The 144,179-nt window shown below is 37.4% G+C and overlaps 7 protein-coding genes across 7 annotated transcripts; 3 read left to right on the top strand and 4 right to left on the bottom strand.

Moving 5' to 3' along the window:
* The first annotated feature begins 33,321 nt into the window (after nucleotides 1–33,321).
* Nucleotides 33,322–44,468, top strand: LOC144438217 (acetylcholinesterase-like). The gene is made up of 8 exons (XM_078127261.1): nucleotides 33,322–33,724; nucleotides 34,664–34,823; nucleotides 35,896–35,973; nucleotides 36,222–36,340; nucleotides 37,885–38,058; nucleotides 41,525–42,171; nucleotides 42,576–42,748; nucleotides 44,214–44,468. Exons 1-8 carry the CDS (start codon nucleotides 33,362–33,364, stop codon nucleotides 44,270–44,272), a joined length of 1,773 nt encoding a protein of 590 aa, XP_077983387.1. The 5' UTR covers nucleotides 33,322–33,361; the 3' UTR covers nucleotides 44,273–44,468.
* Nucleotides 44,469–71,892: 27,424 nt separating this feature from the next.
* Nucleotides 71,893–81,369, bottom strand: LOC144438195 (pyrethroid hydrolase Ces2e-like). Its single transcript, XM_078127242.1, has 8 exons — nucleotides 80,868–81,369; nucleotides 78,588–78,747; nucleotides 77,881–77,958; nucleotides 77,323–77,441; nucleotides 76,595–76,762; nucleotides 74,678–75,321; nucleotides 73,155–73,327; nucleotides 71,893–72,514 (listed from the first exon to the last, which is right to left on the bottom strand). Exons 1-8 carry the CDS (start codon nucleotides 81,222–81,224, stop codon nucleotides 72,429–72,431), a joined length of 1,785 nt encoding a protein of 594 aa, XP_077983368.1. The 5' UTR covers nucleotides 81,225–81,369; the 3' UTR covers nucleotides 71,893–72,428.
* Nucleotides 81,370–82,046: 677 nt separating this feature from the next.
* On the bottom strand, nucleotides 82,047–91,685 carry LOC144438735 (cocaine esterase-like). Its single transcript, XM_078127891.1, has 8 exons — nucleotides 91,260–91,685; nucleotides 89,704–89,863; nucleotides 89,205–89,282; nucleotides 88,285–88,403; nucleotides 87,017–87,184; nucleotides 84,151–84,797; nucleotides 83,710–83,882; nucleotides 82,047–82,478 (listed from the first exon to the last, which is right to left on the bottom strand). The coding sequence occupies exons 1-8, from the start codon at nucleotides 91,605–91,607 to the stop codon at nucleotides 82,447–82,449; spliced, it is 1,725 nt and encodes a 574-aa protein (XP_077984017.1). The 5' UTR covers nucleotides 91,608–91,685; the 3' UTR covers nucleotides 82,047–82,446.
* A 1,568-nt stretch (nucleotides 91,686–93,253) lies between these two features.
* On the bottom strand, nucleotides 93,254–99,464 carry LOC144435235 (N-acetyltaurine hydrolase-like). Its single transcript, XM_078123821.1, has 7 exons — nucleotides 99,427–99,464; nucleotides 97,823–98,003; nucleotides 97,040–97,124; nucleotides 96,134–96,322; nucleotides 95,059–95,187; nucleotides 93,751–94,022; nucleotides 93,254–93,427 (listed from the first exon to the last, which is right to left on the bottom strand). Exons 1-7 carry the CDS (start codon nucleotides 99,462–99,464, stop codon nucleotides 93,254–93,256), a joined length of 1,068 nt encoding a protein of 355 aa, XP_077979947.1.
* Nucleotides 99,465–105,185: 5,721 nt separating this feature from the next.
* LOC144443198 (N-acetyltaurine hydrolase-like) lies at nucleotides 105,186–112,926 on the bottom strand. The gene is made up of 7 exons (XM_078132593.1): nucleotides 112,862–112,926; nucleotides 110,122–110,302; nucleotides 109,226–109,310; nucleotides 107,963–108,151; nucleotides 106,970–107,098; nucleotides 105,813–106,084; nucleotides 105,186–105,359 (listed from the first exon to the last, which is right to left on the bottom strand). The coding sequence occupies exons 1-7, from the start codon at nucleotides 112,924–112,926 to the stop codon at nucleotides 105,186–105,188; spliced, it is 1,095 nt and encodes a 364-aa protein (XP_077988719.1).
* Nucleotides 112,927–116,664: 3,738 nt separating this feature from the next.
* LOC144436383 (RNA-splicing ligase RtcB homolog) lies at nucleotides 116,665–128,806 on the top strand. Its single transcript, XM_078125179.1, has 13 exons — nucleotides 116,665–116,767; nucleotides 119,216–119,327; nucleotides 121,369–121,447; nucleotides 122,355–122,471; nucleotides 122,839–123,046; nucleotides 123,419–123,468; nucleotides 124,401–124,507; nucleotides 124,941–125,100; nucleotides 125,638–125,813; nucleotides 126,173–126,265; nucleotides 127,008–127,103; nucleotides 127,949–128,179; nucleotides 128,465–128,806. Exons 2-13 carry the CDS (start codon nucleotides 119,229–119,231, stop codon nucleotides 128,570–128,572), a joined length of 1,524 nt encoding a protein of 507 aa, XP_077981305.1. The 5' UTR covers nucleotides 116,665–116,767; nucleotides 119,216–119,228; the 3' UTR covers nucleotides 128,573–128,806.
* A 5,282-nt stretch (nucleotides 128,807–134,088) lies between these two features.
* Nucleotides 134,089–140,442, top strand: LOC144439982 (gem-associated protein 2-like). Its single transcript, XM_078129214.1, has 6 exons — nucleotides 134,089–134,703; nucleotides 134,974–135,061; nucleotides 136,224–136,370; nucleotides 137,221–137,391; nucleotides 138,579–138,758; nucleotides 139,631–140,442. The coding sequence occupies exons 1-6, from the start codon at nucleotides 134,582–134,584 to the stop codon at nucleotides 139,736–139,738; spliced, it is 816 nt and encodes a 271-aa protein (XP_077985340.1). The 5' UTR covers nucleotides 134,089–134,581; the 3' UTR covers nucleotides 139,739–140,442.
* The last annotated feature ends 3,737 nt before the right edge of the window (nucleotides 140,443–144,179 follow it).

Raw genomic sequence — 144,179 nt, 5'->3', positions numbered from 1 at the left:
TGGTAAGTTAGTTGATGGATGGATAGTTCCATTTATATTGGTTACCCATCCTCACCACTGAAGGCTCACCAGTTGTAAAGGAACATGAACGCTGTCAGGATCTGAGACAACCACTGATTGGATGAAAATAATTCCTAATTTTCATTTTCCTCATCTCTATATACATTTAACAGAAATCATGATGTCATGATGATGGATGTTATGATATACATGTACTGCCCCAAAATCTTTGCCTGGGGGCAGCAGCAGAAGTTAGACTGGAGAGTCTGAGATTAGTTCGTCTTCAGAATGATGTGTTGTTACGCAAAAAAAACCCCAGGATATTTTGTCTAAAGTGAACTGTTAGATTATCATATACATCTATATATACATGTAGTAATTTAGTTCCTGTATATATACATAAGTTGTTTTTTTTTCCTCGTGACAACTCTTAAAAGGGAATACCATGCTAGGATATACAGGCATTTTCATACAGTGGATGAGTTCTGGAGATTCATTTCATGATTTTACATCACCTACAGTACATGCGATTTCAGAGAAATGCCACACAAATGGAACTGCTGCCCTCAGTTGGGGATTTTTTGCTGTGGGCCACATTGCAGAATGATAAATATTCATGACTCCTAAATGCTTATTACCATTAGTGAACATATAAGGGAATATTCATGGTTTCAAGCATGTTGCTTGTGTTAGAAAACGTTGTAGCTTGTAACATGTTTTATATACCCCGAACTTTGGCCAAAACATGGGAAAAATTATATATTGATATTTGATCTTTACTGATGAGGATTTATAGTCGTCACTTTATAATGTACATATTAATGTTACACCTCATAAACAGATGAACTTTTAGTGTGACAGCTGTGATTATAATACTATGGTAACATGACAAATGACTGGCTATATTAATAGCTGAAAATCCCGAGTGAGAGTGTAGTGCTGTTTCAGACTCCACACAATATAGAAAGAAAGTAAAGCTGAACAAAATAATAGACGACAATTGAGAAATCTCATTACCATGGTGAAAGTATAAATTGCCAGAAATGATCAAGTATGAACAAAAGATTGAACTAAATTTACCACTGGGGGCAGTTGTCATATGATGCCTCTGTGTACATATATTGAGAAAGTTAAGGGGTCCTGTACATGACATAATCACCAGATTGAAGTCTGAGTACATCATACTGTGTCATTTTTTACTAAGGGTGGTAAGTAGGTAAAATCTACCGGGGTTCGCCTGCCATTTTACCAGGGTTCCCAATCAAAATTACCATACAGTGTAGACTGTGTGGGAAACACTGTCATTTTTACCCCTTTGTCCCTATTTCTGCTACAGGGGTTCCCCAACCTTAGCAAAAACAGTGTGTGGACAGCTGGCAGTATATTAATTGTTACTATGAGACCTGTGCCAGGGTGTGCATGATAGATATCGAGATGAATAATTGACAAATCTTTCCCTTCACACAGTACGTTGTACTACATGCATATCATTCATTATTCAGTATGTCTATATAAGTAAAAAATTATGTTTAATGAGGGCTACATGTACTATAAACCTACATATTTTAACTCCTAGAAAATTTTGCGATTTTACAAATTACAGTCTTCGGCTAGTTCTCAGACTTATATTTTTACTAATTACCAGACTGGTACGTTGTGTTTATTATATACAAGAAGGCATTGCAGTCACTACTTATTTTAATGCGTTTTTGCTTTCCAGCGAAATGAGCAAATATAAGTCTGTGGCGAAAATGTCCATGTTTTACAGTACATAGTATCTTATCAGTGTAGTCATAAAGAAAAGATAACTTGTGTTGGTGATAAAAATGATAACAATTTTGTTTGCACGTGTTGTCTCCTCACCATAATTTGATGCGTTACAAAAAAATTGCTTCTTGTCAGAGATGGCTTAGATTAGAAGGCAGACTGACAAGGGTTATTCTTTTGATTCGAACCAGCTTTTTACTGTAGCTCTGTTCTTCTTTCGCAAATATTACTCATAATCAAAACTGGGCCTCTACAGTAGACCTTTTTCTTGATTTCATTCTTAAATGTTGCTTTCTCTTTCATTTCGCAGGTCAGCATCTCCAAGCAACGGGTTTACCATTATGAATCGACTGAGTATGGACAATATGACCCAACCAATCACCAAAGATTTAGAATTTCAGGTCAATGACCCCTTTCTTCTCTATAGGAACACCAAAGGCGCAAGTAAGTACACCACAGTTACCAGCTAGAGGAGTGAAAAAATGTGTGTGCTGCTAATCTTACGATCACAACTCAACCATACATGTAACTGATGAAGTGTGCATGGAGAATGGGTGTGTGTGTCTCACTCTCTTTTGTAACATGCATGTATACATGTAGATGTACCTACAACTCAAGAGGCTAGCATTGGGTTTGTTATCACTATCTGGAGCATGTGTGGGGTGGCTCAAACACCTCACCTTGTGTTAGCAACTGGAAGAGTTAATGCCCGCACCAACCGTGTTAGCACAGTGCTAACGCTTACACTTGAACTATGTGTTACTGTTGGTGACTGGAGGGATTAATACATTTGTACCTGCATTAGCCCCATTACTTACTTACCATCTGGTTCAGTCTGATGTTAACAACAGCAACCAATAGGGTTAATGCCTGCCCCAATGATAGTCTGGTTGAGACATGTGACATGTGACATGTACTTGATAAGGTTACACTGGTATTAATCAAGCTGTTAGTGGTTTAGTCAACCAGAGAGGAATTCTTGAGTTTAGCTGTAACCTTTATGTAAATTCAATAAGCTTGGTGTGCAAAACATTTCTACATTGTTGAACATCAGTTTTTTTTTATTGTGATATGTATTTTGACTAATCTAAAGATGTTCATATGTATTTTGACCAATCAAAAGATGTTCATGTCTATTTTGACCAATCAAAAGATGTTCATATTTATGTTAAACAAATGACCTCGGTGATGGATGACAGTTTCCTTGCAAGGATACAGAGATAGCATTTTGGACTCAATGACATATACATATAAATATGGTAATTTGGTTTGGCTATTAAAATTTGTGACAGTGAACAATAAAGTGAATTGTTATTCGTATGCTTTTAACCAAAACTTTGTCATCACCTGTTGTTATAATTTTGTCAGAAATCTGTGCTGCTATTGTTTGTGAGTAATACCGTATAAAGGTTGGCAGATTTTTCATTTATCTTTTCTGTCTCTCTACTTTTGGTAGGTATTTGCGGTATTTGGTTCTATGATAAAGATGAATGTGCAAGGTTAGGACACTTAATGACCAAGTAAGTATGCTAATCAGTTCTTTACAAACAGTATTGTCATCTAGAATTCATTGCCCAATGTAGGGTTATCCAAGACTATGCTTACACTATCCTTAACGCAATATGTATGCTGTAGAATTAGGGACTTGGTAGGTTAAAGGTTGCAATGTGAATGCTTTAATCGTATGTGCTTATAGAACTCAAGTTTACTTTAAGATTTCATGTATGTTGACTAGACTAGTGATGTCATATATACATGTAGTTGAGATGTACCTTTAGGTTGTAAAACATATTATGTATGCCTTCATGCCTCAGAGTGATCTCTCGGCTTTCTACCCTTGAGCATACCCCAAGTTGAAGAAACAAAAAAAATACAATTTATAGAACAAGAAATTGAACAAGAATTGTTCATCTCGCAAAACAACCAGGGTTCGACTCCTGATCATGCCCCTAGGTTGGAGAGAAGTGAAGCAGTAAAATTGACAAAACAAAAATGATACAAAAATGGTCCCAACTAAATATGCTTGTTCAACAGACTAACACATGAAGCTAGCTTGCCAGATACCAGTAGTGGAACAGCTGTGTTGTTACCCAGTGAGGAAACCGATGTGCCCTCAGACCGTGAACAGACCAGTCAAATTGACATTATGCAGATGTTAACCAAGGCTCAGTCAGACTACAAGAAAAGTGGTAGTGAGTCTCAGAAGACGTCCTCCGATGCAGGGAGCACGTCGTCTGGTTCTACAGGTGCAGCACAACAACAGGAGGACGAATCACAAACTGATATTATGCAGTTACTTAGCAAAGCACAAGATGAATACACTAGAAAGGTAAGACTATACATACAGATCACAAAATGACAATTGTAAATGAAGATACTAGTACTTGAGTGATGAACTATCATATATACACCTTCAGGCATCAGACTGTAGACGAACAGAACCTTTTGCTAACAAGGAAAGTAAACAACTGAATTGGATAAATAACACTTGGTACAGCATGTTGGAAGTACAGAGACCAAGTTACATTCCATCATTTGATAAGAACAGTTTTATGGCCACTTAATATAATAGTTCACAGTTCGCAAACTAATTTCCAGTTCCCCTGGCATTTCATGTACCACACATAAAGAGGCCGTAAAACTGTTCTTATCACACCATGGTTGAAATACAAGTCTCTGCTGTTCCAACATGCTGTGCCAAGTGTTATTAATCCAGCTCATTTGTTTACTTTGAATATTGGTAAATCTGATTTTCCTATTACCTCATTTAACACACATTAATCTTGAATGACCCATTTGCAGTTGGGACCCCGAAATTTTCAGACCCTAGGTCACAATGACCTCCTTAATCCAAAACTGATATAAAACCCTGTCTGACTCCGAGCAGTTACTTGCTGTACACTTGGGAGAGGTATCCTGGGAAGTGAATGAAATTAAATGTGTCACCCTTACCCAAAACAATGCTGAGCCAATCTCTCAAAATGTGTGAAGCACCTTAAACTACTTTATATCCCCTGATGCTCTCCCACAGGGTACAGTCTCAGCTAGCTTTGTCAATTATTATCACTCTATATTGTTAGAGAGGTCATGTGATGCAGGATTGGTGAAAACAACATTCCATTGTTTCCTAAGCAATAAGAAATGAACCGTCAGATGAAATCAGCATATTGTTCTCTGTATCAACATGAACCAGAATATCAATAGAATGATTTGCAATATTCTGGTTACTGGTAAGACAAAAGATTGTATAGTCTGGTCACTGGGATTGCTATTTGGTTGTAGTCTTTGGACCAGAAGTGAGAGGACAATGGTAGCAGTTGATCATTGTAGCATTTTACAGTGTTTCAGCATTATCAACCAATTCCCGTTATATTAGTTTCAGAAACTCATTATGTTGACTGGCCTTATTTGCTTGTGTGGGACGCCCTCTTGTGATACATTTTGAAAATGATTGCAAGGTGGGTAACTGAAATATGATGCATTTGGAATAGAGGGTGATAGCATTGTAACATCCCCCCCCCCCCCCCCCCCCCCCATCCCATCACATCTAAAATGGGACTTATTAAGCTGTAAAATCTATGACGGACCACTGTCATGGCATGCAATAATTTCTGCAAGTAAAACTGTGTAGGATTTGTTAAAAGTGTGCCTATTCAAAGATTGTGCTCTTAATATTTGAATTGCTTCTATCACAGACACAACAAACTCCGAAGAAGGAGGAACCCAAGCACATAACAAGGGCACCTCCACCAGCTAATGCTGTCGTCTCACAAAGTAACTTGGTGAAACCAGTAGCAGTTAAAGTTAATGTGGCATCGCCCAAGATGAATAAAACACAGACAGTAGGTCCTCCTTACAGTGATGCCCACAATCAACAAAGGAAACGACAGCAGAAACAACATATGGATCAACAGAATCCCCTTCCTCCAGCTCCTGCCAAGAGTGGTGAAGTTCTTGTTAGTAGCAGTGGTGGTGGTGGTAGTGGTAGTGGTGGTGGTGGTGATGGGGGTGCTCCAGGACAACCACATGAAAGCAATTTACTGCAGAGATTAATGTCAAACCCTGGTGTGACTAGTGTTCATATGTTGGAACAAGAAGCCATTGGGGCACCAGCACCATCCAATGCACACAGCCAAGCAGAAGATAGCAAAATAGCTGCTGAACTCTTACAGAAGTTACAGTTTGTACAAGATCAGCAGCAACAAAGAGAAGTGAAGTCCCAGCCTATTGGGATTCCAACTGTTTCCCAGCATCAACTGCCTTTGCAGCCAAGTCCTGGGAAGTTTCACGGAGGACACCCAACTCAGGGCATAGTAGGGGCAATGCTGACAACCATTACACAGAGCCAACCTAGTATAGCCAGTGTTACTCAAAGTCCGGTCGCTAACATTAGCCATGGTGCTGGACAAACTGTTCAACCGTTATCAACTGTGGCAGGGAATGCATTGCTTCAAGGTCTTGCACAAGGACACAGTGCTGGTGTTACTAGTAGTCCCAACACTGGAAGGAGCAGGGCAGCCTCCATGGTAAGTCAAATAAACACCGGACAAACAAGTGTGAAGATTGAGTATATCAGTGCAAGCCAAGTTGTACACATTCAAAACTAAAATACAGGATTTCATTTCTGGTTGTATTATGTCATGACAACTTGTATCCATGTAATTTGTTTTATGGGAATTGAAATATGAGTCATTATGTTTGAAATGAGTAATATTTTTATAGAAGTTTATAAAACTGAGTTTGCGCAGTTAAAGTTATTTGATTTCCTACTATTTTCCCCCGTGTTCACTATATTTTTTTGTTATATTACTCATCTATGAAATCACATTTATTGTAAATAGCTTCTTTAAGTATACAAAACTTGATATGCAAATGATGCATGAATATTTTAATTCAATATGCAAATAATGTCTTCAATATGCATAAAATCATGTGAATGTCATTTTTTGGCGAGTGGATGTCGTAACACAATGGACAGTGGTGCACTTCTTGTATAAAGTAGAAATCAGAAATTGGTTGTGCTCCAATCTCTTGTACCATGACCAAGGTTTCCCTATTACGAGTAACTCTACTGGCCAGTAATAAGAACGCATGGGCAGGGTACAAGAACGTATTGTTACTATGAACAGTTGTTTTGAAAGCATACATTAGAATTTCTGAATTTAGCTGACTATAAAGGTAGCACTGGCAATCATGTTTGGTATTCAGACTGGCTACACCTAGAAAGAAATACATTTTGTGGTTCTGTATATGTTTATTACATTAAGAATTTCAATGTTTGTCCTTCCTTACATACAAGACATGAAAATTGTAAATGTAATCCACCCAAAATTGAAATCTAAAATTCCAGTGTGATAGGAACTAATCCAGTTAACCCAGCTGTATAATTGGGGGACCTGGTAGGATAGAGGTTGCAATGTGAATGCTTTAATCCTATGCGCTTATACTATCGAGGCTGTAATGGATTGTATGCTCCCCAGGGATTGTATGCTGTGCCGCCATTGATCCGTACTAGGGGTAATAATTGTGAGTGTCTTCATCTCTCAGGAGAAAAAGGCACATTATAAATTTGCATTATTGTTATTCATCATTTGATGATGGATGCAGGAAATCTAAGAAGGGTCTTTGCTAAAATTAATGTGCTTGCTTCGGATAAAAATATAAACTTTTATGAGCTAAAGACATCACAAATTGAAATAAACAAATCATGGATACATCGGTGTGCATTTCATTTCATTTCTATTTCTGTAAAACAAGAACAGAATCATGTATTTGTAATTGAGCCTGTCTCCACTCATTCCTTACAAATGGAGTTGTGTTTTTTCAGTTTGAAATTATTGACTTTTTTAATATCAAACTTTTTCTTTTTTCCTGCAGCCAATGGCTGTGAATAAGCCAACAGGAACTGAATTGCTGTCACCAATGGTATTTCAAAGCAAAACATCACAGCCAATCCCATCACTCCCTTGCAATCAGACTGTTTCTATGTCAACAGCAGCTGCTAGTTTGCCAAGCAACCAGTCGCTAAGTGGATTGTCTAACGTGTACAGTGCCTTGTCACCACTGAACAAACAGCCACCTGCTGGCTATCTTCAACATCCACAATCTGTAGTGGTCCCAACACTAACTAAAGAGCAGTTAAAGCAGGCACTACTAAATATCATACAGGTAAGGGACGATTGCACAATGTTGCACAAGCTCATCAAATGTTTGTTTAGGTCAACACCCCCTCCCTCTCGTGCGACATCAAATGTTTATATATGATATAAACTATGATGAAAACTGTAGCAGTCACACCACTACGATCGATGTAATGTAAAAACATGATTACAAATTAAAATACTACAAGTAATCCAGCACCATATCTCACATTAGAAGTAAATTTTTATCAACTTGTCAACATCTCAGTAGTAAATTTAAAAGCTGTTATCATTGAAGGAGTGAAATGTTCCATCAAAATTTGGTAAGAAGTGCAAAAATGAAGTACTGCAATTGCATTGACACCAGACCCTCTCCCCCTAAATGAACGAAGTTCGCTTATTGAGCTTGTGTGACATTGTACGATCAACCATTAGCAAATCTCTGTTATTGCTTTCCATTTTCCATCTCCACTTATGAGTACCCCATAAGTTAGCTAAAGAATTACTCTCTGTTGTTTTGACACTTAGTTTAGTAACTGTTGATTATGAAAACAGACACGTAACAAATATAACTACTTTGTTAATTTGGGGAAGAGGTTAGAGTAAATTTGGTTTGGTTTAATGCACCAAAATCACACTAAGGAAATTGAATTGGCCATAAAATGAAAAATACACAAATATGATTTATATACTGTAAGAGATGACAAGGGGAAAAGCATGATTGACGTAAGAGACTAGAAATTGCATGTACGGTAGTCTTCTGACTGTCCTATCACCACCACTGAGGGCACCATCACATAGGATTTTACCAACCCTACCACTTCCTTCAGTACTTATATAGTGTTGCAACTGTGATGGCTAAACAAAGACAATGTTAGAAAGTCATTCTTACCAGAAATTATCAATTTTGTCTTTGGTTCATACAAAAGGAAGAGGAACTCAAAGTGATAGCTAACAATAATAGCATTGGAAAGCAATTTGCTAACATACAAATATAATAGACGTATCTCATTAATTTTTAAACCTAGGGGAGTCAATACTTCCTTGTAGAATGGTGCCCTCAGTGAAGAAAATTTCTCAGATCACCATCATATTTCATGTATCATTTTAAAATTGACATGTGTATATAAATTTTCTTTTACAGACCGATGATGATTTTGTCAGCGAAATACATAAAGCTTACTTGAAGTCTGTGTCGAAGACATGATGTTGTTTGAAGGAAAGTGAAAGATAGTTATACTTAAAAAATTTCTTTATCATGACTTGAGTGATATTCAGAATTCATTTTGTTATGCTGAGGTTCTTAAATTTATGAATTGTTGGCCGACTTGGCAGGTGTGTAGGCAGCCATGTTGGACTATATGTGAAGCAGCCATATTGGATTTGAACCTAGTAGCAGCCATATTGGATTTTACTTGCGGCAGCCATATTGGATTGTACTTGCAGTAGCCATTTTTGATTTGTACTAGTGGCTACCATGTTGGGTCAAAGCCAGTGAACAATGTTGGAGCCAATTTTTGATCCAACTCTTTTGAGTTTGCGACCTGTCTACATTGCAGTCAGTTCATATAGTTATTGAGAATTTGGTTTGCCATGTTCTGTTTGTGTAGCAAACTGAAATATGATAGTGCCACGGTATAGGAAAATCAGAAGCAATTTTTGGCATTATTTAATTCAACAGTACTACATGTAATGGATAATGTCAGCTTAGAAGTGTAATGTGCAATATTCTGTCTTCAAATCACTTAAAATCTTTTGACATCAAATTACAATTCAAGCAAATATTAAGATCAAGTACAACTAACTATGGTATGCAACTTTGCTAATCATAATCACAGTATCATATGATTATTCTCATAATGGTCACGTGATTGTCACATGCTACGTATAGACTGTCACATGGCAGTCACCTGATTTTCTCATGCTTTCAGTCAGCCACTTTGTGAATGTATATACAAATGCCAAATTATTTTGCTGGGTCATAAGTATGGTATATTTTTTCAAGTTTTGTAAGGAACTTTGGTTTACTTGTCATCATTTCAGACTGATTAGCGAGAGAAGTCAAAAACTCACTGAAACATTTCTTCTGCCTAATTTTAGAATAATATAGCAAGAAATAGGTGTAGATAAGCAGTATGTGATGGAATGAGTGTTTCATGCAAATATTACCTTGATTGTTATTATTATGTGGTCATTGCAGTTGCTCGAACTATATGCATGCAAAGGGGAGGGTGGGAGAGGAGATGGGAGTCATGGAGGTGGGGAGGGTGGGGCCATCATAGAGTACATTTCGGAGGGTTTCATAAAATGTGTCGAATTCACACTCATGCCCCAAACTATCACAAAATGATGACTGTTTGCTTTTTTTTTTGGTATGATTTTGATAATTCGCAAGATTTGAAATGTTCTGATGCAGAGGCAACGGAGAGGGGTTTTATGATAATGTGAAATCATCGTCATACTGTATTTATCACGTTGAGTAAATTAGTCACAACTTTATAGTCCTAGACCAAATAAATATTTATTTGTTTTGTGTAGTTAGTCATTCCAGTTATAGTTTCCTGTAATAACATCTTCATATACTGTACACCCTTATTATTATCATTGCAGGAGATGAAATATCAGCTGAACCAATTCAATTTTCCCCATGTGATTTTTGTATAATTTTTTTATTAGTTTGTGTTACTCATTTTAAAAAGAAAACCTGTCATGAAAAGCCATTGTTTTGTTTGAAACTATTAAACATGTTCAGAATTTTATATTCCATGGTGATATTAGAATGAAATAAGTTAGTTCTCTGTCAGAGACACTTATCAAATGCTGATTGGTCATTCAACAGGTGCACTATTTTGTTTTGGCCAAACCAATCAGTGCACTGATAGACTTTGATATCACGCCATGGCAGACTCCAAAATAATCTTTTTCAGGGGTCAAAGTTCAAAGTTCACTGCCATTTTTAAACAATGCTTTGGCTCTTCTTATGTTTCATTTATTTTTTAAAAATTGGTTTTGGGCACTTTATTTTATTTATGTTCTGTGAAAGAAGAATCCTTCATTTTGAACAATCTTTTTGTAGAGATTCAAACAGACTCACCCTTTCTTAGAGACTTCACCACCCCTTTCATTGAAATGGTAAGACCTAAAGGTTAAAGGTTGAATGGGGGACATTATCAGAGATGTACAGGCTATGAAGATAGCATGTGAATAGACACTTTTAAGAGAGGAAATCTTTCTTATTGTGATGAGGAGGGAGATGTACGTACAGTCAGAGGAGACATTGTGTAACTGTTTTAGCAATGGAAAGGTTAAGAAACATATATTTGTTCTTAAAATGTAGATTAATTTTGATTGTCCTAGAAAAGGTTACTACCCACCTAAGTATGGTAACTCATTTCAAAAACATGAAAACATTGGTTTGTGAGTAAGTTGTTAATTTTTGATTTTCTGTGCAAGTGTATGCATGTACTTTCTAGAAAACTACAGGTACCACTGCTTATTTGTATGTAGGTTAATGATATAGTTAGTGAAAGATGGCTAAAACTACAGATTTCAAGTGATCAATCAATCAATCAATCAACCAATCAATCAATCAATCAAATAGATGGTCAGATAATCATTAATATGCAATAATTCTACTTATATCTTACTTAAGAAACAGTGTTATTAGTACTACAAGGCTGGGATTGTTTTCTTTCTTTTTTTCTTTTTCTTTTTTTGCCAAGTACCTGACCAGTGGTGAGATTGAAATATATCTGAGATGGAATCCATTGGGCTAATCTTGAAATCACTTATTTTTTATAGTAGTTCCAAAGAAAGGAAAGAGAAAAGAATCTCCAGTTGAGTTTTGCTTTCTATTTGTACTATATGGGAATGTCCGTAACTGTCAGTCTATATTGCAGTCATTTCAGCCTATCATTCAATGCCTGGTTCTTGCATTAGTATAATTGTTTTGAAGACGTAAGCATCATTGTTTAATACATGATCCAGATTGTCAATACATCAGTTTTTATCACCCAGATTTTAATCCTCATCAAATGTGGGCCTTCAAGTGGCATAGATTATGAATTCATGCAGTGATGTTAGTGATATCGATAACACACTGTGATGACATCATAGATGTGATAATTCGTTTATCATATGGTGTCAATGATACAGATAACACACTGTGATGACATAGATGTCATAATTGATTTATCATATGAACATGGTGTCAGTGATACGGATAACACATTGTGATGACATCATAGATGTGATAATTTATTTATCATATGAACTTGGAGTCAGTGATATGGATAACACATTGTGATGACATCATAGATGTGATAATCCATTTATTGTATGAACATGGTGTCAGTGATATGGATAACACATTATGACATAGATGTTATAATTCACTTATCAATTTTGAACATGGTGTCAGTAATATGGATAACACTGATGACATAATTGATGTGATAATTTATTTATTGTATATGAAAATGGTGTGTGATATGGATAACACATTATGATGACATAGATGTGATAATTCACTTATCGTATATGTACATGATGTCAATGATATGGATAACACACTGATGACATCATTGATGTGATAATCCATTTATCATATCGCTTCAGTGCAGTAAGGTTGCATCTGCTATGCAATTGTGTAGGCAGATACGACCTTGCTGCTCTGACGCGATGATATATGAACATGGTGTCAGTGATATGGATAACACTGTGGTGATATCATTGATGTGACAATCCATTTATCATATGAACATTGCCAAGTTTAAACTCTGTAGGGATGTTTATATGAATTGAGTGACTTATGACATGGTATTAAACGTAACGTTACTGCCTTGCAGTGACATTATAGAGGCAATAAGCCTATTATCGTCCAGCGAAGAGAAAATTGGAAAGTTTTTTCAATGGTAGATTAAAGTGTGGTATGTTGTTAGTAGTGAGGTTATCACATCGCAATGACAACATAGGGGTGATAATCCGTATGTCATATGACCATGACCAAGTGAGTCCGGAGCATTATTTGATTGGTACATAACGTATTTGATATGATGTTGTGATGTGTTGTCAGTAATGAGGTTATCACATTGCAGTGACAACATAAAGGTGATAATTTGTATTAGGAAGATAATAATTTAAATATACGAGTATGGTCAGGTGATATTGAAGTGAAACAAGCCAGGACTTCAGAGAGATTCAATTTTGACTAGTTCAGATTAATTATGCCACTGACTATTTGATGACTAAAAGTGTTGTTTTTCATCATTGTATAATTTGACGCAAAATGCTAACATTAATAGTGGGTCAAGGGTCAAAGGTCACCAGCCAGCTGATAGATATGCGTTCCTGCTATTTATTATGTTTATATTTTGAGGAGGCAATGTTTGTGTTCTATCTGCCAAGTTTTCATTGAAGCGAGCTTTTGAAAAAAAAATGTTTTACCGCCGTTCTGACCTACAGATTTAGGGTTTTCATTTGACTACGATAAAAGTTGTAGAATAATTTGACCTCTGACCTTTGTCCGATCTCAATTGTACATAGAGAGTAGTTAGAATTAGAAAATGTTTATGGAATCCAGGAGTGGAGATATTTTAGAAAAGTATTTTATGACTAATCGACTCCTTTTTGTGTGGGTTTTTTTTTTTTAATTTTTAAGAAAGCCCCTTTTTCTGTATTGTGCTCTTAAAAAAAAAAGTTGTTCAAAATGAAAGTTATTGACTTTCAATACTTACAGTTTTTTAACTTAAATGTCTATGTTTTAAAGCACTTTCTACTCAGTGTTTTGTAAATTCTATTTACAAAATTGATTTATTTTTTTAATAAAGTCATAAAAATTCCCCGGTGTTCTTCAACACCATTTTATTCGTTTGTCCAGTTGTGTTTCAATATCAAGTTGTGGATCCAGAATGATTGTATTTAGTTATTAAAGTGGCCATATGGATGAGAATTTGGTATTTATTTTGGATTTTTATTTGATAAAACAGCTTCACTATGTTTTTCTACTTGAAAAAATAATGCGAAAGAACATATACCAAGTCCATGTTCATAACTCAATACATTGCAAAAAGATACAAAAAATGTAAAAAGTTTGTTATTGTACGTACAATAACAAACATTTTACACATTGTTTAATGTTTTGCCATTTATTGAGATGTGAACACGGACTTGGTATATGTTATTTCACATTATTTTTTCAAGTAGAAAAACTTAGTGAAGCTGTTTTATCATATAAAAATCCAAAATAAATACCAAATTCTCATCCATATGGCCACTTTAACTGATATCAATTTAGTGTGACACTTGCACATGTTTTGGGCAAAAAGTATGCCAAGGCGTGATACGGAAAATTATGTGTACACTTTCCACACTGAATTACATTGACAGCAATATAATGAGATGTTATTCCCCAATATTTGTCTTCACTCATCTTGCGACTCGTAGTGACAACCCTTCGATCACGACCATTTTCCAGCTGGATGAAGACAAATATAGTTATACCAGCGCCAGTTATATCAAGGAAAAATCGGGGAAAATAATGGTATCGTTTTGACTTGTATTTTGAATACAGCAGAACCAGTGACATTGACGTGCGTTGTCATGACGGAGAACAATCTGAGTATAAATTCCACATTTTTTTGTTCAACTTGTGAATCATGCATGGTGTAATACTGGGTATATGATACTGCAGTGATAAATTAAGTGAAATTTTGCTGTAATGACACTAGCTACTGAATAGGTGCTCATCATATTCAACATTGACAAATAAAGCCAATGTACATACATCTGAACAAGAAAACATGAAGACAACGTATTCGTTTCAATGGAGCTGTAACAAACAAAATCATGAAATGCATGGATAAATACTTGTTCAAAGTACAGTTCTCAAATGACTCTAAGTAATGAATTTTGGAATTAATGTGTATTGGAAATCGTGCTAATTAAATATGAGACTGTCCTCGCCTAGGTCTGTAAGCAGACTAGTGTAACAGGAACCGGCACTTAATTTGGAACATGTTAATAATTTACATTGTTAACAATGATGTACACAATGGCGGTATGTCTTTGATCTGACAGTACAATCACTTGCAGAAAGATGCAAAAACAACTCTAGTACTGTATCAATATGTTGCACAAGTTGATCCTTCAAAAGCATCCTTCAGTGTATCACTATGTATGTATGTATGTATGTATGTATGTATGTATGTATGTATGTATGATGTATGTATGTATGTATGTATGTATGTATGTATAATGTATGTATGTATGTATGTATGTGTATGTATGTATGTACATGTATGTACAACTGCATTGATGGATGGTTGGATGTGTGTGTGTGTGTGTGTGCGTGTGTGTGTGTATGGATGGGTGGGTGGATGTATGGCTGGATGGATACATATATACAGTATTGCAGTGTTTGTGCATGCATGTTTGTGTTTTTGTTTGGTAATGTCTGCATGTGTGTGTGTGAATAATTAAATGTTGACAAATGTGACTTGCCATCATTGGAAAGGAGATATCCTTTGATGGTTAACTGGGCTGATTTAAAAGGTGATATAATCTGAAGGTTTAAAATATGATAAATGGTCAGTTAATTCATGGTACGGCATACAAAAAAAACCGCAACTAAACATAGAACTATATTTGTTAAAACTGTTAATATAGATTAACATAATTACCGATGACCTAGATGTAAATTAGGTCTAAAAACAAACAAATAATTTCAACTGACTGACTTTAAGGTCAAGTCTTGGTTTCTTGAATTTGAAGTAGTGGCTGCTGAGCTTTAGCTATTAGAAGACCTTTATATCGCCTTGATGTAATGGAGAATATATAATTATTCATGACCTAAAATATGCACATGTATTCATACATACGTACGTACGTACGTACGTGCTTGCGTGCGTGCGTGCATGCATACATACATACATACACACACACACACACACACATACACACATACATACATACATACATACATACATACATACATACATACATACATACATACATACATATTTAATTCTAATCTATGATATTTTCAATCATATGAACTTATTTGACCCTACAAAAACAAGAGATAAAAAAAAAGTTATCTGTAAAAGATAGTACCTGAGTTCACAGACATAGACTTGTCTGTGCTGAATACCATCATCTGGTAGGTGTCTGTATGTTGCTCAGTTTGGGGAATGTCAGTCCTATATGATGATAATTCACCTCAACGCTATGCGTGGGAGAGATGCACGGGACTTGTAGTAAATATCACTGTGCACAACGCCTACGCAATACATTGGAGTGATTTTAAACAGCAGCAAATTTGAAAAGCATCACATCAAGTCGTTAAGCCATACTACTGCCCCTACAGGTAGAAACATACGCATAAAAGACGAACTGTTGATTTAATATTTCAAAGAGTAGACCATTATCTTGCTTTATCATTCAGACATCTTGAAACGGAACGGATGGCACCTACAATTATTCATATCGATGCGTATGGCAACTCCTTATCTACAGAGCTTATAGAAGGAAATCGTCATTCCAAGGGTAAAGCGGCAGCATTTTATATTTTATCTAGTATGTAATGAAATATGCAACAATTTAACGTACAGTGCACCTCCGAAATAATATATTTTAACTGTTGCTTTTACTAAGTTCAATAAAATTACAACCTATTCTCAGCTAAAATCATTAGAAAATCTGGGGTCACCATACAAATTTTTGAAATAGGGGTCAAAATGATATCAAAATTTAGCCATTTTTAGAGTCCAATATGGCCGCCGAATACTGTGTTAAACTCCATGCGATAATAAAAGATTGGTGATTTCTTTGAAAACAAGACGAAGAACCCCACATTTCTTTTATCATTTCAAAAAGGACCAGGAGAAACCTTTCGTGTGGCAAAGTTTGGAGAGAATTGAAGAACTCTGATTTTCAGGGAAATTTGTCGACAAGGTGCACTCCACCTTAAACAGTGAGCAGTGATACTTGTATTTCACTATGTAAATGAAACACTTGAAATGCGCATGCAGTATTAAGTTTGTTGAAATAACGTTGTATGCATATTCTGCATATCGGTGTGCATGATGAGGTGATTTACATATTTGATCCTTCAAATTTATACATTTGTCTATGCAATTTAAGAAGAAATGAGCGTTGAAGTGTTAAAGTGACATAATGTTCGCGTCGTGGTCTAGAATCAGCAATATTATGACGTTGTTTTGTTGTACGATTAGCCAGATAGACAATTCTAATACAGTACAGGTCGTGCTCCAACTTTGTAGAAAAGTGGCAAATATTCGTCGTCGTCGTCGTTGTCATCATCATCATCATCATCATCATCATCATCATCATCATCATCATCATCATCATCATCATCATCATCATCATCATCTTAATTTCGTGTCTCTGCTAAGGCAAAATAAAAAAAACAGTGTATTTTCGATAACTCGCCGACTTTAAACATTTTTTTAAACATTTAAAACAAAAAGTTAAACTTAAGCAATTCATCGTCTTTTTGATCTTCGAGTGTGTTCTTTTTCTTTCCCCAGCGATGATGGTCTACATCAAGCTACCACAGAAGGGATATTTTGACCAACATTTTGTTTGCAATATTTTTTTTACAATTTTCTTTTAAAAAGAAAAAAAAATAAAGATAAAAAATAAAAGCAATTAAAAAGCTAAAGATAAAATCCAATCCAATCAAATCCCGACCTATCTACCCTATTTTCAGAGGTCATGTTATCGGAAACATACAAAAAAATTTCCGCTACTCTGTAGGGGTGGTGTCGGTGGTTTTTTATGTCATGATATTAAAGCAGCTTTTGTGTAATACAACATACCATCACGTACAGAAAATGTGTCAATCAGCCTTGGCAATATTTAATCATCTCTAAATCCTGTCACTCTATCTAAACATGCTGTTCGAACGGCTAAATTATATATTGCTGTCAGTGACTCGATCGTATCACACCTTCCCTTTGAGTCTAAACCCCCCCCCCCATAAAGATCCGCTGTATTATACAACGTTTCCGAAGCGCTAGAAGAAGCTAAAGATCGAAGAACACTCTGTCGTCGCTCCATCCATCTCACTCACATGATGGCAGCAGATCATCGGGTTTTAGCACCTGAAGCTATATTAATGTTACCATGGTAACATTTAATCTTTTAAATACACTCTGGTCGCTGAAAATGACAAAGAGTGAAATATTGTGTTGTAATGTGATCTAGTATGAAATGTAACTCTCTTGTTTCCTGTCGCTAGGAAACGATCAAGTTTCAGTCAATATTGAGATGTACTTTCAGTGAGGCATATCAAAGATATCGATATGGGTATTCGGGAATCGGTCTGGTTGGAAGTACAGTTAGCCAATATTTTGGGTCCAATTTGCCTTTTGTAGATTCTCAGCATTCATTCTCTTACAGTCCAGGAGGCTATTAAAAGGCAACAACAACAACAACAACAACAACAACAACAACAACAGTCTTTTATCTGAATAACCACTTCAAAGTGCAAATACCAAGATGGGTATATAGGTTTCGTACTGATACCTACTTTACATTCTGGAAAACTACAGGACAATCTAACCCTCCTCGTCCCTCCCCGCCCCCGATGGTTTGCCAGGAACATAATGTTCAGCATGTATGTTGTGACAGAACTTAACATCACGACTATTTTGCGTTATTCTTATTTCATCAAGTTGTCGTATCACAGAACAACCGAAACTTATGCAAATTACGACATATTCACGATTCAGTCACTTTCTGAATGACTTTATCCATACTTTAGGGCGATGGAGTTACGAAATTCCGTTTCAAAAAAGCTTTCTCCAGAATTAAACTGCAGCTGCATCTCTCAATCCCCCTTCTATGAAAAGTGCTAGATACAGACTTGTAAAACACAGTTAAATTCTGAAATCGAACGAACCAGCAGGTTACTGAAGATAACACAATAAAATCTGAAGAGTTTAGCTTAATAGTAGTACGTCAGAGTGACGTCATTATGCTAATTTTCAAACTGCATAATGTACACTTTGAGAGCATGATCTCATGAAAAGGTTTAGCCAGTGAGAGCATGGTTTCAACGTCAAAGAGGTAGACGGCGAATACTTGTCGTTTCATGGTCCACGTCTCTCATGATATTGACCGATCCCATAATGTCATTTACACACACATACGACATGATTCATTCAGAACAGTGTGACTAATGAGAAATAATAGTAGCTAACAAAAGTTTAAAAATATATATAAAATGTGAATACTGATTTAGTGTCTGTATACCACAGTGCGTACTAACTGATATCCATTGCATTAGGCAAACTATCCATAGTCATAAAGTAACCAGGCATGTGTCAACCCCAACATTGGATTTACCCACGGTCCTTATGAGCTAATATTCTACGGTCATAATACCAAATAAAGGCGTTATGCGGTATTTACGAATATTCGACAAATGTATACCGTATACCGTCACCGGTGTTTGCACGATACCATCCTTGAATAGAACATTAGCTCACAAGTGACTGTGGCCGGGTTAAACGTTTACCACACACCGCACCGCCTAAACATGCCAACGCCGCCACCTGGAAAACACGGGGAAAACATTCCACGAGTTCGTTATCAGTGTCTGTCAAGTGGGAATTAATATTCAAACCGCATCAAATCGTTACGATTTCCCCTTTGTGATAAAGACAAGTGCCCGAAAGTAGCTCTCGACTGGAACACTAATGGGTACTGAAAAGAAGTTGACCTCACAAGAATAAAGGGCGCCGACACTATGTATTAAGAGGTCAAATTCTCTTTTTTGCCCCAATGCACGTCTTCTTTGTATAGCTTCTAATTGTGACCGTTTTGGTTCGATACAACAACCCTTTGAAAATTGAAAACTGTTTTTTATCCTCGCAGCGTCAACAGAGACAAGAGGAATGACAGGACGGTTGGAATACATTCATTGATAAAAAGTACAACAACAGAAGAGCTGTACCTGAAATAGAAGGATATAGTTCCACTAGATATTTTACTAACACGGCAACATTTCATCGTCTGTCATGACACTACACTTCCTCACTCCCTGGCGCGACAAAAATCATCCCAATTTCTCTACATCTTTTTTGTTGTTGCGTGTGCTACCATAATTATAGAAACAGATCACACCCCCAAATTATATGCAGTGTTAAAACCTATACTTTTTTTTCAGGTATACAGGCACAGATAAACAACCATTAGTACTAGGGATGATACGCACTTCCAAAATATTAAAATGCAACAAATTTGTTCAGTCTGGTGATAAAATGTAGTAAAGTCAGTACGAGTTTGGCTAGCCGGACAATAAAATGTAGCAGAGTTATTGTAGTAAGCTAGTGAAAATACAATGTAGCAATGCTGAGTGTTAAGATTTTTGTCGCCAGACACTACAATGTAGCAGTGTTAGTAAACATTTTGGGAGAAGCAAGATGATAAACTGGAGATGTTTATAATAAAAATTTTGTGGCTCTAGATAATAAAATGTAACAATGTTAGCAAGATTGGCTAGTCAGAAGATAAAATGTAGCAATGTTAGTAAGATTTTTTTGTCAAGCCAGATAACGTTTCGTTTGGTGTTAACTATATACAGTAATGTAAACTGTGGTTAAAAATTAGTGGTGAATATCACCTCGATTTTGTGTATTTTGAAATTAAGTCTATGAGTTTCATTTCTCCTTTTAGGCCCATCTTTTCCCCCTTATTGTTTATATAGACCGTTCTCTCGTTTTTTTTGTTCCTTATCATGCACACAGCATTTGACAGATAACATATCTCGGCAGCACGGAGATTGACACGAATATCATATGAACACATGTGGGGGTGGGGGTGGGTGCCACTGTGCAGTGCTATCACGCCGTAAAAAGGAAGAAATTGTAGCTAGACGTCCCGGGCCAGACATATAGTTTGTATTATCAAGAAGCTCTCTCAAATTTAGTGGACTATAGTTTCATTTTTTTAAAATATGAAATAAATTCTTAATACATTTGGCATTTCTCTTCATATGATATCAACATCATATTTCGGGAAGTGTATTGAGAACGTGAACTGTAGTCAGCTCGTACAGCCGAGATCAAAATCATTCCGTAAATCTGTCGATGGGGCGCATGAATATATGCCCCCCCCCCCCCCTGTATTCCACACATTTCCAACGGTTGGGAAACTTTGATATATTCAAAACACCAGTCCTGTATTGATACATGTACCTTATAAACAAACGAACGATTTTAGGAACGCGTCGCATCTTTGCATCGTTAACAGAGCACGGTTTTTAAACATTCAGAAGTATTTGTTTCCTTAGTAAATAATCGTTCAGTTCGAAAGGAAGACTTTATCACCATTTCGTGTAGAATCTCGCCTAGCTTTTGTAATTTTGTATCGTTGCTTATCTTTATAGCAACCAGTTGAATACATACAAGTAATCAGACGACCAACGGTTTTCACACCGAAGGGAGATTACGTTTACAATTCCCCCACTACATCGATACAACTTATGCACCAAACAAAGTATAATCCTACAGGCTTGTTGATATCCCTACTGGCCATAAAATAATACTGAATGTTCAGCTTTTCTTTTGTAAGTTAGAGGTATTATAAGAACCCGTCATGAGAAGCTGACATGTCCGAACACATTTCTATATGCCAACACCCCACCATTTCTATCGCGGCCATCTTGGATAGTATGGTACCATAGCAAGAAAACAGACTCCGACTCCGAAGAGTGCCTCCTTACCCCCTCCTTCTCACATGAAGCAACAAATCGTGAAATACACTGACTGCAGAATTCCTCAGTTTTCGAGATCAAAATTATGGACATTCAAAGACACAATAAGCTAAATTTGAACATGTATTTCAGGAAGAAGACGCCCGAAAAATACTTTGAAAATAGTAACCATACAGTAGCAATAATCATAATCAAATGCGAATATCTAGCCGATGAGATAGACTGTCCTACTAGTTACAAATCGAACATTTGGTGTATTTTAATATATTCAATAACTATCATGTTGTATTGCCTTTCCAACTTTTTCCGACTGACCCTAGCCTCAGATTATTTTATATGTGTACGATGTTTTGATATTGAGTACGTGGAACCCACGACTTGCTTTGGTTACCGTTGTGCTTTGCTCATGTTAAGCAATATTTGGTCAGACTACCAGCATATTTAGTTTTATATAATGAAAGAGAGAGAGAGAGAGAGAGAGAGAGAGAGAGAGAGAGAGAGAGAGAGAGAGAGAGAGAGAGAGAGAGAGAGAGAGAGAGAGACAGACAGACAGACAGAGGTAGATGGATGGATAGATAGATAGATAGATAGATAGATAGATAGATAGATAGATTAATAGATAGATAGATAGATAGATAGATAGATAGATAGATAGATAGATAGATAGATAGATAGATAGATAGATAGATAGATAGATAGATAGATAGTCAACACTCTCTATAAACTTACCGACACTTGTATCAATCATGAAATAGAAACAAATATATCGTGAAACATAGGTTTATAATTATATGAGTGAAATTATAGGAAGTATTTATGAATTCTGCAAGGTGGTTGCCACGTGGAATCTATTCATTGAAATCCTCTCGCAGCCATGGTCATCAATAAATAATTGATCAACAGACCACCTTCATGTTGGCTTGTTCTAGAACAAAAGTGCGCAATTTTGTCACTAACAATAATCTGTATATTTTTAAAGGTGACATACATTCAACGCAGGAATATCGAGCAAATATCTTAATAATAGTCTCGCTATTGAACAGAACTCACTGTGCTGTCTTTTTTTTTCAGTAATAGTATCAAGCAATTTTTGTGCGATTGTGTATATATGTCTTACTAAAATGAAGAGGAAATTACAGAATTTATTTCCTACACTTCGGCTCTAAAGGTCTATTGACAGATCATGTCCAGACAACCGTGCTGCACTTTTTTACATAGATATATGCCCAAATTACAATTTTTCGTTTTAAATAGACGGAAACAGTTCTTGCGATTTTTTTTTCTTTTCGCACAAAGACAATGCAGACAATTCCTCCAAATGGAAAAGTGATACATCTTTGGGAATATAAACGACACTTTAAAATGAACATAATGTTTGAAAAGTTCAACTCACCGTTAACAAGAACTTTGTGACAAGATACTTCAGCAGTTTATGTATCGTGATAATCATAGGTGTTAATGATGCGAGTTCAATATAAAGTTTGATTCCATCGTGGTCCTTACACGCCCATATTCTCTTTGTATTCAACACACACGTATTGAAAGTATTACCTTCATGAAAACATCAATCCACGACACCACTCAGAGATCACTCCAAGTTTACTCCGTTGATTCAACTTTTATGATAGTATCTACCTGTCCATCAAATAATGAAGACCCTTTCTTGTGCCAAACAGGCGCCAAATGGCGTAAAACGGTCGCGTATCCCCCCCACTTTTTTATACGTGTGATACTGTGATGCGACGTACCTCGGTGTGGTTAGACATCGAAAACATATCGTGTTACTAATACCAAAATGGCGGAAACGAAATCAAATATGATAACGAGAAGATATTACCGTTTTCATTTTTGTCGATCTACACTCTAGTCCATATTCAAGTGCAGTTTGAATGCAAACAAATATTGGAATAATTTATAACGCACTTTGCAGGTTTTGGGCGAGAATCTGGTAATGCAACTTCCGTTCCGTAAAAGCTACACCACACCTTTAATATTTTTGGTTTGATCACAAGCTGTTATCAGGAAGGAAAATGTTGCAAATCATGGTGGTTGTGTAGTAGTCGCGTATTTATGCCATTTTGCGAGTTAAGCATCTCTCAACATTGTAATGACCTAAAACGCTTCGAATTCTTAAATGTTCACTTTACAAACTAGCAGAATTAAAAAAAAATTCTACTGCCAACTGTAAACAGAAGAAACACAGCTACTACTGCAAAACAATGTCTAACAGAAGGCGAGTCCACTGTCTATAATTCAACCTAAAATTCTTTTGTTTACTATACTCAATATTTCTAACGAATCACCCTGAAAAAAGAAAATGTTACCAGATAAAACAGCACCATTACCGCATTGACAACCTGTTGGTGATTACCACTGCTTCGTTGCATCTTGGCCTATAGAAATCTAGTCTTGTATGCAACTAAAGTACACTGATCAATGACGATGCGGTAACTTTTTATATGAGGGACAAATTAAGTGGATTTTATACGTACCAGATGGAGCCATGAACCCCAAACATTCTTGGTCTTGATTTGTAGAATCGTTCTACCTATATATATGTATTGATAGTACGACCGCATGTTTGAACATCAAGGACCGGTGTCTTTCACAGAAAATGACGCGTGATGAATGGCTGATGTTCTGGCACGGAGCAAAATGGCTGTCTAACAACCGCTCCAATCTGAACTCACTCCGCAATGTATGTAGTAACCGAGGACCCGTGGTTCTACAAGGTAACACAGCGGCACTGCAATGTGTTTTGTTCTTCAAAATTTTCTTCTGAAAGGTCGGTCTTTCTAATCACATATACTACTCTATTGTGGGTTGGTTTCTGAGAGTGCTTTTTAGCCGGCAGTGTGAACGAGGGAGAAGTAACAAGACAGAGGTAACGATAGCCACAGGGTAAATAGAATTCAAACATTTGCTAGTCTGTTTTTGTCCAGCACAAAGTGAAGTTTTGCGGGGTACCTTTGATGACGTTTTGCTGAGGATGCCCGACAAACCCCGTGACAAGGAGGAGGTACACATAACACATGATTGTAATTCAAGTGTGAAACATTGAAGATTTCCCACGTCATACGTTTACCCATTACAAGATGGCTGACGCGGAAATTGCTATTTGAACTCGGGTTCAAAGTTATCTAACTAAATATTATACCAGACAGATACAAATATACTCTACCTATACATCTGATATTTAGAATAAATTCGGATTTTTTAGAAAACATTTTAATAAAACGTTTGAAATCAGTGTTGAGTAAGTTGATAAAACCATCACTGGATGCAAAAAATAGAGAGAATCAATTTAATATTGAGGTGCATTCAGTGTATGTGTGTGTGGTAGGGGGAGCACTAAACAATACAACACCCGCCCATTTTCAATATAAGAACTATTTCGCCAATAAAGGATAAATTCTTATTAAGTAAACCATACAGATGGAAACAACTAAAATTGAAAAAAAAAATCGGACTAATATTGACAAAATTAGACACGGGAAACAAGTTACGTACTAATTATTATACTGGGTCAAGGTCAATAATTTGCATACACTAAATATTAACAAGAAAAATATACTAGATTATTTTAAGGATAGCATCCACTTACCTATTTAAATGTTTGCTCATGTTAGTAAATCATAGAATTATGCATATTGAAAATCAATTTTACTACAAATTGGTAATTAGAATTTTAAATGCTAGAAATAATGATTTTCGCAGCTGTTCAAAAATCGTTTTGGTCTGTTTTGGATTGCGACAAAGCAATTCGAATTTTAAATATGCAAATTAGATGAGCTAGCGGTAATGACGTCACTCTTCATCTTGTATTTGGCGCCAACCTGTCGTCAACACATTATGTAAAAATGTTGGGTTGATTTATTAAGCACTACCGTTGTTATGTGCAATATGGAAGACTAAAATGTTGAACATAATATAAACATTGTGGAATTGAAAAAGAAATAGACCACGAGAAATATATAAACTTTTCTGTGCAAACCGAACTACGTGGTAGACAATTCTGAGCGTCAAACATTCCGTGCTGTTTTATCCTTCATCAATATGAAAGTTGAAAAACTACATTTGATGTTAAATTGCCAAACTGAGACAAGTACCTACAAGTTCATATTTCCGTTACATGGCATGACATTGAGACGTTAATTCTATGTTTTTCATTATGATGGGTCGCTCGGTTAAAATTTAAAAAAAAAAAATAAGTGTAGGGGTACATTTTGGTGATACTTTCAATTCATAATCACACTTTAATACTCTGAATGACTTAGAAATGACAATGAGAGTAAGAAGGAAACTTTGAACAATTTATTTTTAATTTCAGGATAAACAACCATATTTTGTCAGATACGTCGCTTACGGGGTTGCCATCAAACAATCATTGACGTCGAGATACCGAATTTTTTCTAATCCTGCCGTAGAAGCGTCAAAAAATGTCACCGTATTGAAGAAATTTAGAGTCGGTCAGGTCATGAGAAATGTTACAACTGTACATCTCAAAGAGAGAGAGAGAGAGAGAGAGAGAGAGAGAGAGAGAGAGAGAGAGAGAGAGAGAGAGAGAGAGAGAGAGAGAGAGAGAGAGAGAGAGAGAGAGAGAGAGAGAGAGAGAGAGAGAGAGAGAGAGAGAGAGAGAGAGAGAGAGAGAGATTACTCCGGCTCGCAAGACTGGGTGATAACTATAAAACTATAGCACTCAGTACTTGCCTTTGTTTAGCACTTTGATTGAATTTGTGGTTATTTTCCTATTTAGTGTGTCATTAGCCCTGCATGGAATCATGTGTTACACCCAATACCACGACATTACTGTTGTGGAGTTAGATTCTACACCAAACGACTCCCTCTTACTCCTGCAGGGTCACTATAACTAAGAGTACTGAACAGTCAACAAACACAGACAAGTCACAGAGACGAAAAAAAACGTAGATTTTTGATATTATCTACATATTAATGCAAATGTGTAATTTCATACACTTACAAAAACCTACTGTGTCAATAATATCAAAATGGCGGGAAACGAAATTTAATATCTCAATGAGCAGATATGAACGTTTTCACTTTCACAAATTCCTGTTTATATCCAGGTCCATTCACAGTTGAAAATGTTTCCATTTTGAAGCCCGTCTGCCCCTCTCCGCCTGATCCTAAATTATGCCCTTCGGTTTTGCGAATCTATCGCTGTGGAATAGAAACGTGACTTCACGGCTTTTGTCGATCACAAAACGAGATCAGACGGGGCAAATGTACACGTCATGATAACTAATTAGTAGCGTATATTCTTGAATATTTTACGTGTGTTTAAAACGGTTACCGCACAAATTTTGGCATAATGGGTTCAAAAATAAAGGCACCGCATCAAATTAGCGCAGCAGCAGAAATCTAGCTACTTTCTAGAAAATCCAAGCATGTATAAAGCATCGAATGGGAAGTATAAACATCGGAAGAACAGCCATGGGTGCATACACGTACATCCATGGTACATCTAACTGTACATGTATAAAATGGTGTCTGAAGGACGGAGAACACTTCAATTTTTCGAGTTTATGCAACATTTGACCTGGTTATATTTTTTTGGCAAAGATTGTCGTACATTCTGAGTTCGGAAGCTAAACTTGTAAAACTGACGTTGTTAGCCGAAGCAGCACCAAAACAACCTGTTGGTGACTACCATTGTTCCGTTCATTAAATTAGGTATCAATAAAGTTAGCAATCTCCGCAATTCAACAGATCGGTGATAATGTGTTAACGATAAACACAGACACCACCTTGCTTCTTTGCACGGGGAAAAGAAAAGATGTTTGTACGTACCATATACAGCTAAAAAGTGGAATAATTCTTGAGGGAATTTGTGAAACCTTCCATATATCACTCGTAAATTCGCCTGTGCAGGTTTTGACGACAAGTTGTAAAACAGGGGAACAGTGGCGACGCATGCATACAACATACAGACATGATGCAAAATGGCTGTCTGTCTGTTTTCCCACCGCTTAAATCTTGACTCACCCACAATGAAACCGACGCTTTACCTGGAAGAAAAAGGGGCTACAGGGGCAGCATGTTTTGTTCGGCAAATGTTTCTTCTAAAATGTCGGCCTGTCTCATCACATATATGCTATTGTGGGGTCGTTTAGAAAGTGTTTGGTGTTTAGCCAGTGGTGCAAGCCAAAGAGTCCACCGAACACAATGCACCACAATGGTCGACAATTGACGTCTTTTCAGGTCCTATCAGGTGACAAAATGCGAGGACTTTGTTACTGTGAAATGCCCTGTGTGCGAGAGTGGCACAGGCTAATAATCCCTTTGGGCCAGGATTAAATCATTCCATTTCAATGTCGACCTTTTAACAAAACTTTTCCCAGGACAAAGTGGTTGGGTCAGACTACTTATTTGGTGGGTCAAATCAGACATAAAATGACTGGGAAAACTGGTACTTGTATTTCCTGAATTTCGATCGTTCTGACGTCCATCTTTTCACAAAAAGGTCAAAGTTTGATTCTGTAGAGTAGGAGCCACGGCAATTGTGACGTCACGTAATAACCCCCCCCCCCCATTCCCATGGTAATAAGAATAGTTCATCTCTAATTGGCAGGGGGTGTCCAAAACTTTCACGAGTCAAAACTTGTTGCTCTCCTGCACGGGGGAGGGGGGATACTAGTATTTATTTTAAACGACTTCAAAGGACGAACTTAACCAGATATTTGCCAGCTGCGACTTAGAACAACTGTGACACAAAACACGAACACATAAACCATTCCGCACACACAGACACAGACACACATACAATCAAGCTGATATTGCCACCATATTACCCCCAACCCCAACGCATCTTACTATGGAACAGTCCTCTTTAGTTTTGTCAGTTGTTCAGCTATTAAATCATAACTAAATAGCATTTCCCTTAAAGCATTATCCCAAGACATTCAATCTATGATTTTCTTGAAACACGTTAAGGCCTGTTCGATTACATCAAAGCTATGGTTGCTAGGCTTAACGTTTTCGGTTTGGGATAATCTCTGAAAAAACCCCACAATACGAGTAAATGGGCTAAGGCAAGTTAGGGGGCTAGGGGGAACGCTGTGTAAGTCCCGGCACTAACCGTCTCCAGATTTCTTATTCAACACCAAAGAAAGGATGAGATTGAAGTGTCCAAACATTACAAAACTACGTGCCTTCGAAAGCGACTCTCAGACATTTGTTGAGATGCGTAACTTAGGATTTTTTTGCGGATTAATTAAGTCGTGTCATCAATTCGAGCCTCGTTCACCATAGTTACGCATCTCAACAAATCTCAAATTTCACCATCGCTAAAATAAAGACCTCCTTACAGCAACGCTCGAGCTCGCGAGAATGATCAAATTTCGGATTGGTTTTTTTTTGTTCGGACACGTTTGTTCACATCGTTGATGAAGTAACGGAAAAAAAATCGTGGTGAAGACATTGTGAAGTTCATTATCGAGGCAATTCAGTATTATTACTGTTCTAGTCATTCTATGCTCTTAGCAGCATATAAAAAAACTGCGTACTTTGATATATTGTCTAGATTTTATTCGTTACCTCCAGAAACATGAGGGTGAATGTGTGATGTATTGTCCGACAGAAGACGGTAACGATGTTGTTGTTAACCTTACTGGACGTTCAAACATAGTTCCTCTATAGAGGGGATGTACAGCTAAAATGATGTTGGCTTCATGTTTCACACATGTAACATGGCATTTAATACACACCCTCAGACAACTACCAATGCAAAAGGAACAATTATATAGGTGCCGTGCACAGTATGGATGTAGAAATAGTCAAGTTGAAATGTTGATTATCAGATAAAGAGATAAACATTTGCAGCCATTATAATAAAGTCACCAAGTCCATGTGTTTGCATTAGAAGCCTGTTTTTATTGCACTGTGAAAGAATATCATTTTGTTACCACATTTCAAACAGGGAACAACTCACAACCAGACCACCCACATACATACATACGTATGTACGTACGTAGGTACATGTACGTATGATACGTAAGTACATGCATACGTACATGCATACGTACATGCATACATTACACAGAGTTCGCAAATTATAATCCCAATGGCAGCAGATGTGCCTAGGTTTCAGCAATTCAAATAACAAAGCCTAAGTTAAATAGTTTATCAATACAAATCCATAATTATGAGGACATTTGAAATACTGGTACATTTGTATAAAGCCAAGACCACAGTACTATTTCATGGAATTTATGTACCATGGTGCTGCTTGCAAAATACGTGAGTGCGTTAGTACCAGTGTGTGAACTTAAGGGGAAATGACTACTGGTCATAAGGACCGACATGTAGCAAATGCTGCTGGTCCTTAAGGAAAACTGCTGGTCCATATTCAATGCAGTTCACATTCACGACCTGTATCTACACCCCCCCCCCAATTACAGATTAAATGATTTTTAACTTTAATATGATACAACATATCTTTAGATACTAGTATACTAAAGTGAAAGACAGTACAACGAATTGTTTACTATCCACTATTATTTCATCAATCTGTTCTTACAATTGAAAATTTCCACTCACAGAATCAAAAAATACAACTTGGAAGTAAACTTGGCAGTAAATTTTGGATTCGCAACCAAGTAATTTTTGACTCTGTGAGGAGAGATTTTCATTTGTAACTATGAACCCAGAGACTATGAATATTCATTCTCGATTAATCTGTTCCTATAGACTATAGTGGCCTGAGACTGAATGTATTCATTCCATCATAGAAATACAGATCCATAGATTGTAGATAATATGGGTGAATGAATGAATCAATAAATCTACATTATCTGCAATCTCTAAGAGCTCACAGTCCTCTCCTTACTCTCTGTACGATTCACTAAATTCTGAATCACATAATCCAAAGTCAGATTCATCGTCTGTGTCAACAACTGATGTAGCTTTCCCACCCTTGGCAAACTTAGACCATAAATTCATCACAAATTCATCATAGCCGAAAGTTTTGTCGCATAACTATCCCTCTTGAAAACTGTGTATTCGCTTTATTTCAATTTCCATCCACACAGTGACACGGAGTGGTTTCGTCTTCCTTCAGTCTTTACAAATATGTACTGAAGCCCCCCCCCCCATGAAGCCCTACCCGTACACCCTACCGTGGTGTATTGAGTATCGTCTCTGACTGTTTGTGTAGGAATCTGACCATGATGAAGAGAACTATGGCTAATCATGTCTTACAGTGCGAGTTTTTTTGACGTGGGAGCGTGATGTGTTGACTGTACTGTCCTGTGTCATCCACTATGTACCTGTGTTTGGCATGATGCAGTATTTTTCCAGATACAACAATGGCAACAAAAATGCAACATTTCTAAGTTTATACGTTGATTACAACATAACAGGACATACATTATCATATGCATCAAATTGAAAGCAATCAGACTACGCATTTCTTTTACTGTTTTTACAAAAAAAACCCTATCGTACTGGAGATATCTCACGAAGTGTACCTGCCTTCTTTATTAGTTAAAACGCCGTTTTCAGAGTAGTTTATATGTTTTCCGTCAGTTTGTTTTGATCATGGCCACACACATGGGGATCTCTGGTAAATTGATCGGGAAACCCGCTAACATTTACCAGCTTTAATACCAGCCTGTAAAAACATTGTCTGTTTCGTCTTCTTCTTGGGAAGCTCATTGTAGCCTTCTAAATATCGCCACATACATATAAATACAACGTGGAACTGTCTCAAACACGTTAAAAGTTTCATACACTATGTAAAATAGACGCATGCGCTGAATGCGTAAATGTGTCTGAATGTCTAAGACGTTCTGATTAGTCAAGACACAAATAATTCGGGGGGGGGTAGCCAATCATGTGTTTGCTAACATAATTTCACAAAGTAAATGCTGTATGCTACGTCATATGTAGACATGATACATGTATCAATATTGACAACAACACATAGCAAGCTAGCTCTGTGTTGCTTGACTTAAACGAGATGTTGAGAGTAAAATAGTTCAGTTAGTTAGAACACAAAATGATTGTATTTCTCTTCAAACAGACATTAATAATGTCTACAAATGGTGTAATACATGGAAATTGAAGCTCAATGTGGGGAAGTGTAATGTAATTACATTTAGTAACAAAAAGAAAGTGATTACATACAATTACAGTATTGCTGATGGTCCCCTTGTTCGTGTTCATAGTATCAAAGATCTTGGTATTCTACTTTCTTCACATATGTCTTTTAGCACCCATATTGATAGTATTGTCAGGAAAGTTTTTAGAATGATGGGTTTTATCAAACGTACATGTGCCAATTTTTCCAACATTTCTACATTAAGATCTTTATATGTGACCCATGTTAGAAGCCATCTTGAGTACTGCAGTGTAATTTGGTCACCATGGCAAGTAACTCAAATTGATAAAATCGAACGTGTACAGCAGAAATTTATTAATTTTTTATGTTTTAAATCAAATGTGCAATATACTTCAACAGATTACGATTCACTATGTGCTAGGTTTAAGCTTCCCCCACTGGTGAGGAGGCGAAAGTTTTTAGATGCTATTTTTGTTTACAAACTGGTCAATTCATGCTATAATTGTCCATCCATTTTGTACAAGGTTTGTTTTAATGTACAGAGCAGACAGCTACGTAATAACCATATCTTTCGCATCAGTGCCTCCAGAGTAAATCTGAGAAAATATTCCCCAATTTTAAGATGTTTAACCACTTGTAATGACGTTCTTAAAGCAAATCCAAACATAGATTTATTTAGTCCTGTTTCCGCCTTTCGGCGTGTGCTTCAGGCTGCGTGTTTTTAATAATTTTTCCTGTTTTGTTGTTTTTATTTCTGTGTTTGCCTTTTATGTCATGTCACTTCTTTCTGTTATTGCTACCCCTTGTTTTATCTTTTTAGTGCTTGTTTTTCCTTATTTGTTTCTAAAGGTGCCTGTAAATGGGCGTTATGCCCATTGGTTTACCTGAATAAATAAATAAAAATAAATAAAAAATAAATAAAAATAGGTAACACAAGATCAGATTCATGTACGTGAAATTGGGTCTATCTTTGAATAAATGTTTGTAATTCTGAAAAACTGTCGGTCCGAACGGAAATCTGTTGGTCTCGGGCCGAAGGACCGGCGTTAATTTCGCACGCTGGTTAGTACGTATCCCATATATATGTGTGGGTAAATGTATGTATGTATGTATGTATGTATGTATGTATGTATGTATGTATGTATGTATGTATGTATGTATGTGCGTACGTGTGTATGTATGTATGTATGTATGTATGTATGTATGTATGTACATGTATGTATGTACATGTATGTATGTATGTATGTACGTCTGTCTGTCTGTCTGTCTGTCTGTCTGTCTGTCGGTCTGTCTGTCTGTCTGTCTGCTTGCCTGCCTGGCTGTGTGTTATGGCAATATAGCGACAGCACCAACAAGCCTTAGCAATTGGTATAACATAATAAAGTAACACATTGAAAAATATCCCATTGAAGCAAGTTATAGACTGTTTCGCCGTCTACATTCATGACCTCAGAAGCACTCTGTGTACAGTGCACGTGTTTACTGTGACCTTACTTGTGAATAATGAGATAAGGGGTGTGTAGTACGTGTACACATTGCACAAGTGAGTCAAAATTCGTCCTTTTGACCCATTGATTTGTTGCAACTGCTTCCACCGTATAATTTCCCGCAGGTATTAAATTCGGCCCCACTATGATTTCCACTTCGTTGATTGTAACCATATACGTATTCTTCACTACCACATGTACTGTCAATGCTGGAGACCCAACTGTCGAAATCAGCACAGGTAAACTAGTCGGTTCAACTGTACAGTTCACCCACGGGGACACCCTACACACAGTCCACGTCTACAAAGGGATACCGTACGCTGAACCCCCGATAGGTGACTTAAGATTTCAACCACCTGTACCAAAATCACCATGGAGTGGCGAGTACGATGCTTCGTACTTCAGGAATATATGCATGCAGTTCGAGGTACCGTTATTTCCATTAGAAGCGGACTTTACTATGGGGGAAGACTGTCTTCATCTCAACGTGTTTGCCCCACAACCTAGGGTATGTATTCATTTAAACATTGCTTGCTTGTACAATGTGCTTTAATCTGCCTACTTTCCAAAGTTGACCGACTACCTTGCTAATTAAACCACGTGACCGCACAATGACTAATAATAAGACTAATAGTATTCTAACTATAGAAAACAGCTGGAAGCTAAAGTTCAAAGTTCAAGATATTTGCATATTGATCCATATTAAAAACTCAAGTTTTCAAGCACAAAATGTAAGCTCAGTTATTTCGCTTACAACTTCTTTTTGTATAGACAATAATTCTAAATCTAAAAATACCAGACGCTCTTGATCTGACCCGATCTGACCTGACTTTACACTTTAACATAAAGTGCTTGTTTTTTTCAAATCTTGCTGCCCATCATTTAATTTGATAAAAACGACGTTTCCTTTATGTGTTGTTTGAGTCGTCAGCAGTTCAGAGGTTCATCATAATGTCATTAGTATTCTAGAAATATACAATTTATTATACTGTATTATTGTCCGATCTGACGGTCGTCTGCTTCTGGCTCATCGATTTAGCCGGGGACTTTTTTTCGTAAATTTTTGTGCCAGGAATCGATCCCTGCTAGAGCTACTTGTTGTCATACACATAAATACGCACAAATACGCATAAGTACGCACAAATACGCATAAGTATGCACAAGCACACATAAGTACAGTACACATCACACGCGATTCTGCAGATTTCCACCCAGGTTTTAGGACTACACGACAGGGTTATGTTGCACACTCACTGTAACACGACTCGGTAGGACTTGTCAAAGCTTATACAAGGTCTATAGTTTACGATATTTTAGTTACATATTTGGGAAGAGGTTCTCGAAATGATAAAATATTTTGTGCTCAGCCCCCCCCCCCCCCACGCCTCCCCGCGCCCTAAATTCTACTCGTTCCCTAAAACAAGGACCGGTTCTCTATACTTGACAGCCAACAAAAGCAGCCGTCATGGTTTGGATTCACGGCGGGGGATTCGTCACTGGGACATCTACATCGATTACAAATGACGGCACACCATTGGCTGGTATAAATGACGTCATTGTTGTAACTATTAACTACCGACTTGGAGTATTTGGATTCCTGTCCACGGGTAATTGTATTTCCGCTTAGAATCTCATACCGTAACATTTACATTCTGACATTTTGCGCATCAAAATCTCACACCGTATGACGTTTTATATTCTGACGACACTTTCCTCATCAAAATCTCACACTGTAACTTTGACATTTTAATGAGATTTCCGCTTGTCTCATACTGTAACTTGTACATACTGAAATTTTGCGCATCAAAATCTCACATCGTAACTTTTACATTCTGACGACACTTTCCTCATCAAAATCTCACACCGTAACTTTACATTCTGACGACACTTTCCTCATCAAAATCTCACACCGTAACTTTACATTCTGACGACACTTTCCTCATCAAAATCTCACACTGTAACTTTTACATTTTAACGAGATTTCCGCTTGTCTCATACTGTAACTTGTACATACTGAAATTTTGCGCATCAAAATCTCACATCGTATAACTTTTACATTCTGACGACACTTTCCTCATCAAAATCTCACACCGTAACTTTACATTCTGACGACACTTTCCTCATCAAAATCTCACACCGTAACTTTACATTCTGACGACACTTTCCTCATCAAAATCTCACACTGTAACTTTTACATTTTAACGAGATTTCCGCTTGTCTCATACTGTAACTTGTACATACTGAAATTTTGCGCATCAAAATCTCACATCGTAACTTTTACATTCTGACGACACTTTCCTCATCAAAATCTCACACCGTAACTTTACATTCTGACGACACTTTCCTCATCAAAATCTCACACCGTAACTTTACATTCTGACGACACTTTCCTCATCAAAATCTCACACCGTAACTTTACATTCTGACGACACTTTCCTCATCAAAATCTCACACCGTAACTTTACATTCTGACGACACTTTCCTCATCAAAATCTCACACCGAAACTTTACATTCTGACGACACTTTCCTCATCAAAATCTCACACCGTAACTTTTACATTCTGACGACACTTTCCTCATCAAAATCTCACACCGTAACTTTTATCTTCTGACGACGCTTTTGTTCTCTAAATCTCAGTCCGTTATTTGTCCGATACGAAAATTCTGTTTACTAACTAGGCGACTCTGTTTCTACTGGTAATTATGGCCTACTTGATCAAGTTCTGGCGTTACAATGGGTGAAAGAAAACATCGGAGGTAAGACTAGCTTTAAAAGTGGTATATATGTCATCATTGCAACAGGCCATTGTTTAGGTCAGTGTAGAAGAGCGCCCACAGCGACGACTATTTCAGTCTGACACCAAATCCTTCAGAAATACATTTGACCATATATTTAAAAGGTTTCATGAATGTTGTCGCAAATATTGTCTCATTAACTAGTGAATTGTGAACATCTTTTAAAGAACCCAATAATTTTTGTTTGTCTGTGATGTTTTTATTGACAGCTTTCGGTGGTGATGCTGATCGTGTAACAATATTTGGTGAGAGTGCCGGATCATTCAGTGTTCAATTCCACATATTATCGACGTTATCGTCAGGACTGTTCCATAGAGCTATAATGCAGGTAAGCACAGGAGTAAAATAGAATGTGCAAAAACAGTAGCTGAGAGGGATCAATGCAAACTATATTAGCCTATCCCAATTGATAGGGTTAAACCTGCACTAGCTGCAACTGGGACATTTGTATCACCAATTAAATTACCAAACATATATATTCACTAAAAAAATTGATCTATTATATTTACTTATAAAAAGGCCGTCATTTATCTGTTAGTGTAGTGACAAGTTTAAATTTTGAACGAAAGCTATGTTTTGAATTTGTTTCGATAGATGATAAAACTGTAGAAGTTATAATCAGAGTAAATATTCACTGAAAATTATTAAAAATACGGTTCCTATTAATTAGACACTGTTCATGTTAATCAGAGGTCGACATTATTTATATAAGCAGGACAGAAAAAGGTAGAAATTGTGATCACCGTTGAGGGCGCTGATTTTAGGTTGCGGACCGAAACAACATTTCGATTTGATTTATCGTGTATACAACTACAAAAATACGTTTATCTACAGATGATGTAATACTATTCACGGTGTACGATATTACGAGTAATTTATTGTACCTAACAAAACAATTAATAAAAAATACACGTTCCCGTTGCAGCAAGTGCATAGATGTCTATGTCCATCGAAGGGAGGAAAGAGAGTGGGGGGGGGGGCATGCATGGATAATTCTGCTTCAAATTCTACTGTAGTTTCCTCCAATCAGTTATATGTGGAAATATAAGTGACCTAAGGGGTCTTATAAGCCTAAAAACCCAACTATTTTCTGTCTGAATGACGAAAAGTGTTGGATAATCATCCTTAAAGTGGCACAAAGTGAGCTCATACTCAAGTAAAAATATTTTACATAAAAATTCAATTAAACTATTCTAGTGTCACGTGATGTTAAAGCCTTCTATGTCATCACAAAATGTCTTGTAGCATTGTTAGAACAATTGATTGCATAGTAGCGATTTCTTCGACGTATGATAAAATACGTCATTGGTTCCTTTATAATAAGTTACATCGTAATACCAGGTTTGAGTTTAATGGGTGAAGTATGCTTCAGTAAGTCGAATACTACTTCAAGTACCTTTTAAGATATGCAGCACAAATTAAGGCCAAAATTGTATGAACTCGGTTTGTGCTCCTTTAAGTAAGCATAATTTATGAAAAACCTGGAACAGAAATCATAACGGTATTTTGAACGTTTTTACTCACATATTGAGCACCGCACGTATGAACGCGTGTTGTCATGACGTTGAACGAGACTAAGGCATTGTATTTCCACATATTATTCGTTCAAACGAGTTCAACTTGGCGTGGGTCAGGTATGAATTGCGATGTACAAATCGCTTTGTTTATTGGCATCTCTCATTGATGTATATAATATCTCATAGAAACACAATACAGTCAGCATTTAAAGAAAGGAGAATTGGCCACCCCACCCAATCTTTCTCCAAAAACGACAAGCCAACTAAAACCAACAAAATTCTGCGCTCGCCAGACATACGACAACCATTTGCCAAATAAGAAAGTGGACGTATAAAGTAATGTTACCTTTTTTAGAGTGGTTCTGCAGTTGCAGATGTTGCTCTCAATAGAGATGAAGAATTTGAAAAAGTTAAAGCTCACGCTATCGGACAAGCAGTTGGATGTAAGAAAGACAACTCTGAAGAACTTCTTGAATGTCTGATGCAAGTACCAGCTGAGGATTTTATAGAACCCCAAGACTTATCAAAGGTAATGTAAGTCATGTCAATTATGTTCAACTCAGAATGTCTACACGTCAGTGTCAGGTGCGGTCGACGAATGTTCTTATAAAATATGTTCTCACGCAATTTTTCAGTGGGAGGGCAATATTTTTCGATCAGTAGCGGAAGGGGGAGCAAACAAGGGTGAATTGAGGTGGGGAAGTCCTGATTTTGATACAGTGGGGGGGGGGGGGAGTGAAATATTCATGATGGTGTCTGTAAGGTAATGCACATTGTGTACGCCAAAATGAACTGCTGCTATAGTCACGGAAGGCACAGACTTTTTTCCTGGTGGGAATGGGTAAATCATTCACATGTTAGGTGGGCAGTGGGCTGGCGGGCAAGTTGAAACCCAGTGAAAGGGAGAGAGGGCACATATCCCTCACTACCGGTGGGAGGCCACATAAGAACAGCTAAACATCCGCCCCACAATTGTTTTTTTTTTTTTTTTTTTTTTTGGGGGGGTTATTATATCAAAAATATCATTTTTGGCCCCACAAATCCGCACTTGCAGTGTCAACAAGATAATGCGTGCACGAAAATATTTTTGTATGTAAAATCAGTGTGATATCGTTTATTACTATAGAAACGTTTCACTTCGCAATTCACAAATATGATTATGACTTATGCGATTTTGTATGCATTTAAGAAAACATATACCAGCACATGTAAATGTCTATGTGTCACAAAAAAACCCGAAAAGTGACCAAAAATCGTCAAATCAGTGACGATTATTTTCCCGGTATCACAAAATGATCGTTTTCTGTAACTTTTCAGTACGTATATCTTTCATTTTGGTAATCTCACACTTGTATAGTGTCCCACATGCAAAGAATACATGTAAACGTAGCTGGAATGCTCATTAGCTCCGAAGATAAAATGACGTACACGGGTTATGATTAACGCACAAGCAGTTCAATTTTTTTTCACTCTGTCTTAAGTTGGTCAACGATCCTCATCAGTCGGCGATCCTCAATGACAAATTCCATACAGCTGACCACTAGGTGACGGTATGATGATCAACCGATTGCATGATGTTAGGGCGTTCGATACCCCGTCTCTGTTGATCTTGGGATTGCCGCGTGTTGATAGCCTCCCTGATCTTTCTCTGGAAATCAATCGATAGGAACTGGGTATCGAATTACCTAACATCTACTAACTGCTCATCATACCGCCACCTAGTGGTCAGTTGTAACTATGGAATTGGTCATTCTGCTGAGGATCGTTGACCAAGACAGATCGACAACTCACTGCTATAAGAAACTTTGAACTGCTTAATAGACCATTACCCGTCTCGCGGGAGACGCCATTGAGTGCATAGCAACCACATTCGGGTGGTCAAGCTGAAGTGTCAACCGCTTAGCAACACCATTGTTCTCGACGTCACTTACAGTGCAATACGTATGATCATGGAAGTATACTTCCATGGTATGATAGATCAAGGGAAGCAAACTTTTAAAGTATGGTTGTAAAAACGATGTGCGTATGTGAAATTCATAACTAGCCGTCAGACGTGACGGTGATTTTTGGCCGTCTGGGCGCAGATGAAGAGCGGTTGAGATTGACAGTTTCAACATGAACTTGAAAATATTACTAGAGTTGGATCCACTCGACGATCGCAGGCCCTATGGTTGAAAACTTGCATGTCAGGTCGCGAATATTGTATTCCTATTTTTAAACAACGTCTAAAATTTGATACAATGTCATAACTTTTCCATAGACTTTTTATACGTCGCGTAGCGTCGTCTAAAAACCAACACAACAACGTGTACGCGATCACTTTACTGTATAACGTGCTGTTAATAGTTGGCAATGATGTAATTCTTAGTCCGTAATTCGTCAGCTAAATTCGTCAGGGTCCGCTAAAAACTTTGAAATCGGTTGAGAATTTTTTTCGCTGTCTTTGATTTTATCATATACATTTATAAATGAGCTATATATATGCATTTAAAATTAAAATTTAGAGATACTATGTCGTTTTATTTTACGAATTTGGACTATGAGTTCTACAACATGTTCATCGAACTCAAGTATAAACATGGCTGACACGTACACGTGTTTCACGCATCGCCGGTGATTCCCAATTCTAGTTCCTGACGATTGTATTCCGATTTTACTCTAAGTTATCTTCATACAGTACTAGTCTAGTTCATGACGACCGTATTCCGATTTTACTCTACGTTATTAAGGTAGGGTAAAATTGGAATACGGTCATTGGGAACTAGACTGGTAGATATTGTTGTATGAAGATAACATGTGGTAAAATCGGAATACGATTGTCAGGAACTGACTATGATTTCCCGATCTGTGACGATAATTAAGAACTTTTCAATTCTGAACTCTAGGACCGAAACGGGACATTGGCACTCTAAAAATGTGTAAGACTTTTAGCTTTCGTCCGTATTTGTCAACAGCGTAAATGTCAACGGTTCATAAGGGCTTACGGCTGGTGGATGTGTAGTAGTACTACGCCACACTTCATGTGCATTGCATTCTAATATACTTATATTGAATATTGGTGACGGGAAATGTTTCCACCATGTACATGTGTACTAATAATCAAAACTACTCGATTTTGCTTGTCATTAATTACCATTTCTCAAGATTGAAATATTATAGCCATCTAGTATGCTGCATAAGTTTGGCACTGACAACGTATTCCCAGAAATGACAGTCAGTTCGGAAATATAATGACAGTGTGACACTGGCGTATTTTTCTTTTAACTTGATGTTGACACGCTATATTTTCGCAACATGCTCTTTAGTTCGTGTACTTTCAATTTTTCAATGTCTTCCATGATGACTTAGGATTGTAGATGGTCACAAACGGTAGTATTTTTTTCAGACTAATGCATTGACTTTCATATGAACAACATGGCCACTCCGCAAAGCTTGACCTCCGTAGCAACCGTTGCTAGGTTATTTGCATATCTCGCGAGATCTGCCGCGAGACGGAAAATACTCTATTAGTTACAACCCATGTAAATCACGTGTACATGTAGTTGATTTTTCATATTCTTTCGAATATTTCTGAAGGGAAGATCGGAGTTATAAATGTGACGCATTTCAGGGATGCAGAAAAGTTATGGAAACATGACAGTATGCAGCGGGCTGTCGAGTTGGCACCTAAAAACTACACTACTGGCAACCAATTTGGGCGAACTAAACAAAACACGTTTCCAGGTTGTTGGAGCACATACGGTAGTGGAAATTTTAGCAGACGGTGGGTGTTTGCCGAGATGTATGTACTTGATAATTTAATGACCACGTGCATATCATCTCGGCAAACATCCACCGTCCGCTAAAATTTCCACTGCTGTAAGTACGTGCTCCAACACTCTTCGAAAGTGTATTCTTTAGACAAAAATCACAATTTCTCATGGATTAGAAGTACATTGTATAATAATTCAATAAGTGAATATTAAGATTGTTTTAAATTAATTTGTGTATTTCAGGGAATTATGAATGAAATCACTGGCAAGCCTGTATTGTTCATACCAAGAATTGACGGCCATTTCCTCAAAGAGGACCCCCTTGACAGTCTCTCAGCGAAATCTTTCAACAAAGTAGACACCATTATGGGAACGACTGCTGATGAAGGTATGGTCATGCTTGTTATGTTTTTCCCGCAAGCAGTAGATGACAGTGAAATTATTGTCAACAAGACCACATTCGACGCTATATTTCCAATGGCAGTGCCAAACCCTGCCAAGAAGTACCCACAAATCGTGGATGCAGCCAAGATGTTGTACACGAACTGGGAAGAAGCCGATTCGGTACAAGCCAATTACGCGGAATCATACAATCGCATAATCACAGACCAAATGTTCGTATGTCCCACTGACATATCAGCCCGTGTGCATTATGAAGCTGGTTTGAATGTGTATCTTTATCAGTTGGATCACCATCCGTCCACTTCGGTTTATCCTGCGTCATGGACAAAGACCGGCCATGGAGAAGATCTAGCGATGTTGTTCGGTTTCCACCTTGTATTTCAAATTCGTCAGCAAGAAATCATAGGTAAAAACTGGACCTTTACCGCTCAAGAAGCTGACATGTCGTTGAAAGTCATGAAGTATTTCACCAACTTTGCTAAAACTGGGTAAGCTCGAATAAGTTTTCTAGTATTTTGTCTGTCTGTCTGTCTGTCTGTCTGTCTGTCTGTCTGTCTGTCTGTCTGTCTGTCTGTCTGTCTGTCTGTCTGTCTGTCTGTCTGTCTCTGTCTGTCCTTGCATATCTGCTGTTATATTTTAAGAAACATCTAGTAAACTATGACTGATGAGATGAAATCACATGTCTATGCGAGATTAACACCAACCTGTCTGTATGTCGTGGGTCTGTGTTCGGATTTAAAATTAAATTAATTAAACCTGGTGAAGAAATGGCTCAACGGAAGTACTAACACAGCTAGCTACAGTCACTATATTTTGTGTGGTTGCACTGAAAAAGCATAGTTCACGAGATAGTTTTATACAACAATGTTTAAATTGCACAATTTATCAACAGGAGCCCAAACATGAATGAAGATGGCACCTCTACTGACATTGAGTGGCCTAAATTCACCGTTCCAGAGCTGCAATACAAAGAACTATCGCCATCCATGCCTACTAAGAGAGCCTTGAAAGCCAGGGAATGTGCATTCTGGAATCAACTTGTTCCTGACTTGATCAAGTCATTAGGTCTGTTGATCTCAATCATATCACTTTGTGTGGATAATTCATTCTTACTAACTGACCCTGTGGAATTAAGTATATACTGGCAAGACAAACTGCTTGCTTAGTTTCAATTTAATAATTATAATTTTTTTAGTTCAGTTTATACCATAGGGAGAAGCGGACATTGTCTTAATGGTGATTTGATTTTGATTTTGATTTGATTTGATTTGATTTGATTTTGATTTTGATTTTGATTTTGATTTTGATTTTGATTTTGATTTTGATTTGATTTTTGTTGTGGCTTATTTTAACTGTCGTGTTTCATTACCGGGATAGTCTTTCTTCCGGAGGGCTTAATATTTAATTCTCTTTATTGACCGCATAAAGACATTATTACTTCAGATTCAATTCCCTTTATCGAATTGAAAATATTTCTTATAAGGTATGAGTTGTAATGATCACAGTTTACCTAACATCTTATCTTCTGTGAGATTATCACAGCTAATAAACATCCAATCACATACAGATTAGGTACGATAATTACTAGTCTATCTGCTAGACCTCGGATGTTCTTCCAATAGAATACGACACACGCCCGAACATCGCTATCGAGGATGGAACATCCGATGTTCGGGCAAGCCCTCACAGCGAACTTCGTTCGCTTATAGTATCGAAAGAAAGCCCGAACGTCTAGCAGCAAGACTAGATAATTACATGCATTACACCACAGACAAGTTACTTGTCTGTGATTACATCTAATCAGTATGCGATTTCATGTTTATTTGCTATTTCGATACAGAAAAATCTGTTTTATTCAACCACAAAAAAAATGAAATCAAATCAAATCAGGTCATCATTAACACAAACATATGCTCGCTTCGTCGTGTGCTTATACATTGTTAGAGGAGTTAGAGTCAACAAATTTATGCTGTTTACCACGCGATGATTATTGATTGAAATTTAAATTTCGAAATACTTTTGCCGTCTCACCGACTCTGTGTGTGTGTGTGTGTGTGTGTGTGTGCGTGTGTGTGTGTGTGTGTCACGCCGTCTCCCACCCTTTCTTTCAATCTCCCCTTTTGTCTGTCTCTTTCTCTCTTTATCCCTACCTGTCTGTCATTCTGTCTGTCTGTCTGTCTGTCTGTCTGTCTGTCTGTCTGTCTGTCTGTCTGTCTGTCTGTCTGTCTGTATGTATGTATGTATGTATGTATGTATGTATGCATGTATGTATGTATGTATGTATGTATGTATGTATGTATGTATGTATGTATGTATGTATGTATGATACATGTATGTATGTATGTATGTATGTATGTCTGTCTATCTGTCTGTCTGTCTGTCTGTCTGTCTGTCTGTCTGTCTGTCTGTCTGTCTGTCTGCCAAGTTTAGTTTTATAGATGGATACAATTCAGAACACAATACTGAAATAAATAACTTACTTTCACATATTTGTACTGAACACATCTGTTCATCTAATCATATCTTGTAGATGCTGTAAAGGCCGAATGTGAAGAGAAAACAGAGGCGTCCACGCATGACGAATTGTAATCAATATTGGTGACTCAGACTCCGATAAAATGCTACCAATTCTAAGAATCACACAAACTTTTAATTTTATTCAAAAATGGGCAACGTTTATGTATCAATCCTTTATTGTAGTTTTTCCTCCCAAATTTATAAGATCATCGCAATTGCAAAATTAGACTGACGTGTCTTATTTGATATACGTTAGGGTACGAGAACTGAATAACCCCCCCCCCCCTCAAAGTTTTGTGACGCTATGGATATCTCAAGTGACGTCGTGCAGTGTCACATGACGTGCAACGAAACAACTCAAAGACTGTTATAAGGAAGGCTACAAAGGACTTCAATGGCTTTTCTTGAAATGTTGATACTATCCTGGAAATAATACTTAAAGGGACACGGTCTGCAACATTGTGACTGTTTGAGGTTACTGATACTTCATATTCTAATACTTAGGTTATTCTATCTAGCAGAAATGCTAACACGTTTTTAACAAGTTACAGAACTCTCATAATATATACAGTGTATACGATATGAAAGTGGCATTCTGACGTAATATTTTGGTTACCAAAAATTCGGAAAATGTAACAAACCTGGATACCAACTCCTTTGTGTACACCTGTTATACTGCGCTGGCGTCGATTTGCTCCTATACAAATGTTAGTGTCTGCCGAACAATGTCAACACACTTTCAAAATTGATACTCCAGTAGCTAAATGTCTGTCTGTCTGTCTGTCTGTCTGTCTGTCTGTCTGTCTGTCTGTCTGTCTGTCTGTCTGTCTGTCTGTCTGTCTGTCTGTCTGTCTGTCTGTCCGTCCGTCCGTCCGTCCGTCCGTCCGTCCGTCCGTCCGTCCGTCCGTCCGTCCGTCCGTCCGTCCGTCCGTCCGTCCGTCTGTCTGTCTGTCTGTCTGTCTGTCTGTCTGTATGTGTATCTGCTACACATCTTCCTTGTAGTAATGGAAAGAACAGATTAGATTTTGTTTAACATCCTATGAATAGTAATGTGTCATTTACATAACTAATTATTTTCGATAATTAGGCAATGTCTTAAGTGTGCAATCTTCATCAAATTACATATGATTTAGTACATCAACGAGAACAAAGCGAACGAGTTCTATAAAACTGGTTGATGTAGCTTTTAGTTTTGGTGAGTCATTTGCATAATTAATTATTTGGGGTAATTAGGTGATTTTAAAATTTCATATAATTTGTTACAGACAATAATATTAGTATCGAATATTAGATTTTAGGTCTAAGTTTGATTTTAGACGATATCATCCGATAAAACCCGTTGTCGTGGTCCGGGCGATGTAATGCGCGACGTCTAATGTTAGAATCTAATACTAGATTTTAGCCTGAGAAGTTAGATTTTAGAAGATATTATCCGATAAAAATTTGGTGTCGGGGTCCAGGTGATGAGTGACGTCTAATATTAGATTATAAACTCTATAGAATGTGGCATCACAGTTCAATATTAGACATTAGACGATATTATCCGATAATGTATATACTGTATGTGAAATGTCGCGATTACGTTTGCCCTTGAAATCACTGATTATCAAGGCGATTGTTATATTATAACATTATAGTGAAAAAAATAATCAACTGAAAGTTTGTGTCACAATGTGACTAACTTTCACTTTGTATCCAAATACTTTCACGGACATAAACATACTTATAATAGCGTAACTGAACCTTCATTAGAGTAAACCCGGTTGTTGGTTTTGTATATCAGTGTATGTCAGTAATTTCAGACCCTTTCAGACAATAATTTCCAAGCCTTACAAGACAACACCAACATGTAAAAAACAACTATATAGGGTTGAAATACTTTTGAAATATACTTTGATAGCATCTTGACAGTAAGAGGGGAAGAGCTTGAGACTGGGATATGTCCACCTCATGCGGGGGGTCTGAGGGGGTCTCCCTCTAGAAGCCCTGGAGGATTTTTACTCTTATAGCCAATATTTACGCTATTTAGACCCTTCAAGCAATAACTTAATCCATGCTTTACAAGACAGCAAGTATCACTATTCTTTATAACTTACACTAAGGGTTGAAATAAGATTTGGAGATTAAGGCAATTTTAGACTATCTTGGCAAACATTTCACATCTTGAATAGACAATATCATCTCAAATTAGAATAGGGTGAAAATATTTAAGAAAAGTTTAATACCATTATGACAGTAAAAAGGTTTTTGGTGCATCTGATTGTTGGTTGAATGCATGAGTGACCTCTGGGGGTGAGGAAGTCCTTGGGGTTTTCCCCCTGGCAGATATGGAGTTTTTTGCTTGAGGTACTAAGGCAATGTTTAGGTTATTCATAACCTTTGAGGTAATATTTCTAAGCTTCGAAAAGCTAACGTAAATGTACGTTTTAAATGAGTTTCCTATATCACATAAAATAGACATGTAACATTAGTATAGGGGCATTAATATATGTATAATAAAGTCACCGGTATGTTAGAGAACTTTAGGTGGTCATACCTACTGTATAATAGAAAATGAATCTGATGAGATGTGGTGATTTGTAGTGTCAATAACATGACGAGTAGAACAATTTAGATTAACTTCATTTATAAACTATCTATGAAAATTGCCATTACGAAACCTTCAAGTTCACTTTTGCCCCAAACTGCAATATAAGTGAAGCATTGATTGTGAAACAGCCAAGCATTTACATGACATGTTCTATAACTAGTGGGGTAGCTAGGTAATACATGTATATGTATATGTATATGTATAGTTATGTTTGAACTAATAAGTAATATTAAAGAATTCATGTAAGAAACTGGGACAAGAACAAATATTGGCATGTACCACATTTCAGACAAGGCTATATACCATTGTAGAAAGGATTTTTTTCTTCCATCACAATTTAAAACACAATGACCCCCCTCCCCTATCCACAATTTTCAAAACAGCATGACCCCCCCTACTGCCAATTTCCAAAACAGGGTGACCCCCCCCCCCATCAATCCACCCCCCCCCCCCCCAGGCCGAAGAAACTGACCGGTCCCTTAGGTTCTGATCATGATTACCGCCAACATGCTCGATTGTCACATAAAATAAGTGTACTTGAGTGCCGTTTATTTTTTTCAGAGTTTGATTTTATTCTTGATGAGTCTTTTCGATGTCTGAGCATAACATTATTACAAGAAACTGTGAGAATTTGCATTGAATCAAACATATAGAGAACGTCCGTGTGACCATGGACTCTGCACACGGTGTAACAACGTCAATGTGGCTACAAGTTCATCAACACAGAACAAGATGGACATTTGGGAATTTTGTAAAAGCCTCCCGACCAAAACTATGACATAAAATAAAAATATTGTTGTCCAAGTTTGAAGTGTTGAGCATGCCGACTCCATGAATACCAGAAAAAATAAATTATTATTACCATTGTTGTATATGAGTACGCGAGTGTGCATGCCGAGTTACACAGTCTGATCATGGAAGTAGAACCCCGGGGTTCTACTTCCATGCATGGTCTGATCGATCAAACTGTTACATGTTCGTACTATCAGCCACTCCGTGCTGTCACAAATACAACCATTGCTGAAGTTATATAGAAACGCCTCTGATCCGAACGTTGTTGTATCAGTGATGGACAATGAAAATTGGCTTTGAGGGTGCCGAAAAAAAGTCTACTTCATGTCACTATCAAACTGTTAGAGTAAGAACCAACACCATAGACACTACAATACGCCACGGCGAAAGACGGTTGACACCATTCTAAATGGTATTGATCCGGTTCTTCTGAAATACTCAGATGACTTATTTTGTTTAGATTTCAAAACCGAGTCCACAATAAAGTTTTTTCCGTTCAAGAGATTTAGAAAAATTCTCCCAACCAGTCAGCACCGTGCACAAGTGGAGTTTGCTAAAATACAAACTCCACGAGCACATCTGTTGGAATTATTCAGTGAAGACGTTTCTATGTCCTGCTGTAAGGTCATGTTCTGTGGCGATTTTCAGCCCAAAACTCAACATATAATCTATACACTGTAAGTTTATTTTAGGACCAGGAAGACTATAGGTTTACACTCGACTTTTATATTACTCGATAGATAAACTTATCTATTGTGGGAAAGTTTTGTCTATATTTCAATGCACAGGAAATCTACAATATGTGGGGACCACTTCTTTATCATCTCATTACACTTATGACAATGTATAAATGATCGACCACTTGAATTATCACCACCGGCCTGCGTGTTCTATACAACATTTTAGTACATGTTCCATATGTGTTGGCGGTCGACATTCAATCGAACATGACACTACGGGGCGATACATGCAATTGTCCACAATATTGTAATTCATAAAAATACATAGCAAAGGGCAAAGGGCAATGCCTCGACATTTGTTTCAGTAATGGACATTTTAAAATACACGAGTATTCCACGAAATTAGAAATAGAAAAACTTTATGAGAGTGGAATGGACAAACTTGTAACCGGATTTACCCGCATCGCAATTTCCTTTTTGTGGTTGCTTTTATCATTATTTGTAGAACCCATGCTTTTATGTTGGCCTACGTTGGAACAGTCGGATCAGTAGATGTTTACACTCACGGCATAATGCGTTAATTTGGGCAAATAGAATATAGCGCTTTCCCACTCCGTGCTCAAAGCGCTTTACAATTATTACCCCTGGCTCGGATCAGAACAACTCCCCGGGGAGCATACAATCCATTGCAGCCATTTAAGCGCATAGGATTAAAGCCTTCACATTGCAACCTACATCCTACCAGGTCCCCAGTTATACAGCTATACAGCTGGGTTGACTGAGGCACAGTCGTGGTTCAAATCTTGCCCAAGGACTTTAGCCACTCAGAAATAAACAGCAGCGACGGGGCTCGAACCTGCAATCTGTAGATTCCTGCCGGTCACGCTAACCATTCACCCATCATGACTCCACAGTGAGTTTGTTCTAGCAAGCTACTAATTAATGCAAAGCTGATAAACTCAGGTAAGACATTGATATCAGGTAGGAAATAAAAAAAAAACAGTGAGAGGAAACAGCATTTAAAACTTTATTTGAAATATACAGAAAAAATATCAGAAATCCGGAAAATCGCGAGTACAAAATTGGTTATTTGTCCTTTACCCTGTGGTTGCATTATGGCGCGATATCTAGAACCAAGCGTTTCAGGGTGTGCATGCTCTCTTAAGCGACAACCAAAGAAAGCTGCAGCACGAGAGCGACACATTACACCGACGATGGATGAAATCATCGCCGATCTCAACAATGCGAAAGTATTTTGCTAGTTGCAAGTGACCTCAATACTTACATCACACTGACTCACACATTGAAAAACGTAAATTCATATAATATTCAATAATAAATCATAACTTTAATGGTCAAACAAAGTAACTTCACAACTCCAAGTACGTAACAAAAATGTAAAAAGAAAATGTGTTCACCCCCACTCGTCTTTCGACATGTACATGTAAACTACGTCTATCGTCAGCACTATAAACTACAATGTTACCCTTGGCTTTACGTCTATCGTCAGCACTATAAACTACAATGTTACCCTTGGCTTTTGAAACTAACGAGCTTTACAATGTCATGTAAATGGATTAAACGCATCATTTTAATTTTAATATCGGGTGTAAATAATTAAGAAGACAGTCACATTTTTTATGTCGGACAAGTAGTTGAGTTTGCAGTAATGAGTAAATTTGTTCCAACTTTCACAACTTTTGAACATAAATATGAATTATTTTCAGAGTGATGACTTCATTTTGTAAAAGTCGTTGGTTCTACTTGTGCGTCTGCTGGATAACAAAATAAATCATTCGAAGTACATGTATGGATAGATACAATAATAAAACCATTCCAATACTGATTTCATTGATCAACAAATAACATACCGTATATAGCTTGAATTATGATAAGATGAAGTTGTTATTCTAAAATCGTGTGTACAAAATTGTATTTCATATACTTAGTAATGGTATGACCCAGATGCCTGAAGTACATAATGTAGCCATAGCAGTCACTGGCAGAAATCTAAAAGTTTTAGTTTTTTCTTACATGACCTATGCAAGCCACGTTTACAAGTGTAATTATACCAGACTAAAATTACACTGACAGGTAGATTTGATTTTGAGGTAAATGTATGGAGTTGTCGGTGGCCGAGCACTAGGGCGCTGCCACCATTCAATACATTTCCGAATTGATTTGGACGAATAAAGATTATCATTATTATAGACTTAGAACGTGACTCAGAACAACCAGAGTACATATTCCATATTTTTTGTTCTCAATGGTATTATCAATTATAACGAGTGTCCCTCTTAAATAACGTCATGTCCTGAAAGAGCATTGGGGATGCAAACTACCGGCCCACGCATCCTTTTTTCCAAGAGACTACATCGTCAATGGAGACGTAAGGGATGGACGGGTAAGGCGATTCTCTGACGTAATCTTCAAAGTTTAGATTTCTGGGTAAGTCCAAAAATTTTATCAATTCAGCCTAAATTGTATAAAAGCAGATATTTTAACACTCGAATTACCAGACTCGGAGTGTTTCATGACCAGCTCCTCACTACAACTACCTACACCATTGCTTTATAGTATCACGATATTGCAAGAAATTTTCTCACAAGCCGTCCCCGAACTACTGAAATATGGATACAGGTATGATATGTGCATCGATCACCACTACACCACTTTATGCAATGCAAAAAAACCCACCATTAATAGCTGATAATTTGTATGTGCGTATTTTAAATGCGTATTTCTCATCTCGATTTCAGGAATAGTCTCGTCAAATGTTTTCAACATCGTGGTATGTGTATCAGTGACAGTTATCTGCTTTTCATCTGCCGTCCCAGTTAGAAGACATGCGTTGGACACCGATACATTCGAATCACTAGCGAATACCATAGAAGAAGAGTTGACGGGTCTAAGATCTACCCAACTACCTGTACGTTTATATCTATGTCTCTCTCTGCGTTTCTCCCTCGCTATCTCTCTCTCTCTCACTCGCTCACACACACACACACTCTCTCTCTCTCTCTCTCTCCACACACACACACACACACACACACACACACACACACACACACACACACACACACACACACACACACTACATTTTGAGAAACTGTATGACAAAGCCTTAATTAATGAAGAACAGAACTTAATGTTATTGTTATATGGGTCACGCGTACGTGATGGCTGTATTTCTCGTGAAGAAAGATATAGTGCTGAAGTCATGATAGATTGCATTTGAGGCCTAGCAAAAAAATGTGTGTTTCAGATTACGCTCAATATTTTAGAATAGGTGGGGTAGGTAGATTTTTTTGTTTATTTTTTAAAGAAGTTTTTGTCATATGTGATTGTCTAATTCCGGTAGTTATTATCTTTTCCGTTGTTTTCCATATAGTCTCTGTGTTATTGGTTTCTTCTCATCAGATGTACAGCCATTACAAATTGAACAGTTTTATAATGTCTTTTTAAGTTGATGCCAGTTTACGCATCTACTATATCTTGCGAGACTTCACAATTTTCGCGATTTTATTATTTTTATCTTGAATACGTGAACAAAAGTTTAGGGTCGGCGTGAAAACCAGGTGGGGTCGGGTAACCGGAACCACACAATTTCTTTTAGGCATGATGTCAAACTAGTCCAGGTCTTCACACCATCAACGTACTTTCCTTATACTTAGGTACTTGCTATATTAGACTCGCTCCCATGCAGACTCGTGACTATCATCCCGTGGTAAGGCGCACAAAGTGCGCCCAGAGCGGCGAAGCCGCGAGAAGTGAGTGACTTTAGTCACACGACGGAGTCTGATTATACTATAAGTGTTTCAAAGGAATTTGATGTCGTTATTATATGGGTAGGCCAAAATGTGCAAATAACATCCTAACGAAGGTAACCGTCCTCTGATCATAATTAAAACACGTGTAGTCACCGACGGTGGTAGTAGTATTTGTTGTCCTGAAGGCTATGATGTCTATGGTAACAAAAACATCGGTGGCCACATTATGTGGCCAACTATTATCCCTATCAAGTCGTCTAGGGAACAGGCCTAGGGCCAAAAGACTCAGTTTTTTTCGACAACGTTACAGATGAGGTGAATCCGGTTCCAAGTTCACAAATATTTCGTGCCTACCAAAAATGTAATCATTCAGCACGATCGACAATTTTGAAAGTCGACATCGACATTTTATGTTTTCAATGGTGTTGGCGGTGGTGTCCAGTGACCAGCGTGCGAAATTAACGCCGGTCCTTCGGCCCGAGACCAACAGATTTCCGTTCGGACCGACGGTTTTTCAGAATTACAACAACGTATCGGTCCTTATGACCGATTGAAATTTGGAGTAAATAATAACATTTATTCAAAGATATATCCAATTTCACCTACATGAATCTGATCTTGTGTTACCTATTTTACTCTCGACATCTCGTTCAAGTCAAGCGGCACAGAGCTAGCTCGCTACGTGTTGTTGCCAATGTTGATATCATGACTACATGACGTAGCATGCAGCGTCTAATCATCTGCGTCTTAGACATTCAGACTCATTTTACGCATTCAGCGCATACGTCTTTTTCCGCCATGATATCGTACTCATTTAATCATTGTTGTAAAGTTTACTGCTCGAAGTGTATGAAACTTTTAACGTGTTTGAGACAGTTCCACGTTGAATGTATAAAGTATGTGGCGATATTTAGAAGGCGGCAATGAGCTTCCGAAGAAAAAGACGAAACATACACTGTTTTTTAAAGGCTGGTATAGCCGGTAAATGTTATTGGGTTTCCCGATCAATTTACCGGAGTTCCCCATGTCTGTTGCCGCGATCGAAAATGGCGTTTTAACTGATAAAGAAGGCAGGTACACTTCGTAAGATATCTCCAGTACGATAGTTTTTTTTTGTAAAAACAGTAAAAAAAATGCGTAGTCTGATTGCTTTCAATTTGATGCATATGATAATGTACGTCCTGTCATGTTGTAATCAACGTGTAGACTTAGAAATGTTGCATTTTTGTTGCCATTGTTGTATCTGGAAAATTACTGCATCATGCCAAACACGGGTACATAGTGGATGACACATTATAGTACAGTTACCATATCACGTTCCCACGTCAAAAAAACTCGCACTTTAAGACATGTTTAGCCATTCTCTTCATCATGGTCAGATTTCTTACACAAACAGTCAGAGACGATACTCAATACACCACGGTAGGGTATACGGGTAGGGCTTTATGGGGGCTTCATTACATATGTAAAGACCGAAGGAAGACGAAACCGCCCCGTGTCACTGAGTGGATGGAAATTGAAATAAAGCAAATACACAGTTTTCAAGAGGGATAGTTACGCGATAAAACTTTCTGCTATGATGTGAATGTGTGGGTCTACGTTCGATAAGAGTTGGAAAGCTACATCAGCTGTTGCCACAGACGATGAATCTGACTTTGGATTATGTGATTCAGAATTTAGTGAATCGTACAGAGAGGAAGGAGAGGACTGTGATCTCTTAGAGATTGCAGATAATGTAGATTTATTGATTCATTCACCCATATTATCTACAATCTATGGATCTGTATTTCTATGGTGGAATGAATACATTCAGTCTCAGACCACTATAGTCTATAAGAACAGAATGAATATGCAGTCTCTAGCTGGGTTCATAGTTACAAATGAAAATCTTTACTCACAGAGTCAAAAATTACTTGGTTGGGAATCCAAAATTTACTTCTGACTCTGTGAGTGGAAATTTTATGAAATAATAGTGGATAGTGAACAATTCGTTGTACTCTCTTTCACTTTTATATCTAAAGATATGCTGTATCATATTAAAGTTCAAAATCATTTAGTCTGTAAATGGGAGAGGGGTGTAGATACAGGTAGTGAACATGGACTGCATTGAGTATGGACCAGCAGTTTTCCTTAAGGACCAGCAGCATTTGCTACATGTCGGTCCTTATGACCAGTAGTCATTTCCCCTTAAGTTCACACACTGCCAGTGACTGTTGTCGGTATATCGTCGGCTTTGTCGACTTTTGAGAGTGTCGATCGTAAATTACCATAATCATGTTTGAAATGCACGACTGACATTTGTTGGGAGGCCGACACAGTCAGGGAAGTGCTTGTACGATTAATATTTTTGACGCGATTGAAAACCTGAAATGTCAATCGTGCATTTCAACAGTGTATTGTGCTGTACGATGTTGGCTTTACTGAAAGCCGACATAAATGTCGATGTTGGCTTTATCATGTTTATGCTCCTAGCCAGACTCGGGACTAGTCCCTCACTTCTCGCGACTTCGCGGCTCGGGGCGCACTTCGTGCGCCTTACAAAGGGACGATAGGCACGAGTCTGGCAGCGAGACGACTAGTACAATTTAAGATCGCACGTTATTTGATTTAACAGTAACTGCAGAACTTGAACTGATGCCGGAATGAATAATGAAATATTGTGTTTTGTTTCGTTTTCCACAGAACCAACCTCTTCACGATACCGACCAAAGCATCCTAAACAGCTTTCCCGGTCCCCATACTTTCAAGCATCACAGAAGTTGTCTGGAATTGACGAGCGAGGTAGTTAGGATGATTATTACTATTTTCCAGATCCTCCCTGTATCGGCACTCGCCTCTCACAAAGACGAGTGTAATAGCATATTTTGACAATTGAATGTGTTTTTACTACTTTTTATGCATTGCATGTTGTGGTGAGAGGGAATCCAAAGTAATAGTCCAGTTTTCAGTGAAATGTGAAACTCTTGACAATTCCGTAGTATTCCAGTGACTCTATCTCTCAATGCATACACAGTGCACACGTACAACTAATTATAGAACTTGGGTGAAAGACATTGGGCAACTTTTTCAGGGCGAGAGCGGGGTCTAAAAACATAAACAAATATATCTGACTTTTGCAGATCTGCATTGTGGACTATGTCATAGAATTATGCCCTTAACATTTCGAAAACAACGTAAAAGTTTAATATCACGTTTTGGGGATTCTGTGTACTAAAACGCGATTTAAATACAATTAAAGCTGCTCTAGCCGCAATTGGAACTTTTTTCGAAAATGTTTTGTCAGGTACAAACTTACTCATAATATCACATAAGTATTATGCATTTTATTGTGCACCCTGAACAGTATTGCACCATCTGTGGGTAAACGCCTTTTTGTATATGTATACACGATAAATGAGATCGAATTGATTTTTGGGTCCGCACCCAAAATCGCCCCCTCAACGGCGGTCACGGTTATTTGATGACACGACTGGTCCCGCTTGCAGTTAGTGCAGATTTAAATATTGGATAGTACTATAAAACTGGAGTGTATTGCTTCACAGGTTAAAAAAAACTGCAGTTGATACTGTCATCCCGTCCACGACTTTATGACCCGACATTACGTCGTCAGTCATGGCATACCCCTTCCCCATCCCCAAACATTACGTCGTCTGTAAGGTCAGGACCTCAAATTTACAAACAACTTATGGTTCTCATGAAGGTTTGTTTAACATATATACTTGCTACAGGTGGTTTCTAAATCATTACATACATTTGATAATTCCTCCATGACTTCTGCCAATTTTGTTATTTTTCAATACTTCAAGACATCACTGGTGTTTGGCAACCATTTTGAAGTTTACTATCCGTCAATTCCATTTTTTCTTTCTACTCATAATCTGCTCATTTCAGACCAACAGGACAGATGAATCAGACTTTTTGGGAAAGCAGAGACACAATATTGAGAAATATCGTCTGATGTTGGCGGCAGATAACGTCATTTCATTCAATCGAATAGCTACCAAAATTGCCGAAGCAAGAAATGTAAGTACTGGCTCCGACATACAACCGATATTCTGATTTAAAAAAAAAACCATTCATCTGTATCTGATAGGGATATGAGGACTTTGGTATTACATGGTGTGATGTATACATTGGTTATGGAATAATTTCACTTGTATCAGTGAAAAGAATTCAGTGGTGATTTGTTTTGATAGGGACGGTGTGATTACATTCAACTTTTGTACCCTTTTTGAATTCAACGACACTAACCGTTGTACATGTATGAAATAGACACTAAATCAGTTGTACGAAGAAAAAAAAGAGAAACAGTTTAAAAAATACTAGAGATCCAAATTCAAAATCCACTAATTCTCTGTAATTTGTATGTATGTATGTATGTATGTATGTATGTATGTATGTACGTACGTACGTACGTACGTGTGTATGTACGTGTGTGTGTGTGTCTACACGTAGGTAGGTAGGTATGTATGTACGTACGTATGTATGTGCGTGCGTGTGTGTATGTATGTAGGTATGTATGTATGTATGTACGTACGTCAAATACTAAATTTGCTGTTAATGTGCAAAAATTATTTTAACAGTAATATTTACATGAACTCGTGTTGATGTCTATGACAAATTGACAGCAGAGAACTGTAATTGGTTATTTCATTCATACCTTTACTCATTAATATTCAAGCAAAAGTTCAAAACCATACCATTTGACGTACCTCTATTCAACACATGTCTAATATGTAAGTAATGTTTTCGACTAACTCCACCCTTGCTTTAAAAGTATGTCACAAGGGAAAGCACTACCATCGTATAGGTTGTATTTTTATATCCATACTCCAATTGGATTTAGCGCTGTGGTCAGCGTGCGAAATTAACGCCGGTCCTTCGGCCCGAGACCAACAGATTTCCGTTCGGACCGACGGTTTTTCAGAATTACAACAACGTATCGGTCCTTATGACCGATTGAAATTTGGAGTAAATAATAACATTTATTCAAAGATATATCCAATTTCACCTACATGAATCTGATCTTGTGTTACCTATTTTACTCTCGACATCTCGTTCAAGTCAAGCGGCACAGAGCTAGCTCGCTACGTGTTGTTGCCAATGTTGATATCATGACTACATGACGTAGCATGCAGCGTCTAATCATCTGCGTCTTAGACATTCAGACTCATTTTACGCATTCAGCGCATACGTCTTTTTCCGCCATGATATCGTACTCATTTAATCATTGTTGTAAAGTTTACTGCTCGAAGTGTATGAAACTTTTAACGTGTTTGAGACAGTTCCACGTTGAATGTATAAAGTATGTGGCGATATTTAGAAGGCGGCAATGAGCTTCCGAAAAAAAAGACGAAACATACACTGTTTTTTAAAGGCTGGTATAGCCGGTAAATGTTATTGGGTTTCCCGATCAATTTACCGGAGTTCCCCATGTCTGTTGCCGCGATCGAAAATGGCGTTTTAACTGATAAAGAAGGCAGGTACACTTCGTAAGATATCTCCAGTACGATAGTTTTTTTTTGTAAAAACAGTAAAAAAAATGCGTAGTCTGATTCAGCGTGCGAAATTAACGCCGGTCCTTCGGCCCGAGACCAACAGATTTCCGTTCGGACCGACGGTTTTTCAGAATTACAACAACGTATCGGTCCTTATGACCGATTGAAATTTGGAGTAAATAATAACATTTATTCAAAGATATATCCAATTTCACCTACATGAATCTGATCTTGTGTTACCTATTTTACTCTCGACATCTCGTTCAAGTCAAGCGGCACAGAGCTAGCTCGCTACGTGTTGTTGCCAATGTTGATATCATGACTACATGACGTAGCATGCAGCGTCTAATCATCTGCGTCTTAGACATTCAGACTCATTTTACGCATTCAGCGCATACGTCTTTTTCCGCCATGATATCGTACTCATTTAATCATTGTTGTAAAGTTTACTGCTCGAAGTGTATGAAACTTTTAACGTGTTTGAGACAGTTCCACGTTGAATGTATAAAGTATGTGGCGATATTTAGAAGGCGGCAATGAGCTTCCGAAAAAAAAGACGAAACATACACTGTTTTTTAAAGGCTGGTATAGCCGGTAAATGTTATTGGGTTTCCCGATCAATTTACCGGAGTTCCCCATGTCTGTTGCCGCGATCGAAAATGGCGTTTTAACTGATAAAGAAGGCAGGTACACTTCGTAAGATATCTCCAGTACGATAGTTTTTTTTTGTAAAAACAGTAAAAAAAATGCGTAGTCTGATTGCTTTCAATTTGATGCATATGATAATGTACGTCCTGTCATGTTGTAATCAACGTGTAGACTTAGAAATGTTGCATTTTTGTTGCCATTGTTGTATCTGGAAAATTACTGCATCATGCCAAACACGGGTACATAGTGGATGACACATTATAGTACAGTTACCATATCACGTTCCCACGTCAAAAAAACTCGCACTTTAAGACATGTTTAGCCATTCTCTTCATCATGGTCAGATTTCTTACACAAACAGTCAGAGACGATACTCAATACACCACGGTAGGGTATACGGGTAGGGCTTTATGGGGGCTTCATTACATATGTAAAGACCGAAGGAAGACGAAACCGCCCCGTGTCACTGAGTGGATGGAAATTGAAATAAAGCAAATACACAGTTTTCAAGAGGGATAGTTACGCGATAAAACTTTCTGCTATGATGTGAATGTGTGGGTCTACGTTCGATAAGAGTTGGAAAGCTACATCAGCTGTTGCCACAGACGATGAATCTGACTTTGGATTATGTGATTCAGAATTTAGTGAATCGTACAGAGAGGAAGGAGAGGACTGTGATCTCTTAGAGATTGCAGATAATGTAGATTTATTGATTCATTCACCCATATTATCTACAATCTATGGATCTGTATTTCTATGGTGGAATGAATACATTCAGTCTCAGACCACTATAGTCTATAAGAACAGAATGAATATGCAGTCTCTAGCTGGGTTCATAGTTACAAATGAAAATCTTTACTCACAGAGTCAAAAATTACTTGGTTGGGAATCCAAAATTTACTTTTGACTCTGTGAGTGGAAATTTTATGAAATAATAGTGGATAGTGAACAATTCGTTGTACTCTCTTTCACTTTTATATCTAAAGATATGCTGTATCATATTAAAGTTCAAAATCATTTAGTCTGTAAATGGGAGAGGGGTGTAGATACAGGTAGTGAACATGGACTGCATTGAGTATGGACCAGCAGTTTTCCTTAAGGACCAGCAGCATTTGCTACATGTCGGTCCTTATGACCAGTAGTCATTTCCCCTTAAGTTCACACACTGGTCAGTATGATAGTGGGGTACGTAAGGAGAAGACCTTTCGGCACCTTCGCCAGTTTTTTAATAGTCCGTCACTGATTACAACGACGTGCTGTTCAAAGAGGCGTTTCTACATGACTCATGCAAGGGTTGCAATTGCCCTGAAACTGAATATTTGAACACTTTCCCCAGATTTTACAACGTGTTGACCTGGGTGTAACATAGTACTAGTAAGGTCAAATAAAAGAGAGTGTGTTTCCAATGACCCCACTGACCCTAGTTTAAGCCTCCGACATTTAAACATTTAAAACAAAAATGTATTAAGCAATATTTTTCAAAATACGAAAAAAGAAAGAAATCCCTACCCTATTTTCAGAGCCAATGTTATCGAAAACACACAGTTATTTCTGTTTCACCCAATAGTGTGTAATTGTTCTTTCATCAACCCACACAATATATCCATTTGATATGCGATCGATGACATCAACAGATGACGTGTTTTCTCGGGATTAATTTTTCTTCGAAAGACTGCTTGCTGACGTAATGACTCGTTCTCGCTAGGCGTGAATGCCTCAACAACTGGTTGGGTAATGGACATCTTAAAATATACGAATACTCCACGAAATTGGAAATAGTTTATCATACCCGCACCGGCTTGTTCGTTGCAACCATTGACAGAGGTCAACCTCCATGCTGCAACACAAGTGTGAATAACCTCTTCGGTATGGAAATAAAGTCAAAATGGTAATCTCAGCAAGTAGGTGAAAGCATTTGTTCTTTTACCTCCCGTAAGTGATGCTATGCTTTTGTTTGTTTGTTTGTTTGTTTTTGTCTGTCTGTCTGTCTGTCTGTCTGTCTGTCTGTCTGTCTGTCTGTCTGTCTGTCTGTCTGTCTGTCTGTCTGTCTGTCTGTCTGTCCGTCCGTCCATGTGTGTGTAGATATGTATGTATGTATGTATGTATGTATGTATGTATGTATGTATGTATGTATGTATGTATGTGTGTGTGTGTGTGTGTGTGTGTATGTATGTATGTATGTATGTATGTATGTATGTATGTATGTATGTATGTATGTCTTGTGTGTGTGTGTGTGTGTGTCTGTCTGTCTGTGTGTCTGTCTATGTGTCAAACTTGCTACACAACTTTCATATGCTAATCACAAGAACAAATAAGATTTTGGTAAACATCCAATGAACATTTTTAATTAGTCATTTGCATAATTTATGGTTTTTAGTAATTAGGCTATATCTTAAGAATGCGCTCTTAAAATTCAACATAATTTGAATTGGTACATGCGTTAACCATAACAAATTGCATATGTCGTATATAGTTTGTTTATGTAGGGTATATTTTTAATGAATACTTGAAAAGTATTCTTCAATGTCAAATAGCCAAATTTCTGGGCTATCTTCATAGCTCTTTGAATCAAACATTTCAAGTGATAATATTTTAATCATTACTTGAGTTTGACCATTTGAGGCATACGCAAGACACTTAATTTCATGACCTTGACCTTGACCCGTCTAGCAAAATGGCGGCCATATTTGCTATAAAAAGAATATTTTGGCTGATATCTCCAAACGTTTTGAGATATATGGACACAATTCAACTGTCTGTGGACTCAGCCTTTACACTCACATTATCAGTGATGACTTTTCTAATTAGACCGTGACCTTTGACCATGACAAACATTTTCAAGGTGAAATGACGGAAATTTGTCAATGTTAACTCAAGAAGTTGAATGCACAACGTCCCCATGTAAATATCTATACCCAAAAGGTCAGCTTTCTTTTTATACCTTGACCTTCGACCTTGAATTCCATATTCAAGGTCAAATGTGAAATTAGTCAATACATTATGAAGTTTTGTATCTAGAGACACCATTGACATTTTTACGATAACTTCGCCATAAAACATACCAATTGGGGTATAAGTCTTCGATTGAAGGCTTGTTAATTATGCAAATGCCTCATTAGCTAAGGTAAGCTAAAAGTTTTGAGGACATGTACACTTTATTATGGATTATGTATGTACCAGATTATATGGATTTAGAAGCTTGCATTCTTAGGATCATCCCAATTGCTGTAAAAGAGTCATTATAAAAATCATGTTACTTTTCTGTAGCAAGCTGAGGTTAATATGTTCCGAGTTTGATTTGATTTGATTTGGCCAAAAATGTTGGGAAAACCACAAACTAAAACGGATTATACAATACGGCAGCTATCACATTCGCATGAAAGACAAAACCGATACATCACTGAATACTTTTGCCGAGGATAACACAAAAAAAAGTTTTAACAACGTATTTTCATTGTGGTCCTCGCTCATAAAATATATCACACAAAGTATTAAAAGAGCGATGAAAAACAATACATAACAGACAGAATATACGAAAGAGACAAAATCTGACCCAAAATGAAAGTAGAACGAGGCCAGACTATCGGAAATAAACGAACTCACTTTCTTCAAATTCAGATAATTTGTCGTACATAAAAACTCTTTCTTAAAAAGAGCACAGGTACTGTATAGTCAGCTCGGTCGTATACGTAAATCTAGCCGCATCATGTGAATCAGTAATCAATAGCAGAAGTCATACCTTTCTCTAGACCTTCCTCGACCAACAATTCATCTCGATACTAATTCAATTGGAAAAATTCTTGCCTATACAGGAAGTTCAATATTATGCATTGACGCTGTTTCCTTGTGAAAATCTGCGTTGCTAGGCACACTATAACGCAGGTCGATTGTGCTGTGTGTCAGTGTGTGTGTGTGTGTGTGTGTGTGTGTGTGTGTGTGTGTGTGTGTGTTGGGGGGGGGGTAACTGTGGGTAGTAAAAGAGAAGTTGCTAGTGGTGTGGATGAAAACAAAAACCTTCACCTGCCAAATGATCAACTTCAAAGAGCGGTTGCCAGAAGACTGGGTATCATCTGGCAGGTTGAAGTTGGTGTTTAATTGCTAGGAAGTGAGCACTTTCTGTGGCTGAAACACAGCAGAATTATGATCGATTAGAGAGAAAGTTTCCTTAATCATGCTGTGTCAAGCAGAAAAAAGGTGTAGTTATATATCAAGTGAAACAACAACCTAAACTTGCAAAACAATCGCCTTTCATAGTAAATGTATATTTGACATAGAGTCTTCTGGCGAACGCTGCCTGTTTTTAGGTGTAATATGACGTGGCAATGCAAAGTATGACGTGGCAACGTAAAATATGACGTGGCAATGCAAAGTATGACGTGGCAACGTAAAATATGATTTGGCAACGCAAAGTATGACCTGGCAACGCAAAGTGCAGATTAATAAGTAATAAAACTATACATGTTAGAGATATAAGTTTGATGCAGTTTTTAATTTCAAATAAGTTACATATCACTATGATTTACATAACTGTACGTAAATTTACATACATTTACATTTGTGATTTAAGAGTTTAACAACTTAACATAAATTATGCTAATGTGGATCTCATTTCATTTAATGATGAATTCAATTTCCTATTATGCATTAAAAAATCTTCCATATTAAATAGAGAGGTTGCTCTTGTAATAAATGACACACCATGTATGACAGTATAACTTGATAATTTATGAGCCCCCCACCCCACCCCCTGATACTATGCATACAGTGGCGAAAGAACGGTTTTGGTAAGTGCAGACAGATGATGGAACCAATTTGTGGCATGTTACCATGTAGTAGATTACTGTAATGGTTTATGAGAGGGTAAGACCTTGACCATGGAATCTGGAAGTCCGGCTCCGACACAGCTAAAACGTTGTATTCAGATTTAAGATGAACCATTCTATTGTGAGGGTAATCCCATCAAAGTTTATTATATTGATAAATTAATGTTAACATATCGTAATCATTGTTTAGGTTTGTTGTTTTTTTTGTTCGAATTCAGTATGTGATGGTTTACACATCGAGTGGAACATAGCGCGGTGACTCTGTTGTGTGGATATAATCACACACTAATCTCAGACCACTAAAAGTGTCTGAGCACTAATCAAGATGAAAACGCAATGTCAAAGAATCATCAAAGAGGCCACCTCCCGTGAGTACAATTGACCCAACGTCCATTTAATAGCTTATATCAAGATGTCGCAACACTAGTTTTAATTTGACTTTGTTCATCTTAGTTAGCTAAAAGCCAGGTTTCCACTGTCCTATTTCCTGTATGGAATTTTAACTAAAACTGTTTATTTGTTGACGAAAATAGTCCCCACTTTCAGTATGTGTACGTAACCTCATTTTCATTGGTGTGACATAAAAGCGATAAACACGGAATTCGATCAACCCCCTCGCGTTTTTTTTTACGTACTTACGCGCTAAGCCAGCATCTTCAGATAAGGACAACGGAGTTCAAACAAGGACGAAGACCGGGTTATTAATTTAAAGACCCCTTGCTAGAGTTTCGCCGGATCTTCCTGATTTCGAGCAACTTATTTCTCGGAAAGTGGTCATATCTGATTTTTTAAACAAAGTCATGCACTCTTCGCCGGGCTTCGTAAAAAGTTTGTAAATGAGATTAATTCTCATTAAAGTTATTCAAAAAAATAAATCCCGTTGTTTAATCTTTCCTGGAAATAGACTTTTCCTTTACATGTTATGAAACTACGATGGCGTTGGGAATGGCTAGTGTCCAGGTTGCCCATTTTGTATATCATCTGCCGCAACTAATTATAAAGAACAGCTTTCAGCATATCGTTGGAAACGGATCAGGTAGTCTATACACTTGACTAGCAGGTGGTCTTTCAAGAGTTCACTCATAGTATCTTCAACAGGCATAATAGCAGTAAATTCATCACTATTTGATTGGGTACTCAGAGCCTGACCAGAAAATAAAAGATACGGTTAAGGTTATTTTATTAGTCTTTTAGTTTACGGAATTGCTCTGATGGTTCGTAAACTTTTAAAAATACTAAAACTCAAAAAAAAAAAAACACTACGTAAAACAATCACACTAGCGTTAAGATTTGTCTTGTTCACCAAACCAAGTAAATTGTGCTTTAAGCTTATAGCTATAATATGACAGAAACCACTCTGTATAGTCTCAAAATTGACTTTTCAGGGAAATAACCTCCAGGTCTTCTAGGGGGAGACCCTCTAGGACCCCCCCCCCATGAGGTGTACACATCCCAGTCTCAAGATCTCCCCCCCTACCTCTTACTGCCAAATCCTATCAAACTATATTTCAAAAATATTTCAACCTTATGTAGTTGCTTTTTACATGTTGGTGCTGTCTTGTAAAGCTTGGAAATGATTTTCTAAAAATGTCTGAATAGTCTCAAAATTGACTTTTCAGAGTTAAAACCTCCAGGGCTTCTAGGGGGAGACCCCTAGGACCCCCCATGACAGCTGTACATATTCCCTTCTCAAGCTTTCCCCCTACCTTTCACTGTCAAGTTGCTATTAAACTCCTTTTCAAATATATTTACCCTGTGTAGTCAATAATTATAATTATGATAGTGCTAACCCGGGATCTTATAAAGTAGATGCAAGACAGTCAAGCACTCCACACTAAGTCATGATCAAAAAATACCTGTCACTCATGCGAATATCATATGGGGGGGGGGGGGGTCATCATGTTTTAGAATTAAGTGATAGGGGGGGGGGTCAGCCTGTTTTTGGTTTTACAGATAGGGGGGGGGGGTCAGTGACTTTTTGTCGGCCCGATTTAAGAATCCACCGCCCCCCCCCAGGCTGGAGAAACTGACCGGTCCCTAACACTGGATGTATTTGCGCCGCGATACTACGACATATGATCGGACTATCGGAACGCATATCATAGGACTGAGAGCTAGATCAGAACAGACCACAGTAAACAGTCGTCAACACGTAGCTCAGTAGCATGCGTTTGCGATATAATTATTGGCTCGGAATGTTTGGGTTTTTTTGACAAATACATGGCACAATGTCTCAGAATATTTTTAGTCAAAAAAGTTTGAACGGTAACTTATGGAACGTGGAAAAAACATTTAGTGTTGCGTACAACACAGCCGTGTGAATACTCGAGTCACGGGACATGCAAGTACATTTACAGTTTATAAATTATATAAACACACAGTATACAAACCTGTATTCAACTCATTCAGTATATTTCAACCAGGTATGGTAAACAGCACAGTTATTCTCGGTAATCCAATTCAACCCTTGTTTTATTTCTTTTTGTCTTACGTCAAGTACCAGTATTTACCGAGAAAGATAGTGATTCTCAGCTTGGTGATTTTCAGGATTACGTTAGGATTACGTCGTTTGGGTGGAGAAATGCATAATTGCATGCGTAATGAACCCGTATGATAAACTTACTCCCCTTTAAATGCACTCTCCGAGTGATCACTTGACGTCATCGATGGGTTATCAACAACAAGTTGTAAAGGGGAAAGTTGAAAAGTTGTGTAAAGGGCTAATATTATTCACAGTCTCAGAGCAAATTACAAACCTTGCAATGAGTGGTATGTACAAACGCCTACTTGAACAGAATGTCGTTTTATCAGTGGCGGACAATTATGTAAGATTTATGGGCACACAACAGTGAGTAATCTAATAGATCAAATGAGCTTTAAAGCAAAATATAAACTAAGAGACCCCACTAAAACAGTCAACACTTTACAAAAGCTAGAAATAATTATAATTGTTAACATTTAAATGAATTATCGTTATGTTTCATATTACTATTATTAGATGAATTTCCTTAGCATACGGGGGCGATGAATTGATGACAAACTGTGTACACGTGTTTACAATAAAGACTGAATAGTTTACAATACTTTTGATATGATTGACACCTATCTCCTTGTGATGTGTCCTCTCTGACAAATTTGTCCTCTATGACAAATTCCAGATAAACTATACAAATCACCTCCCATAAACTATACGAAACGTACATCTATACCCTTTATCTGTCATAATGTTGATATATTGTTTGACATTTACGGGATTAGCAGTCCTCTACAGGAGCTCGGTAATATTAAAGTTTGTGTAGCGGGTTATAACCATGGATGTATAACCCACTTAAATTCTCGACGAGTTCAGGACTCCCCCATTGTAATCCACTGGTTAAGATACTAGTAGCATGCACACCCCCAGAAACGCTTGGTTTTAGATATCGCCCCATAATGCATTGTTACGTTCAGTGCGCATGCGCAAAATTGCATCCTTCGTTCAACCACAGGGTAAAGGACAAATAATCAATACTTGCTGCTGAAGTCTTATCAGTATTGGCCAGTGTAAGACAAAGGGGGATTTAGAAGGTGTGAATTGGGTTGACCTTTGTAGTTCAAGTAAAACCAGTCCAGCAAAGTCAGAAACCAAATGCCTGCACATGTAAGTATAGGGGAAGCATTCATGGTCTCAAGAATGAAATGCAAGAGTACGGCCCAGACCAAAATAGTTTGCCAAAATGACGAGGAGAACTTTATTACGGAGAAAAATAGTTGTGGCGAGTAGTATTAAAAACAAGTCATACTACTGTACCATGAATGGAGTAGTGACTGCACAGTAAGGGTTTAAGGATGAAGGGCACAACTGTTACCATTCAAAAGAAATGGCAAACATTTAAAAAACGACTTTTACACAAATCTTCATATGAGCTACACTATAATATAAGACATGTCTCATTGTTCAGCAATATCAGGGCTTGTGAATGTTGTATGGCTTATTTGTTTCACTGTGAACACTGCATGCTGTGTGTGTGTGTGTCCCCACCCGAATGTGTACACTTTTATCTCAGTATTATTATCACTTAATGTAGTCTAGCAAGGGTGAGGTTAGTCTTGCGGCTAGAAGTTCGGGCTTTCCTTCTATACTATAAGTGAACGAAGTTTGCAGTGAGGGCTTGCCCGAACATCCTCGATAGCGATGTTCGGTCGTGTGTCATATTTTATCGGAAGAACATCCGAGGTCTAGCAGATAGACTAGGGTGATATGGACTAATCCTGCCATCATGTGAACTTGTCGGGCAAAAGTACAATAGACACCGGTGGAAAGATAACAACGCGGCTCCGCCTTGTTGTTTATCTTTCCACCTGGTGTCTATTGTATAGGTACACCTCCTCCCATTGCCAAGGGTTGTGAAACTTACGATATATAATGTGAATTTCATTGAGTGACAGTTTCCGGTGTACTCATGTACTTTTCGTATATGTACAACCCATTACACAAAGGTAAAGTGTTTTCTGTAATTACCATAATCATTTATAACACCCATATCAAGTGTAAAAGTATACTGTTTCATTTGCTAATTGACCACATCAGAAAGGCCACATGCTAGGTTTGTAAATAAACCAGCTGAAATCGTATACTTTTACACTTGATAATAATGCTATAAACGAGTGTAGCACATAGAGAAAGTGCTTAACTTCTGTGTTACTTGTTGTAATAATGTGAAGCTGGTCATTGTGCACTTAAATACCCCACTTTGAATTTTTTCTCTTGTGTTTGTCCAGCCAATGTAGACTGCAGATCCAAGGGAAAACACAAAATAACTCTCCCTGCATAAATTACTACTTCAAGGAAAACAACTGCAGAACTAATCATGAACAATTGAAAAAAACAATGGCGTCCTCACACCACTTTAGACAACGTTTCCTGACCAGAAACAACAACTTTCTTTTTTTGTGGCCTACATGTCTAATTACCGAAAATATGCCAATCACTTATTAAACTAAAAGCTACATCGATAATATTTTCAGGACAGATGCGCTGTGGTATCGCAAATGTATGTACCAAGTTATAATGAATTTGAAGCATGCATTCTTGAGATATAGCCTAATTACCGAAAACCATTAATTACATACATTGCTCATTAATTTTCATGGATTTGTTTACCGATACCTAATCAGTTCTTGCCATTACTCTAAGGAACACTTGTACCAAATTTCGTTAGAATTAAGTCAGTCGTTTTTTTTAGAAAATGGTGATACACACAGACAGACAGACAGACAGACAGACAGACAGACATATACATACATACAGACACACACACACACACACACACACACACACACACACACACACACTTTTCACCTCTAATATATAACCATCCTTACGGAAGGTAAAAACGACAATTAGAAATGAAGACTCATTTTATCTACCGCTTGGTGATATTTTTATTCCATAATACGCAGTGAAATCTTCTGCAAGTCAAATGTATTACGAAACTCGTCATTTTCTCCATTTACATTTTCAAGCCTCGAGACTAAGTTCAAGAGTTTCGAAGTCGACAGTACTTCCTCGCAATTATCTGAAATTTTCGCTGGTGCTTTCTTAGATATTGTTCCTATAAAGTATGTTTGGGAATTTATAAGTTTGCACTTAGTCTATTAGGTGTGAAATTGATTGATTAAGTGAGAACAATCTGTTACTGACCTTAGAGACTGCTGTCACCAGGGAGAAGGACTCACCTCACCATCAGTCACAATTATTGATGGCTTGGCACTTGTACAACCACACATTTGCTGAGTGATTTGAACAGTTGTTTATAACTGCTCTAGAAAGTGACTAACAAGGAAATGAATAGATTTAATTGACAATGTGCTCACACAGGAAGAGTGCATTTAAAGGGAAGTGGAAGTTGGAATCACATTTCTTTTTTCCAGAATATTAGCACCTCAAAGAGTAAAGATCTGGGGGTGACCCGTGTCTTGTCCGGTGACACTTGAGGAAAACCTGACACATTTCTCTGCATAGGATTGGTAAGGAAGCAGTTAGATCAGAAATTAGCCATTTTAGTGTATGTAACCTATAGAACTACTGAATATTAATTTCCGGCAAAGTTGAAGGTCTTCACTCCATACATTAAGAGGTGGACACATGTTTCAGCATGCAACAAGCACTTATAACAAGCCAAGGCAACGACACTGGTAGTGGAATATACGCATATGAAGATCTTATGCCAAGCCTTCAGTTTAAAAATAGAAAACATTCCAAGATAGCTTCGACATAGGAACATGTGTATGTCTTGGTCAGTGTTGGGTTTACAAGTTTTCACTGGATGGTCAGTTCTTTCTCAGGGCAGGGCAAGCTAGAACGACTGAAACCCATTCACCAAAGCTAAGCCCTTACATGAGTATATTCACAACACTCGTTGAAGAGTGGCATATGTCTCAAGACCTATTCACCCTTCTCTAGGAATTCACATGCAAATCTTGTGCTGCCTATTGTCAAATATAAAATGTTAGGAAGCCTTCTGAATCAGTAACTACAAGGGCCGGGGTAATGGGGGGGGGGGGGCAGGGGAGGAGACACATTTTACAAATCTGTTCGTTGCGGAGGGCAATATATTAGCAAACGTAAATTCGGAGAGGGTCACAGTTTACTTTGACTCATTTTGTTGACTCGCTTGTGATTATAGCATGATCCCATTGCTACCACATCCCACCACTACCACAATTCACTGCTGACAACCATGCAATGAATCAATTATTACTTAAGATGTATGAGGAGCGGCCTCACCGGAGTAAAGATGGAACAGCAGAGTAAAATATTGGGAATAATGTTGTGGCGTGTAGATGTAGACCTCATTCCTGTCAATGTCCAGTGAACTCATTTAATGTTTGGGAGTTCTGGCCTTTAGCTCAGCTAATTAGATCCAATCACAGGTATTTATTAATACAAATACACTGTGCTATTAGTGAGAAACAATCAATGTGTATAAAACTATCGATGTGGTGGGATCAAGTCCTTAGTACACAAAAATCCCTTGTCTCTAGTTGGTTCCAAATACAGGACCCCGGACTGCTAATCCTGACCTCTACCCACTACGCCACAGGGAGACAGTATTAAAAAGCAATGTATTTTTTAAATATTTGGAAAGGGAGAGGGTCATGTTTTTGAGAAAGAAAAAGCGATGTAGGACCACCTTTTAGCATAGTGAATGTGCTTGAGGGATGGGCAAATTTAATGCCACAGACTGGGCTTGATTTCCGCCGGCCTCCCCACCTTGTAATTACTGAATTACTGAAAGTTACAAGTTATGCTGTTCAAACAAATGGATATTAGAGTCTATACAACTGATGTCAAGACACGACATTATTGTGTCTACCAATATGCTCGTCGAGCAAACTACAAATTGATGTTTGGAGATATCGTTAGATGCAGCTCCTGATGTTCCATCTCCACAAACAATGGTTGGATAACTAGACTTGGAAAGCTGGATAGCAAAAGGAAGACAGGTGCTCCAGCACCAGAGGTCCTCTTGGGATTCATTTCTTATGGATTTCAGCATAACTGTGCACTTCAAACTTGCCAGCGTGTACCACATAGACTAAAGTGTACATAGGAATGCCGCCTACAGGATTGCAACAGTATAATTGAGAGTGATGAAGAAGATTCAGCACAGGGTATCAGTGATGCTAAGGAGGATGACGATGAACATTATATGCCTAGGAAATAAAGTCTTTACAAGTGTTACTCTCACTTTGTTCAAGAAAATTCAAACTCAGATCTCGGAAACATTAAGAAATGCTTTCAATAGAGGTCAAGTGATATCAAAATGTAGTTATTTTATAATCCAATATGGCCGCTAAATACTGTATTAACTCTATTGGAAAATGAAGGAATGATGATTTTTCTTGAAAACAAAACGGTGAACCCACATATTTCTTTTATTATTTCAAAAAGACCAGCTTTCGTATAGCAAAGTGTTGATTGTAGTACTTTGATTTTCAGGGAAATAACCCCTGAGATGCATTCTTCCTTTACAGTTCCCTTTAAAAATCATGTTGCATTGTATTGTGGGTAATAGTTACACATCAAACCTTTTTTTTTTAAAAACCCAAAACAACCCAATGCATATATGATAATGTATAGCACAACAGCTATATCATGAACACTACATAGAAGATAGCCCATGCCAAAAACTTTCTACATAGTTTTTATGTCAAACCTCAAACATTTCTTTTAATAACCCTCCATACGTTTTCATATCTGGCACAATCATTTATCAGGAGACAGTTAAGATAGCGAGTATTTCTAAATACATTGTTTTCATTGTGTAAAGATTAAATGACTGTATAGTTGGTCGAACATTGTTGTATAGCTTGAATGATGTAGGCTTGGTGTTTGGCTCATGACACATGGTGCTTTTTTTTTTTTTTACATGATGGCACCTTTTACATCTCAGTCAAGTACAATAAGTATTTCGAATAACTGTGGAGCGATGTGGGTTTTTTGTACAATTACCCTCTCAGATGTGTTATCTAACTTTCAATTCGACAACATAGATAATTTTCTACTTGAAAAACTGAAAACTCTTAGACTAGTTTTTACCTAGACAAATACTGTATTTATACCCCATGCAATGTACGGGTTATTTCCTGAGAGAGAGAGAGAGAGAGAGAGAGAGAGAGAGAGAGAGAGAGAGAGAGAGAGAGAGAGAGAGAGAGAGAGAGAGAGAGAGAGAGAGAGAGAGAGAGAGAGAGAGAGAGAGAGAGAGAGAGAGAGAGAGAGAGAGAGAGAGAGAGAGAGAGAATCAAAACAAAAGGGAGTGGGAGGGAGAGAGAGGGGGGAGAGGGGGAGGGAGAGAGAATCACAACAAAAATGTCAACATCAAAATAAACATACCAAACGATCTTTATTCTTACTAGCAAAATTTTATCTACACCAAATGATACAGAATGATCAGATTTGTGGAATTCATAGAATTCGATCCTTTGTCGGCCATGACTGATAAACACTGTATTCATAGCGTATTGGTACGGTAAGGCTTGCAATCCTAGACTCTTAAGTATTTCTAAAATCGACCACACACCAAGCCACAAAAGAAAGGTCTGCGAACGGACAGGACATAAAGGGTGTGATGGAGTCATCAAATATCTACAATCTAAATATATTAGTGTAATCAAGAAATGAGATGAATTGGTGATTGGTGATGATTAGTTAACGACTGGTAGATCTGTGCTAATTTGCCCTATTATTAATGGCGTCTTTACGTCGTTTCGCTCCGCCCTCACTGGCCTGCACTGAATGGGGTTGACCGATGTGTGAGGGCGCCCGTCACGATGTACTTTACAAAAGCAAGCGTCTAGAATCATAACTCGTTACAAAAAAGTGTTATATTTGTACTTTTGAAAGACAGAGCCGTGTGTGAAGAATAACATCAATGTAAACAATTTATAATTCAGTTTTCTCAGGTACAGTCTCCTCGTTGTCAGTTTGAGTCTTTGTTGTCTCTTCCAAGCAACTCTCCTTCATTTGTGCTGTAAGAAATTAGCAGAAATCGATCGATCGATCGATCGATCGATCAATCGATCAATCAATCAATCAATCAATCAATCAATCAATCAATCAATCAATCAATCAATCAATCAATCAATCAATCAATCAATCAATCAATCAATCAATCAATCAATCAATCAATCAATCAATCAATCAATCAATCAATCAATCAATCAATCAATCAATCAATCAATCAATCAATCATATCGATCGATCAATAAATAAATCATATCGATCGATCAATCAATCAATCAATCAATCAAATAATCAATCAATCAATAAATCATATCGATCGATCAATCAATCAATCAATCAGTTACACGCTCGCTTCTCCCAGTGATTACATAGGATAGTTTTTTTTTTTTTTTTATCTGGACCATCTTTTTCTATAGTTCTTCCTGACTATTGTTTTCACACCTAAATTCTAATCCTAATCTTGGGCTTTTAATAACAGAGGAAGACCAGACAATCTCCCACCGAATGCCTCCCTACTTCAACACACTGAAACATTTCATATATGGAATTGAAAATTGTGTGCCTGTCATAATTATGGCATGTCATTATTTGTTTAAGTGTTTTCCTGTAAATTACTCAATGCAATTTCAGGCTTTTTACACATACCTGCGTTCTGAATTAGATTAGGTACTACTTGATCCCAGAATGCACATTCCTTGGCTTTCAAGGCTCTTTTAGTTGGCATAGATGGAGATAGTTCCTTGTATTGCAGCTCAGGTACGGTGAATTTAGGCCACTCGATGTCAGTAACAGCGCCGCCATCGTCAAGGTTCGGGTTACTGGTGATGGACACAAATTTGTATCATTTATTGCTTTTATTACAGTTTACGTCACAAAAACGACTGACATATAGCAAAACGCCTAACGTAGACGGGTGATGTCGTGACATAGAACAATCAGGGTGTGATACAAACTCCATATTTTGCGAGTAAGGTATAATATTACACGAATTGACATCGTTGCTGTACACTAACATTCGATAAGCGCAAGTACAATATTGTTCTTTTCCTGTGTATTTCTTTCAATTGATAACACCACATTCGAAATTTAACGAAACTTTCATAACTTTTTACAACATACACCCAGGCACCGTACCTACACAAACTCACACGAGCTAGCTATTTTTAATTCTCATAATTATATTTTGATTACATTCTGTTGGTAATTCAACTGTCGTGATAAACTCATGACTACTAGTTTATAACATGATACATCCTGTATGCTGAAAATCACTCATACGGCAAAAGAGATTAACCTATAATATCTTGCGATGAGGGGGGGGGGGGCATTTTTTAGACGGCGAACCGTTATACCGTTAAAATGACGTCGAGTAGCAATATGTGGAACAGTATTCGGCAAATAAAATATTCATACTTCCCTTGCGCGCGACTATGAATGTCCAAAAATACTGTTTCGCATTTCAAATAAAACCACTTCCACGTTATACTGTCGAGTCTAGTATCATGCACCTCTCTGATGCCGGCAATGCGTCGTCGTTTACATCTTAGCCCACAGGGAGAAGCGAGCATGTAACTGATTGGTCGATCGATCGATCGATTTATTGATTCGTTCATTCAAACGAGCAATCATTCGTTCAAAAAATCAATCAATAAATCGAACGATGGACCAATCAATCAGTTACACACTCGCTGCTCTCTGTACTTAGCCTTAACTTTATCATCCAATCTGGGTTCGCGTTTGTTCTGTAGTAATTAATGATGTAATGTTTACTATTTTCTTATCGCTCAAATTCAGGTTAACAAATATCTTTCAGCTGAAAATGAGTGCATCCTTGTATTGCGTACATAATTGTATTAACAGTCAGAAATGTACATAATATGCTTTGTTGTTCTACATATTAAAGCAAAAATTGCACTCTGTGCGCGTGACGACCGTGGGACAACGTTCCCGCACTTTGTCGTCGTCTTTTTGACGATGTATACAACGATGTTTTGTACGGTGTACACTAAATTTGGCATTTCTGGTCGTCTGTGAAGTAACTAGGGGGAATAGCAGTGACTGCTGTGTGATCACAACATGCAAAAAATGAGGCTGTTGGTGAAAAATAACTCTGCATATCTGCTAAGCTCTCGACCACTCAGAATGCGAGATTTATGACAGCTACTTACCCACTCTTAGCAAAGTTTGTGAAATATTTCATAATTTGTAATGACATTTGGTGCTCTTCGTCTTTCATTTGGAACTTCGTTTCTATATCAGGGTAAAGTTGTGGAAGGAATTGCCAGCCAAACACGTACTGTTCATCATCACCATGAGCTGCTTTGGTCCACGTCTTCTTGTAAGCAGAAGTCGTTGGATGATAGTCGATTTGATAGAGGTAGACATCGGCACCGGCATCATACAAATCGCGTGCACATCTGTTTGCTGGGCAGACGAAAAATGGATCGCCAGCAATCTGGCTCATAACATCGAGATAATTGTACTCGGTCGAGTCGGCGTACTCCCAGTCAGTATAAAGATATTTCACTGCATCGTGAACCTCTCCATGTCGGGCAACATGAGGCGAAAGCACAAATGAACAACTCTCATCAAAAGTAGCTCTGTCAACGAACGGCTGATCTTCACTTTCTCCAAACAGTATAGTCATCCATACCATTCCCTCGTCAGCCATCGTTCCTACGATGCTGTTGATTGTGTTAAACGAGCCTGAAGACAATTTTCCGAGGGGATCTTTTGGTATAAAGTAATCATCAAGATGGGGGTTGAAGGTCTGAGTGACATTCGATCCTTCAATCTCACCACCGAGCACTTCCTAGGAAAACGTATACAAGATTATGCCGTCAGAATTAATTCATTTAAGGTAGAATGTGTCTTGGGGACAAATGTCTCTGAAAATTAAAAGTTGTCTGGACCATTTCTCCAAACTTTGCCATGTGACAGTTTGTTCCGGGTCCTTTTGAAATGATAAAAAGATATTTGGGGGCTCTCCGTATCTTGTGTTCAAGGAAATCAACAGTCTTTCATTTTTCACATGATAAGAGTCAAGGCAGTCGTCGACGGCCATTTTGAATTATAATAAAGATTAATTTTGTCATCATTTTGACCTCTCTATTGAAATGTTTGTATGGTGACCCCCAGATTTTTTTTATTGACTTTAACTGAGTTGGAGTTTTCTTGACCAAGTAACGGCAGAAATTTAAAAAGTTTATTTCCGAGGTCCATTCTGCGTTAATTTAATTAGGATACAATGACATTAATTCAACCTGAAAAGGGCGTAACTCTTCTTCCATTTCACAGTTTCGCTGAACACAAATTCTACTAAAATTACTGCGTTTCATGTTGTTGAATATAGTCAAAAACATCTGACGACATTATCTTAGTAGCTGGTTGGCGAATCGGGCAAGTGATACTTTATATCACATACAAACCAAAAGTAGCAATTAGGCCTGATGTTAACATTTGTCATCCAAGCGATAATATGTAGCAATGCTAGTAAACAATTGTGAAGCTAGACTACAGAATATAGACTCTCTCCTTGTTCAAGTTCAAGGGAAATGCTATTATTGTGACATTACTACGACAGGCCTAAGATCCAACTTTCACCTCCCATGCAAACAACTTGACTGAAAGATCACGTAATTCGTTCCGTCCGAAATCTTGGAGAAGCACTTTAGGAATATACATATTGATTCTAGAGCAATAAGTTTTTTAAATTTCCCTTTGTTCATATTGAATACTATTAAAGGGGCCTTGATGTATTTACAAGGGGTGGGGAATTAGGGGTGGTCATTTTTTTAAAAATAGAAATCGATTCTCATATGCCATTCATGTATATGGTTATGATTGACCCCCCCCCCCCGGTAATTACTGAAGGCTCCATAATAAGAATAATAAGTGTACTTGAAACATTTTTGACATAAACAGAATAGTTTAATCATTTACAGGGTTGTTGTTGTTGTTGTTGTTGTTGTTGTTGTTGTTGTTGTTGTTGTAAACGTTGATACCAAAAAAGAATATGCACGGCAGAATAACATGCTAACTATAAAAAGACATCGGTGTTTCCTTGGTGGAAAATGACAACTTACCATTAGTGAATCCTGTGCGAATTCTTCTGCTGGAACTTTACGGAGACACTGAATCAGATCTTCCGAATTGTCATGCTCACACCCGAGTTGTCTTCCCAATGCATAAGCCACTTTATTCACGACAACTTTATCATCTGTGTATCCGTAATATTCGGAAAGCGCTCCACTCTATCAACAGGCAAGAACATTGAAACGAAAAGTCTAGTCATACTGATTTCTGCCCTTGCGGCGCTCTTGTAGTGATTACTGTTATCAACGTATTAAAGGAAAAAGACCAGTCAGACTTATTCCTACCTTTGGTACACTTGTCACTGCTATCAACTGAAAGGAAAAGTCCAGTTAGACTTATTTCTGCGTTAAAGTGTACTGATTACTACTATCAACTTAAACTTGGAAAAGTCCAGTCAGGCTTATTCCTGGCTTTAGTACACTTGTATTGATTACTGCTATCAATTTAAAGGAAAAGTCCAGCCAGAATTATTTCTGCCATTTTTCACCTGTATTGATTACTGCTGCCAACCTGAATATGATTATGGGTGACAAAATAGCATCTTGGCACCTTCTTCAACTTGGAAATCTTGCAAAGAAGCCCTACTGCACCTGACACATGGCTTCAAATTGACGGTTATGTTTTGTGCCGACTTCTGAAATAACGTGACATGGGGAAGACTTGCTTGCTTTTAGAGTACTATATAATCTAGAAAAAAAATGAAGACTGCGAGACTTACCTGGAGAATGGCCCGGTGGAAAAGTCCCGACGATAATGGAGATAGCATATGCAAATGAACACTATATGCTCCCGCACTCTCTCCAAATATGGTTATTCTCTCTGAATCACCGCCGAAAGCTGTTATCAAATAAAAAAATCTTATTCAATGCAGTTCACAAAAAACCTGAAAAAAAACTGGTTAACTTAAAATTTGGCAGTCAGAAATCAGGAGATGTCTTGCAGCACAAAGCTAGGTGATTGAACCAAACACACATTCTTCCTTGTCTCTGAAAAAACAACTATTAACTGCGCATGCGCTTCTCTTGTGTATCGCCTTTTGACGGTCCCTCCCGTGTACTGTTTGATACTGGCTTTAAAAGACTCGAATATATACGTGATGCATGGTTTAATGAAATAAAAGTCTTTATCCATATATTCGTGATATAAAATCAACCAACAGATCATCGAAGTGCACGTGTGTAGCCCTTGTCATCAACTAATTACAAGGAAAGTTTAGTCCATTAGTATAAATTTATACGCGTCTTGCTGTTAAAACTATTACTCTAATTTATTTTACCTTCGACATTGGCTTTGACCCACTTCAACGCCTCTAGCTGATCTAGCAAACCGTAGTTACCACTTGCTGCTGAATCACCTAAATAAATATATTGCAAGCAATGATTTGAATTGGGTGGGTTACAATGCAACCTTATCGAACGTTTTATTTTTTGTACAGGGCAGGAGAGAGGATAATTACAATTGTATCGATATGATTTAAACCATTGATGCCATTTCCAAGCAGCGACCCCTTGCTTCTCGAGCTCTGAGTGTTTAGTATTTTCTTGTTCACATTGGATTGAATCGGTTTATAGTAATTACATCGATGCTTAGACCCAGACTCTCTGTCTGTCGTCCGTCCATCTGCCTGTCTGCCTGTCGTCCGTCTGTCTGTCTGTCTGTCTGTCTGTCTGTCTGTCTGTCTGTTTCTCTGTGTCTGTCTATCTATCTGTCTGTCTGCCTGCCTGCCTGCCTCTCTCTCTCCCTCCCTCCCTCCCTCCCCCCCCCCCCCTCTCTCTCTCTCTCTCTCTCTCTCTCTCTCTCTCTCTCTCTCTCTCTCTCTCTCTCTCTCTCTCTCTCTCTCTCTCTCTCTCTCTCTCTCTCTCTCTCTCTCTCTCTCTCTCTCTCTCTCTCTCTCTCTCTCTCTCTCTCTCTCTCTCTCTCTCTCTCTCTGAAGAAGCTAAATCTGAATTTAGCACATAAAAATAACTATGATAAAGAGTGTACCTGTGGTCAAAAACCCAAGTGCATCAAGTCGATAGTTAATGGTTACTACCATGACATCATTGATAGCAGCCAATGGCGTACCATCATAACTAACAGTTGATCCAGAACCAACGGCGAACGCACCTCCGTGTATCCACACCATAACTGCATACTTCTTAGACTAATGATAAATAAAATATACCAAATCAATAATCCATCCTTCACATATTCAATCTCAACAACCCACACTAGGTTTCGCTCAGAATGCCGCAGCAGGGAGTCCAGGGACTACATTTATAAATAGCGATACAATTTTGTAATAATTATTTTATGTCGAAGTTGCACTCCCTCATTCGGATTAAAATTTTTGCTATCCCGATTAGGCCTAACAAAAAAAACATGTGGTTCCGATTACGCTCACTTTTAGAATAGGTCTAATTCATGTAGTTCTGTTTTCCATTGTTTTCCATATGGTCTCTATGTTTATTTGTTTCTTCCCATCAGATGTACAGCCATTACAAATTGGAAGAAAAGTTTTATGTTGTCTTTTAAGTTGATGTCAGTTTTCACATTCACTATTTCTTGAGAGACTTCACGATTTTATTTTTTCTCTCTAATATGTACATAAAAAAAGTTTAGGGTTGGCGTGAAAAACTAGATGGTGTCCGGTAACCGGAACCAAACAATTTTTATAGGCCTTTGTGACCCTATTTTATATATATATATTTCTCATTACTTTTTCATGGCAACAATCGGTCGGTCGATTTAAAAAAACACTGTGACACTGCAAAACTAAAAAATCATCTTCTTCATGTTTCTCTGCCTCTCCTTTTCTTCCTATCTTCTTTTTATTTTTTACTCCGCTTCACAACCTTTTGATGGAAGTTGAAATGACTCTGAATGACAATTTTCATTTGGGAAAAATACGTGAAATAGAGTTGAAATACTTACCACCGTGACATTGATAGCCCCAAGTTCAGTCACTTATGTTCATTGGTTGATACATTTTGCCAATAATGTACATGGCGTCAGTAAAGATGTCAGTAAAAATTTAAGTTTACGTACGTAATATGTTGCCATTTGTAAAAATTTAAATTTAAAATTTTAAAATTGTGCAAGCAGAGACATTCCACCTTCCATCAAGAGTGTGTGAAGCGGAATCTTTCCCTGTAGTCTCAACGGTATTATTTCAGGTTTGATTGAGTCCGTCTGGTGTCTTCGGATCTGAGGCTATCTGACGCTCAATATGACGCTCAATATGACGTTACCTGAATCTGAATCTGACGCCAACTTTATACTCGTATCCAGAGCTAGTATTTCTACACTGCAGTGTTTCAACGTACAATCAATCATGTGTGTGCGTCTTCAATACCTTTGTTATTTAATACTTTTATTTGATTATTGTACAAACAACAGGTTCTCTTTCTTTTCTGTGCTAACAGCAGTCATGGCATCGGGTCATGGCATGGACAATAGAGTGAGGTTGGGTTAGAGAGTGTAACCATAGACCCTCTACCGCCACTGGTGGAGGATCTATGGTGTAATATTGGTCTGAAGAGCTCCCTTCTATCCCCACTGGCGTATGGCTCTAGTCTAGTCCCAAAACAGTATAGTTACGATTTACAACACGTTGGCATCCAGACTAATGTAGCCCCATCTAGCGCTGGAAATATGCGCTACATGCTTACAGATCTAAACGAAGAGCTCCGAGATATAACTCTGGCTCCGACAGCCCTAGTCTGGATGCCAACTGTGGTTTCGAACCACAATGTGAGTGAAGGTATAAATCGTAACGATACTGTATAGGAACTAGACTACGACATCACCAAACATGTGTCAGTTGTCTGAAGTCTGGCTTGTCCCTAGGGTTGCCCCGTCCCCATGTTACATGTATAAACCTCTAGGAACTGTCACGAATCTTACTATTCGGGTGGCTGTTGACAGTAATATGGCCATGAACTGGGTACCACCCATACCAGTTGCTTGACCCCTAAAGTAAGAGTATCAAGCGTGCTGTGACATTTATGCACTTTGACCCCAAATGCCCAAGTCCACTTCTTGTGGCCTGTGCCTTATATGGAGTTCACGAGACAATTAGCGTGTCCAGCACTAGTCGCTAGATAGATCTATAACTCCGCTATACTCTTATGGATAACACTGTACAAGAGTAGCAGCATCACAGACAGGCACTCGAATCAATCTGTATGATTTGTGTTTTAAATGTATAGTGATTGATTCGAGTGCCTATGGTATAAATACATGGTCAGTTGATCAAATAATTTTACACATTACGATACTCACTTCATGTTGAGGTACATACACATTCAAATACAGACAGTCCTCGCTCTTCTTTTCCTTCATTTCAAACATATGATATGTTGGCTGAATACAAATATCTCTGAAGTACGTAGCATTGTACTCGCCACTCCATGGTGATTTAGGTACAGGTGGTCGAAATCTTAAGTCACCTATTGGTGGTTCAGCAAACGGTATTCCACGGTACACATTGACGGTGTGTTGGGTGTCCTCGTGGGTGAACTGTACAGCGGAACCGACTAGTTTACCCGAGGTTGTTTCGACGGACAGATTATCGGCATTTATAATGCTCGTTGTGGTTAGTAGCAAAATTATATGTACCAAGTTACATGAAGCACTCATGTTGGATAGATCGTTGATAAGAGTACGCCTGTACCCCGGCGAAGGTGGTCTCCGATCCGTAAATAACTGGTCAACACATCTGCAAATTTGTCTTTTGCAGTGAGATTTAATGCATTACGTAATGAGAATGGAAATCGATTTTATCTCTGACGTTTATCGAAGCAGTACTGCAAACACTGAAATGTCGAACACACTACAAGTCTGGCTACAAATTGGCATAACAGTTACGTTTCTATTCAATGCGTGTCTGCACAAACCGTACCAACCGGTGATCGAATAATACCACAGTACGCATGTATGGGGCAAAGGTCGTTGTCACGTCATAGAATAAAATTAGTTTCAGATTAAGAGTCAGATTCACATTGGAGGACAATATGAGGCCAGTCTCATATTGAGTCTCAGGTGTGTGTGTGTGTGTGTGTGTGTGTGTGCGCGCGCGCATGCGTGTACATGTGTGTGTAAACAACATAAAAGTCAATAATGTGATTTTTTTGTCAGGCTCGTCTAAGATTTGATGGCTCTATTGATGTACTGGAACAATGAAAACTTTATTAAGTTAATTTACAACTAACTATTTATGGGGCCAATGCTATTCTATTATCGGGTTTGCTTGATAACACAGTTTTCAGCACATTCATTCATACATACATATTTATTTGCGAGATGTCTAAAAGGAAAAGAAAATTGACATATCAAGTGAGGAAAACGAATGAGTTAAATGAATACATCGGCAATGAAAACTAACTAAAAAACAACTTTTAAACCCCTGGCTGGCTGGACCACAAAAATAGTTTGTTCAAACTAGTCGGGTTTGGGGCAGAACTGAAGTATAAGATTGAGTCGTGTAATAGGTATGGAATATGTCTGTCTGTCTGTCTGTCTGTCTGTCTGTCTGTCTGCGTGACTATATGTAGATAAAGACATTACAAAGTTAACATAATATAAACTATACAGATGTGCTACAGTACAGTTGGCGCTATCATCTTCTTCCTTTTTTAGATATTACAACATTGCCATTGTGTGATGGTTGTAGATACGTTAAGATAGTGTTCATTTAAGGAGTTGTGTACCAGATAATTTAATTGTCAACACAGTGACTAACAATAACAGAACTATAACACAAAATATACTGGGTTTAGTTTATCAACATATCTAGTTAGTGATTGTATTGAACTAAAAAAAAACCCAAAATAGGTCAAAAATGCGACATCGATGTACAGTATTATTTTTCACTGCAATTTTTCTTCAGTTCGTCTGAAAATGGAAAAATAGAAGAAAAAGTATTTATGTCACGTGTCTTATATCAGTATTTCACACACACACATACACACAATCATTCACACACACACACATACATACATACATACATACACACACACATACACACACACATGCATACATACATACATACATACATACATACATACATACATACATACATACATACGGCCCCCACATACACACTTGCTCTAGCTACTAAAAATAGTAGATTGAGTGACACATTTATTGAGAATAAAATAAATCGCGTCATCACATCACTTTAGACAATCACGACAGTTTATATAGTCATCAACACACGACATTTAGAACTATAATATTCAATGAAAGGTCGAGCAATGACATTGCAATTTCTAATGATAAATGTGTGACAAGTGACCAGTTGTGACTTTTTTGAATATTATCTTTGGTATAGCTTTAACACCAGTTTGAGCTTCCAATATCACAAATTCATCTATCTCTCCTAAAAAGACAGCGCCCGCAAGTGTTAATTTTGAGAAATTGACAATTCTCGTGACGTCATATCATCCTATCCCTTTGAGTGAAAAGCATACCGTGTATGTACTGCAATGAAGTGTGCTGACCTTGAAATAGAGGGTTACCTGAATGCCATACTAAGTTAGTCTGGAATACTATATAACCTATTTTTTGTTAACTTTCTATTACGCCAACAACACTCACGTGAGTGTTCTCCCCAACCTCGATATAACTATCAGCATTCAAAAAGCCTTATTGGCCGATGAAATAACCACATCATGATTTTGACGAACGGTAGAGCATTGCCAGACATAGACAAAATACTACTAAACTAATGTATATGAAAGATCTCGAGCCATGCGTTGCTTTCGCTGATATAATGTGCTTTCTCAAGCCTGAACGGAAGTCTGTCACGTTCATTTGATTAAATTAATGAAGAATTGATAAATATGCACTCCCATCCCTTAGGGAAATCAATGCCATTTTGCTGCAAATTCTACAGCATACATTTACAATGAATTTGAATACTACTCTTTTCAACCAATGAATTTGAATGCTACTCTTTTCAACCAATGAATTTGAATGCTACTATATTCAACCAGACACTTGGAACATGCCATCCACAAATCCCGGCCCTCAATCATGGCACACGCAATCCAATATTCAAGGAAAAAGTCTGGTGGCTACAATTAATACCATATGAAACTCAAAGCCAGTAATACACACTCACCACTTTTCTGTCTTAAATCGGCTTGGAGATGATTCCAGAATGCACATTCCTTGGCTTTTAAGGCTCTTTTAGTTGGCATAGATGGAGACAGTTCCTTGTACTGCAGCTCAGGAACACTAAATTTGGGCCAATTGATCTCTGTCATGCTACCATCTTCGTCGAGGTTTGGGTCACTATATGTAGTAAGAATGGACACGTAAACGTTTCGCAAATATGAAGCACTTCCCATATAGATAAATAATACAGGCAGGCAGGCAGACACAAAAACAGATACACACATATATACACAAACAAACACACATACACAGACACACGCAGTTACATACACTTAAAGTTTGCAATGCTCAATTCAGATGTAAAAACGTGAATAATGGCTGCATTCGAAATTCCCCGGGTGATTATATTACAGTAGTTGATCAACATTATTTTACCCTTATTTACCTAGTCTTTGCAAAGTTGGTGAAATATTTCATAATCTGCAGTGACATATCAACCTCTTCATCGGTGAACGTGATCTGCCATTCGCTATCTGGATGAAGCTGTGAACGGAAGTTCCACCCAAACACGAATGAAAGATCTTCCGCATGTGCTGCTTTCAACCACGTTGTTTTGTAGATCGATGATGATGGATAGTGAGTGAAATGATAAAGGTATGTATCGACACCAGCATTGAACAGATCACGTGCACACTTGTCAGATGGACAAACGAAAAACGAGTCTCCAGTCACTTGACTGAGGCCATTCAAGTAATTATGATCGGGAGAGTCTGAATGTTCCCAATCTGTATACAAATAGTTAACCATGTTCTGAACATTTGGGTACTCCGTGTTTGATGGAAAGATAAAAGTGCGGTACATAGCTTCAAATAATGTTTCATTAACATGTGGAGTGGTACCATTTGCCTCGGGGAATAGCATTAGCGTCCACATCATGCCTTCATCTGCATTCGTTCCAACGATGCAATCAACTTTATTAAACGATCCAGTGAACATTTTTTGGAAAGGATCTTTTGGTGCGAAGTGGTCATCAACAATTGGATTAAAAGGCTGAGCTAACTCAGTTCCTGCTGTAACACTGTGCAGAGATTCCTACGGCAAAAAGCAGAAACCAAGTTAATAAGAGTACGACAATTTTAACCAGTACATACAACGTATTTTTTATAGGCTGAGAGTGTCCGACTGCAAACTGTCAGTCTTGTTCACTCCATGATAGATGGTGTTGTTTATGATCACGTCACATGGTTTACGAGAGTTGTAAAGCGTGCATCCCTTCCAGAAAAACACACACCTAAACCACCCACAATGTTTTCGTACACAGACTAATCTGATGAAATCGCATGTGACACCTTCCAAAGCCTATTAAAGTGGTCTTTAACAATTCATATATGAACTATTAGTTCCTTATCTGGATAATTAGATAGTACATTATCTAAAATAAAGTAATGCACTGGTCCTTAGAAAGACTATGCTAAGCTAAATAGGGTTGTTAAATTGTATGTTCAATTATTGGGGCAGACCTTCCTTGCTAAAAGTTTATTATTGTACGTACAATAACAAACATTTACACATTTACAAAAAAAACTGTTTTGCAATTTATTGAGTTACAAACAAGGACTTCACATATATTATTTCACATTATTTTCTCAAGGAGAAAAAACATAGCAAGTGTTGTATAAATTAAAAATCCAAAATAAATACCAAATTCTCAACTATATGGCCACTTAAATCAAAGACACGATATTCCGAAACAGATTTTACCCTACGGCTGTACGCACACTGAACGGAGCATAATGTTTTAATTCGTAATTCGTATATATATATATATATATATATATATATATATATATATATATATATATATATATATATATATATATATATATATATATATATATATATATATATATATATATTGAATTGAATTAAATTGAATTGAAATTTATTTCATCAGATAACAAAAACAAAACAAGAAATAAATAAATAAATAATACATTACACTTTCAAAAAAATTTGACAAATGGAAATATACATGTGTTATCTAATGGGGACCATGAAAATAGTTCAGCAGAACTAGTCGTGTCCATGGCCCGTACATTCAATTTTAGATTAATTCAAATTCATAAATGGACGCAACGAAGAAAATTAAGTCAAAAATAAACACAGCACGCATTCACGCACACTCATACACACACACGCACGCATATACATACATACGCATACACACACACGAGAAGAAATAAAGCAAAAACCAGAAATGTTGTAAAAACGCCAAAGAGTATAAATTAAGGTTGGTGTGTAGAATTTAAAATATAATTTCTTAGTTCATTTTTGAACTGTTGCCTGGACATGTTAATTTTTAGGTGACTTGGTAAAGAGTTCCAGTGCTTTGTCGCTGCATATTTGAAATTGTGTTGGGTGATGGTCAATTTTATCGATGGTGGACGAAAGTTACCACTGGAGGCTGAACGGTTTTGATATGTATGAATGGGACGGTCAAAATACTTTTCTATGTTGTGGGGATAACGATTATTTCTAAGATCATACACGAAAATACAAGAGGAAAATTTACTAAGTTGAAATATATTTAGAACATTAAGTTGGTTAAAAAGGGGTTCAGAGTGTGCGTTGAAATCAGTGAATGTTATCAAGCGGACAAATTTCTTTTGTAGTCGGAATATTGGGTCGAGAAGAGTTTGGTAAGTATTGCCCCAAATCTCTAAACAATATATATATATATATATATATATATATATATATATATATATATATCACTGGTTTTAGATTACCATTACATTTTATAATTAACTGAGTGTATATTCTTTCCTACTATATGTGATTTCCTTTTAACTTATCTTTTATCTGCGAAATTATATCAATTTCCATTGTAAACTTTTGCATTTACATGTAGCAATATAAAGTTATTATTATTCTGTCTATTAATTGTTTACGATGAAACCGAGTCAATTTACTGGTTTACATACTCTGTTTTGATAGACATTGGACAAGAAGGCCTTCTTTGGCGGAAATGTAGTAATTTTAATGACATATGACCAAATCACTGGCACTGGATAGTTGTCACAGAGACGGTGAGCGTGAGGGTTTATCAACTTTATGGACTATTCCACATAGACATTTACCACTACCTGAGCTTCAACTGACCTTATATTAGAGAAAGTGATGACACCGACGCCGACAGGCAGGCAGACAGACGGACAGACAGACAGACAGACAGACAGACAATTTAACCATAAATACCCATCCCCTCTCTTACGGGAGGTAGAAAAGATTCCTTTAAAGAAATTTGTTACCACTAATGAAGTTTTTATGAAGTCTTCAGCTGGAACCTTACGCAGACATTCAACCATATCTTCAGAGTTGGCCTGCTCACACCCAAGTTCCTTACCCAATGTATAAGCAGCCTTGACCGAGGTTTCTATATCATCCGTAAGTCCATATGCAGGTGAGAGGGCGCCACTCTGAAACAAAGACAAAGTAAAAATCACAGCGAATTACAGATCGTTGGTGATGAATTGTTGACAGACGAGGAAACCATCTCTGTTAGTCAGAGAAGAGTAGATACAACATGCTGACTTATACTATAGTCATACCGCACAAAGACACAAGGCATATGTATCAATTTATTTGTTTTTTCAAAAAGAAGAAGATAATTTAGGATTGAAACCGTCGGCATGGAATTGAGTAACTACTAAAACCTGATTCCATATGATATAACGAGTCAAACGAACAGAGCTCTATGACAAGTTGGTTCAGAATAAAATGACAATCCTATGCAATCCTTATGGCTCCACTGATAAGATAACGCTAATGTGGGATTGAAAGCCTGACCTTAATTTACTCCAACTATACAAATGTTTGAATACATTCGGTAAATTCTGCATCAATAAGACAAGGTTAAAGTATTCTTATTCTCAGTCAGACATCATGTTACCCCCCTTCTGTTATATACCATAATCAAAATCAATCAATCAATCAATCAATCAATCAATCAATCAATCAATCAATCAATCAATCAATCAATCAATCAATCAATCAATCAACCAACCAACCAGCCAACCAACCAATCAATCAATCAATCATATTCCTATAGCGCCGATTTCCAGAGCAATGTTCTGTTCAGTAGCGCTGAATGGCTGAAACACACCATATGCTTTGGTGAACAAATTAGTCTTCAGTTTTGTTTTGAAGCAATCCAGGGTGGAGGCTTGACAAATGTCAAGTGACAAAGAGTTCCATAGTTTTGGGGCGACATATGAGAATGAACGACCTCCATAGGTGACTTGTTTATCTGTAATTTGTGGTGGCAAACAGATTCTTGTTTGTAGAAAGTAGAGTAACATCCCTTGGGGGTAATAGATATCTATGAATGCCTTCATCGCCAGGCAATAAGTGGATGATATTTACACTTACAATTTGATGTTATATCTATTAATAATTGTCTATTTGAAATCTAACAGATCATACATACTCACCGTGTTCACAATTTACAGCTGGCGAAATTCTAAAATTAACAACTTTTTGGAAATAGTGAAAAATTGACACTTGGTAACTTAAATACCTGGAGGATGGCCCTGTGAAACAGTCCAGAAGACAAAGGAGACAAAATATGCAAATGACAGCTAAATGAACCAGCACTCTCCCCAAAGATGGTTATACGATCTGTGTCACCTCCGAATACTGTAACAAAAATGGAATGAATATGAAATAATATATATATATATATATATATATATATATATATATATATATATATATATATATATGTGTGTGTGTGTGTGTGTGTGTGTGTGTGTGTGTGTGTGTGTGTGTGTGTGTGTGTGTGTGTTTGTTTGTGTGTGTGTGTGTCGTTTCTGACAGCTTAAGAATGATCGTACAGTGTCGCACAAGCTCAATAAACGAGCTCAGTTCGTTTAGGACAAAACTCCCTCCCCTTCCCTTAAACGAACGTTCACAAGTGCGACATCGACGCGTTTATATATGATGTAAAACATGATGAAAATCGTAGCCATCACATCACTACGATCCAGTTGGTGGAGGGTCTATGAAGCCATGTAAAACCATGATGGTAAACACATTAAAATACTACCGGAAACCGAGCACTGTATATCACATTAAAAAGTAAATTTTAATTTACTTGTGAACATCTCAGTAGTAAATACAGAACCTATTATCATTAAAGGCGTGTAAGTTTTCGAAATTTGGTTAGAAGGGTGATAATGATATTCAGCGATTCCACTGACGCCGGACCTGCCCTAACGAAGTTCGTTTATTGAGCTTGATCATGACGTGTGACTTTGTGCGATAGTTTTTTTTATTTAACTCCTTCAGTATTAAACACCATTAATATGTGAAATCTGTTCTTCTATAGAAGACTTGTTCGATGAAGATGTTATAGATTAACTTAAACCATGCACACTTATTTATCGATTACTACATCCCTATCATATGCATATAGACGTTTTGAAATTCGTCACAAACCTCCGATGTTGTTCTTCACCCATTTCAATGCTTCAACCTGATCAAGCATACCAACATTACCACGTGCTACTGAGTCACCTGATGATATGCAAACATTCAAGCATTATATTAACATTCAATATGCTACCAGGTATGATGGAAATAGAGGTAAACAAAGACATCTAGCCGCTTTCACAATATCAGATTTTAATCAAATTGCGTTAGAGCATATGATACGTGAACATAGGATCGGCACATAAGTTAGCTTAACAGGTAAAATACTAACATGAAGATATATTGCTGAACTGCTCACCTTTACAAAAGATAAAATACAGTAAGTAAAATACTGACAATGTATAGGCACTGTATTTTAAGAATCTATCAAATTTAATTTCTTAAGTGTGTCTAATCGCTGATTGCGTACTCCAACAAATTCCCCACTTGAGTAGCCGTCAATTCCCTAAAAACTGTAACAGCCAACTCTTGGACCTCGACACCCATCTTGGAACAATGAAAATACCTGTAGTTAAAAATCCAAGTGGACCAAGTCGGTAGTTGATAGATACCACAATGACGTCATTGATAGCAGCCAATGGGGTTGAATCATACACTTCCGGCGAGTTTGAACCAATGCCAAATCCACCACCATGAATCCATACCATAACTGCGTATTTCTTGAGCTGTAGATAATAAGGATGCGGCAAGTTCATATGCCCATATATGGACACCCCTATATAAGGGTATTATGTAGGTTTGACCCCCAAGAATTTCCATTTGTGAATTGGTGATAACATAGATTGTTGTGAAAACGGGGTACACAAATGATATTATTTCTCATCAGGACAAGACATGGTTTGACAGTATAACGTCTTGTCGTTATCTATCTGTTGCTGTCAGCTTCAATGTCTGCTAAAAAGTGATATGCATAGCATGAGTTTGAAATATGACCTTGAAGTCAAGGGCCAAGGTCAAACTGCACTTTGTCAACAGAAATTTCAATCCAAACATTTTGGGTGTAGAAGCTTGAAACAATTACAAGTCTCCATGCATTAAAGGTATTATGTAAGTTGTGTTTGTCTTCTTGCAAGATGCACTGAACTATTCCAAACTTTAAAAAGCAAATGGTTTGATCATGCACAGTGTCAGATAAGCATATAGGCCATATAGCCCTGATGATGTAGGTCACTGTATATTTGCATATATCAAGCAAACGGTCATACATGTCCGTAAAGTTGTATGTCCTAAACAACGGGTCAATCCCCTGGGTCAATCCCTTGACAAACGTTTTAGTATAAGGCCAAAAAATAGAATTATTTCGTCAAGATATGTTGCGAAATTTTGTTGTTGTTGTTGTTGTTGTTGTTGTTGTTGTTGTAATTCTCACCAAAGCTGGCACTCAATCTACTATTTATGGCAGTTAATGTTCATTTTATTTAGTATTTTAAAGCAAGTGTGTATGTGGGGCAGATGTCATTTGCAGTTGTCTTGCAATTAATGTAGTGAGGGTTAGTTTTGTGTTTTTCTCCGGATCTACAGACTGCATGGGCTGGACAAACACGAAAAAAATATCGACGTGGGGGTATTTAAATGATGCGCACGCTAACCAGAAACAATTCTTTTTTGTTGCCCTAAGCTCAAGTTACAGTTCTTTTATTTGGTCATTTCCTAGTTTGTGTTTGGAACAAGAACTTTTTATGCAATTTCCAGACAATATTGGTGTAGACACACGGTCAGCGTGTACCACAGTCGATAATATATTAGTACAATTGGCTAACTTTGAATTTTTAACGAAAACATGCACACTTCGTCTTAATAAAAACTGACAACGTCGTATAATGTAGTAAATATTTGCCGATAATCATAAAAATCAGCCAATAACATATCAAATGGCCGATAACGTAGTTCCTACATTATTGGTTGATTCACAGGCACTCGAATCAATGCGTATGATTTTTAAAAAAAATCTGTATGTAAATAAGTCTTATTTAGTATCGGTTGGTAACTAGGTTATGTGTTGTAATATGCCACTATACCCGAGTTGTATCAAGAAAGTCATACCGTGTGAACTGTACTTACCCCATGTTGAGGTACAAAGACATTCAGGTGAAGACAGTCTTCGCTGATATTTTCCGGTAATGGGAAAAACGAGAACTGCATTTGCATACATGCGTCTCTACTGAACGTAGCATCGTATTCGCCACTCCACGCTGATTTAGGTACAGGTGGTTGAAATCTTAAGTCACCTATCGGTGGTTCAGCGTACGGTATCCCTTTGTAGACATTGACGGTGTGTTGGGTGTCCCCGTGTGTGAACTGTACAGCCGAACCGACTACTTTACCTGTGCTGATTTCGATAGATAGATCGTCAGCATTTATGATAGTGGCAATTAATAGCAGTGTTACTACGCTGCTTGACGTACTCATTTTGGGAAATTAAGCTAGATCATAAGGTCTTGAAATAGGGGGAAGTCACCGAGCTATGGAGTCTGTGAGATGCCTTGTTCCACTGGTAACGATAGAAGGGACACAGATATGGCTTACGTCGGACCTTATGTCATGCAAATGTGAGTAAATACACTGTCAATCGAAAATCGATTCCGAGCTCACGGCTGAAGCCGCACTTAGGTCACATTTGTTGTACTCATGTTGTAGGTTTTTTTTATGACTATACGGTCACTTAAGCCAATATTATGTTGTACTAATGTCTTAGGAGTGGAATTCAAATGAATGTAAATATGCATAAAACCGATTATAAATAAATGCCAAATATTAATATGTTACTACACTGTGACAATTCAATGGTAAAACATTTCAAAACACATGTACAGTCATGACGATGGTGTTTGTTTTAAAGATGTCTGTGACAAGTGGGCAAAGGTCAGTCCAAGCTTGATCGGATCATCCTACACTGCACAGACAAGTTTCTTCTATTCCTTGTCTGTGTACATCGTTTGTTAAAAAAAGATTTCGGTAGTGTTAAATGTATCCCCATTTCTCAACAGATGATATATGATTGAACCCAATTACATCCTATATATTCATATGCATTCAAGTTCGAGTTGCTACGGTTCTATCTATTCTTTTCGACGATAAAAGAGAAATGTTACGTTAACTTTCTGGGCCACCGACTCATATCCGAGACCAATCTGATGAAAATCTGATAATATAGGAATATAGCTCGATTTCTTTGACTTATTATTTTTCGAATTCCTTTGTATGAACGTTTGCTTGCGACTTTCTTGTTCCAGGAGGAAGTGGGCGCCTTCTTCCTCTATGCAGAATATGTAGGATGAAAAAGGTACTCACTACCCGATGGAACAACACGATCACAAACAAAAAGATGATATCATATATACGAAGGGCAGAGACATGAATACAGAAACTGAGCTGTAATATGATGCTGAAAAAACAGATTATCAATTTGGCCCAAGACATACAGAAATGAAGGGAATGACATCTAGTGTAGGTAGGAACATATATCATCCTCACGACGTAACTCTGAAACTTGTCTTGGTGTTACTGTCCCAAGGAGCTCACCCAAGCTTGGCGTGGGTGGCTTCATGAGATAGTTCACTAAAAAGACAAAGTCTATAGCCTTAGCGGACTACCATTGGCGAAAATAAAATTCTGGGATATCTTCCAGGCGCAAATTTGTCCAGGTTGTAAAGTGATGAGCAACAGATGAAGTAGAAATTCCAGAACTGTATACGTTAAACCTAAACCCAGTATATTGTAAACAAAATGCACATGCGCAACACCATGTTCCATGTCTTGTAGGTAAACTTATAGTAGGCATATTTGTTCTACAAAACACGAAACCAATGATGATGTACATGAGGGTGAAAAATTCCCCTGCCTTCACCTATATTATGTATTGAGATATTACTTGTGGTATCATGGTGTTTCCAACAACAACAACAACAACAACAACAACAACAACAACAACAACAACAACATGATAAACAAAACACTGATCCATTTTCCATCACTATAGAGTTTATTCAGTTGTCATAACTTGTTACTTAGTGATTATGAAATATATATCAACAGTTAACATATAAATGTAATTATCATTGTGATGTTAGGATTCTCTTTGGGTTCTGTACCATCATTACATCAATGTCTTCATCTTTAAAACCTCTCTTCAGCATGTAAGGTACGATGTTCTTTGAAATGTGTTCAAAACCTTCCCCACCATACTTTGTAAGTCTCATCTTGAATGCTATGTCATGTGACAGTACCACCTAGTACAAGAAAGAAAAACAATCACATTATCTAGTATCTAGATGATCAGGTAGTAATGTAATACATACATACATACATACATACATACATACATACATACATACATACACACACGTACGTACGTACATACATACATACATACATACATACATACATACATACATACATACACACATACATACATACATACATACACACACGCACGTACCAACTTAAACTCAAAAGGAATATATCATCTCTTTGACTTCCATGAATAGAAGTAAAATCAAGAGACGATGTCTTTAACCCCCCCCCCCCCCCCCTTCCTCTTTCACACACCTACCTGTTTAAGGAAACCATAATCCCGCAGTTCTCTGATCATGTGACATCTGACGAAATCACTGGGATAATCTATATTGTGGGATTGGGCATGAGTCATAGAACACCCCCAACCATACTGGTCAAACAATAAAACACATCCAGTCTTGGCCAGTTCCACCATGTTACGAACTGACAGTATACCTCTATCGACATGACTCATTACAACACGTGATAAGTCGGCACCTTCAGATTTCAATATGTTCAACACACGGAATGGAGATTCAACAGAATAGCCTGAGTGTAAAGAAAACATGACAGACAGGGTTATTTGATAATGTTTTAGAAAGTAAATGCACATAACAATCTTTTTACAGGTCTGTTTAAATTGCCTAAAATTCTAAGAAAATAAAATAAAATGAAACATCAAAACCAATGTAGGGTAAAAGGTGAACATTTCAAAATCTTGACTTTGACTTAATTAACATCAACGGCGTAGGAAATCAAACTATATGATTCATGTCGAAAGTCTAATCTAAATTTCATTTGTTAAAAAAGCATTGTATGAATTGCTTCCCGATAAAATGCGCTTCAATTTACTTGAGTGGAAAAAAGTATATAGCAAGTGACCACTTTCTGTTCGTACGTCAGTAAATAGTTCTAACACATGTAGTACTCGACATGTACCACAGGGGCTTAGGATTGGCCATATTTGTTTACAACTATTTTGTTTTTGTTTATTGTTTACTTTCACACTTTTTTGTTTTGCTTTTAAAAGAAAAATCTTTTCCCTACTTTTCTCATGGTGAGTGGGACGAGGAGAGGTCGCTGGTTGAGGGCGCTCTGTTGCACAATCTCATAAATAATTAATAAGGTAGTCACAGTACAGCTAGTTTATTAACAACAGCAAAAGAAGTTAAAATTGACTTAGAAAAAACCCACAACACCAGCTTTTCAAATCATTACTTTATTACATGGCACCTTCTATGGAAAAGATATTTTTTTAAAAAGTAAACAATAATCAAATAATCAAAAAACAAATATTAGTTTAAAAAAAGGAGAAGAAAACATAAACAAAAAACCCCCCAAAATTTGTAAACATATATGGACAATTCTAAGCCCCTGTGCAGGTACCTTTCAATTCGTACCCATGTCCTGGTTTGATAGTCATAAGCAAATGAAGCATGATATATCACCCAATGTATAGAATTTCTTTACAAGTTAAATGCTAATGAGCTAATTAGCAATGTCAGAGGTTATGACTTGAGTTTCATCATTATGGTGGAGAGAGCCCTCTATATATACGTCGGTAACTTCAAAATTAATTAAATACCTGGATGAATGGAAATAGCAAGACCAGTCTCTTTCTGAGCAATGACTGCTGCCTTCAGAACTTTTATTTCGTTGTCTGTGACTTCAGTGGAGCATCCTAATTCACCAATTAGGCCAGCACAAATACCACCTGTAATAGGAATGAAATGAACACGTTTGATATAGGTAAGCCATGAGTAATAACACGCATTTGTATAGTACACAGTCACCCCCCCCCCTCCCTCCCAATACTTTTAATTAGTATGTATTCAATGTGAAGAAGTCATTTCAGGTTTGTATGGATTTGGTTCTTGCTGTAGGGAGATACGGGTGCGGTACGGATTTACACGCATGTCATTACATGCACACATGGAACACATTGACGTCAGCGTCACTGTCAGTCTGTGTAATGTCAGTTATGGCGATATGCAAGTTGAGGACAACGGTAACCATGTTTAGTATGTGATAAGATGCGCGTGTACATTATTACTGGTCCCATGACCTGCAGATTAGTGCCATTGGAGAGCCACAAATACTTCCACAAGAAGAGAGTTCGTGGTTGATGTGAATGTTCTTGCATGAGCAAACCCAAAGAACACTTGGGTCATTATATATCTTATTAACAATTTTTGTCACGAAAAAAAAAACGAATGAGGCATATATAACGTTGACTTCATTAGGGGTCAGGGAGGTCTGTTGAGAAAATGATTTTTGGAGGCTTGTACCAGTGCAAAAATAAAAATTAACAAATAATCTATATTTATACTGGATAGTTTTTTTAAGTATATAAACACTTGCCTCCCAAGAAGTCCAGTGAGAGCCATCCCTCATAAGTCCAGTGTTAATGCAGGAGGAAATCAGAGTGACCTGCGTTGTTTGGTAGAGTGAAAGTGAACGACACTCTTCTTAACTTACAGCGTGGGAAATGTATTCAAACCCTGAATGGGTTTGAACCCCGATCGCACAGTGGTAAGAGGCAAGTGGTTTAACCACTCGGTCACCGACAACCCCCCAAAAAACTATTTTCACGTGGAAAGATGGACCAAGACAGTCTAATAGGTATTCCTACATATGTGTAACATTTACACGTCACTTACCTTCAACACCATCATAAATTTCTGAGATAAATTTATCGGCAATCATTTCCACTGTTCTCTGACTCATATCCGGTGGATGTACTCTTCCTAAATAAAAACCTGTACCCATGATGACGTTAAGTCCTGTACTTTCACTGATTTTCTTCAAAGCAGTTGGATTCCGACTCATCCCATCTACTGAACATTCGACTGTCAATAACGAAAATTAATTAGAAATTAGAATATCTGAGAAATGGACTCCCTAGCCAATATATCAATATGCTCCCTAGGTGAGTCATTATTCTAAATCATAGCCTTACGCTATCTGGATGGCTGAGTCGAAAAGGAAAATTGCTCAGTACTGTTTTAAGTTTAAATTTGTGACTGAAAAGTACATGTTCGGACACGACTTGCATATCATCGATGACATTTCATAATTTTTTTGACCAATTCTTAACAACTTCATAAAAAGAAAGCTCCAATCCAGGAAAAAATATCATTTTCATAAACTTGGGTTCTGGATACTCCTTTCATGATATAAACATGACATTAATTCCGCGCGATTGCCAAACAAAAGCATACATACATACATACATACATACATACATACATACATACATACATACATACATACATATATTTAGAAATGTTCGGGTTTTCACCTGGCATTTCTCTGTCTCGCCAATTTTTCCTTTGAAAAAGAATATTTATTCGAAACGTCGGATTTAACAGCTATATATACGGACTGGTTTATTAGTTCCTTATGCATTTCTTTCTACATACATACATACATACATACATACATACATACATACATCCACCGACAATAACACAGGCAAACAGGCACTTTACCATAGCTATAGAACCACGTTACAATGCCATTGTCACAATTCACAATAATACTGTGCTAAAATAAGATTTTCTCACCAATAGTACCCCCACCACGTTGTTTGAACTTTGCAGCTTCTTCACACATTGTGTGTACATCGTTTAGGATCATATTATCTCGATTCTGTTGCAATAAAAAAATACACACATTAATGGCAGCATTATATTATTGCCTTATCCATTCGACTCATGGACGAATGTCGCTGTCGTAGTCCAGACTACTGGTCAAACCAAGTTTGTGAAAGTCAATAAAGATATATAGCTTCAACTCAGCTTTCAAAAGTGGGAATGTGTATATATGGGAAGCCGTTCAGGCATGGTTTTAGATTATTATATTTTAATTTAGACATCGTGGAAAAAACGACGTTTATTTTTATTTTCCTCTACATTGATATGTGCATTTTACATTATGCTGTTTGTAATAAACTAATGAATGTTCGGAGAAATGTGATCGGTGTAGAGGTATTCATTGTCGCAGACCAGAGCTGTTATTTCTTCCGCTACACGAAATAACGAGACAGCACGTTTCGACGGTGGCGTAAAAGAGGTTGTGGTTTGCGACGATGGGAGGTATTTTAACTTGAAGTTTGAATATTTGACCATGGAAGTATCTCCCCTAATACATCAATGATGTGACATACAATTAATATTGATAATCATTATCAAAAATAAATATAAAATAATCCCCCTCTCTCTCTCTCTCCCTCCCTCCCTCCCTCCCTCCCTCCCTCCCTCCCTCCCCCCCCTCTCTCTCTCTCTCTCTCTCTCTCTCTCTCTCTCTCTCTCTCTCTCTCTCTCTCTCTCTCTCTCTCTCTCCTTTACCTGATTAAAATAGCTCCTAACGTGGCCTACATTCTGCAGTGTAAGTGGCTGTTGCCATAGCGCCTGCTGTTCTATCAGACTGAGTCCACCAATAGCAGCCCTTGATGAATCCTGTGTTGGCAGTCCAAAGTTCTGTGCATAATCGACGATTAAATGTTCATGCATCAAAGTACACCCCACACTGTTTAGAAAAAAATCAAATATTCGGTTACGGTAAGGGGGGGGGGGGGTCATCTTCGATTACCTTCAGGCCCTTCGAAACAACATTAAAAGCAACATATGTTACTAAACCCTTGTATTTGACAGCGTTATTCAGTTTAATATTAGCTAGAGGTCAGGGGTCAGCAGAGAAGCTTTGGTATGGTTCAACCCCAGGATAATAAAACGTTAGCATTTCAGGACATTCCCTACACCAATGACATTGGCAATGAAATCCTTTAGAAATTCAAAACGCAAAGACAACGTCGATAATTCTAAACGTGTATGGAGCGTAATGCACGCCAAAAGTCGAACTCGTCAAGTGATAAGTCAGGTACATCAAATGACAACTCAGGTACATCAAATGACAAGTCAGGAACGTCAATTGATAAGTCAGGAACGTCAATTGATAAGTCAGGTCCGTCAAATGACAAGTCAGGAACGTCAAATGACAAGTCAGGTACATCAAGTGATAAGTTACGTACATCAAGTGACAAGTCAGGTACATCAAATGACAAGTCAGAAACGTCAATTGATAAGTCAGGGCCGTCAAATGACAAGTCAGGAACGTCAAGTGATAAGTCAGGTCCGTCAAATGACAAGTCAGGAACGTCAAATGACAAGTCAGGTACATCAAGTGATAAGTCAGGTCCGTCAATTAATAAGGGACCGGACAGAATTTACGGCAGGGGGGGGGGGGGCTGGGGAGAAATTGGGGGGGGGGCATGAAAAAAATGGGAGGCTTGAAGGGGGGGCCATGAAAATTCTCATGGTTTGAAAGGGGGGGCCGCGAAATATTTTGTCATTGAAAAAAATTAATATGTTAGAAAATTTAGCATTGCATGAGATAGCACTTGATATCGCCTTTAATATTGAATGTCTACACTTTCATTTATGTATTAAAATGGAAGTGTGTACGTTTGTATGTACCTATTTAGTGAAGCATAAACACACTACTCAAGATTAATTTGATACACCCTGAATTATATATATATATATATATGGTAATATACTAGCATAGGACCTGTAATTTATGTGATTAAAAAGTGACCTTTTGGTGAAAAATGTAAATACAAAAACGTCTGGCCAGATTAATTTAGATAGGTGTTTTATTTCTTTTCTTGACACTATTCTTGAGTTTCACTCTCAGACTCACTAGAGTCTGAAGATGTGAGGCAAGACTTGTCTTTCTTTCTATCTAAAACCAGTGAAATTAAAATATTTCCCTCCTCAGCATCATCAAATGCATCTATCTGTACTAAATATTGTAAAGCATTTAGATGTCTGCGTGGTGTTAAGTGTTTTTTCATCAGTGACTTTGCACTAAAGCAATGGAGAGGTATATGAATACTCTAGTCAATATACATGGTTGGGACCAGAGATGGTAAGAATTCCACAACCTGTACCAGACCCGGACAGTCCAATGCACTATCTTCCAGTTCATAAGTGTCCAACTGTTGACAGTGAAGGAAAGCAGAGAGAGGCAGATGACTGGCAACCCAGGTCAAATATCACAAGGAAATTCAGAAAGGGTGAATTGACAACCAAATAACAGGTGGAAGAATTTTCAAAATTATTTTATGTTGATTGCAAACATATTGAAGCATATGTTCAACACCTGCAAAACCTAAAGAATGTTCAAGAAATGAGAATGCGTACAAGGTTAAGTCAGAAAAAGAAGAAGAAAATCAAGCCGTACCAGGACTATAATTGGCTTGACTTAGTTGTGCATGGAAAGTTAAGCTCTCTTCAGGTTGCTGAATTAGACACGTACTTGAAATATCAGCAACTAAACATACATGGTAGGAAGGATGACAAGTTGAAAGCTGTTACATGTGATGTGTTAAGAAGAACTTCAAGAGAGCAACAGAAGTCAGTGATTGAAAAGAACACAGGTGATGAAAGTGAAGAGAAACTGTGTGACAGTGAAGAAGGAGATATTGTTTTAGAAGAAATTCGTAGTGATAGTGACACCGATACATCAAGTACTAGTGACAGTGACAGTGAGAGTGACAGCGAATAAAATGAGTCTAGCCATCAAAAAGACCAGGATGGTTCCCTTATTGTTCAAACTAGATCAGGTAGACTGGCTGGATCATGGAAACTTGCCTTTATATAAATTCAAGATTATGAATAAAGGGATTGTATTGCAAAAGGCTATTCATCATTGACACTGCACTTCAAGCTTAATGTGAACGGTTTAGAAAACTGTGAGTAATACTCATCTGATCACTGTACAGTGTATTGAATACAATTCTGAATTTGCTGTCCCCATCATGAAGACACAAATGCCTGACACTATAGGTTTAAATATGTATGGTTTTGGAACTGAAAGCATATTGATTACATCTAAGTATTCCACAACATTCTGAATTTCTTTGCACTTTCATGAAGTCACAAATGTCTTACATTTACAAGTGTATTGGTAATGCATTTGGTGTAGGAAAGTGAAAGCTATATTTGTCAGACCTCAGTGTGCATAAAATCCTTAGTTTGCTAGCACTTCATGACATCACAAATGTCCGACATTATGAGTATAAATAGATATTTGAATACACTATGTAGGTGATGTGATGTCCTTAGATACTCCCCACAAATGTCCCCACTACAGTTTTTCACAAATCACGCATGTGAATGTGTGTTTACTCTGTGTCTGTGTTTCTGTGTATGTATCAGTGAATGACAGTTAAAACCACCACATCAAATGCCTTGGTATTAAGTGATGACTACTTATGGTGTCTAGTTGGGAAATAAACAAGATTATACCACATGTGTATGATTACATGTATAGTCAAAATGTTTTTTTTTTTTTTTTAAAAAACTTCCTCTACAACTACTAAGTTGTTTGGGCTGAAATAGTAACATAATAGTAGTACCAAAAGAAATATTACAGTTGTGCTACAGTAACAAAGAAATTTGTACTCTTTTTAGTTATTGTAGGGGCAGGATTTTGTGCACTTTTTTTCTCTTTTTTTTTGGGGGGGGGGCCATGAAATTTTTATACTTTTGAAAGGGGGGGGGGGGCTGTGAAATTTTGGTCACAGTGGATGGGGGGGGGGGCAGGAAAAAAACCAAGTCAGAGATAATTTCTCCCCAGGCCCACCCCCTGCTGTAAATTCTGTCCGGTCCCTTAGCCAGCAGGTTTTTCTCTTTTCAATATTGATTTTGGGGGAAAACAGCGTCCCGCATGATAGCTAGTTGGGTGAGGGGGTGAGAGGGGGTGTCCCCATTTTTTCAAATAAGGACATGTAGGAGGACAATTTGGGGCATGAAATTTCAAACCATACACATTATCGAATGCCATAGAGTACTTGAAAATTGTCTTCAGTACCCCAATTGTACTCTCAATAGAGAGAGAGAGAGAGAGAGAGAGAGAGAGAGAGAGAGAGAGAGAGAGAGAGAGAGACAGACAGACAGACAGACAGACAGACAGAGACAGATGACGTTCATGACTTGTCATTTGACGGACCTGACTTATCGCTTGACGTTCCTGACTTGTCATTTGACGGACCTGACTTATCACTTGACGTTCCTGACTTGTCATTTGACGGACCTGACTTATCACTTGACGTTCCTGACTTGTCATTTGATGGACCTGACTTAGCACTTGACGTTCCTGACTTGTCATTTTACGGACCTAACTTATCACTTGACGTTCCTGACTTGTCAATTGACGAGTTCGACTTTTGACGTGGATTATGTTCCATATAAAGCGATGTACAAAACAGCAGGTCAATAGTTATTTGTACCAAATTCTGGTTAGTCGGGTGTGACCCAATTCAATAAAGAGGGCGAAATGCAATAAGTGGTCTATGATTAATTACGTCTCTATACAGAGTACACCCAGCGTGTCAACAGTGCACACACGTGATGCCAGGAATGAAGAATCTTAAATCAACGGTGGTGTCGTTCGATCACGTGCATTTCTCAGGTAAAAAAAAACAACAAAAACATTGTATTCCGAGTTATAGCTATTACAAAATTATAGCGTCATAGTATCGTTACACTGAAATAAAGAGTTTATACCTTTACCTGAACATGCATCGCCATGCGCGCACATTGGATTGAACTCGACATTTTTATTCAAATGTGACCCTAATATCATGGCGGGTAAAATGCCATTACGGTACACGTGTACGTACCAAGCAGTTGTAACTATTTATTACAACCACAGAAACCTCGAATCAATTGTTGAGCTAACCACGTGTAAAACTACAACTGCATCACAGAGGCAACGCAGATCGAACGTATGCTGTTGGTATGCTACGGCACAGGGGCGTGTAATATTTCATAGATTGTTGTTTTCTTATTGCTTAGAATGCCGTTTTCTTAGGAAAATATCGTACGAATCTTGCTGCTACAAATGTATCAAGCTCTGTACTACGAAGAAATAAAAAGGTTGTTATATTTAGTCTGTAGACCTGGAAAACAACAATCTATGAAATATTACACGCCCCTGTGTGCTACGGTGGTGGTCGAAAATGTATATGACAGTGCAATATCTTGCCTAAGAAAGATACGCTGGGGCTAGAACCGTTGCCACTGTTAGTATTTACATGTGTAATTCGTCGATAGAAAAACAACACAAAATTCAAGTTAACTTTGCTACGCACCTTTCTGGTTCAATCAACCCTTGAACAGTTTGGATTTTACCACGCAGTCGGCCTTTGTTACTCATCCTTACAGGTACAGTGCATGTATGACCACAACAAGCAGCGCTACAAGTACGGGTGACGTGTTACTGTGGTATCTGCTTCAGGCAAATAGCAACCTGTCAATTCGTACTACGCCCTAAATTTGTTTAATTGTGCACCCCCATCCCCCGGTACAGAATAATTCTACTAATATTGTCAATTCAAATGCACAGATCAGAGCAATTTGGATAAAATAATAATGAATTTAAATTAGTTATATTCAAAAAGTGTAAGGAATACAAATAAATAGTATTTGTTTTAACGATAAAAGTGTAAAATAAACCAGACCTACTCGGGCGTCAACTGTGGTAGTTGTACAAGTGGGTCGTATTATCTTCACTTATCAATGGATAATTTCGTCCAAGGTTACCCCTGGAGTGGGGAGAGAAGAATTTATATCAAAGCCCGGTCGGAAGATGAGTTTAATGCACATTCCCGGTAACAATATATATTGCGCCCCCAACGACCAACATTGTTATCTATGGCATAAAGAAATTGGCTACAATTGCAGCCACTTTCATCATCAAAATCCTCTAATTGTACAATACTGTACAAACGAAAATGCAAATAAACTCCACCCAAGTGTCAACAACAACATTTCCTGGACTTTCGCATTTCTGTTAAGAATATGTTGTTTGATCTTGACCTTCAGCTTCAACTGTAAATCATGTAATATTTTGGACATTGTCCACGATAAGTATTTTATGAAGAGGCAGAAGATGAAAACAGCAGAAGACAGCAGGTGCATTTTCATGATCTCATGCATTTCATGAAATCAGAGGTCTAGCGAGCCACCTTCTTGTTTTAATAACTACCCATGCTATAGTTACCTATTCAGAAGTCAAACCTTACAGACACAACATCGACAACAGACATATATGTGTGTAGGAACTCTTCTGTGCACAATTGTTGCACAACAAAATATAATAAATCTGAAGTGGATGACAAGTTACAATTTAGAATGGCTTGTAATTTTTGAGAGGTTCGAATAGCACATAATTCTCCTCCCAGCCGCAGCCTGAAATGCATCACACCACACAACTATAAATGTAATGAAATAAAAGAAACATACATATCATTGACCTTTCCATATTTGTTTTTCAGATGTCATGGTACATGCATTGCAATATATTTGTATTTATATGTTTATGTGTATTCATTCAACATTGGATTCTTCACAGACCCTCCTGGAGGGTCTATGGTGTCTTAAAAGGGGCACAAACTGAATTGATACATATTTTGGCACAGTTTTTGCTGTTGTTATAAAGGGTTACTACTCTCAGTACTGTACTTACTGAAGCATACTTAACCAATCACTTGCAAGTAATTGAACTCAAACTGGACATTAAGATATAACCCGTAAATGTAAGTTATCATACATATCAAAAATGTTCAGGAAATCCCTACAAAGCAGTGAACTGTTCTAACAATGCCAGAAGACAAACACAGTGTTAAAAAAGACATGCGTCGACATTTGCATACCGGAGCGTGGTGTATATATATTATAGTGTATATTATGTATATATTATAGTGTATATAATGGTGGGCTACATTATCTGAAATAAATTATGATTGTGTAACTATTAGTTTATATACTAACAAAGTTGCACAAAAATTATTCAAAGATAATAGATATATTTGACAAATGTATTCTACAGATGGATGACTAGCATATTAAATGACTAATTTACATAATCAATTACGTTTACTAATTATGTCATATATCAGCAGTGGCTGCTAATAGAATATCACTGGGATAATTGGTGTGATTTGTTTATCAAATGCCTAATTTGCATAATTTATGAATTAGATTACGTGACCAATGGTTGCTAAAAATATCACCCAACTTGGTTGATATGATCATCTTTTGACAAAGTCTATAGATATGATGGCTGTTACATTACTGATTCATTTGCATATTTAGTGATTTTTTACCAATTAGTTGATATGCACATGAACAGGAAAGAAACAACATATCTAAAGTAATGTAGCTACTATCATCACAGACAGTGCATGACCTTCCCTTTCATTTACCGTAAAAAATGTTACTAATTTACAAAAATAAAAAAAATTGTGTGTTTCCAATAACCCGACCGACCCTAGTTTAAGCTCCCGACTCTTCCGGTATTTGCCTAATCTGTGGTCACTTTTTTTTACAAATCATATTCCAGAGAAAAACTATCTTTTTAGACTATATTAAGAGTACAATCTGCATAACATGTTCATATTAGTTAATTTACAACTGTCTTCATTTACTTCTTTTACACCTCATCAAACTCTCATGGAAGTATGGTGACCGATGAGTATCTTCTCTCTGGGTCGAAGCAATCAACACAAAAACTGCAAATAAAATAAACCTCCGACCTACCTAACCTATTCACTGGAGTCATGTTATCAGAAACAAACATTTTTTTCTATTTTGCCCAAGTAATTGAATGATACATATTTATATTCAGTGCAACTACATTATCTCACTGTACTGTTAGGATTCTCTTTGGGTTCTGTACCATCATTACATCAATGTCTTCATCTTTAAAACCTCTCTTCAGCATGTAAGGTACGATGTTCTTCAGAATGTGTCCATATCCTTCTCCCCCATACCTTGCAAGTCTCATCTTGAATGCTATGTCATGTGATAATACCACCTAGTGTTGGAAGAAAATGCAATTTCATGATAATACCACCTAGATTAGCACAGAAAATGTAATCTCATTTAATAAAATAACCTCATAAAGGAAGCCCCCCCCCTCCCATTACTTTGTTTGATGGATGAATCCGATTTGCAAAGCAATAACCTAGCCAACAATTTTCAGACAAAAATCCTCCAAATTTGCATAATGTTTTTCTTATCATTTACCTTCGAACAATCTCCAAACGAGACATCTAATATACCATTTCCACCTAAAACACATCTTTCTATATCTGGGCATGTGAACGCAGTCAGGCCAGTGGTTTTGGACATTAGGCTGTTCAACACACACACAGAAAGACAGGCAGACACTTTATCATGCCTACAGGATTCAGTATAGTGTCTACAATTCTTTACTACTACCCACCCCGAGTGAACCTTCATGTTATACTTTTCTTGGCAAACTTACCTGTTTAAGGAAACCATAATCCCGCAGTTCTCTGATCATGTGGCACCTGACGAAATCACTGGGATAATCTACATTATAGGACTGGGCATGAGTCATAGAACACCCCCAACCATACTGGTCAAACAACAAAGCACATCCAGTCTTGGCCAGTTCCACCATGTTACGAACTGACAGTATACCTCTATCGACATGACTCATTACAACACGTGATAAGTCGACACCTTCAGATTTCAATATGTTCAACACACGGAATGGAGATTCAACAGAATAGCCTGAGTGTAAAGAAAACACGACTGGGTTACTTTTAATTCTGTGGAAAAGTGTTCATGTTCAAGAAAAGTCAATCATATGTTTTGATACACAATATTCCATGAAACAACTGGTGAAAGTGTATCGGTGTAGCAGATGACCCACTTGTATAGATATACCATTTTAATTAATTTGTCCAAAGTATATGTTGTTCAACAACCTATGGTGCTCATTAAAGGTACTGTCAACATAAGTGTATGCATACTAGTATACCTTTGTATAGTAAGTTAGTTTGACAAAGATATTGAAATGTTAAAATAATATTTGCAATACACCAATGCTATTTGTATTTTCACATTAAATACTAAATTCTAAAGGTAATTTCTATTAAGCTTGAGTCCAACATTTAAGATAAATTAATCCTTTTCATTTACATGGAAATAGCATATAGAGCTTTCAAAATGTAAGGTATGTTGTGTCATTCTGCCCCCAATGGTCTGCTCCTTCTGACTGAGGTTTGCCAATCCTTGAGGGCACCCTAACATGGCCTACCTTACAGACTAATAATATGCTACAAATTTGTCTATCACATATACAAAAGGGGCAATTGCTGTCTTCGAAGTTGTCACAGAGAGTGAATATCAACAAGTACATCATTATTATGCATGGTGAAGAGTCATCTGTGCATATGTAATAGCTATAAAATACTTGAATCAATCCTAGCTTTCAACCTGAGTCCTCAGGTCTTCTTCACATGCATATTTAAAGCTAGGATTAATACAAAGTTTTAATTTATTTGTAAGTAAATCAATATACGCTTTCTTTTCAAACAGCACAGAACCATTTTTTGATATGCAAATCAAGTTAATTAATATTCAATAACAGAGATAATGACAAAGGTTTAATACCTGGATGTATGGAAATAGCAAGGCCAGTCTCTTTCTGTGCAATGACTGCAGCCTTCAGGACTTTTACTTCATTTTCTGAGAGTTCTGTTGAACATCCTAATTCACCAATAAGGCCAGCACAAATACCACCTGTTGAAAAAAAAGGGATAATAATTTTCATAATCTGTCATAACACACTAGACCAAGTGGTTTGGATATTAAGAGGGATAAATCTACTGTCAGTCCCATAATTATTTTTAACCATGCAGGGTTCATGACCAGAAGTATAGTCTGAAATTTGTAGCAAGTCTGTCTAGAACATGTTTATTGCTGATAACTTATTTAGATAAGTACATGTACATAGTGTATATTCTTTCATATCCATGTAACTATCTTTATTTTTATATGGTACATGACATATGGGTATTGTGTATTTGATAAAGTTTAGTGCAGTTAGTTGTGCTATGATGCCATTGTTGCCACTAGAAAAGCATCAATAAGAACACTGCAGGATCTACTATAAGTAGTGTAATGTGGATTTATTTCAAGGAATCCAATCAAACTCAAGTTTCATAGCCGATATCAGTTTCATGTCTAAATTCTTTGAGATCCTAATTACTCCTTTTAAGATCTAAAACTCTTTAAAAATCAATTTCTTGTGAAAGTCAGAGTTCTACAAATCTCTCCACACTTTATTATATGAAAGTTTCTTCCCCTGGACCCTTTCAAATATTAAATGAAATTTGGAGAGACACCATCTTCTTTACAGGGAAATTGGCAATCTGTTATTTTCCCCGGTAGTTGGCAGCCATATTGGGTTCTAAAAACGGTTTCATTTTGATGTGATTTCCCCTCAATACCTCTAGTTCAAAAACTTGCAAGGTGACTCTTATTGTTTTTCTTTTGTACCAGAAAATTGACTTGAGATTTCATGAACAAACTAAGAACCAAGTTTAAGATTGTTATTTTAGAGGTGAATTCACATGAACTAAAGGTTTCTTTTTTGATATTTACCTTCAACACCATCATAGATTTCCGAGATAAATTTATCAGCCATCATTTCCACTGTTCTCTGACTCATATCCGGTGGATGTACTCTTCCTAAATAAAAACCTGTACCCATGATGACGTTAAGTCCTGTACTTTCACTGATTTTCTTCAAAGCAGTTGGATTCCGACTCATCCCATCTACTGAACATTCGACTGTGAATAAGAAAGCATCAAATTTAAAATTAGCATATCAGGAATATTGACTCCCTAACCAAGACACAACTTTGCTCCCTAGGTTAGTCATATTAATCATAGCTTATCCCGTTCAGTCAACAGGATGGGCCATGGCCGGCCAGTTCACTAGAAGAAACTGAGTTCAGAATGTTTTAACTTTCTGGGAAACCGTTTCGTGATTTCATAAAATAAGCCAGAAAATAATGTGAACTAAGGGTTGTCACTACTCGTCTAGCAACTCGTAGTGACAAAGGCCCCTTAGGGCACTCATATTTTTGTTGGCTGAACGAAGAAAAATATTTGGGAATAACATCTAATAGTATCAGCAAATTGGATTTTAAAGTGACTTAGTCCATATTTCCACTTCAAGTTTGAGTGGAGTTTATATGGTCTAGGGGATAGAGACATGCCATATATATAGCCTTGTAAGGGTTAAGAACTAGATACAGAAACTAGTAAACAAACATAAGTCAACAACTAAAAAAAAGAAGAATGACATTAAGATGCTGCACTAGCTGCAACTGGAATGTCCTCTAAAACTGTTTTGTTTAGGTATAACTTACTCATAATATCATACATCCTGCTCAGTAAGCGGATCACCTGTGGGTAAACGTATTGTGTAGCTGTACACATACATTGGTACAATGATGATTACTATCAAATTCATTCTTAGATCTGCACCGAAAAATCAGCAGCGCCCCAATGCAATCGCTACCTGTCGCTGTATATACTTCTGGACACAATCAACCCTTAATTTACATATATATTGTCCAGTGGTATTTTAACAATTTTCAGTGAATATAATGTTGGTTGTCTGACTGAAAACAATAATACCACAGCTTTAATTTTCTAAGATATGAAAACTTTTACCATTTTTTTTGTTTATATCAAAACTTGCTTTCCCTCGTGTTTCTTTCAATAAACTACTTTTCTATTCTGATATAGTTGTAATTTTCAAACAATCTAATTATTCCTCGATATCAATGTTGTATGAGCAAAGCATCTACACTGTTGAATATTTGAATTTTGATATGGAAAAGAAAACTTTCTCACCAATCGTACCCCCACCACGTTCTTTAAACTTTGCAGCTTCTTCACACATTGTGTGTACATCGTTTAGGATCATATTATCTCGATTCTGTTGCAATATAATATACACAGATTAATGACAACAATGCCTTATCCAGTTATCAACATGATCACAGAGTTAAGTGCAGTCTGGTTGAATTTGTTCATCATGAATATTTGATGGAAACTGCCGGGGGAAACTGCATGGCAGTCTATTAAAAGTCCACTTGAGGATTAAAATTTAGGTGAGAAAACAGTTGTCTAGCAGAGCTATAGAAAAAGTTCATCCAAATCAAAAGAATGATTCTATGTAATCCTTGTAACTGAGATTCGACTTAAACCACTTAAAGAATGCAATGATCCAGAATTAATGCATATCATACAAAAAGCTTGACAGTTTCTGAACATGACACCATTGAAAACAATTTGAACTGGTTATATAAGAGTTCCATTGATTTATGCTGTCAAACACTGGTAAAGAACAATTACCAATGTACACAATTATCATGGATTCTGGCTCTCAATCCAAACATTTCCTTCCAAACAGCGCCCCCAGTGGCCAAACAGTACAATCTTTTATTTGTTTTCGACAACTGGAAATTTGGCATATTGCAGGATATGTAAATAACACAAGGTTTTTTTTTCAATGTACTGTATGAAATATGCCTTTAGTTGGGATATCCATTGTATATCAAGATACAAATAATGTGTATAATATAATGACGCCTGTTTTTTTGTTTCATTTTTTTTTGTTTCATTTTTTGTTTCATTTTTTTTTTTGGGGGGGGGGGTCCTAAGTCAATTATACCAGTCAATTACTTCTGTTTCCCCTCACTCCTTTTTTTATAACTCAAAATTTTCACCTGGATGAATTCCTTTACCTGATTGTAATAGCTCCTAACATGGCCTACATTCTCCAGTGAGAGTGGTTGTTGCCATAGCGTTTGCTGTTCTTCCAGACTGAGTCCACCAATAGTAGCCCTTGATGAATCCTGTGATGGTAGTCCAAAGTTCTGTGCATAGTCCACTATTAGATGTTCATGCATCAAAGTAGACCCCAGACTGTAAAGATAATCCAAGGCAAGGAGTTTCAGTTGTACAGTTTGGCAAATACTATTAAATGAGGTGGGATTGGGTCGGGGGACGTGGGTTTTGGGGTGGTGGTAAAAGTTTTCAACACTTTACTATATAGACAAACTAGAGGCAATAATATGAGAGATCCCCATGACAAGCAATAGAGTATGCGAAAGTGCAGCAGAAAACACTGCAAGTTTGAATGCATATACTCGATCGACTACCCACACTAGAACTCACTTGGCATGGGGTTCTGTTATTATGACGTTATGTTTATCCAAAACAGTAATCTTAAAAACTAACACTATTCAATCATTTACTTTTGAGTACAATGAACTATCTCACTCTCATTTGCATGTATGCAATAACATTTTCAGTATTGAACCTCAGTGCAAATACCACTAGTATGTGAATGCATCTGTGCAAATACTTTCTGGTAGTAATACAGAGTACTATTAAAACTGGTAGTACTGAATGGAATTAATGAATTATGTCATGCTGTTAAAATAGGCAACTAATAAATGTCTTGCGTTTTCTTATGATTATTAGCATAGCATAGATATCTGGGATTGTACACTTCTACTGTAAGTGAAGTACACTTGGAGACTAATTTTGAAATGAATACTAGTAATCTATCAACATCTACTTAAACATTTTCATTGGAGGCAAGATCAAATCAGGTGTATTTTAATATGTCACTGTCATTTACAGATACTAGCAGTAAGTCCCAGCGATTTGTCATATACTCTAAAGGGTGAAATTGTGTTGAAAGCTGAGCTGTAATCGATGAATAAAAGTCTGGAATAGTTAGGTATTTTCTGGTCAAGGAAGCTCGTTACATTAAATAAATGCTAATGGCATCCTCAACTGATCTGTTCTTTCTATAAGCAAATTGGTATGGATCAAGAGACGGTGGGAGTTTAGATCTAATGTACTGACTTACTAGAGTCTCTAAACATTTCATAACTATCGATGTTAACGTTACGCAACTGGACGGTAGTCGTTCAAACATGTAACCGATGAACGCTTTGGCACAGGAATGATGATTGCTTTCTTAAATATATTTGGCACATAACAGATCTTCAAGGACCAATTGAATATGGCGCAAATAATTTCACACAGTTCAGCCCTGCATGATCACAAAAGACGGGGACTAATTCCATCAGGGCCTGGCGCCTTCTTCACTTTGTATGGTCTATGGGTCATTGTAGATCAATACGATGGTGTCAAGGGCAGACCACTTGATTTCTGTGGGGAGGGGGTGGGGGTGGGTTGCAACATACAAAATGGACACAATCAAAAAGAATTTACCGGCCATTTATACAATACCACAAGTTCAGGACCAAATATGCCCACTCTCTATCTCTGGTGGTGGTGTTACTGTTTCTCTTTTTTTTTGGGCGAGGGCAATAATTTTTTTTTTAATTTCTCCAGCCCCCTTCGAGATACCCCTTACATCCATAATGAATATGGCTCCCCCGGATTGATGCATTGTAGATTGAGCTGAAATCCATCGAGATCTACGACTTCATGCGTCGGCCCACCGTTGCATACATGTGATGTACTATAGCTAGTAGTCCTGCATGTTCAAGAGCTATATATACATGAATTGGTATGAATGACGTCTGTAGGTGGATAGCCGTATTACCCGTATAGGTTCTGCAAGAAGCACATATGGATACATGCCATGCCACGTGCACGATGTCAACCATCGACTCACACACATACCGGTGTATACCGTATAGATAGGGAAGATTTTGGGGGAGTAATATAGCCCCATGGTAGTTCGAATGTGTCACAATCGCATTCCAAAATACATCAACAATTAATAAACAAATAAACAAATAGATAAATAAATAAAATCTAGCTCGGATCCGGATCTCGATCTGTTAATAAAATATATTACAAATGTACTTGCATCTCGTGGAAACTCTGATCTCTTTCACTGGTTGAGACAGTTACAGTTGACAACACCGAGTCAGAGAAACTGTAGAGGTGACATGATCCAAGTAGATAAAATTATCAACGATATTGACCAATGCAAGCTACGTTTTTCAGGCTGCAGAATTTTACTCAACAAGAAGACACTCAAATAAACTCCAGAAACCATATGCGCGATGCGACCTCAGGAAACACTTCTTTACACAGTAGTAAGAGTAATTATTAAACAAGCTACCAGACAATGTAGTGTCATAAACATCTATAAATAATTAAATGCTGTTAAAGTTAAGAACGCCATTGACTTATAGTATTATGTTACTGAATAGAGGGACGGTTAAGAATTACTAGTCCCGTGAACTGAACTGAACTGAAAGAACTGAACTGGACTGCGCAACCGGTCCCCGCGGACCGGACCATGATCATCTGTAATTGTCTGCGGCCATGCGGTGTACTGTACGGCGTTAGTTGTATTGTCTGTTTGTTGATTTGTCGTAAAAAGTATTGGGGGGAAAAACAGTGTTCCTGGTTCCTGTGAGTATAGTTACTGGCGGTTTATGGACATTACATTGTAATTCACACTTCGCTCGATATGAATATTCCACGTACCTTTCTGGCTCAATCAACCCTCGAACAGTTTGGATTTTACCACGCAGACGATCTTTATTACCCATTGCCGTGTCGATGTTTACTATACTGTTATCACGCCTGCGTGACCTTGGCGCTCAAACAACAAAGGTATGCATGTAAATAAGGGGTGTTACCTAATATTATAGGCCGAGTCTGCTGACAAGCGCTTGTCACTAGAACAATATGCTGCTGACAAGCGTGACCTTTGACACCCATTATGATGTGTTTTGGCGTCAAGTGTAAAACGTTCTTATTACCCTTGAAATTGATTGCACTTTATCAAACACCATCAGTTCTTAAAACTGTTAATTTACGTGTGATAGCTCCTGTTTTTTCCAACAACCGCGAAGTCCGCCGCGTACACACATGTACACTTCACCGCCTATATGCTCCATGCACATGTGATGTAGTACTACGTGCAACGTGTAAACAGTAAAGGTAATAAAAACAACTAAAGTTTGTTGCATCAATAACATTCATTATTGTGAAGGACAGTAAAAGGCGTATAGTTTTTGTGGTGTTGCATGGTCTTTTTACTTGTTTTATCCCATGTGCAAGTGATGGCCTCAAAGTAATGACATTTGACCTGAACAGCTGACGACAGCTCGAGCTCACCGGCCGCGCAAGTTAAACGCCGAATCGTGAAATTTCATCTCAAGTACTATTAAAGCTGGAGTGGGAAACTTGAAACTACTACAGGAAAACGACACGGTGACGGTATTACTCCATTCCGGGACTTAATTGTGTCAAAGGTACGGGTCAGTACTAGCGCACATGTTGACGTCGACCAGGCTGTAGTACACACGTACGCTCGGCGCTTGTCACGAGAACAATATGCTGCTGACAAGCGCTTGTCACCAGACACTCCGAATATTATAAGGACATAAATCATGCAAAGGTGGTTTTGACCTAAAACGTAAGATGTGGATTTGAGCTTGTGCGACGACATTAAAGTGTTTTTTCTTCGTAATCATGAACATTGATATTATATTTAGTAAACATACTATATCCCGAAGGGTTATTAAAGGTACAGAATTATGCCACACACACACACACACACACACACACACACACACACACACACACACACACACACACACACACACACACACACACACACACACACACACCAAAAAACTACTCACAAAAAAGCCACATAATTTGGACTAATATAAAAGAAACTCAGCTTAACTGAATGCCGCCCGTAAGGGGAAAACTAATTTTTGTTCTAAGCACACATTGTTAGAACAATGCACATTTATGAGCTGTACGTAGGTATCATACATGTACCTTAATTGGGACCTTAACTATATGACACTATATGACATTTGAAGCTTGCATTATTAACATATTGCCCAATAATCGAAAAACTACTAATTATGCAAATTAACCAATAATATTATAAGCTACATCAACTAGCATTAAAGGACACATAATGACATGCACTTGTTGACCATCATTGCATTTACTAAATTATTTGAAATCCTAATGATGACCATTTAATCAAGCAAATTACACATCACAATTAAAAAACTAAAAAAAACTACATCAAACACGTGTGATTTGCTATGGTTGATGAATGTACAAGGTTAATAAAAATGGAGATATAGCCCAAGCACCGTAAATCATAATTATATACCAACACAACTGACCAACAGGCTTTAGGATATGTGTGCTGTGTCCAAGTTGATGTATACGTATGTATATGCCAAATTGTATTGAAGTTGAATGCAATATTGAATACAACTTTATAATGACTGAAAAATCATCTTCCAGGGGGGGTTCATCATTTTTCACTAATTTTGATAGAGGCACAAGAAGCTTTAGCAGGCCCACCCCCGGCCATAATAACTGAACGCTACCTTAACACATGTACCAAATTATTTTCGGAATTTGAAGTATTACTAAAAACCATAATTTATTCAACTGACTACATTATCTTCATTTGATGTTTACCCAATCTAATCACTTCTTGTGATTAGCATATGGAAGGTGTGTACCAAGTTTCATTAAAGTCGAAGCAGCAGGTTTTTTTTTAGATATCGTGTTCACGGACAGACAGACAGACAGACAGGCAGGCAGACAGACAGACAGACAGACAGACAGACAGACAGACAGACAGACAGACAGACAGGCAGACAGACAGGCAGGCAGGCAGGCAGGCAGACAGACAGGCAGGCAGGCAGACAGACAGACAGAGACTCACACATGCACACAGACAGACACATACACAGACAGACAGACAGACAGACAGACAGACAGACAGACAGACAGACAGACAGACAGACAGAAAAAATCACAACTTACGAGAGGTAAACATATGATATTGTATTTAAACTTTGAGATGGAGTTGGTGTGTTGAATAGCTCTGTTCGATATATCGGCCTAGAACTATATAACTATTTTTTTTATTAAAATGATTTCTTTGAACTTGTCTTCTTCTGGGAGTGTATTAAAATTGCATGTTACACTCACATTTCTTAAATAGTTCTCTTCTGTGTTTATCATATAGAGGACATTGTAATAGGAAGTATGTTTCGTCCGCTACATGTGATGTACATGTGTCACAAAATTTACATATTCTTTGTTTATGTGTCTGCCTTTTTCAATTGTGGTCACTTTATCTAAAATCTGAGTTCGGTTATTTAGTTGATCCAAGTTCTATCTGATTTGATAGTTTGTATGTTCTTATAATTAGTTTGTTGTTATTGAATTTCAGGAGTTTTTTGTCTTTGTTTATATTATTTTCCGCTTAGAAATAAAGCTGGTTTGTAGTTGCTGATAGATGTCATCCATTTGTTTTCGTTTGATTTGTTTTATGACTCACTAATTTGTAGTTAATGTATGTTATTGTTTGGTTTACTTGAGGTCAAAAACTGGTATCATTTAGTTTTGTTGTATATGTCTTTGTTAAAGATAAATGCCTCCCTCAATAAAATGTGTTATTTGAAAGTAGTAAGTGTGCGATATAATTAATTGCTTGGGTTTTTTTGGTAAATATTTTGAGTGGAAATCTGCCCAATTTTCCATATATTCACATGTTTGTAAATTTTCTCGAGACAACACTTATGAATCGACATAATTGTAGATTTACGATTTCTATAGGGTTGTCTAATTTAGATTTTAGAGAAAAAATTGTTTCGACACCCTTAAGTTTCTTTTTTAGATTTACCATAGTTCTTTATATTTTCCATTTGAACTCATTATTAGGCCTAATGAAAGTAATTAAAATTTTACCGACAAATTAAAAAAAAAAATACCCCAATCGCCACAGCCCGAGAAACTCCCCGTAGAAAACCACGTCATTGATTCCTTGAAAATGGTCATATTCACACCCTAAACATATAATTTCAATCCCTGATGTCATTTCGAATTATTTTGATGAAATATGCAAAGGGACGCTTTAATATATATATCGTAATGAAGTGATTTCGACGGCATGGAACGAGAAGGCCGGGGGTCGAGGTGCAACGAAAACAAAGATTATATCGCACCACAAGCACTGTAAACATATGACGTCATAGGGTCACGCTTTGTCTGGGGTATGGGTCAGTCCCGGGGTCAGCCCGTGTCAAATATTTGCATGTTTAGAAAAAGTTATTAACCAATTCTATGCATTTTATGGCTTTTATAGGTTTTTTCGAAATATGTTATAACATCAGAAGAAATAAAAAATGAAGTTATAACTCAGAGATAATGAATATTGCGATAAATTATATTATATATGGAAAAACGACACCCGGAAGTACACACAGACATTGCACAACAGTGAAACACGCTGGAAAAACGCTGACATACACATTGTGTGGTCGCTGCATACAGAACAGGGGTCGGTGCTGCAACAGGAGTCGGGTGATACGAAATACGATTGTTACATACAAACTAGTAAGTATTTCACGTGTATAATGTACGCAAGAAAGTTTCAAAAACAATGTAGCAACAGCAGTCAAAATCAGCGTGGGGGGGGGGGGAGAGAGAGAGAGAGAGTGGATTGCGTCCTAATTGCAATGTACAGGCACGAGAAGGAGTAAAGTGTGGACATGATTCTAAATTTGTCCATCGTTATAGTTATATTAATATTATCTTCAAGTTCTAAGGATCTAAGAATCGATGCCGATCTGTCGGAACTTACTCCGTCTACAGACAGAACTAGCAACCAGCAAACACTGCCATTACAAATGAAGCTAAGCGACTACACTCAAAACTGCATGGTGTATAATGGCCTAACCATGGATGCCCTTGTTCTGCTGGGGTAGGTCTAATACATCCATGGTCCAACCATGGTCCAACTCGGCCCATTCAGTGATATCAACTCGGCCCAGCAGATGTCTTCTTTAATTTGTCATCATAGAAATGATATTCTGAACAAGCAGATACAGAAGACAAGCCAAGGTCCATCCAGACTCGGCCTAGTCCTACTGCACTCCTGCACTCCTGCACCACAGGCATTTGTTTCCCGAGTTATGGCTCAGAATATTTCTATCAGAATACAATAAAATGACGATAATATCATTAATATTGACGTATTAAACCAACACTATATGAAAGGGGTAAAATTACACTTGTTTGTGTGATCGCGCAGTTTCACTAAATGTCTTCCTTCGCATTTAGTGAAACTGCGCGATCACACAAACAAGTGTAATTTTACCCCTTTCATATAGTGTTGGTTTAATACGTCAATATTAATGATATTATCGTCATTTTATTGTATTCTGATAGAAATATTCTGAGCCATAACTCGGGAAACAAATGCCTGTGTCCTGCACGGGGATGAATAGAGAAAAAACAACAACAGAAAAGAGTTGACGAAAGCCGTACATTAACATGATATGGTATATAAACAATGTTGAACATTTTTGTAATTGTTTTATCGGGCCATAAACAAGTAGCGTTTGGGATAACCGGTTACAGTTCTCTTCAGTCATTTTGTGAAGATTTCGCAATACATATTAGGGAGAAGGTCATGACTTCCATGTCGGATAAAAAACAACTAAATTCCTTTAGTGGGGTGTTGGGGTGGGAGTGACCCATTTTAATTCTCATCTGACAAAATCGATTTTACTTTTATGTGTTAGTTTTATGTGTTAATACAAGAGCAATTTTGTTGATACACACACACGCGCTGTACCTGGCGCCACACCACCTGGCCCCAATGGAAACTGCACCCGGAAACTGTCACTATAGGTCCAAACGCCCCTGGAATGGCCTGCCAAATTGCTGCCTCAAAATCAATTACGATCTGCTTCATGGACAGTTCCCCAGAAACCAACTCGATTGCTGCTCGTAGTACTTTCTTGTAATCTCGTTTTCTTTTGCCCGACATCAATGCAAATAGGAGAGGGACTTGCTTGATGTTGTCCTCAACTTTTAGAAACGCGTGCAGGCTAAAGAGTTGTGTAAACAGATTCTTCATGACCTTAAACGTAGCATCCGCATACAAATGTTTGGCCTTCCCAAGGAGCTTCAGTTGGTCATCTCAAAGTCGATATCAGTTGGTTCTGCTTGTCTGAATTTTTTACGCCTCCTGTTGCCTTGCTGTGCCAGATTGTGTGGAGCTCGTAGTGTGATAGCCGCATTTTCTGAAACGTTTTTTCTTATGACCTCTTCAACTACTTTAGGAGCTGGTCAGAATACATTCTCTAAAGCTGCCTTCTTTATCTCTGCCGAGACTTTGCTTGTAACTGCAACACCGACTGTAGGGGGGTGGCAGTGTGGCGAGTGCCCTGTCGTAAAGATGTTCCAAACTTGCTTTACAGTTGCCTTGCAATTCGAGGTCTTGTTGCGGATGGTAAATCGCCAGTGTGTTATAGTAGCTGTACTTCATTTCACAGTGTAGGAGTACCCCTCGGAGTCAGCAAGTTTGTTTTTGCCTCTCTGTGGGTCCAATTGACGTGGGTCCAATTGACATGGGGTCCAATTGACTAGAAAGCATTTTCACCAGGAATCCAAATACATTATCATATGGATGAATCAGTGCTCTCCTGGTACTGTATGTTATCACAGTTGTAGTACACAAAATGGACTCACTGATGGAGCCCATACTGGCATGATTTCACCATGCATGTCATTAAAACCCACTGTTAACATTTTTCTCTAGAAAATTACACAATGAAATCACAGGCGGGCACTTGGCACAGGAGAGAAGTAAAGTTTAAAAGTTAAAAACAAAATATAAAGAAAATAGTGTCGGTAAATACTATTTTCTTTTTAAAAACGTTGTTACTTGCCTGTGTTGAAAATTGGGTGAAATTAAGAGTTTAAGTCAATCTGGCCAGTTGGTGTACTAAAATCAAACTATCCTTTCATCCCTTATTATTTTGTATATATATACAGATTAACCTGCAAGATGACCACAGTCAGAGCCTACAATGACGAACTCAAATTCCTTGAAAAAGTGGATAAAAACAGTTGGAGAATTAAAAAGGGCTTTGTACCCAATATGAATGTAAGTCAAGTATAATTTGTGTGTCAGTTTTAGAATTTAATTGTCATGTTTCTTGAAGTTTATGTAAAATTGGGTTGTTTCTAGATTAAGAAATATAATTACAGTCCATTTCAGATTACCGTTTACCAGCTCTGTGTAATACAAGCTATGCTGAAACCAATAAGAAACTGCATGTTCTACACTAAAATACAAAGTAGCAAGATGACAATGTCTTGTTATATCTTAATCTACTATGAAGTTAGTAAACAATTTAAAATATACTGCAGATAAACACAGACTTGCAGCCACCAATGTTTTGATGTCTGCATTTAATGTCTGCATGGTGGTGGCATTTCATTTAGACAAAATGTTGCAAGAAACTGTCTTCATGCAATGTTGCTATCTTAGAGTGTAGAGTACAGTTTTTTATTGGTTTTTGTGTGATTCTGTAGACGTGAGCCATTGAACAATAACTTGAAATGGGCTGTACTTTTGTACCACTGATTATTTGAATACGAGTGTGCCTGCATACAAAATGTATGCTATGTGTACTGTTGGTATATACACTGCAATGCAATACTGAAAACATAATTGCATACTTGTAAGCAAATGATATGCAAATGAGTACATGTCTGCTCCATGTACATGGAATCATATGATATGAATGAATTGTTGCATAAAACAGTTTTCTTTTGTTTTTTGATATATAGATTTATAAACAGAATTTGGATAAACAACTCCATGATGTGAGAGTGTCAGTGTGATATACACATGTACTTTTGCTTTAGCTCAGTGTATTCTGCCTCATTTTCACTCACTATATATACCCATGAAAGTATGGGACCAGAAAACACTACAATGACTCAAGCAAATACTCGGAATATGTTACATTGACACACATCACACGTATGGCTCTCTCATATTATTACCTATGTACCAAAGATTACTTGCATCGGTACACATAGATACTAGTGGTATTAACACTGCAGTGCAATACCAAAATCATTTATTGCATACATTTGTACCTGCATGCAAATGGTATGCAAAATGAGGACATGACCGTTCTTTGTATCAAAGCACACGATCTCCCAATATTATTTTTATGGAAAATTGCTGTGTTTCAGATAAACATTATTTAAACAATAATGTATGCCCTTCCAGCCCATAATGGACGAAAGCAAACTTTGAACGACATAATGAGCGAGGCGACAGCCGAGCCCATTATGGAGTGCATAGATTGCTTGAATCCATTATGGGCTGGGAGGGCGTACATTATTGTTATTATTTTATTGTTTTGCCAATTCCAGTGAATTTGTAGACCGAGAAACGCAAAACAACGTATAATATACACAGCGCTGAACATCGTCTGCCATGTTCGGCCCGGAAGCTGAATACTTATCATAGCAACACACGTACGTACACGTACACACACATATACACTTCAATGAACAGCTGTGAACACAAATTTGTTTCATGAATGCGTTGTATTTTTAAACAGTGGCAATGACAATCATAAGTAACAACATACATTTCGAAAAAATACCTAGTCGTATGAAGAAACAGAACAAATAAGCTTGTATTGTTATGCTCGTTACGGGGCCGCGATGCCCAATAACGGAGTACATTATCAGTAATAATGTACAGCGATGACGTCACAAAATTCACTGGAATTGGTAATGCTATAATATAATATATAAAAATAACAAAACCCCATTCTGTGTGAGTTCCAGTGTGGGTACTCAGGCATATTTGCTCTCTCATGTTTTACAGTATTTACTGGCACACTTTCACTTGCCATGCTTGTGAAAGTATGGTCACAGACAATACTGTATGCACTCGTACAAATACCCGGAGTACACCACACTTGGAGTTGTGATCATTTTCTTCTATCTTCATATTACTACCTTGTGTACAACTATGTATGTACTGTGGAGAGAAGAAGTGTGATCATCATGTAAATTTTAATTGAAATGTGAGACTAAGGTGTGAAAGTGCACAACCGAGTATATGACAGTATACAAGGTGTAACGGTTATATATAATGGCTGTTTGTGTCTTAACAGGTGGAAGGGCTTTTTTATGTCAATGATTTCCTAGAAAAATTAATGTTTGATGAGCTGAGGAATGCGTGTCGCAATCCAGGTAAGTAATAGAATATATAAAGCATGCAATTCTACATCAAGTTCAGAACATAATGTTTACTTGTAAATATTTTATGTTGCCTGACCATGTCATGCATTAATGTAATGTTGTGATAGATTATGTTGCTTTGTTATGTTATGTTATATTATGTTATGCTATGTTCTGTTATGTTAATGTTATGGTAGGTCAAGTTTTGTTATCTCGGGTTAGTACATGTGTGTGTACAAATGTGACTTCCCAAAAGGTCATAGAATTGCTGCTTGTGTTGATAGTACAAGTACTTGGATGTGGTATTGTCATAAAAGCATCACTGTTTTTCAAAACCCAGAAAAAAACTATGATGTCTTCCATAATGGCCAAAGTACAAATGTACCTCATGAGTCACGTACAAAAAATGTATGTATCCTAGGATGGGAATATGATTTCTTCTACTTCTACTTCTATACTACTTCTATGTGTAAACATAAACATCCAAAAAGGATTATCATCACACTATTAAACACAGGCGTAATGCTGGTGGCATCCTTTAGATCTTGCCCGTGTTCAAGTGAGCACGATCTATGAGATCGGTAATATCAATACTGGAGAGGGCAGATTTGAAACTGTCTATTGTCTTTGATTGTTGAATGGATAATGGTAAGAGATTCCATTCTGGAATTTCACCTTGTTTATATGCAAAATGACAATGCATTGTCAAGCAGTTCAAAAGGTGCAGCATGCATCCACTCTAACCTGATGCTATACCTCAGACCACCAGGTCTGAGATATTACTCTCTCAAGGTTCTATGTTGATATTTTCAAGTCAAGAAATGCTCGACAATCAAGACTACAGGTAATACTTACTTCATCATGTTTAACTAATAACTACATAAATGATAAGTTATAACTATATCTTCATTTCTTTTAGGTATGGGAGGTTTTTTACCAGGCATAAAACAAATAGCTAATGTTGCAGCATTACCTGGTATTGTCCATAAATCAATAGGGCTTCCAGATGTACATTCAGGATATGGCTTTGCTATCGGTAAGTATTAAAGTTGAGCGCACACAGATGTGGACAAACTTAGGTGGACACTTTAGAGGGTCTTAACAATCTGTGTTTTTTTAAGTATATGTAAATTTACTGTCACACTACACTACACTACAGTACACTACACTACACTACACTATACTGCATTACACCACGCTACACTATGCGGCATTATTCTAAACTATACTGCACATTTCTTTGCTACACTATAATACACTGCACTACATTGCACTACACTACACTGCACTGCTCTGCACTACACTACACTGCACTACACTACACTAAATTGCACTGCACTACATTGCACTACACTACACTACTACACTATCATATATCTGTAAAATGTTTGTGTTGATTGTAGGCAATATGGCTGCCTTTGACATGAGTAATCCTGATGCTGTGGTGTCACCTGGTGGTGTAGGTTTTGATATCAATTGTGGTGTGAGACTACTACGTACCAACCTAACAGAACAGGATGTACAACCCGTCAAAGAACAACTAGCACAGTCTATGTTTGACCACATACCAGTTGGTGTTGGATCCAAAGGTGTCATCCCTATGAATGCCAGGTAAGTGTCCAGCATTTGGAGTTAATGTCAATGGATTGATCAATCGATCGGTCAATCAACCAACCAACCAATCAATCAATCAATCAATCAATCACTTAATTAATCAAGTAATCGATCAATCGATCCAAATAATTTCTATTGTGTCAGACTCCAAAAACATTGTACTATACTGTTCACAAGCATTGAAAGGGTCAAGCCATCACACTGATGGCCATACCCATAGCAACATGCAAATGATGGTGTAAGCTTAAAATTCTGTGTATGCGTACTTGACAGTCTGTATAAACTATGCATGATGTTGGTGTTGTCAATGGCACAGGCAACATTTTCACTAAGTGGTACAAGAATTTATTAATGTCTTCTTTTCAACAGGGACCTTGAAGAAGCCTTAGAAATGGGTATGGATTGGTCACTAAGAGAAGGTAAGTAAAAAACATATTTAAAGATTAAGGAAAATAATCTGATTTCGTATAAAAACATGGTAAATTCAGAAATTCAGATGTAAAGGATAAATGTAGTCATAGCAACAAGACACGCTGACCTGAGTATTTTGTTAGTAATGAAATTTCTACTCAAAGAGTCAAAATATTTCATGTTGTCTGACTGTATAATTCTCGACCCTCATGAAAAAAAGGTTTTACCTAGGAGGCTATCGAGTCTAAATAAACTTTATTATTATTGTTAATTTTCTCGGAAGCGAATCCCAAATTTTCGCTGATGTCGTCTCCTCAGCATTGTCAGGGGTATACTACAATGGGCTATTGTCAGGGGTATACTACAATGGGCTATTGTCAGGGGTATACTACAATGGGCTATTGTCAGGGGTATACTACAATAGGCTATTGTCAGGGGTATACTACAATGGGCTATTGTCAGGGGTATACTACAATGGGCTATTGTCAGGGGTATACTACAATGGGCTATTGTCAGGGGTATACTACAATGGGATATTGTCAGGGGTATACTACAATGGGATATTGTCAGGGGTATACTACAATGGGCTATTGTCAGGGGTATACTACAATGGGCTATTGTCAGGGGTATACTACAATGGGCTATTGTCAGGGGTATACTACAATGGGATATTGTCAGGGGTATACTACAATGGGATATTGTCGGGGGTATACTACGATGGGCTATTGTCGGGGGTATACTACAATGGGCTATTGTCAGGGGTATACTACAATGGGCTATTGTCAGGGGTATACTACAATGGGCTATTGTCAGGGGTATACTACAATGGGCTATTCGTCACATGTCGCAGGAGAGAGTATTTTGTATTTATTAGCAAATTCTCAACTTTACTTAAAGATTTCATTTCATGTGGTCTCACAGTGTGATGTTTTATGAATAGGCTATGCATGGGCTGAAGACAAGGAGCACTGTGAAGAATATGGACGTATGTTGCAAGCAGATCCTCAGAAGGTCAGCGCAAGGGCCAAGAAACGTGGTTTACCCCAGGTAAGTGTGCTATGACTGATCCACAGAATGTGAGCCCTAGAGTCAAAGTTGAAAATTGAGTAAAGTCTGTTCAATGTTTATTATATTTGTGTATGTTGAATCCTACTGTGTATATGTGCTGTGGCCAGGTGTGTTTTTTGTGAGTTAATTTATGATAATGTGACAAGGAGAACACTTATCGGCACCTTCAAAGGCAGTTTTAATTGTCCACTGATAAAACAACGTTCTGATAACAGGCATCTATACATTACAGTAAAACTGATGTTACAGTGTAATTGTTGGTTTTATGCTGAGTTCTGTTACTTGATAATTGGCACTGTGTTTGATACGTGCTGAGATTGACGGTATATACATTTTGAATGAGAATTTACTGGAAACTATGCCTTATGAATTCCCAAGATTCATTAATTTTATCATTTTTCCCATTCTACAGCTTGGTACGCTTGGTGCTGGTAACCACTATGCTGAAATCCAAGTGGTGGATGAAATCTTTGACTCTCATGCTTCCCAGAAAATGGGTATAGATCATAAGGGTCAGATTTGCGTGATGATTCATAGTGGTAGTCGAGGATTAGGACATCAAGTAGCCACAGGTAAGCCAAGGTTAGGACATCAAGTAGCCACAGGTAAAGCCAAAGTTACGACATCAAGTAGCCACAGGTAAGGGCCAGGGTTAGGACACCATGTAGCCACAGGTAAGGGCTAGGGTTAGGACATCAAGTAGCCACAGATGAGTCAGGGTTAGGACATCAAGTAGCCACAGGTAAGGGCTAGGGTTAGGACATCAAGTAGCCACAGGTAAGTCAGCATTGGGACACAATAACAGAAGGCTGAATGATTTAGCCAAAATATACTAGGTAAATTGTTCAAAGATGAGCAACTCAGAACTAATTAAAACTGACGATGTCATGAATTGAGATTCACACAAAAATGTCATTTTTTGTTTTCAACTGTGATGTGATTTGATAGATCTGTAGATGACGTGAAGACACAGCCAATCAGATAATGACTAATACTTTAACATAATATAGAGAGTGAAGAAACCTCTGTTTTGTGTTAAATACCATCACATACACTGCCATGGCTACAACATTTATGACATATACCAAGTTTTCATTTCTTCCTATCAGATGCCTTAGTTCAAATGGAGAAAGCCATGAAGAGAGACAAGATTGAGGTTAATGATCGTCAGTTGGCGTGTGCCAAGATCACATCAGCTGAAGGCCAAGACTATTTGAAAGCCATGGCGGCAGCTGGCAATTATGCCTTTGTTAATAGAACTAGTATGACCTTCCTGACTAGACAGGTATAGTTGTTTTCATGTGTTCTAATGTGTGCATAAATCTGTGCGTCTGTCTTGTCGGTTTGTACAGTGGATTTTTATCGTTCCTGTTTGTTTTTACATCCAACTGTCTGTCGTCTGCTTGTTCATCTGTAGAGCAATACCCTTTAAGATATGTCCATTCGATTTTGTGGTGATGAGTTGAATCTTGTAGGTGTGATCGTTGAAGACATATCAAAACCAAACTCAAGATATTTTTGTCAAGTGTTGTAGACAGGTGTTAAAACCCTGTCATATCATAGAAACTAACAGATGAAACCCGGAATCTTTGCACTTTGAACGGTTTATTGTTATTAAAGTTCTGTAATTTCTCTCCATTGCAGGCATTTGCCAAAGTCTTTCATTCAACTCCAGATGATCTAGACATGCATGTAATCTATGATGTATCCCATAATATTGCCAAGATTGAAGAGCATATATCCTTTTGTGTACTGAATTCACTGATGGCATTCCTAATGGAGGTGATGCTGTTGTACTGTGGTGTGTGTGTGTGTGTGTGTGTGTGTGTGTGTGTGTGTGTGTGTGTGTTTGTGTTTATGCATGTGTATGTATGTATGCATGTGTATCTACATGTGTATGCGAGTACATGTGTTATCCTGCAGATATTTTTCAAAACATTTTGACACAATTGGCCCTAGCAACCATTACCACGCCCTTAACAACCAAATGGAAGTATATTTTGGTCAAATAACATCATGTGGTAGGCAAGTGAGTAAACATTCAAAAAATGTATACAAATGCCCCTAGCAAGCATGACCACGCCCATAGCAACAACCAAAAGATGGTGTATCTCACAAAGATAACAGACAAATGAATAAAGATTCAAAAAATGTATGCTAATATACCTAGCAACAAGACCACATCCATCACAACAGCCAAATCATCATGTATATTGCAAAGATAACATCAGGGATTCATAGACAAATGAATGAACATTCAAAAAATGTAGGCAAATATGTTTAGCAACATGACCACGCCCATAGCAACAGCCAAATGATCATGTATATTGCAAAGATAACAACAGGGTTGGATAGGCAACTGGATAATCATTCAGCAAATAAATACCTATACCAGCATGTAGGTAAACATTTTTAAAAACTGTACAGTTGTGCTACAATACCATTGGCTATTGCTATATTTCCTTAACACCTGTTTTACATCATAGATGGTAAACAAAAGACACTGCTTCTTCACCGTAAAGGATCTACAAGAGCATTTCCACCCCACCATCCATTGATCCCTGTAGACTATCAGGTAAATTACATACATGAATATTCAGTTCATTAAGGTTAAATGTCAGCATACCATGTAGGTGTTGTTCCCTAGAGGGGTAGTAATATTATGCAGATTAGTAAGTGGAACGTGTGTGATGGTTATTTGCTGATCTAGATATGCATGACCATGGAGTTAGATCTTGACAGTGGTGATGCACTTGGCTTTAGCACAGGGTAAAGGACAAATAATCAATTTTGTACTCGCGATTTTCCGGATTTCTAATATTATTTTCTGTATATTTCAAATGAAGTTTTAAATACTGTTTCCTCTCAGTGTTTTTTTCTATTTCCTACCTGATATCAATGTCTTATCTGAGTTTATCAGCTTTGCATTAATTAGTAGCTTGCTAGAACAAACTTACTAATTGCCCAAATTAACGCATTATGCCGTGAGTGTGAACATCTACTGATCCTTGTATTACCACTAGAAAAAAACACTGAGAGGAAACAGTATTTAAAACTTTATTTGAAATATACAGAAAATAATATTAGAAATCCGGAAAATCGCGAGTACAAAATTGATTATTTGTCCTTTACCCTGTGGCTTTAGGGAGGAATTGCCAACACCATTTAGTTACAGTTTGGAATGAAGATGGTGAGTTACTTGTAAATCTCAAAAGTTGTGACAGACATGAATGATGTGAATTTGAATTTGAATTGGTTATTTTTTATGATCAAACTTCTCGCTGCCTCAGTCAACACTGCCACCATTCACCTTCACCTTCAATGATAGGCTAGGCATAATCATGACATTACTTGCACCTAAAATCATTCTGCCAACGTCTCATCGAAAAGTTGTTTCCATGTATAACCTGTTCCTTGCAGCTTATTGGCCAGCCTGTGTTGATTGGTGGTACCATGGGAACCTGTAGTTATGTACTAACTGGTACTGATGAAGGAATGAGAGATACTTTTGGAACGACGTGCCACGGAGCTGGTCGTGCTTGGTCTAGGGCAAAGTCAAGACGTAATCTAGACTACCATGATGTTCTTAATAAACTTGCTGAGCAAGGAATCTCTGTGAGAGTAGCATCACCAAAACTAGTCATGGAAGAGGTGAGACTGGTGTTTGCATTATTTTTTTTGTTATGGTAAGGGTTGATATTAGAAGGTGATGTTTGTTTTGAAAGTCTCTTGCAGTGTGTGTGTGTGGTGGAAGGGGGTAGAGAGAGGGAGGGAGGGGGGGAGAGAGGGAGAGGGAGAGGGAAAGAGAGAGAGAGAGAGAGGGGGGGGAGGGGGAGGGGGGGGGGTTTAGATGAACGACCGTTTTCACCCACAACATTTATACTGAAATCACCAAATTGATTGTCATTCATATTCTGGTTATGTTTGACTTGACAGGCGCCCCAGTCGTACAAGAATGTTACAGATGTTGTCAACACATGCCATGCAGCAGGTATTAGTAAGAAAGCTATCAAACTTAGACCTATCGCTGTCATCAAAGGTTAATTAATAGAAGAATCCTACCTACAACAATACAACCAGCTATGCCTACTGTAGCCAAGACGCAATTGTTATCATTCATCATTCACTTCTATGGATTTATCAAAAACCAACTTGGATCAAGAGATATCATTTTGAAGTAAACTTTACAGAATAACCTGTACAGGTGAAAATATAGAACATGGGATAGTGTAGAGAATCAACAATATACTGACATATAAGTTATGGATATGTGTTTGAGGAGGGGAATGGGGGGAGGGGGGGGGGGGAGTCGGAGTAAAATTTTATCCCCAACCCTCCAGCTTTGTTTCATTTATTATATATGCAATTTATTGGCTCAGGAAACTACAACCATGCTGATAGTGCAATGACATCAAACAAAGTTGATATTTAGATTTATTCCCCCAATATTTTTCTTAGTTTTGTAGCCAAGGGAAATACGAGTGACTTAAAGGAGCCTTGTCAGTATGAGTCGCAAGATGGGTAGTGACAAAACACTTCAGTCATGATAGTTCTACAGCTGAGTCAAGAGAAATATCGGATATTAATATAATTACGGTATACCTCCTCAAGCATAATTTATGAAAACAAACCGGAAAAATAGTGGCATTTTGAAACATTTTGACTCGTATTTTAAGCGCCACGAAACCAGTGACATACACACGGGTTGTCTTGATATAGGGTGTGTATTCCATATTTTCTGTTCAAAGTCAATAACTTGGCTTGTGCATGGCATAATATATTTGACATATCATGAGAGACAATGTCGTTCATATATTGGTACTTTGCGTGATATAATATGTTGTACTTTGAAAAGTTAGCTGTTTTAGTTATATTATAAAATCTGCTAAGAAACCTCACGGAGAATACAACTTATGTTAACACATTGAAGAAGGTGATATATAGAAGGGACACTGCAGTTATCAAAGTGTGACAACTATTTAAGTTATAAACATGTTTTACTTCAGTTGTGCTGAACAGTAGTTTAGAGTCAGTGTAAAGTAAAAAAACCCACAAGATTTGAGGGGAAAAAATGTTATAGAACAATCTGTATGAATTTTAGACTGAGGCCAGTCATAGCAGGTTGATTCTTAGATTGAAACTGCCAATTCATGATTTCACTTCTACCTTATCAAATAAATGGAGATAACCAGATAGGGAATACTGGACAAAGGCATACGTAGATGTGACCCTGTCTTTAGCCTGATTTAACACTCTCGAGCGTAGTTCATAATTAGATGTTATTCCCCAATATTTGTCTTCGTTCAGCCAACGAAATACAAGTGACCTAAGGGTGTTTGTCATTATAAGTCACTAGACGAGTAGTGACAACCTTTAGGTCATGAGTATTTTCTGGCTAAATGAAGAAAAATATAACATTATTATACCGGTGTCAGTAATATCAAAGAAAAATGGTTCAATTTCGAACGTTTTGAGTCATATTTCGAACACAGGAGAACCAGTGACATAGACACTAGTTGTCGTGACGTAGATCGACCAGAGTGTATATTCCATATTTTTTTGTTCAACTTGGCTTGAGCATGGTATAATGTATATTATCTTTGTTATGTCTTCAGTACACCAAACTATAGATAGCTATGGTCTGTAGTGAGTGCATACTGTACAAGATATAAACTTTCCAAAACCATGTGAAAAAAAAAACTTATACTACCATCTACTGTATAATGTAAATAAAATATTCTTTGAAAAACTAAATTATTGTAGTTGTCTTTGAGTGCAGTCTTCACAACAACAAACAAAAGTGCCAATTTCTTTATTTTTGGTGTGTCACTCACTACATGTTTGGTAGTGAATGAGAAGTTGGTGGAAATGAATGATGCATGGTATGAATGTTTTTGCTAGCAATCAGAAAGGGACAAAGGATTCAGGCTTAATATTGGTGATTTTGTTTACAATGAACAAGTGAACAACTAAGAAGTAGATATCAATTCTCATAGGCATGCAGAGACAGAGACAACTAGACACCAACACATACATACATACAGACAGACAGACAGACATACATACATACACAGTTCACTTGTATTGATAAACGACAACTTTACACTTGTATTGATTGATCTTGATAGAATGTACTTCTGTAACTTTTGAACTTGGAAATCTACTGCACTTGATATGTGTTCAGCTAGTTTGGTGATTTCCTGCAAAGGTTTATGGGCAGAACCTCTGGTGATGACATCACATTTACCATTGTCTTGGCAATCGCTATAAGTGTGTCAAGACCAAGAGATTATGGTAAATGTAAGCTTAAAGTTGATAGCTATTGCCAATACAGGTTTACTAAACTTAAATAAGTCTGGTTGGAGTTTTCCTTTCATTGATTATCTAGAAGGCAATGCTCGTATCTACATCTTTGACAAGATTCCTTTTAATTAAACACTTGATGATTCCAAACTTGACAGACAAAGACTAAACAAGCATTGATTAATTTATTGTTCCAATTATTAAAACTCCATAACACCATATATCTGCTCCGGTGACACAAGTAAGGGGCGAAATCAATAGTTCAATGTAGGATAAAAAAAAATTCTTCAAATTGAGAAATGTAAGAACTCATGACACTAGAATAAAGTAAAGTGTCAACAAAAGAACTACACATGACATTCACAAACCATTAGCGGTCCAAGTGCAACAAATCCGCGGGCGTGCCTGGCGAAAACGGGTGTCATAAAAGTTGTTTGCATCTCTAAAGCAGTTTGTAGTGTTACTTATAATAGCCTAATAAATTGATAACAACTGATATAAGACGGAGATAAGGTTTGCCTCAATTGCAGTCCATGCAGACGGCCGAATAGAGGTTTTACAGCTGTTTACTTGTGTTATGTAAGAGCCCATCATCACATGTGTAAATATTGGTACTCTTTGATAACAAGTCCACTTGCTTGGCTAATGGCTTGTCCCAGTAATGTTTTTCCTCACTATATACTGGCTTAATATTCACAGCACTACGAAAACTACTACATACTACATGTATGCATGGTTTTTCTGTCTTGTCTAGTTACATTGTTAATATTTTTTCATTATTGTGGAAATCACATTTTGCCTGTGATAAAGAGTAATAAATAAAAAAATAAATAAATACTGATTTGAAATTGATTGTGTGGTTTGAAGTAATTTTCAATTTTGACCAATTTAGTTAGAAGGGGGGGGGGGGATCTGAGGCCTAATATAAGAATTTAGGGGGTTTTTTTATCCCACATTGAACTATTGTTTTCACCCTAAATGATGGGATATTCACAGATTCTGACTAAAGATTGTGTGTGTGTGTGTGTGTGTGTGTGTGTGTGTGTGTGTGTGTGTGTGTGTGTGTGAAGATCTCCAGAAATTTTTCAGGATATTCAGGAAGTAATTAAATTTCTAGATCATTGTTGTTGATACGATCCAGATAATATCTTTGTCCAGATGTAGGTATCAAGATACGGCTATGAGTCTCAACTTTAACACCCCAACTAGTCGCAGTCACTTGAAAATCGGCTTTTTTTGTAGTGATCGTTGAGGGCGCCTTTTATGTAACATGCGAATCTGAATGTGTGAAGTTATTACCTGATCGTGAAAAGCTACGGATAACTTAAAAATTGCTCAAAAACTTAACTCTAGATCTGCGAGGAGGAGACCCTTTGGACTACCTCACCTGCGGATGAATGGGAGGTACTCATTCAACCGACAATCAAATGAACCAATAGCAACCTTTTACTGTACATGTCATGACGTTATTAAAATTTTCTTGAACACTTCAACCCGGCCTGTGTATAATGATTAATTACTAATTTTAGATGGTACTGTCTTTTACAGCTGCTGTAAAATGTTTGCTTACATAGTTTAAAAATTGCTTTAACAGACTCTCAAAGTAAAGAAACTCTCCCAAGTGAGAGATGGGTGTCAAGATACCGTAGAGGGCACTGTTTTATTAACTCCAGTTTTTACTATATTGACACACTATACTACTCTGTAAGTTTAGTTTGTTTCTTCCTCCCTCAATTTTAACCTTCTTTACCATATTTTTATTATCGATTTTAGATGTGTACATCTCCACTCAGACTGATCCTTTTTGTGTTCCACTCCTTGCAGCACTTTTTAACGCCGTTTTATCACTTTGTATTTGCATTTTTCACTTTTTATATTGCAATTGAGCTCTGTTATCGATTGTTTTGTTTATTTTACTCACTTTTCGATTGGTTCATTTTGTTACTGCTCTTAGACCCCGAAGAAGACCTCCCGTGTGGGGTTGAAGGCGTCCATTGACGGTCCTTTACCATCTTGTCATAACTGTACCATAAATTGCCCCAAAAAGTTGCCTCCTAATGGAAATGTATTTCGGTTTACAATTTGATCTTTTTAAAAACCAGTAAATATGTAATAATAATAAGAGGAAGAATAATTCACAAACATCCACATGGCGGTAGTAGTGGGAAATAACCAATGCCTTTGAAACTTTCAACATGGTGGCAGCGGTGGGATTAAATCCTTACCATTGATTCTAGGACTCGTGTCCTTTTTCAGTTCTGACACCATTTTAACCTACATTTTGAACTACTTTAAACAGTGGGGATGGTCATGTTATAAGAAAGAAAGTTGAGGAAGGCCCACACAATTTTAGCACGACATGTACAGGAATCGGGGGGGGGGCATAAGTTACGTCAACAGCCAGTGCCTGATTACCCCCGGTCCTCCCCCTGCAATACTGAATGCTCCCTAAATAAACTTTACAAGTTTTAGTATCGTTAATCAAAAATTACAATCAGACAGTCATTCTAGGCCTTAAAAATAACTGTTTGGTTCCAGTTACTCGGCCCGAAACTTTTTTTACGTATTCGAGAAAAAAATAATGCAATCTCAAAAATTGTGAAGTCTCACGAGAAATAGTGGATGCGGAAACTGCTATCAACTTAAAAAGACAATTAAAACTGTTCTTCCAATCTCTAATGGCTGTACATCTGATAGGAAGAAATAAACAACACAGAGACCATTTGGAAAACAATGAAAAACCTGAACTAGACACTAAAAATATAATAAAATAAAATAAAAAATCTACCTACCCCACATATTCTAAAATTGAGCGTAACCGGAACAACACAACAACACAATTTTTTTTATTAGGCCCAAGTCCTAATCACCATTTTCGTTTTTTAAATTCGATCTATGCCTTTAACACTTTCCGACTTCTCAGTTAATATTTACCGTCCATTTCATTACTGTAGTACGTACATTAAGCTTTGAATACTTCTAATTTAGTTTATCGTACCTGTTTTGTTTGGCTTTGTTTTGCTTTGGTTTTGTTGTTTATGAACAATAATTGTTTCGGGATATTCATTGATTATCAAGACATGTTCAATATTTTTTACTATGTTGCAAGTCTCTCCTTATTTATGCAAATTCGTGCTTCACTTCGGGATGATCCAAATGTTCTCGCGCTCGCCTGGCCTGAGGTCACGGGTCAGCTACTACTAGCGGTGGAGCAAATATTTTTCAACAACCGAAACAACATGGCAGCCTCCTTCGTTCTTGCAACATGTGTTTGTTATTGTTTTTGTGACAGTGTTGGTAGTTGTAGATCGTAAATGTAAAGTTGTGTCTGAAAAGCTTTGTAAGGAGCCTGGATCCTAGACCTGCTTTGTTGTTGATCAACGAATTATATTCCTTGACCCACGCTGGCCTACAGTACAGGAACACTAGCGTTCGTTGTGCAGTGAATCAATCAGTCGTATATATATCATTTGTCGTTACGTTCACATTACGTTTACATAGTAAGTTACCCGGGTCATAGACAGTGGAGAAGCCCGGGTTTGTTACTTACAGTGACTGTTCAACATTGAAGAAATTCAAGTTCAAGAAGCCAGATTCAGGAATCAGTGCTACTAAGTACTATTGCATACACACATTGTATACAGTATAGCAAAGGGCCTATACTTATACACCGCATATATAATTACTCAAGTGTCTAGTACCACCCCGGTGTCAGTAGCCCGCCCTCACTGGAACGGCTACCGCCACCTGATGGAGGTGACGGAGCCTATGAATGCTATGGACCAGGCATTAGAGGTACCTAGTGAGGACGACTGCGAGGTCGATGTAGAATGTGCTCCAACATCCGGATTAGAATATCTGAAGAGAGTCAGGTATGATCATGATGGTAATAATCTACAATAGTATTGTAGCATATTATGTTTGGTCGTTCTTGCCTTGCATGCAAGATCTGCCACTATGAGAAACACGAAATATTGCAAAGATTTGCAAATGACTTTCCTACGTGATTTGTAAAGAGTGGGACAAGTTGAAATTTGGGTGAGTTGAAAACGAGATGAGTTGAAATGTGAACAAAGTGAATCGCAATGATACGTTTGTGTATTTCTAACATGTTATTTAAATGTGTTTTTTTTTCTCTGTAGACAAGAAGCCCAAAAGTGTGCACACGTTGTGGTAGCAGACATCAATATAGATCATTTCACAAGTAGACAGACAGTCCGCGTATCAGCAGTAAGTTTTACATCATTAAAGGGGAACACCAGTCTCCAGGAAATTAAGTCATGTTCACAAACTATGGGTTCTGGAGAGTCATTTCATGATTTTAAGTCACCTACAAATTACATTTGTACTTTCAATTTCACAAAACAACAAGTTGCTCTTGTGTCCTTAAAAAGGATGTCTGTGCTATGGGGTGAAGTGCATCATGGAAATCAGCAAAAATAATGTATTCCAGTTGCACCCTGAATATTCATGAGAGTTGTGCTGTACTGAAGGGTAAAGCCCCATAGCAAAGATACCCTATAAAGGCACATGATCTGATCAACTCGATGCTTCTCTGACATCGCAAGTAATTTGTAGGAGATGTAAAATCATGAAATGACTCTCCAGAACCCATAGTTTATGAAAATGTCTGTATTTCCTAGAGTAGTGTTCCCCTAACAGCTAAGAAAAGTATAAGTCCATGTTGGATTATGTTTAAAATTTAGATGTGAAAAACACTTCATCAGTTGGGCTATAAAACCTCAGACCACTAACAATAGAACAAGTTCATCCTGAACACAATCTAATCCTTATGACTAAGACTTGACTGACACAGTGGCACTAAATGCAATACATGGGGTTTGAATCAGTGTATTTGTATGTACTGTTTCAATTCAGGTAAAAAGTTACAGAAGGTAAAAATGTGAGGCTGATTTTATGTCAGCTAGTATGAGATATCCAGTCATTAAATGTACAATATTTGTATCTATTGTGAAGCCATGAAAGGTTACCAGTATATTTCTTATTATCACTTGGGTCTAGATACTGAAGGCTCATTGGTGTCATAGGTGTATATCGTAGATAATGTATATTCCAACAAGTTAGTATGGCAGATCTTTATTTTATTAGGATTATAAATAGGATAGATAAACAATTGTCTGGCAGAGCTACTAGTTGGCCCAGAAAATGAGAATAATCCTAGCTAAACCCTATGGCTCTATAAATGCACAAATTATGAGTACTTGGAATTGAATCATGGGACTTGAAAGGGGATTGCCACCCTTTTATGTCATTTTCATAAAATACGCCGTAACAGGTTCAGGTTTAGGTAGTTTATAAAGATGTCTCCCCTAAATACACATCCAAACATGTACATGTAGTAAGCTAGTAATATTGGCTTGTATTTTTAAAGGCAAGTGGTGTCCAGGAAGCCCCATCAGGACTTGCACCGAGTTTGGAATGGCAACGCTATCAGACAGCCCTGTTCTCTGATTTGAGACAAAAACTGACACGTTTACAAGCCATGTACAAAGACAAGGAGAAAACCAAAACCACACTGGTATGTTTGAAGTTTTCCATACAGACATTGATGGGACATTAATGTACAAATATCATGTATGGCTATATTATCTCAGCTTTGTTATACTCCAATAGCAATGCTAGTTACAATGTCAAAGAAATGCCTCAGAACAATAATAATTGTATATATAAATATAGAGTAGTATGTTATGTGCAATTTGATATGTGTGTGTCCATTTGTGTGTACATGTATGTGTGTGTGTGTCCATTTGTGTGTACATGTATGTGTGTGTGTGTCCATTTGTGTGTACATGTATGTGTGTGTGTCCATTTGTGTGTACATGTATGTGTGTGTCGGTCCATTTGTGTGTACATGTATGTGTGTGTGTCCATTTGTGTGTACATGTATGTGTGTGTCGGTCCATTTGTGTGTACATGTATGTGTGTGGGTCCATTTGTGTGTACATGAATGTGTGTGTGGGTCCATTTGTGTGTACATGTATGTGTGTGTGTCCATTTGTGTGTACATGTATGTGTGTGTGTGTGTGTGTGTGTGTCCATTTGTGTGTACATGTATGTGTGTGTGTCCATTTGTGTGTACATGTATGTGTGTGTGCATAAAGGTGTGTGTGTGTGTGTGTGTGTGTGTGTGTGGTGTTTGTGTTAATGAATGTGAGAGGAAGATATGATTCAATTAATTAATTCATATAAAAACAATTTTGTATATGCAGTTCAAATGAGAACAATAGCAGACTAAGACAGTCTGGCTGGCTAATCAAAATATAATAAGATAACCAAAATTATGAATATTTAAAAGTCTTAAAATTTTAGGGAAATTTGGCAGTGAGTGGTGAAGGTTGTTTACTATATTTGTCTTATTTACATAACAGCCAAGTCTGTACAGCGAAGAAGAATGGTGCAAGTTTTGTTTTGGCAGTGACTTCAACTCAACTAGGTATAAACGAAGAACCGATAATACTGCAATGAAAAGGAGAGACAGTCTAGATGAAGTCATTGTCGGCACACCACCACTTCTTAGTATAATCACATCCCTTGACCAGGTTAGTAACACTGTATACATCTAAGGGTGTAAAAGTTGTTGATAATACAGTCCCTACAAATTATTAAAATCACCGACATTTTGAATAGCAATTCTTTAACAAGGTGGAGGTATAGTACTCGTAAGCAACTACACTTGACGATTACTTGTGAAAATGAGAGAGAATAATTAATGTATGCTGAAAAGTAGAAATAGATGGTGTACATGTAATGTAGGAAGATCTACAGATGACACATCTGTATTGATGTAACTGACAACTAAGCCATGTATTGGTATGTCACTCTGTTGTTTTTTGTCTTATAAGCTATACATGTTAGTAAGCACTGTCCACCATGGTTCCATTGAGACTTTTTTCGGGGTCATGGATTCTTGTGTTTACTAGACGATATGGCTCAAAAAGTAGTGTTTGTGTGAGTTCCCTTGTTGGTTACTAGATTCCCTACCAGAGTTTTGTCAAGGGCAGTAACTAGGTAAAATTTACCCATATTCAATCCCCTGTTGATCTACTTGGATTTCCTACCACTGTACCAGTGCTTGCCGAGGGAGATAGAAGATACACCCTACCTGTGTTTCATAGTCATTTAAACATAGATTTGGTCCATACCTGGCAGCGTTTGTGAAAGTTAGTTAGTATAGTAGTGTCGGAAAGTCTGCTAGAGTTGCCCAGGTTTCTTAATGAGATCCTCTCCTCCTCCTCCCCCCTCCTCCCCCTCTCCCCCCACAGCCCATCAAGATGGTAGTACAAACTATAGAAATAAATGCAAATTTTACCAGATTTTTTTACAAGGTTCCCAAACCTGTGGGTTTTAATAGCTACATGTAAGTGGTTAAATTACTGGCTTCTCACCATTGAGGTGAGGGATTGAGCCCTAGTCATGACTTGAGTAAGTTGTCCATGCTGTGGAAGTAAAAAAAAAAGAGTGTTGATCTGTTTGACTTTACTAAATACTAGTAATGCAGGCTTTCCCCAGGCACTATGGTTTCTTCTGCATTAACTTGTGATCCCAAGAAAGTCTGTCAGCACTGGACTCCATGGAAGACAAGTTTATCAAAATTCAAGCCCTAATCCAGTATCAATACAGATTACTAGTATTATCATCTAGCAAAGTAGACATGTACCGGTAAATAAAAACGCAGCCGTGAACAGTAACATTAATTATTAATATTAGTTGTAAATTTTCTGACCAGTCAACAGTTTGTCAGTTACTGGAGTACCATACCAAGTGGCTGAATATCATGGGATTCACTACAGAGCAAGGAAGATGGCTGTATGCTTTACTAGCCTGTCTGGAGAAACCTGTCTTGGCTGATATCATTGCATGGTTACGTACACTGGCAAGGCATTGCAGCTCAGTCAGATCCACCATAGTAAGTGTTGTCATAGTTACAAACTAAGTCCTAGTACGATTAGCAAAGTAGTGAAAGCCAAGGATTGCATGAGGTGTGTGATTGGAGGGTCATGTCAGCCCATTATAATGTATACACCAATTGGTCTACATACATGTACACAACTACATGTATGCATAATTAGAAACATGTGACAAACAAACAAACAGATGATAGATTCATTGGACCAACATGAGGCCTTCAGGAGATTCCCACTGATTGGATTATTATTTGGTAGATTTCTTATTATTAAAATATATGTTTTTTATGATTACTCTTCGATTTTAGCATACCACAAAGGAATACAAAACAAATGTGTGTTTTTAGGACAACAAATTTTAAGGCTTTTTTTTTTGAATATTCCCCTTTGCAGACATGTATGTCTACATTTAATGAAATATTGAATTTGAATTCCCAGATTGACCATCCATCTACTCTAATATAGGTGCTTGTACTTTTAGCAGACTTGTTGGATCTTTTTTTAAGAAAATAATTCTTAAATCTGTTTAATTTTATTACTTTGTTGTACATAATGTTTATTGTTAGTAGCTTCACCTGTACGTCTTGTGCTTAATAATGTAATTTGATGTATTTTGGTTGTGTTTTTAAAAAAAAGTTTAAAACTAACCTGTGTTATAAATAAAAAATGCCAGCCCATGTTTACTGACATTGTTTAAGCAGTGTAGCAACCAAATACAGCATGTCCAAATGAAATGCAAATACATTCAAGTTTTCTGTGTGTTGGTTGGTCTCCCCATCTCTGCTGGAAAGTGAATTGAAGATTTCAACAGTAACTACAGTATTTATTTTATCATCTCTGATGACCTTATTTTTGTAATTGTGATTAATTGCAGGAAGAAGAGAATGATTCCAGACTAACACAGTTAAACCTGCTGGTTTGTATAGTAGCTAGATATTTTGATCAGTCAGATATGACTGATACACCATCTAGTGAATTGTGATCCTTGTAAGGACCAGCTGGTGTATCATAGCAACAGTGGAGACCATTTAGTGAATTGTGATCCTTGTAAAGACCAGCTGGTGTATCATAGCAACAGTAGAGACCATCTAGTGAATTGTGATCCTTGTAAGGACCAGCTGGTGTATCATAGCAACAGTAGAAACCATCTAGTGAATTGTGATCCTTGTAAGGACCAGCTGGTGTATCATAGCAACAGTAGAAACCATCTTGTGAACTATGGTCCTTGTAAGAACCAGCTGGTGTATCATAGCAACAGTAGAGACCATCTTGTGAACTATGGTCCTTGTAAGAACCAGCTGGTGTATCATAGCAACAGTAGAGATCGAGTATCTGTTCAGACCACCTGCATTGTCTATTGTATTAGTATGTAATATGCAAATGTAATACAAACCTCCCAGTCACCATGGCAATTACTAGTAACATTTGATGTACTAAACGAAGTACGAGACCTGACATCCAATATAGTGCCACATTTATATGCACAAATTACATCAGAGAAAATACTTCTTTTAGCTTCAGTATGTGAAATGATGCCAGATGAGCCCAGGTTGTCATTCCCTGTGACGAGCGCCCCCACACGTCCACATTTTAGATACTTTTGTTTTAAACATGAATTTCTTTTGTTTTTTCAAGTGACTATTTTTGATGTACAAGATTAATGCTCCATGTTGTTGTGTATAATAAAGTGAACTGTTTTTTGAACAAAATAATTTAGGGAGAATGGTTTGTTTTATAAATTGAAAGTCCAAAATAAATATCTAATCCTCACCTATGTGGCCACCTTAAAATGTAACGTGCCGTTTCTTGCTGGTGTTATGTATATGGTTGTATCAAACTTGAACACAGCCGATTGGTGACTTGAAACGGGCTGTATCGTATGGTATATATATATATAATACCAAAATAACTATAAACCAATGAAATGTGTGTGTGTGTGTGTGTGTGTCTAAATATTTTTGCAAGGTGGTGTTTGCCCAACTGAAGCAGAGACCCGACTTCGGAGTACATTGTACGGTAATAAACATACCTACGCACTCTACCAGAAACGCCCGAGTATATGCAATACTTCGCGAGTAATATCACCTCACAAATGCTAGAATAACACGTATATTCATATTTTACAAGTGCCTTTGGATGTCAACCTAAGTAACACCATGAAGAGATGAGAGACAGCAAAGTTTCCACATTCTAGCAAACCAGAGCTGTTATTTCTTCTGTAACACCCTATTGGCTGTGCGTCTTGGACGGTGCCGTAAAAGAGGGCGTGGTTTACGATGATAACTTTCGAAATCATGAGTGACAAGTAAACCACGATTTTTGACTCGGATGTAATGTCATTCATTAGTTTTTCGTTTTTGATATTTTAGAGATATCTTGGGGCTGATGACTCTGAGATGGTTGTGATAAATTTCTTGCTGTCAACCGTTCAGTATGATATGTACGCATACACCTCTGGTGCAACCTGTACTAATCATAGATTTCATCGCATAGAAATTGAGACACGGTAAACCCCTGCGCACAGACAATCTTAGTCTCGGTAACCCAGACTCTCACCAACAGGGGATTCTTCTACGCCGGGGACGTAAACAGAGCCCCCAGTGGTGAGAGTCTGGGTAACGGAGACCAAGACATGTACAATGTCGAAAATTGTCGTCAGGTCCCCAAAATGTCGTCTCGGTGTTTTCAAAATTTAACGCTTGTATTATTATAAACAAAAAAACTTTTACTTAATAAACTGCAACATATATTCTGACCAAAGTGTGACGCTCGCTCAACGAGTATTGCTCTTCACTGCGCTGGGCCTTACTGAAACGACAGCAGTAGAGCTAATAGTCGAAACCGTTGTGAAGCCCGCCCTCTTTCGTCAGATAGACTCTGAAATAACGTTTACACAGGTTGAGGGTCATACCACACTCAACACATTATCAATGGACCCGTCAGTTGTAATGGAACTTGCCTTGAAACACAATTGTATATATTAATCATGAAACTACCTTTGCTATATTGTGTTACCCTAAAGGGAAAAAGTAATAATATTCTGAGTGAAAATAAATATTTAATATGAATAGATCCCCCCTCGAAAAACACACATAATAGAATTGGGTATGTATCTTGAATTAGCTTCACATTTTAATCATGAGAGAGAGAGACTGTAGGGCGCCAGTTATCTCCTCTTTTCGACTGCCTAAACTGGTTTTACAATGAAAAATGAAATTTTCAGAGGAAATTTCGGTGCATTCCCATCTAATCAATCATATCCGTATTTGCACAAAACTTAGACGCGTATTCGGAGTGCATTTTTATACCAAAACAAACCCACGCATACTAAATATCATCGTCAGAGCAATTTACAATTGCCCGTTGACATTTTACATATATGCGTACAGTATTCTATTATTCACATCTACAGGTCTCTATATCTATATGAAGGTGTGTTTTTTTTCTTGACGAATACTTGACTAGAAATGTTGAGTACTTATAATAAAAGCATTGTTTTGCGGCGTAACAGTGTTAAAGGGACATAGGACAACTTTAGAAACCAATTTTATATGATATGTATATATGGGTTCTTTTTACCCTGAAAACATCATAAATATCACTATAGCATAACAAGTTTGGAGCCATGTGCATTTCTTCTATACTCCTGATATCAGGGGCACTTTAATTTTTGAGTACCCCCCCCCCCCAAAAAAAAAAAAAAAAATACCACGTCGAATAATTTATTCGGTTTGACTAACTGTTATGCTACATATTTCAGGGATGATCAGACATCTGTCGGGAAGTAAAGTAAATCGCGTAATTCTTCACATGAAACAAAGAAGTCGCAGAAAAAAATGTGCAGCTCAGGCCCACACCCCTTTAAAGTTGCACTTGCTGTAACGGGGTATTATTTTTGTCGATCAGACAACAAACAATTCAGATATTCACTGGAAATTTTTCGAATAAAACGATTAGACAATGTACATGTCAGCTAGAGGTCTATTGTATCTATAAGTCGTCTAGAAATAAGTTCAAATCGCGACACATGGGGGAGGGGGGTGAATTTTGAGTGTGGACCTAAAATATCTTGCACAATGATGTGTACTGCTACACCGTGACAAATATGCCTTGAGTACCCATAGGTTATTCAGTACCATTCAGGTTGTATAATATTAACGTGACAAGTAATTCACTATAGCTAACAAAATAGTTTTAAACAAAACAAAACAACAACAACAACAACAACAACAACAACAACAACAACAGCAACACACAACAAAACCCCGTTCCAGTTGCAACTGTAAACTTTGGCAACAGCTGAGTACTGAAATATCCACTCTAATAAAAACTAATAATGTGCTCTTTTCTATTATTGAATTTTAATTAAGGTACCGCGGGGCTGAAATGTGTTTTGTAACATATTAGCTTTAGCATAGTTAGTTAGTTAGTTACATATCGTCACGGCTAAGGGGTCGATATCCGTCATTTTTGGACAACTTCGCATCATATTTTAGGAAATAGATCACAACCACAAGCAAGTCTAATACCGTGCCGCGAAAAACCAAAGTTACGAGACTATGAAAAGCTAACTTAATTATAGACTTTCAGATATAATAATTAGAAACTTTCTCCTTATTCAAAACATTGATATGTACCTGAAAAGGTTCAACGCGAAGAAAAATTAAATATATATATATACATTTTGTCTAATAAATTAACTACCATCATTCCGAACGATAAATAAAGAAATGACACAATTCTAACAGAAAAAAAAAATGTGTGAAGTGTTTTTATTGTTATTTATTACTCTGCAGAAAGCTACAAGCGATAACTTAATAATGAATTATGTGCACAACGGAGACTATTTCAGAGAATTCATGTACCGTAACTCCTATGTTTGCGTTTTATTGTTATTTTATGAATGTTTCATTTTGTGATTGGGGCACAGGAATTGCAATCAGTCAGAAATATCCAATTTTAATGTTTTGGTCATTGACAATTTTTATTTGCTGTGTGTTTTATTCATTAGTCGTTCAATTCATGGACTAAACTAATAAGAGGAAAAAGACAAAACGATAAAAAATATTGATGCGTATCATCCGACACTTCCCTTTGTTTGTACCGCTGATGACACGTGTTTGTTAAATTTGATAACATTTATGACCATATGGACGCTCTCTATGTCTTGTTTAATTTATGCATAGTGCAGTGTGAACAAATTAATAAAACATTTCTAAAATAGAAGACGGACTTCCTTTGACAATAACTTCTAGTTGGAAAAATTCAAATTGGACAAATTTTATAGCGCCACAACAATGCATATGTATATGTACGTACCTGCAAGCAGTTTTGTACATTCATTAGTTTCCGTAATCAAACTTTAAAATGTATCATCTGTCCAGGGAAATGTATGTTTATGAGACTCGTATTATTAAGAAAAA

This window comes from Glandiceps talaboti, chromosome 1 (assembly GCF_964340395.1).
Source record: "Glandiceps talaboti chromosome 1, keGlaTala1.1, whole genome shotgun sequence".
NCBI lineage: Eukaryota > Metazoa > Hemichordata > Enteropneusta > Spengelidae > Glandiceps > Glandiceps talaboti.
The sequence above is the reverse complement of the archived record's forward strand: the minus strand, read 5'-3'. Positions and strand labels throughout refer to the sequence as shown.

What these genes read in the sequence shown, in the direction of transcription:
- LOC144438735 (XM_078127891.1), bottom strand. Translation starts at nt 91,607, where the DNA reads ATGAGTACGTCAAGCAGCGTAGTAACACTGCTATTAATTGCCACTATC. An exon ending in TTCACAGGGCCATCCTCCAG is followed by an intron (nt 87,185 to 88,284) that starts GTATTTAAGTTA and finishes TCTTTGTTTCAG; the next exon opens with AGTGGCGCCCTCTCACCTGC. An exon ending in ACCAACTTTGCAAAGACTAG is followed by an intron (nt 83,883 to 84,150) that starts GTAAATAAGGGT and finishes TACTACATATAG; the next exon opens with TGACCCAAACCTCGACGAAG.
- LOC144438217 (XM_078127261.1), top strand. Translation starts at nt 33,362, where the DNA reads ATGATTTCCACTTCGTTGATTGTAACCATATACGTATTCTTCACTACC. An exon ending in TCCATAGAGCTATAATGCAG is followed by an intron (nt 36,341 to 37,884) that starts GTAAGCACAGGA and finishes TACCTTTTTTAG; the next exon opens with AGTGGTTCTGCAGTTGCAGA. An exon ending in ACCAACTTTGCTAAAACTGG is followed by an intron (nt 42,172 to 42,575) that starts GTAAGCTCGAAT and finishes ATTTATCAACAG; the next exon opens with GAGCCCAAACATGAATGAAG.
- LOC144435235 (XM_078123821.1), bottom strand. Translation starts at nt 99,464, where the DNA reads ATGAACTGGAAGATAGTGCATTGGACTGTCCGGGTCTG. An exon ending in CATTGGACTGTCCGGGTCTG is followed by an intron (nt 98,004 to 99,426) that starts GTACAGGTTGTG and finishes TTTTCTAAACAG; the next exon opens with TGTGGGGTGTACTTTGATGC. An exon ending in TTAGGAGCTATTTTAATCAG is followed by an intron (nt 97,125 to 97,822) that starts GTAAAGGAGAGA and finishes TTATTGCAACAG; the next exon opens with AATCGAGATAATATGATCCT.
- LOC144443198 (XM_078132593.1), bottom strand. Translation starts at nt 112,926, where the DNA reads ATGGGTAATAAAGATCGTCTGCGTGGTAAAATCCAAACTGTTCGAGGG. An exon ending in GGGTTGATTGAGCCAGAAAG is followed by an intron (nt 110,303 to 112,861) that starts GTACGTGGAATA and finishes TTATCTTTACAG; the next exon opens with TCTGGGGTCTACTTTGATGC. An exon ending in AATCTATGATGGTGTTGAAG is followed by an intron (nt 107,099 to 107,962) that starts GTAAATATCAAA and finishes TTTTTTCAACAG; the next exon opens with GTGGTATTTGTGCTGGCCTT.
- LOC144438195 (XM_078127242.1), bottom strand. Translation starts at nt 81,224, where the DNA reads ATGAGTGCTTCATGTAACTTGGTACATATAATTTTGCTACTAACCACA. An exon ending in TGTATGTACCTCAACATGAA is followed by an intron (nt 78,748 to 80,867) that starts GTGAGTATCGTA and finishes ATTTATCATTAG; the next exon opens with TCTAAGAAGTATGCAGTTAT. An exon ending in TCGCACAGGATTCACTAATG is followed by an intron (nt 75,322 to 76,594) that starts GTAAGTTGTCAT and finishes ACGTTTTCCTAG; the next exon opens with GAAGTGCTCGGTGGTGAGAT.
- LOC144439982 (XM_078129214.1), top strand. Translation starts at nt 134,582, where the DNA reads ATGGAGGTGACGGAGCCTATGAATGCTATGGACCAGGCATTAGAGGTA. An exon ending in GAATATCTGAAGAGAGTCAG is followed by an intron (nt 134,704 to 134,973) that starts GTATGATCATGA and finishes TTTTCTCTGTAG; the next exon opens with ACAAGAAGCCCAAAAGTGTG. An exon ending in TAATCACATCCCTTGACCAG is followed by an intron (nt 137,392 to 138,578) that starts GTTAGTAACACT and finishes TTTTCTGACCAG; the next exon opens with TCAACAGTTTGTCAGTTACT.
- LOC144436383 (XM_078125179.1), top strand. Translation starts at nt 119,229, where the DNA reads ATGACCACAGTCAGAGCCTACAATGACGAACTCAAATTCCTTGAAAAA. An exon ending in AGAAACGTGGTTTACCCCAG is followed by an intron (nt 124,508 to 124,940) that starts GTAAGTGTGCTA and finishes CCCATTCTACAG; the next exon opens with CTTGGTACGCTTGGTGCTGG. An exon ending in CAAAACTAGTCATGGAAGAG is followed by an intron (nt 128,180 to 128,464) that starts GTGAGACTGGTG and finishes TTGACTTGACAG; the next exon opens with GCGCCCCAGTCGTACAAGAA.